This window comes from Metopolophium dirhodum, chromosome 1, assembly GCF_019925205.1.
Source record: "Metopolophium dirhodum isolate CAU chromosome 1, ASM1992520v1, whole genome shotgun sequence".
Classification (NCBI taxonomy): domain Eukaryota; kingdom Metazoa; phylum Arthropoda; class Insecta; order Hemiptera; family Aphididae; genus Metopolophium; species Metopolophium dirhodum.
The window spans coordinates 137,052,013-137,196,191 of NC_083560.1; the positions used below are offsets into that span (position 1 = coordinate 137,052,013).

A 144,179-nucleotide genomic window follows, 5' to 3' on the forward strand; every position below is an offset into this window, starting at 1 on the left:
ATCGGTAAGACGGCGACGACGCCGCGCTTTCCGCTATCGTTTTCTTCGCCGCGGCGCTCTAAAATATTCGAGTACGGCCGCGCGCGACCTATAAACGTAACGGGGAACGCGAATGAGTCGCGAACGGGGAGGGCGGACGCCTCGAAGAGGGCTAAAACTCGAATTCTCGAAAAAAAAAGGCAAAAAACGCGCGCGACGGCGGCGCTCGGTCCGCACGTGATCGCCACCGCGGCGGGCCCGCCGGGAAAAGAGTGCGGCCGCGCGCGGTACGTAAATTTAGCGGGGAACGCGAATAAGGTCCGAGCGGGGCCTCCCGGAGACCCCCGGGGGGGTAAAACTCGAAAACGTGAAGAAATTTTGAAAATCTGGAAAAAAATCGCGAAAAGTGATAAGGCGGAAGTGATAGCGCGGCGACGGCTCCGCCGCCGCGTCCCGACCGTCCCATTGGCGGGTTCTCTGTTTTCCCTCCATTATCCTCTATGCTGGTACGGGAAAACGCCATAGGAGGCGCCACACGGGTCTTCGTTTTATACTATAAGACTAGCTCTCCGAGCGTCGCTGGGGGAGACCCCCAGACCCCCCGTGGTTGGTGAGGAGTGTATAATATGCGACGGTCGGATCACGTCGTCAGGTATGCAATCCGACTGCGTCGGATAGCGGACAGCGTTCTTTACCGTGAAAAAAATTTTTAACCATTTCGGGGGTCCATGAAAATCATATAGTCTCCGTCTTTTTATGGGTGTCTAGCAGGTCAGTCACCTCGAATGACGTTCACTGTAGTAATAAGGGTAGGCATCCGACAATGTGCGACGGCTGGGTTACGTCGTCAGGTATGCAATCCGACTGCGTAGAATCGCGGACAACGTTCATTACTGCCACCGAAAACGGAAAAAAAAATTCAAAACATTTCGGGATTCTATACAAATCATATAGCCATCGTCTTTTTAGGGTGTCTAGCAGGTCAGTCACCTCAGTGGTGCGGGTAGGCAATCCGACTTCGTCGGATAGCAGGCAATATGCGACGGCTGCGTAACTTCGTCAGGTATGTGTCGGATAGCGGACAGCGTTCTTTACTGTGAAAAAAATTTTAAAACATTTCGGGGGTCCATGAAAATCATATAGCCTCCGTCTTTTTATGGGTGTCTAGCAGGTCAAACCTCGAATGACGTTCGCCGTAGTAATAAGGGTAGGCAATCCGACTTCGTCAGATAGCGGACAATGTGCGACGGCTGGGTTACGTCGTCAGGTATGCAATCCGACTGCGTCGAATCGCGGACAGCGTTCATTACTGCCACCGAAAACGGAAAAAAAAATTCAAAACATTTCGGGATTCTATGCAAATCATATAGCCATCGTCTTTTTAAGGTGTCTAGCAGGTCAGTCACCTCAGTGGTGCGGGTAGGCAATCCGACTTCGTCGGATAGCGGACAATGTGCGACGGCTGCGTAACTTCGTCAGGTATGCAATCCGACTGCGTCGAATCGCGGACAACGTTCATTACTGTCACCGAAAATAATTACGTGAAAAAAAATTCAAAACATTTTGGGATTCTATGCAAATCATATAGCCATCGTCTTTTTAGGGTGTCTAGCAGGTCGGTCAACTCAGTGGTCCGAGTAGGCAATCCGACTTCGTCGGATAGCAGACAATATGCGACGGCCGGGTCACGTCGTCAGGTATGCAATCCGACTGTGTCGGATAGCGGACAACGTTCTTTACTGTCGCCGAAAACACAAAATTAAGTAATAAATTCAAAACATTTCGGGCGCATATATTCAAGCCTGTATAAGATAGTAATAGCGACACGACGGCGGAGCTCTCCGCGATGTCAATCGGCCCCCGGGACTCGTCGCGAACGAAGCGCGGCCGCGAGCAGCCTATTCATCTAGGAGGGAACGCGAATAAGGTTTCAACGGAACTGTATGGAGTTCGAAAAGGAGGTAAAACTTGAATTTCGAAAAAAATATTGAAATTTTCGTTAATTACGAATAATATAGGCGGAAGTGATAGCAAAAGTAAATAACGGAAAAAAAAATACGGATTATCACGGCCGCCGCAAAATATCTTCAATCCCGGCTGCCGGCATCGAAACCACGACCCCGGGTCATCCGCACCTACGCCTTACCTACTGAGATGAAAACTGGTGTCGAATCTATGACTCTTAAGCCGTTTCGCCTTCCCGGCGAATTACGAACGTGGTTTCGACGTCCTTCAAAGGGGGCGTAAAGGGGGACGCGATCGCGTCGGGAAGCGGACGACGTGCTCCGCTGTCTTCGGACGTCGAAACGGCGAGATTCGCGAAAAAAATCGAACCTTCTGACGCACGTATTTATGCCTGTATATAGTAATACCCACTCGACGGCGGCGTCCTGCGGCCTGTAAATTTAGCTGGGAACGCGAATATCGCGTCGACGGGGAGGTGAGACGTTTCCAAAACGGTTAAAACTCGACTTTTCGAAAAAATTATCGAAAAACGCGGGCGACGGCGGAACTCCTATCGCACGTCGTCTTGCTCAAAATTTAACGGGGAACGCGAATAAGGTCCGAACGGGGCCGTCCGAGGTGCACGAAGGCGTTAAGGGTCTTCGTCACTAGATTTTTCAAGCGCTAAAATGGTCTTTGAATTTCCAAAAATAAACACGGTTCAATCTATTCGATTTCAATTTTGAAAACTGTTCTGAACTCGTTACCTAGTCTTCTGTGTTTACACCAGATCATTTTTAATAATAAATATTTTTTAATTAAATACAAGCTATTAAGGAACTGATATTTTAAGAATTTAAAACAGCTATAAAAAGCTTAATATTAGATTATTTCAAAATGTATCTGGTGTGAACTTAGATTAAGATCTTGGCTTTAATTTTGTATAGGTATGTTATTTCTCTAAACCTGCCTCGGAAGCCGTAAATATGGAAATACTAGAACATGTTTATTGATATAATGATAGATATAAAATAATTTGTTGCACAACCTGTGCTGCTCAACAATTCCAACGGCGACCAAGATTATTAAATCCCCCACTCCTTATTCCTGGAAATGCGTCGACGGACGCGACTCGCGGCACGAGCGATAACACGACAGCTGCCGCCCGCCCGCCTGGCTATTTTTATCCATTGCTTTTGTATACACAATACAGCCTACTAATTGATTATTATTATGAAAATCATTTCCGTCTTGAGCTTCAAACGTGAACATTGAAATGAATTCGAGTAATTCCAATACGAGAATATGCAAAAAAAAGAGAGGGTTTCCATCAAAAAAGAAGAAATCTAAGATAATAGGTTCACAAAGCTTGTTTAAAAGTCGATGGACAAGGTACATATTTTATTATTATATTTTTTTATGGTGTATAGTAAATGCTAATATAAACAACCAGTGAAAATGTCATGGTCATGTGTTTTAAAGTTACACTAAAAACCAAAATCGGATTTTGTCAAAAACCGATTTTGCGTGAAAAATTCAGTTTTTGTTTAAATTTTTTTTTTTTGTTTTTGTTTAAAATTACGTATTTATTTGACCTCCCCAATGCACCAACTAGATTCACTTTCCCATCGAACAAGATACTGAAGTAGAAAATCGAAGCATTATTTCGACTACTTATCGTGTACACAGACACAAATAAAAAAAAAATAAAACATACATAATTGTTAAAATCAATACATTCATCGCTCCACTCAGAATCTAAAATAGACGTCATATTGAATATTATTATACTATAGGTATAACAAATAATAACCATTTCAAAATTTGGATTTTTTTGCCCTTTTTTTTACACATGAATTATTAACGATTCACTATCAAACGGTTTTATATTTTTGTTATTATTAAAAATAGTAGTTTTATAAATAGGTCTATTTTTTAATTTATTTTTAATTAGTAGTCATATAAAAAGGAAACCTTCGCCAAATGTTTGATTTGGCCTTTTATTTACTCATTATATAGGCTATAGGTTTTTGAAAAAATTTGGTTAAACCTGCTGTATGCAACCGCCAACCCACCCTAATTGAAAAATAAATTACTTGTATCAAAATAAAATATATTACAATTTAAATAAAATGTATCATAGACTTAACCATATTATTATAGTGACTTAATCTATGACCGAAGTCCACTACAACCCTACTATACAGCAGAGCGAGTTCCCGGTTTTTTTTTTAAATTAACTTCTACATTTTTAGTATGGTGTAAATATTACGAACATTTTAATGATTAACAAGATATATAATTAATTGTGGTTTAGTTTTATATATACGTATATACTTTTAATTTATCCAGAGAGCACAGTGATCAAACTTCTTCAAATACACAAATTTCAGTCTCACCTGTACCTGTTGATGTAGTTCCAAATCCTGCTCTAACTGAAAATTGTACACCTGCTATTTCCCAAGCTGCAAAAGTCTCTTTTTCATTATCTCAAGATGATGTTAACCTAGCCCAACCATTAGCTACGTCTATGGAATATGACGTAAATTCTGATGTTGATACGCACAAGCTAGAAACAAGTATTTCACCTATCAAGAATCATGAACACACTATAGTTGGACGACGAATTTTAGATTTAGCTTATATATGTCAACAAATTAAAGAAAAAGATAATCACGACCCATACGGTTGCTCATTTAAGGACATGGTTTGTGTCAATGAAAAAAAAATTGGTTTAAAATCATCTTTTGCATTTAAATGCAATTTTTGTCTGAAAACATATACAATTGACTCGGAAAGTTCAGAAGCGAATATGACGGATATAAATATTGCTGCAGTAGCTGGTATAATGAATGTGGGTGGAGGATTTAGTCAGCTTCAAACTATGACCGCTTCTTTGGAAATACCTCCCTTAAGTCAGTTTGTGTACAATAAGTCACATGATATAGTTTGCAAATCATTTAATGAATGTGCTCTTAAAGAAATGGAGGCAGCTGCAAAAGAAGAAGCTCAACTAGCCGTAAGTGCCGGAGACATAGATACTGACGGAACTCCCCTTATTTCAGTAGTTGCAGATGGATCCTGGTGCAAACGGTCTTACAGGTCAACTTACAATTCATTATCAGGCGCTGTAAGTTGATATTATATTCTTATTTTAATTTAATAAATTTATGATATGCTATACAAAAGTAATATATTTTACTATTTTTAGTATACCTAAGTATATTACAGTAGGTTGAATTAATTTTTGCCAAAAACATTGCATTTGAAAATTGTGTGTAGGTATATACCCATTTTATATATAAAATGTAATAATATAATATGTTTTTAATGTTTCAAATATACCCATAAATAATATTTTTTAGTTACAGCAAAATAAATAAAATCGTTATTCTTCATTTAAATAACTAATTTTGTCGAAATTTGAACTTAAAATATCTATACCTATAAGAACTTGTGTTGATACATTTTTTTAGAGTTTTTGGTTATAATATGAACTACTCATGAGAAACCTTGTAATTTTTCTAGATACTGTTTACAATATTGTACATATTATAATTAAATAATAGATTATATTATGTTCTTATTAAATATTTAAAATTGTTTTTATTTTTGTATATTTAGGCTGCAATAATTGGGTATAGAACGAAAAAAGTTTTATTTTTGGGAGTAAAAAATAAATACTGTTCAATCTGTATTCGTTCTGGTCTTGGTTCAAAAGAAGTTAAAGAACATTGTTGCACTAAAAATTGGTCGGATAAAAATGGATCGTCGGGTATGGAAGCAGCTGTAATAGTTGAAGGTTTTAAACAAAGTGAACCTATGTATGGTATAAGGTATCAAAAATTGATAGCCGATGGAGACTCAAGCGTATACAAAAAAATTTTAGAAGCAAGGCCTTATAAAAATTTAACTGTACAAAAAGTTGAATGCCGTAACCACCTTCTTCGTAATTTTTGTAACAAACTTAGAGATATAACTACGAAAAAACAAGCAGGTCAATTAGCTCATAGAAAATTGTTATCACGTAATATTCTACGAATGCGAAAAGGTATAGTGAAAGCTATTGAATATAGAAAAAAAGAAAATTCAGTTATAGGACTCAGAAATGATATTTTAAATGTTGTCAATCATGTTTTCGGTGATCATAGTAGTTGCTCAAAATATTTTTGTGACATAACCGACGATAATAATTCAAACGATATTAATTACATGGAAAAAATTTTTAGTACAGATAGAGTGTTTATAGATAGCGTAATGCAACCTATTAGGTATCTTGCTAGACATACTTCAAGCTTGATACTGAATGTTGACAGCAATATAGTTGAATCTTTTAATGCCATTATTGCAAAACTTATAGGAGGGAAAAGAGTGAATTTTGCTCTAAAAGGGTCATACGCTGGACGTTGTGCGATTGCTACAGTTACTAAAAATTCTAAAAGACCTTTTTATTCTTTGCACAAGACAATTTTAAAAAATAGTCCCTTTAAAAAATTGCCATCAGTGAAAATGGAAATAACACGACGAGATAATCAATTTCGTCAAAATAATCGCTTGACGAAAAATAAAAGGTTTAAAAAAAAATTATTTGGTGTGAATGACTCAAATGCTTCATATGGAGAAAATTCAATGAAACCAGATATGAATGAAAATGAATATAATATAGAAAAATTGGAAGTCATTGAGTCCATGAAAAAAATTGCTGCACAAAGAGAGGTAATAGAAAGACAAACTGTTAACCAAAGTTCTTGTCAGAATTGGTTGGACATTAGGCGTAAATTACTTACTGCTTCAAACTTTGGAAGCATAATTAACCGTCGTCCAGACACGGGTTGTGAAAATCTAATAAAAAATTTAATTTATACTAGTGATGTTGATACAATAGCAATGGAGTATGGAAGAAATCATGAAAATGAAGCTAAAATTTGTTTAGAAAATTTACTAAGTATAAAAATAAGAGAGTGTGGATTGTTCATTGATGAGTTTAATTATTTCATTGGAGCAACTCCAGATGGATTAATTGATGAAGATGGCTTGGTCGAAATAAAATGTCCTCAATCAGCTGCAGATCTGACTCCCGAAGAAGGAATTGAAAAAAAAAAAATTAGCTGTTGGAAAAAAACTAATAATGGGACCACTTATGAAATTAAAAAAAATCATAAGTGGTATTACCAAGTACAGGGACAGTTAAATGTTTGTCAAAGGGATTATTGTATTCTCGCCGTGTGGACAAAAAAAGGAATGAAGTATGAAATAATTAAAAGGGACATTCATTTTTGGACTACTATCATGTTGCCGAAACTTCAAAATTTTTTTTTCAATTGCTTTTTGCCGGAATTGGTCGACCCGAGGCACTCACGTAGTATGCCAATACGGAATCCAGAGTACATAATTAGAGCACAAGAAGAAAAAAAAAATAAACGTTTAAAGCTTCTTTAATATTTTGTTTTAAGTAATATTGAGTTTTGTTAAAGTATATAGTTTAAGTATATACAAATATTAAGTTTTTTTTTACAATGTACCTTAACATATTATGAAATCGTCTATACGTTAAAATAAAATAAAAATATTATTTATATATTCGTTTATGATTTATTGTCTTACTTATATATACACATATACATTACAAACATAAATTAATATAATTAATGACTAAGGGACATTCGTATTGCCGGTTGTACTAGGTTTCTACTAAATGCTATTCACTGACGACTGACCGTGAGAGGTGGAACATTTAAATTATTATATCCCCAAAATACCTATTGATTTGCAGTGGCGTAGTTACGGGGGGGGTGTAAGGGGTTTCCACCCCCCCTACACCAAAAAAAAAAACAAATCTTTTTTATATTGGTTAGAATTTTAAATAATAGATAGGTAAATAATACTAGTACAAATTAACATGTGTAATATTATTATTACTATATATTATATTAATATAGGTAGTTATAGAAATTATTCGAGTGTTTACACTTCTGAGTTTTATTTTAAGAAAATCAATTATAAAATCGACGAAAACAGCGATAACGACCTCCATAAAAATGATCTAAATATTAAGACTCTTGAAACCTGTATACCTTCTTCATCTTTTACTTCGGTTGATATAAGAATTAATGACATAACATATTTTGTTAACCGTGTATTGTCTCATAGTGAAATTCATACAGTTATAAATAGTATATGGACACCAGATATAACGTTTAATTTTCCTATACATAAAAACTTCGATAAAAATAAAAAAGGGCAAACGAGCAAATTTCAATTCAATTGGTTATTAAGATGGCGATGGTTAGCATACTCAGAAAAAGAAGATGGTGCATTTTGTAGACTTTGTGTTGCTTTTTCAAAATATGAAGGTGGAATAAATGGCCAGAAACTTGGTGCTTTGGTATTAAACAAATTTGATAATTGGAAACACGCTATAGAAACATTTACTAAACATGATAAACTAAATTATCATATTAAAAGTGTAATAGACACCGATAACTTTTTAAAAATGAGAAATAATCCAAGTATATCCATTGAAAATCAATTAGATACAGCCCGTAGTAAACAAGTAAATGAAAACAGAATAAATATTTTACCTATAATTGAAGTTATTATTTTATGTGGTCGTCAAGAGCTTGCAATACGAGGACATAGAGATTTTGGTAAAATCAATGTAGAAACAATGCAAACTACAAATGAAGGAAACTTTAGGGAACTATTGCGGTATAGAGCTCGTGGTGATCTAAAGCTTAAAACATTTCTTGAAGGTCCAGGTGAACGAAATAAATATATTAGTCCTACTAGCCAAAATGCTATTATTGATTGTTGCAACACGGTAATACTTAATAAAATTGTAGCTAAAATAAATAAAGCAAAGTGTTTCACTGTCCTTGCTGACGAAACCGCCGATGTATCTGGTATAGAGCAAGTGTCTTTATGTGCTAAATATGTTGATATAGATGAATTAGTTGTCAGAGAAGATTTTTTGCAATTTGTTCCTACAAACGATTTAACTGGCAAAGGCTTAGCAACTCTTATTATTGAAAATTTAAAGGCGTTCGGGATAGAACTTAAGTATTTACGTGGACAGGGGTACGATGGGGCTGCAGCTATGTCTGGACAATTTAATGGTGTTAGGTCACATATTTCTCAATTGTATCCGATGGCAACTTATGTTCACTGTACAGCACACACCCTTAACTTGGCAGTATCTAAATCTTGTACAATACAACCAATTAGAAACTGCTTGGGTACGATTGGAAAATCACGAGATTTCTTTGTATACCCCAAACGAAAAAATATACTTTCACAAGCAATCGAAGACTTTAATGGAACAATTAATGCAAAAACATTAAAACGCAACTGTGCTACAAGATGGATCGAACGTTTTCATTCAGTTCACGATTTTATCGAACTTTTGGAATGTGTCGTTGATTCCTTAGACACTATTAGTAGTTGGGCCGATGGTGATACCTCAAGTCAAGCAAATAATTTAAAAAATTCAATCTTACAAGGAGAGTTTATCATATCACTTTTGGTTTTATCGAAAATATTTGCAGTTGGATTGCCACTATCTAAACAATTCCAAAGCGTTGCCATTGATTTAAGAGAAGCTATGATATTAGCTAATGCGACACTGTCTGAATTAAAAACAATTCGAAGTAACATTGATGAATATTTTCATGAAATCTATACAAAAGCATCTGTTCTAGCTCAGGAGTTGTGTTTTTCAATATCATTACCTCGAATTGCACGTAAACAAAAAAACAGAGATAACTATTCAGTGAACACGCCTGAAGAATATTTTAAAATAACAATATTCATACCTTATTTAGAATTGTTTATTAACGAAATTGAATCGAGATTTATTGAACATCAGAAAACATTAAAAGGATTTCAAAACTTATTTCCAAAAACGTCAGAAATGACAACACTTGAAAAAGATGAATTTATTAGTTTGATAGATTTTTATAATGATGATTTTGCAGATAACAATAAAGATATTTTGGTATCTGAGTTAAAACTTTGGCGACGTAAAATACTTGCACTAGATAAACAACCTACAAATGCTATGGATGCTTTAGTTATCTGCAATAACATGTATCCAAATATATACAAATTACTACAAATTTTAGCAACACTACCTGTTTCAACAGCTTCATCCGAAAGATCTTTTTCATCATTAAAGAGAATTAAGACGTACCTAAGGAATACAATGTCAGAGGTATTTATAAAATTGTATAATATAATATATAAGAACTAATTAAATAAAAATAATAAATATGAATGATATTTTACATTTTTAGAAAAGATTAAATGGTTTGGCAATGCTCTCCATTCATCGTTCAATATCAGTAGATGCAAAGGAAGTGTTGGACGAATTATCTATTAACAAACGTCAAGTGGATTTTATTTTATGAATTATTATAATAAACTAATATAAAACTATAAAAACTATTTATAATTAATACAAATTTGAAACAAAATAAAAATAACGTACGTAAAAAACTAATAACTTGTAATTTGTATCATAAATATATTTTAAAACCCCCCCCAGAAAAAAATCGTATCTACGCCACTGGATTTGCATAGTAATAATATTGGAATACAAGCGTATATAATAATAGGTCAATAAAAGTATAATAGGTTATGCGTCTGTAAAAATAAAATTACCAAAGCGTATGCGAAGCGTACCGTAAATTATTAAATAAATCGAACGTTGCGTCGCGCTTGAATTGTGTAGTCAATACGAGTAGTATTGAGAGAATGATGCGCCGCTCCCGGAGACGGTTTCAATCACTCGCTCACGCGTCGGTAAGCGACCGAAGTGGGCGTGGTATAAAGCATTGCGTGAGAGGTTTTACGACATCTAGTGAGCGTTGTTACGTTTTAGTTTTACTGTCGAAGACCCTTAAAACACGAATTTTGAAGAAATTTTGAAAAAATTCGTGAAAAGTGATAATAGGCGGAAGCGATGGCGAAAGTTAAATACCGAAAAAAAAAAACGCGAAAAAAAAAATTCCGAATTAACACGGCCGCCGCAAATTATCTTCAATCCCGGCGGCCGGCATCGAAACCACGACCCTGGGTCATCAGCACATACGCCTAAACCTACCTACCTACCTATCGAGTTGAAAACTGAAGTCAAATCTATGACTCTTAAACCGTAATGCGCAAAAAAATATATCCCTCCGACGCATATATTAAAGCCTGTATATAGTAATAACGACTTGACGCCGCTAAATTAATTATTGTTGTTAATCAATTACTTATTTAAAAACAATATTTACTAAACGTATCTATACATAAGCAATATCAAACAGTATAGGCATATCATTATACAATTTAACTACCAGATTTTACTGAAATATATGAAGATCTATTTGTTTATTAATATTGTATTATATGGTATCTGCAGCATTATAATTTTTAATTTCCTCAACCAATCAAGTCACCTAAAAACTGTAATGAATTAAGTGGGTACTATATAGTTATATTGTACTATTGTCTATTCAAGTAAAGAACCATATAATGCAGCCCTTGTTAAATAATATAGGGGGGTCGCTCAATAAATGTGTAGATAATAAAATAGTATTAATTAAATATTAATTATTAAATAGTTTAATGGTATAGTCATATCATAATACAATTTAACTGCCAGAATTTAATTAAATACATAATATGTTATTTTTTGTCTATTAATATACATAATTTGACTCACCTAAAAACTGAAATATTTTATTATATATTTAATATTTAACCACATAATCGTTTGACATGGGCTCAAAACCTATCCATATAGTATAGTCATATCATAATACATTACCTCAACCAATTAACTCACTTGAACTGTAATATATTGAGCACAACATACTATACGTTAGTTATGTTACTATTGTCTATTCAAGTAATTAATTTATTATGTATTAAATAGTTTTTCATATAATATTCATAATTAAACCTACCTATTTAAGTTGTTTCAAATAGTATATAGTCATATAATCATACAATTTAATTTCCAGACCTTAATTAAATACATACATTTTTACTTCCTATGTTTATTTATATTGTATTATTTAAAATCTGTAGCATCGTTAGTATTTTACACCAAATTTGACTCACCTAAAAACTGTAGTACCCACTACATAGTATATTATATTTTTAATATTTAATATTCGAGCCCATGTCAAACGATATGGGAGTGTTGCTTTATAAACGTAGATAATAAAAGCAATAGCTGTGTATATTTGTTTTTTATTAATTTGATTTTATGCTAAAGATTGAACCTATCAAACGATGCTTAATAAATGTAGCTCACAATTTATCAAATAGTTTAATTGATCACTTGCTACTCATAACTAAACCTACCTACATAAGTAATATCGAATAGTATAGCCATATCATTATACAATTTAACTGCCAGAATTTAATTAAATACATGTAGATCTATTAGTTTATAATAATTATTATTGTATTATATAGTATATAATATGCAGCAGCTATGCATCATACATAAAATTTATAATTAGCAAATCATATTACCTCAAAGAATCAACTGCCATAAAAATTTTAATATATTTAGTACTACCTTCATAGTATACATGTAGGTAAATTATATTACTATTGTCTAATTCAAGTATAAAAGAACCGTCCCATATATTCCATAAGTTCTATTTTGTTATTGTATTATTTAGAATCTGTTGCAGTAAATTTATGATTACCAAATTTGACTCACCTAAAAACTGTAATATATTAAGTACCTACTGCATAGTATAGGTATTACATATTTAATATTTAACCACATAATCGAGTCCAATAAATATTGCTCAATAAAGGTAGACAATAAAAGCAATAGCTGTGTATATCAATTTGTTATTTACCTTTAAATTAACTGTTTATTAATTTGATTTTATGCTCTTTACGGGGTAAATAAACTCACTTGAACTGTAATATATTTAGCACAACATAGTATACATGTACATTAGTTATGTTACTATTGTCTATTCGAGTAATTAATTTATTATGTATTAAATAGTTGATTTCATATAATACTCATAATTAAACCTACCTATATAAGTTGTTTCAAATAGTATATAGTCATATAATCATACAATTTAATTTCCAGACTTTAATTAAATACATACATTTTTATTTTCTTTATTAATATTGTATTATTTAAAATCTGTATCATCATTTGTATGCTACAACAAATTTGACTCACCAAAAATCTGTAATGAATGAAGTGGGTACTACATAGTTAACATTTAGTTTAGTTATTATAAGATAATAAAAGCATTAGCTGTGTATATTTGTTATATTTTATTAATTTGATTTTATGCTAATGATTGAACCAATCAAACAATGCTTAATAAATGTAGCTAATTATTTATCAAATAGTCCAATTGATCACTTAATACTCATAACTAAACCTACCTACATAAGTAATATCAAATAGTATAGCCATATCTTTATACAATTTAACTGCCAGAATTTAATTAAATACATTAAGATCTATAAGTCCATAATAATTATTGTATTATATAGTATCTGCAGCAGCTTTGTATCATACATAAAATTTATAATTAGCAAATTATATTACCTCAAACAATCAACTGCCCTAAAAACTGTAATATATTTAGTACTACCTACATATTATACAATGTAGGTAAATTATATTACTATTGTCTAATTCAAGTATAAAAGAACCGTCCCATATATTCCATAAGTTATATTTTGTTATTGTATTAATATTATTTAGAATCTGTTGCAATTCGTTATTATCAATTTGTTATTTACCTTTAAATTAACTGTTTATTAGTTTGATTTTATGCTCTTTACTATGTAGTAGGTACATACTATATTGCAGTTTTTAGGTGAGTCAGAACTGGTAATCATTAATATAATGTTAAATTGTATAATGATATTGCTATACTATTTGATATTACTTATGTAGGTAGGTATTGTGTATTTAATCATGAGCATAAAATCAAATTAATAAATAGATAATCAAAAGGTAAATAATAAATTACAGTTTTTAGGTGAGTCAAATTTGGTAAACAAAAATTTAGTGTGGCATACAAAATATACCTACCCGTAGTATAGTCATATCGACCAATCGATCAATAATAATATATGTATTGTAATACACTCTGCGTTGAAGTATTCGAACGTTTCCGTCACATCCATCGTCGACTCGAGCTAGGATATTATTATATAATTCAACTAACCCAACCACCGTATCGACTCTTAACATTTAGGCGTTTATTTATTAAGTATACATGTACCTACAGTACCTTCTGTGGCTATATCGTGTATCAAATATATATGTATACCGATATGAGTAGCTCACGGCGTCACCGAGACCGAGTAGGCAAAAGTCTGTAAAATATAAAATCGAACGCTTCGACGCATATATATATATATGCCTGTACATAATAATAACGACGCCGTCCGATCTCGCTGTTCGCGAACGAAGTACAGCCGCAGGCGGTCAATACATTTAGCGGAGAACGCGATCAAGTCATCAAGGGGGAGGTCCGACGTCTTCGAAAGGGGTAAAACTCGAATTTTGAAAAAAAAGGTAAAATTTTCGTTCAATACGAATATATAATATGATAAGGCGAAAATGATAGCGAAAGGAAAATGACAAAAAAAAAAATGTGGAAAAAAAAAATTCCGATTTAACACGGCCGCCGCAAATTAAACTCCCGGCGGCCGGCATCGAAACCACGACCCCCGTGTCATCCGCACCGACGCCTTACCTACCTACCTACCTACTGAGTTGATAACTGGCGTCGAATCTATGACTCTTAAGCCGTTTCAACGTCCCGGCGAATTACGAATGCAGTCCCAGCGTCCGCAGAGGGCTTTTGAGCCGGCGATCCCACGGCTTCGGGCAGCGGACGACCGGCTCCGCCACCCTCGGACGTCGAAAACGCGATATTCGCGAAAAAAATATAACCCTCCGACGCATGTATTTATGCCCGAATATAGTAATACCTACTCGACGGCGGCGATATCGGCACTCGACACTCGGCGCCGTACCGCGGCCCCGGGAATCGTACCGGACGAAGTACGGCCGCGTGCAACCTGTAAATTTAGCGGGGAACGCGAATATCGCGTCGACGGGGAGGTGAGACTTTCGAGAGAGCGGTGAGACGCGACTTTAGTCGAAAAAGTCGGAAAAATCGGTAAGACGGCGACGACGCCGCGCTTTCCGCTATCGTTCTCTACGCCGCGGCGCTCGAAAATATTCGAGTACGGCCGCGCGCGACCTATAAACGTAACGGGGAACGCGAATAAGGGGCAAACGGGAAAGGCGGACGCCTCGAAAAGGGCTAAAACTCGAATTCTTGAAAACAAAGGCAAAAAACGCGGGCGACGGCGGCGGACGTAAAGCGCGTCTTCTCGGCCGCGGAGGGCCCGTCGGGAAAAAATCGCGGCCGCGCGCGGTACGTAAATTTAGCGGGGAACGCGAATAAGGTCCGAACGGGGCCGCCCGGTGACCCCCGGGGGGGTAAAACTCGAAAATTTGCAAAAATTTTGAAATAAATCGCGAAAAGTGATAAGAAGGATTGATAACGCAGCGACGGCTCCGCCGCCGCCGGGAGACCCGTTTTCCCCTCCATTATCCTCTAAGAGGGTTCGGAAATTCGCCATAGGCGGCGCCACACGGGTCTTCGTTTTATACTATAAGACTAGCTCTCCGAGCGTCGCTGGGGGAGACCCCCAGACCCCCCGTGGTTGGTGAGGAGTGTTGTCGATGTCGGATGCCGCAGTGGTCTTGTGGTCTGGTCGTCAACCGAAGCCGACGCGGTGTATGAGTGATACAGAGGTCTAGTGATAGGGATCTGTGAAAAAATTAAGTGATAAGGATTTTAGATTTTGATAAGAAAAGTGGATTTATGATAAGGATGGTGGATTAGTGATAAGGATTTTGGATTTCTGATAAGGATTCTGGGTTAATGATAAGAATAGTGGATTGTGAATGGTGGACAATGTGCGACAACTGGGTAACTTCGTCAGGTATGCAATCCGACTGCGTCGAATCGCGGACAGCGTTCATTACTGTCACCGAGAACGGAAAAATTAATTACTTGAAAAAAAATTCAAAACATTTCGGGCTTCTATGCAAATCATATAGCAATCGTCTTTTAAGGGTGTCTAGCAGGTCAGTCACCTCAGTGGTCCGAGTAGGCAATCCGACTTCGTCGGATAGCAGACAATATGCGTCGGCCGGTCGTCAGGTATGCAATCCGACTGCGTCGAATCGCGGACAGCGTTCATTACTGTCGCCGAAAACGCGAAATTAGGTAATAAGTTTCATGAAAAAAATTGTAACATTTCGGGCGTCCATGCAAGTCATATAGCCGTCGTATATTTTTGAGTGTCTAGGTGATCAGTCACCTCAAATGACGTTCACCGTAATAATAAGGGTAGGGTGTCTAGCAGGTCAGTCACCTCAGTGGTGTGGGTAGGCAATCCGACTTCGTCGGATAGCAGACAATATGCGACGGCCGGGTCACGTCGTTAGGTATGCGATCCGACTGCGTCGAATCGCGGACAGCGTCCATTACTGTCGCCGAAAACGCGAAATTAGGTAATAAGTTTCGTGAAAAAAATTCAAAACATTTCGGGCTTCTATGCAAATCATATAGCAATCGTCTTTTAAGGGTGTCTAGCAGGTCAGTCACCTCAGTGGTGTGGGTAGGCAATCCGACTTCGTCAGATTGCAGACAATATGCGTCGGCCGGGTCACGTCATCAGGTATGCAATCCGACTGCGTCGAATAGCGGACAGCGTTCATACCTGTCGCCAAAAATGCAAAATTAAGTAATAAATTACGTGAAAAAAAATTATGCAAAATTCAAAACATTTCGGGCTTCTATGCAAATCATATAGTAACTGTCTTTTAAGGGTGTCTAGCAGGTCAGTCACCTCAGTGGTCCGAGTAGGCAATCGTCGGATAGCGGACAATGTGCGACGGCTGGGTAACTTCGTCAGGTATGCAATCCGACTGCGTCGAATCGCGGACAACGTTCATTACTGTCACCGAAAACGGAAAAATTAATTACGTGAAAAAAATTCAAAACATTTCGGGCTTCTATGGAAATCATATAGCAATCGTCTTTTAAGGGTGTCTAGCAGGTCAGTCACCTCAGTGGTCCGAGTAGGCAATCCGACTTCGTCGGATAGCGGACAATGTGCGACAGCTGGGTAACTTCGTCAGGTATGCAATCCGACTGCGTCGAATCGCGGACAACGTTCATAACTGTCACCGAAAACGGAAAAATTAATTACGTGAAAAAAAATTCAAAACATTTCGGGCTTCTATGCAAATCATATAGCAATCGTCTTTTAAGGGTGTCTAGCAGGTCAGTCACCTCAGTGGTCCGAGTAGGCAATCCGACTTCGTCGGATAGCGGACAATGTGCGACGGCTGGGTAACTTCGTCAAGTATGCAATCCGACTGCGTCGAATCGCGGACAACGTTCATAACTGTTCATAACTCCCCGGGTCATCCGCACCGACGCCTTACCTACCTACCTACCTACAGAGTTGAAAACCGGCGTCGAATCTATGACTCTTAAGCCGTTTCGCCGTCCCGGCGAATCGCGAACGCGGTCCCGGCGTCCGCGGAGGGCTTTTGAGCCGGCGATCTCACCGCATCGGGCAGCGGACGACCGGCTCCGCCACCCTCGGACGTCGAAAACGCGAAAAAATCGGACGCACGTATTTTGCCTGTATATAGTAATACCTACTCGACGGCGGCGATATCGGCACTCCACTCTCGGCGTCGTCCCGGACGAAGTCCGGCCGCCCGCGGCCTAGAAATTCAGCGGGGAACGCGAATATCACGTCGGCGGGGAGGTGAGACTTTCGAGAGAGCGGTGAGACGCGACTTTAGTCGAAAAACTCGGAAAACTCGGTAAGACGGCGACGACGCCGCGCTTTTCGCTATCGTTCTCTACGCCGCGGCGCTCTAAGATATTCAAGTACGGGTGCGCGCGGCCTATAAATGTAACGGGGAACGCGAATAAGTCGCGAACGGGAGGTGAGACGTTTCCAAAACAGTTAAAACTCGACTTTTCGAAAAAATTATCGAAAAACGCAGGCGACGGCGGCACTCCTATCGCACGTCGTCTCGGCCGCGGCGGGACGGGCCGAGACAAAGTACGGCCGCGCGCGGCCTCACAATTTAACGGGGAACGCGAATAAAGTCCGAACAGGGCCGTCCGAGGTGCGCGAAGGCGTTAAAACACTAATTTTGAAGAAATTTTGAAAAAATTCATCAAATGTGATAAGGCGGAAGTGATAGCGAAAGGAAAATAACGAAAAAAAAAAACGTGAAAAAAAAATTCCGGATTAACACGGCCGCCGCAAATATCTCCAATCCCGGCGGCCGGCATCGAAACCACGACCCCCGGATCATCCGCACATACGCCTAAACCTACCTACCTACCTACTGAGTTGAAAACTGGTGTCAAATCCATGACTCTTAAGCCGTTTTCGCCGTCCCGGCGAATCGCGAACGCGGTCCCGGCGTCCGCGGAGGGCTTTTGAGCCGGCGATCCCACCGCATCGGGCAGCGGACGACCGGCTCCGCCACCCTCGGACGTCGAAAACGCGAAAAAATCGGACCCTCCGACGCACGTGTTTATGCCTGTATATAGTAATACCTACTCGACGGCGGCGATATCGGCACTCCACTCTCGGCGTCGTCCCGCGGCCCCCGGGACTCGTCCCGGACGAAGTCCGGCCGCCCGCGGCCTAGAAATTCAGCGGGGAACGCGAATATCACGTCGGCGGGGAGGTGAGACTTTCGAGAGAGCGGTGAGACGCGACTTTAGTCGAAAAAACTCGGAAAACTCGGTAAGACGGCGACGACGCCGCGCTTTTCGCTATCGTTCTCTACGCCGCGGCGCTCTAAGATATTCAAGTACGGCCGCGCGCGGCCTATAAATTTAACGGGGAACGCGAATAAGTCGCGAACGGGAGGTGAGACGTTTCCAAAACAGTTAAAACTCGACTTTTCGAAAAAATTATCGAAAAACGCAGGCGACGGCGGCACTCCTATCGCACGTCGTCTCGGCCGCGGCGGGACGGGCCGAGACAAAGTACGGCCGCGCGCGGCCTCACAATTTAACGGGGAACGCGAATAAAGTCCGAACGGGGCCGTCCGAGGTGCGCGAAGGCGTTAAAACACTAATTTTGAAGAAATTTTGAAAAAATTCATCAAAAGTGATAAGGCGGAAGTGATAGCGAAAGGAAAATAACGAAAAAAAAAAACGTGAAAAAAAAAACGTGAAAAAAAAATTCCGGATTAACACGGCCGTCGCAAATTATCTCCAATCCCGGCGGCCGGCATCGAAACCACGACCCCCGGATCATCCGCACATACGCCTAAACCTACCTACCTACCTACTGAGTTGAAAACTGGTGTCGAATCTATGACTCTTAAGCGGTTTCCCGGCGTTTGCAGAGGGCTTTTGAGCCGGCGATCCCACGGCTTCGGGCAGCGGACGACCGGCTCCGCCACTCCCGGACGTCAAAAACGCGATATTCGTGAAAAAAATCGAACCTTCCGACGCACGTATTTTTTTGTATATAGTAATACCCACTCGACGGCGGCGTTCTCCGCACTCGGCTCTCGGCGTCGTCCCGCGGACCCGGGACTTGTACCGGACGAAGTACGGCCGCGCGCGGCCTATAAATTTAGCGGGGAACGTGAATAAGTCTTCGACGGGGAGGTCCGACGTCTTCAAAAGGGGTGAAACTCGAATTTAAAAAAAAAAAACGTCAAATTTTCGTCAAATCCGTATATCACGATAAGGCGAAAGTGATAGCGAAAGGAAAATGACAAAAAAAAAAACGCAAAAAAAAAAAATTCCAAAATATCACGGCCGCCGCAAATTAACGAAATTCCCGGCGGCCGGCATCGAAACCACGACCCCCGGGTCAACCGCACCGACGCCTTACCTACCTACCTACCTACTGAGTTGAAAACTGGTGTCGAATCTATGACTTTTAAGCGGTTTCGCCGTCCCGGCGAATCGCGAACGCGGTCCCGGCGTCCGCGGAGGGCTTTTGAGCCGGCGATCCCACCGCTTCGGGCGGCGGATGACAGGCTCCGCCACCCCCGGACGTCGAAAACGCGATATTCGCGAAAAAAAATCGGACCCTCCGACGCACGTATTTATGCCTGTATATAGTAATACCTACTCGACGGCGGCGATATCGGCGCTCCGCTCTCGGCGTCGTCCCGCGGCCCCGGGACTCGTCTCGGACGAAGTACGGCCGCGCGCGGCCTATAAATTTAGCTGGGAACGCGAATATCGCGTCGACGGGGAGGTGAGACTTTCGAGAGAGCGGCGAGACGCGACTTTAGTCGAAAAAGTCGGAAAAATCGGTAAGACGGCGACGACGCCGCGCTTTCCGCTATCGTTTTCTGCGCCGCGGCGCTCTAAAATATTCGAGTACGGCCGCGCGCGACCTATAAACGTAACGGGGAACGCGAATAAGGGGCAAACGGGGAGGGCAGACGCCTCGAAGAGGACTAAAACTCGAATTCTCGAAAAAAAAAGGCAAAAAACGCGCGCGTCGGCGGCGCTCGGTCTGCACGTGATCGCCACCGCGGCGGGCCCGCCGGGAAAAGAGTGCGGCCGCGCGCGGTACGTAAATTTAACGGGGAACGCGAATAAGGTCCGAGCGGGGCCTCCCGGAGACCCCCCGGGGGGGTAAAACTCGAAAACGTGAAGAAATTTTGAAAATCTCGAAAAAAATCGCGAAAAGTGATAAGGCGGAAGTGATAGCGCGGCGACGGCTCCGCCGCCGCGTCCCGACCGTCCCATTGGCGGGTTCTCTGTTTTCCCTCCATTATCCTCTATGCTGGTACGGGAAAACGCCATAGGAGGCGCCACACGGGTCTTCGTTTTATACTATAAGACTAGCTCTCCGAGCGTCGATGGGGGAGACCCCCAGACCCCCCGCGGTTGGTGAGGAGTGTTGTCGATGTCGGATGCCGCAGTGGTCTTGTGGTCTGGTCGTCAACCGATGTCGGTTATGAGTGTTATGATAAGAACGGTGGATATTGATAAGAAAAGTGGATAAGTGATAAGGATTTTGGATTGCTGATAAGGATGTTGGATTAATGAAAAGAATGGTGGATTTGTGAGAAGGATAGTGGGTTAGTTAACCGGAGAGCTGTAAGTTTTTTACTGCCTTCAAAAACGCCAAATCAAGTAATAGAATTCAAATATTTCGGATAATCATATAGCCACCTCGATTTATTTGGGGTCTAGCGGGTCAGTCACCTACCTCGACGTTGGACTTATATGTCTCGGCAACAGGTATGCAACGTTCAAAACGTGAAACGTGAAATTGTAAGACATTTCGGGGGTCCATGAAAAATCATATAGCCGCCGTCTTTTTATGGGTGTCTAGCAGGTCAGTCACCTCGAATGACGTTCGCCGTAGTAATAAGGGTAGGCAATCCGACTGCGTTGAATCGCGGACAACGTTCATAACTGTCACCGAAAACGGAAAATTAAGTAATAAAATTCAAAACATTTCGGGCTTCTATGCAAATCATATAGTAAACGTCTTTTTAGGGTGTCTAGCAAGTCAGTCACCTCAGTGGTGCGGGTAGGCAATCCGACTTCGTCGGATAGCGGACAATTTGCGACGGTCGGGTCACGTCGTCAGGTATGCAATCCGACTGCGTCGAATCGCGGACAACGTTAATTACTGTCACCGAAAACAGAAAATTAAGTAATAAAATTCAAAACATTTCGGGCTTCTATGCAAATCATATAGCCACCGTCTTTTAAGGGTGTCTAGGTCAGTCACCTCAGTGGTCCGAGTAGCAGACAATATGCGACGGCCGGGTCACGTCGTCAGGTATGCAATCCGACTGCGTCGGATATCGGACAGCTTTCTTCACTGTGAAAAAAAAAAGTAAAACATTTCGGGCTTTTATGCAAATCATATAGCCACCGTCTTTTTAGGTTGTCTAGCAGGTCAGTCACCTCAGTGGTGCAGGTAGGCAATCCGACTTCGTCGGATAGCGGACAATGTGCGACGGTCGGGTCACGTCGTCAGGTATGCAATCCGACTGCGTCGAATCGCGGACAACGTTAATTACTGTCACCGAAAACGGAAAATTAAGTAATAAAATTCAAAACATTTCGGGCTTCTATGCAAATCATATAGCCACCGTCTTTTAAGGGTGTCTAGGAGGTCAGTCACCTCAGTGGTCCGAGTAGCAGACAATATGCGACGGCCGGGTCACGTCGTCAGGTATGCAATCCGACTGCGTCGGATATCGGACAGCTTTCTTCACTGTGAAAAAAAAAAGTAAAACATTTCGGGCTTTTATGCAAATCATATAGCCACCGTCTTTTTAGGTTGTCTAGCAGGTCAGTCACCTCAGTGGTGCAGGTAGGCAATCCGACTTCGTCGGATAGCGGACAATGTGCAACGGCCGGGTCACGTTGTCAGGTATGCAATCCGACTGCGTCGAATCGCGGACAGCGTTCATTACTGTCACTGAAAACGCAAAATTAAGTAATAATTTACATGAAAAAAATTCAAAATATTTCGGGCGTCCGTGCAAATCATTTAGTCGCCGTATTTTTTTGGGTGTCTAGCAGGTCAGTCACTTCTAATGACGTTCGCCGTAGTAATAAGTAATTGTTGTCGTTATAAGTAATAGTCGGTATTTTGGCGGTATTTTGTCGAAGGCGGGAATTTTTGAAAATCATGTTTGCGTGTGTATCAATCAATGTCGATATAATGTCAATTAATCAATTTGTTACCTGCATGGGTTACCTGCGTTGACAATTAACTGCGCCGACGTCCCACAAACCGTTCTTAAACATCCGACTGCCGTCCGACGGACAACACGTGAGTATATTTTGTATTATTAATTTAATTTTTTTTTTTTAAAACGTTCACCGCAGATCGCAGGTATTTATCAATCAGTATAATGTAACACATGCTTTCCGTCAGAAAATTAAAATATTTAATGTTTAAAATTAGATTTTTTGTAAGCACCTGTCCACGCTTTCCGGCAAAGTTGTTAAATATCTATACTGTGTCTACGTTGCACAGGTCGGGGAGACCAATATAGAAAAAACAAATATATTGCGCTGACATACTGTAAATGTTGCATCTTTTTTCTTTTTAGAATGAATTATATAAAGATCAACTTCAATGCGGCGGTGCAAACACTAAACATGAGCACCGCCACCCCTGCACCGCCGGCCGAGACCGCCGCCGCCGCGCGCCACCCGCCGGCCGAGACCGCCGTCGCCGCACGCCGCCCGCCAGCCGAGACCGCCGTCGCCGCACGCCATCGCCATCAACCGCCGCGAAAGGCACCCCCCAAACGCCGTAAGTACATAGGTGATAGGAAAATTTAAAAGTTTACTATTAATTAACGCCTACATCGTGTTTCAGGATGTTATAGATGCAATAAAATGGGGCACACGGTCCGGCAATGCCTCGGTGAGTGTATATCGCATTTTCATAATAAAATAAAAATTAAATTAATAACGTTTGTTATATTTATAGCCCCACAAACACCTAGGAGAGCACCAGCCACACAACGTGGAGGGTTGAGTTCCGTTAGGGTAAGGCCGCCGAGGAGTCTGAATGCAAGGTCGACACGCACTCAGACTCCCGGTCCCCAACCTATCGGAACATCAACCCCGATGGCATCAACCGTAAGTAATATTTTTAATCCTAATAGTGCTAAATAAATACAAAATTGTAAGATATGAATGCACACATGTGGTATTGGAGAGACCACAGTTAGTTGTGAATTTGAGAATACCTTTTAATGCCATGTTTAATTTGTTTATATAAATTGTAGACGTTGTATGAATCGATGGCTGGTGGCTCGTGTGATTCGGCGTTGCGGCAGCTGGAGGCGTTGATGATTTCAACACCGTAAGTAGTCAATTGGATAATTTTTTTGTAATGCCATTATCCTAACAGTATTTTTTCCTCTAATATTTTTCAGATCTCATGAATAAAAACTTTTTTTTTTCACATGTCTTGTTTTTATTTCTTACCTTAATATAATAATCATGGTTAACACATTAGTTAATAGTAGTAATATTAGAGTATAATAATATGAGTAGCCTATGTGTTAGATGTACAATTTCTAGGGGTCTGATGTGATATGTTTACTTGTGTAATTATGTATTTGAATAGTTTGTGCCATTGGTAGATGTGTATCACAAAAATAGGTAGTGTAATACAAAGAACACCAACCAATACTGATGTGTCATTATAATACGGTGACGATACAAATAAAACTTTAGGCTATTAAATATAAGTCATGATTCGCCTTGCAATATTATTTTTATTCTTACATAGACGTTACAAATTATTTACAAATCACCAGTAATTCTAAGTGATGAGAGGTAAAATAGCTTATAGTGTAATAGGTAGGTAATAATAATAATAAGGTAGCTAGTAAAATATTGATGATACAATTAAAACGTTACCTATCACAGTAAAAATAATACAAACATAACAATACAGTCTACTTGAAACTAACTGATATTTGGACTATTATTTAAAATAATTCATACTGATATAAATCACAAAGTTCTTGACATAGGCGTTTAAATGTATTATATTAAACAAACATTGTAATGACAATTGGTGGTCAAACACCAATAAAATATTGAATATAATTAACTATACATTACAAAGTAAAAACATATGTAAAAAGTTACTTAATATATTAATATAATATGTACAACAAATCAATAACAGATATTTAGATTGTTATTAAAAGTTATTCATACAGACATGAATAGCAAAGTTATAGAGAGCTAAATATAAAGCTAGAGTACTATAATAACAATTAGTGGTTGAATACCAAATTATCTTATATGGTACATTGGTACAAAGTAAAAAACAAATGTAAAAAGTTTCATATTAGCATAGTATAACAAATATAAATACAATCACAGTATAGGATTGTGAATGCAATTTCAACTATAATAATATTATATTAACAGATATTTAGATTAATATAAAAAGTTATTGCAAATTGTGTTTAAAATTTAATATTATATAAGTAAAAGTAAAAATTATATAAGTAAAAGTAAAAACAAATTTAAAAAGTCACTCATACAGACATCAATATCAAATCCATTGTATGATATTAATACTAACAAAACATATAAAAAGGTCAAATAATTTAAACTAACGTTAGAAAGTTACATAATATTATTTAAATGTTTTTTTACATTTCATTACATTGACCATGTATTTTGAAGTAGGTATAAATAAATAATTATTGATATAGCGTAAATTAATTATTGACAAATGTATGTGTGACTGTACAATATTATAAAATCCTAACAAACCGTTTGACATTAGTTACGAATACACCTTTGAGTATTCGCATCCAGAGAGACCACGTGGAGGTTGTCAAACTTTCTCTCCACATCACCTAGACTTGAACATCTGGTGTGACGCTAGACTTGATCATTGAGCGTCACCTAGACTTGATCATCGAGCGTCACCTAGACTTGATAATCTAGCGTCACCTAGACTTGATAATCTAGCATCACTCAGATTTGAACATCGAGCGTCACCTAGACTTGATCATCGAGCGTCACCTAGACTTGATCATTGAGCGTCACCTAGACTTGATCATCGAGCGTCACCTAGACTTGATAATCTAGCGTCACCTAGACTTGATAATCTAGCATCACTCAGATTTGAACATCGAGCGTCACCTAGACTTGATCATCGAGCGTCACCTAGACTTGAACATCGAGTGTCACCTAGACTTTATCATTGAGCGTCACCTAGACTTACACTTACCATTGTCAACACATATTGCATTACAGAACTTCCCTGTACACAATGTTCTTGGTGACGAATCGCCCGCTATCATCGGCGTACATGCCGACTCTCACGGACTGTGCGTTTCTCACCCTCGAAAACGCTACGTACAGTTGCCCGTGCGTGAACACAGGCGACGTCAGTAACAAACCTACACGGTCGAACGTCTGACCCTGCGACTTGTTGATGGTCATGGCGAACGACAATCTCACCGGGAATTGAAGGCGCCGCAGTAAGATGGGCAGGTCGTCCTCACCGCTGGACGTGAGCGGTATCTTGGGCACGACGATGTCGTCGTCCTGTGCTTCACCGCCCAAAATCCTAGCCTTGAAATTGTGACGCCGCAGTTCGGTGACCACCAACCTCGTACCGTTGCACAGTCGTCTCCTCGGATCGAGATTTCTGAGCAACATCACGATGCACCCCACCTTCAACGTCAGCCGGTACGGCGGCAGGCCGTCCGGTTCCAAGCTGTTGAGGAACTCCGTGGGAAAATTGGCCACTTCGTCGGGATCGTCCGCCATCATGGTGTCGACGGCGGTGTAGCTCATCTGAGCACCGTCGACGCGCTCCAGCACGTCCCTGTTGACACCTCTACAGTCTTCGTTGGTGGGACACACAACGATTCTCCGAGCGAATTCGTCGACGTTGGCCAACGACATTTGCTGCGGGTACACGAAATCGATCAAATCATCAACGTCGCATACCATTTGCCGCGGGATTTGCACGGTGTTCGGAACGCCGTCGACCGCGGGCAGTCGGCCGTTGCCGAGCTCAAGCAACCAAGTCGCAAAGTCCGCGTCGTGGTCCGCGCGCATGTTCTGGACCAGATTGAAGCGCTCCATGACGCGCCAAAGACCGTTTTCCTTGATCGACGACATGACGATCTCGGCTCTCGTCCCTCTCCGGACCACGGGCAATATCTGCCTGAAGTCGCCGGCGAACAGCATGGTTTTACCGCCGAACGGTAATTCCGATGCCATGACGTCCCTGAGCAGGCGGTCCACCACCGTCAGTTGCAGTCCCGGCGACATTGGGGCTTCGTCCCAGACGATGAGCGCCGCGTTGCGTATCTTCTGCGCTCGCTCGGACTGCATGGTGACGCTGGACGTCGAGTCTTCGGTCAGCGTGCCGAAAGGCAGTCCGAACGTCGAGTGTACGGTCATGCCGCCGTCCATGAGCGACGCGGCGATACCGGTGAACGCCACGCACAACACCTCCCGCTGCGGAGGTCGGTGCCGAAGCGCCCATATCAGGCATCCGTACAGCGTCGTTTTTCCGGTACCCCCCGGGTCCGTCGACGAAGAAAGTTTTCGCCACCTCGCGTTGGTCGTCGACGGCCGCCATCACGCGGTCGTACACCGTTCGCTGTTCGGCGTTCAAGGCGTCTACTTGTGGGGCCCACCGTGCCGGTTAGTTATATAAGTATACAATTTAATCTATAATTTACAGAGTTGGTATTAGTATATTAGTAGTATATTAGGTGATCAAGGTGATAACAGTGTACACATAAAATATTCAAAATTTAAATTATTATTATTATTATTATTATATTATATTATATTTTAATTTATTTTAATTTAATTTAATTTTAAAATTTGTATCAGGTGGAATACATTATAACTGTATAATATTATTTAAGAATGGCAAAGCTGTAGGAATGTTAATTTATGCCAACGAAAATAACAATCCATAAAAGCGTGTTTCTCATTGCCGAGGTGTTGAAGTTTACAATTTGAGACAGTATATTATGTGATCACGGTTAAACTTAGATCAGGTTATAAACCAAAATTTATATCTATTAGGTATGTTAGTTAATTGGTGTACTTAATGTCATTGATGTTTAGTTCTGTATGCAATGTAATGTGTATAAACAACTTGAATGGAAAAGCATAAAATAACAAATTTAATGTAATAATAATAATACCTAAAGAACACACATTAAATGTTAAGTATATAATATAGCTAGTATACAATAGTAAAAAAACTAAAAGTTATCGGTAAACGATTACAACTACCCTAAAAACCTAAAAAATAGTGAGTAAAATAATTCATACACACTGGACACACTGCTAAAAATGACACATGCATAAAATATTGTTATATGCTAATAATGATAGAATGGTAATAATTTTCAATGCAATACCTATAATAAAAATCTATCAATAATAATGTACACCACCTATAGAACTCTCTGTAGAAGTACATAATATAAGGTACAACCGACATATTAATTAATATATAATATTATAAAAATCTTAAGACACTATTAAATCATTTATTAATTAACTATTTATTTAATTTATGTTTATTATACACAGCTTGAATGAAGACACATGAAAAAAAGGATTAAATGTAATATAAAATTATAAAAATCTTAGACACTATTGATGGGAATTATTAAAAATTAATAAATGATTTATTAGTTAACTATTTATTCAATTGATGTTTATTACTGTATAATAATAATAGTTTATAAATGTAGAAGTTCCGAAAGTTTTGCTCAACTGAATATTCTTATTAAAATGTAGAAATGTTTTCATAAAAAAGTAAAGTTCTTTAATCATTTAAATTTTAGTTTTTAGCCAATGTCAAACCAAAGTAATTTTATTATTTCAAACTAAAACGTGTACATATTTAAAATTAAAAACAAAACAAGAGTAATACAATGGAATAAAAACAAATGTAATTAAGTAACAGAATTTTTAAATTTAAGATTTTTATGTGAATTTTAAAAATTGTCCAATTTAATATTTAAAATTCCTGAACATAAAAAGTAGTAAACACACTAAATAAACATATACAATATACTATTATAATCATTATACCTAAATTTAGAAATATGTAAATTATAAAATTAAGTTAAGACTCACTTGGCAATCTCATCCTGGTCCTGAACTTCCAACGTCACACGGTCGTGTCCCTTGTATATATACTTGTAGATATACATGACACTCTTTATGGACGTACATATCTCGACGTTGATGTGCGCGTCATACTTGGCCAGAAGGTAAGGGTTGTATGGCACTACACACTCGTTACCAACCTCACGACCTCTCACAAGTACCACCCGGCCGTCATCCGGTCGGCGGTACTTTGGATATCCGCCGTCCGCAACGTACACAGTCTCCTCTGCGTACGCTTTCGGGAAATCTTTGGAGCATTTGTTGTCCATCATGCACGGACACTGTGGATTGACTGTTCCACACGGCCCGTGGATCATGTGAGACTTGACGCAGTCGTGTAAGCGCCTGTCGATTGCGGGGTCCGGCAAGAAGGCGCAAACCATGTCGTCCACGTCCTCTGCCGTGCGGAACTTACAGTCCTCTGCCAGGATTATCAGTATATGCGCATGGGGCAGACCACGTTTCTGAAACTCGATAGTGTACACGTAAGCGCCGACATTACCAAACACACGATTCACAGTTATGTCACCTATTAGCTCCTGTAGCTTCCTGTTGAACACTCTGGCCACCAGGTCCGGCCTGTCGCTTGCCGTGCTGTGGGCAGCCAGGTTTTCAGTGATCTCTGGCCACCTGGGATTGCACGTAAACGTTATGAACAGGTCGGGTTTCCCTTTGGTACGCACTATGGTGATGGCGTCTTGATAATTCATCTTGTTGAATCGGTCGCTACCCGTGAACGTCGACGGCAATATGACCCTACGCCCGACCGCCATGGGATCGACGTGGAGCTGTTGGTTCACATGGTCCATGAGCCCTTGATACGCATCAGCGAGGAGATCCCTCTGGTGCAAACGTATGTAGTTCAGATTGTTCGACTCCATTCGAACATACTGGTCGCACACATACATCTGCAACAAGAACCGACCTTGATGTAATAAACTAAACAGTGCATGCCTTTGGTCGTTATTTCCCTGATATCTAACAGCCAAACGGTAGCACGCAAACTCTCTGATACTGTTGTGATTGCGGACATTGTTTCGTCGGTTGCCCGCTTGCAACATCCCGTTATGCCAACCGGCCTCGCCGTACGGGAAAAACAGCGGATACAACATCGGATCCGAGTGACACGACCCTTGTGAAATGTAACGAATGGTATATATTATTTAAAGTGAATTGCTAAATCAACGATTTGTAGTAGCTGGGGGTTAGAGGTTGGAAGTGTGATTGTGTTGTGAGTATAGCAAGTACATAACCGCAAAAGAAAGGTAATGTGTAAAAAAAATATTAACTCTGATCTCTTTGTATTCCAAGGATTTATAGTGTATATTTGTAAGTGATGTCTGTTATGAAGTCCAAACAAATCATGAAATTAAGCACCGAAGTAATGTGACTATATTATGTTTGATAAATTATATAGTACACTACATACAAATCATAACACGACTTATTGTCATACTATGAATATGGTTGTAAAGAATTTAATATTTTTAATTTAACTTTATCTAATATTTTATGTATACATAGGTCCCCTAGATCGAATAGCAATACCTGATCTATTATGATTAAATTATATCCTGAATAGAATTCCTGGCCTGTCTATTTAACATTCTAATCACTGATAAATCTTTGAACGACACTTATTATCGGAGATGCGAACAATAATATAATATAAATATAAATATAGGAGACCGCTGCAGGATTTGTCAAAATATCAGTAAAGCTTATTAAAATAATTTTACCTCAGAATTTAATAGATTCATTCAGAACCTTAATTTAAAAAAGTAAAAATTAAGTAAAATTCTGAAAAAATAATTCTGAAAAAACTGTTTTTGTTGCGTTTTCTATTTATAATTGAACTCAGTTTTCTAAGCACAAACTAATAATATAAAATGATAGTCATAAAACTGACAGTGCATATTATTTGTCAGATAATTAGGTTTAATATTAAGACTGCAATTTGAGATGGAACATCCATATACAACATATTAATATGCGCTTACAAACTATTATTACTTGACACTATATCAATCTATTTTACAATATGGGATAACTATATGGGGTGGTACCTCTGAAAACACACTAAAACCACCAATATAATTTGATATACATAAATAAACGTGAATCTATAAGATACAACCTAAATATCAATTATTCAAAAAACAGTATTGGCCAGATATTTCTAGACTATTTAGGACCAACTTATTTCAATAATCTAGAAATTAATTTTAAGAAGTATCTAATGTTTTTATAACTAATTTGTTATCTCAATTACATAGTTTATAAGTTTCTCATTTTTGTTATAATTGTTATAATTCTATCGAGTCTTTTTATAATTATATATATTAATAATTATCACATGCGAATTATTTATCAATATCAAAAACCTTATTTATGTTAATTACTGTTATTATTAATCTTAATTAATTATTCGCTATTTATCTGTGCACTTTTTCTGTCCATTTGTTAAAAATTGTTATAATGTTTGATTTAAAACTGTTTGAATAAATAAATAAATTGTATATGCTGTGCAATCTCTATAAAGAAATAACTCGATACCTTCAACTTAAAGAAGGTAGCTAAACCAAATTGTTTGTTCAGCATACTTCAGTATTACTGCACAAGTGAACGGGTTAGGTATTAAGGTAATAAGGTCGGTTTTGACCTAACGAATTAGTTATTAAGTAATTATATTTCAAAAGAATGTCCAAAATGTAGTGTATACTTAATGTAAATTTAAAATCGCTGTGTCAGCTTTACTGTACAACAAAAACTATGATTCTATTTGATATAGTGAAGACAGCTGTGTAAATTTAATTAATAAAAAATTATGTTTATAGTAAATAATTATTAACTAACCCGCTGGTATGGTTTGCATCCTGTGTTGCGGGTTGATTGGATTCGTATCGTAGATGACCAGATTAATGTCTCTTGGCGGACGACCCCCTTCGCCTACGAACACGGCCGCAACTTCGTTTGCGGTAGGCAGGTTGTTTCGCCCGTCGTCCCGGGCCGCATCTCGGACAAAATGCATCGTCACTGGCCTAGGTCGCACACCTGCGGGATCGGCGTCGGCTAGGTCTCTTTCTGCCAGCCACACCTCACGCATGTTCCTGGAACAAATATAATAATAATATAATAATTTTAATAATAAGATAAAATATAAAAACGTCCCAGCCCTAAGTTATATTTAATGTTACCTATATCATTCATAAGCACATATAACTCTGTTGGTAGCAGAGTAAAATTATAATAAACACATAAAATACATATAATATTTAATATAATTTAAGTAATAAAGGTAAGAAAATTTTTTGCTTTGTATACTAATTTGAATCAACATTAAGTAATAACTACAGTATGTATATTGGTAGCTGTGAGTGTCTAATATCAACGTAATATCTAGTTTAACAGTTAACATAGTTAGTTTATTGGTTACAGTGTGTAATTTTTTTTGTTTTTTCTGTCTACTTTGAGAAAGGTATCTGTAAAAGAAATTTACTCTAAGGGGCAATTCATATTCCTGATGTTAATAAATACAATAAATTTATATCTTACTTAAAAGCCATTGCGTACGGATTTACGTCTCGCAGAAAACCGTCCAATAGTCCCATCACAACTACGGACAGTTCTCGATGATTTCTCTGCAGAGCCATCCCAACGCGGCGGGCGTTGGCCTCTGCGGACTCGAGAAAATACAACTGACAGTAGTTGGCATCTACTCGGTCAACGGCCACGTCATTATTTATCCTCTGATAAGTTTGGCCTTGGATACACATCGTTCGCGGTCCACGCCCACGCAAACGCCTGTCGTCTGTGCCACAGCTAAACGCAGCGAATGCCAGGGCGTTGTTGTACCGGCGAATGTCGTCTCGGAATCTACGACCATCCTGTGAATCTCCAATCAACAAACTCATTAGTAAAAAAGGGGCGGGCAACAACGCGTGTTGTCCTGCAGCGGTCACTTGACCGTTGTTACAGCAAGTGGAGAAGTGCATATTGGCACCCTGGCCCACAACCTCGCCTTCGAAGTGGCGGGCGTTACACTGTGTGCAGATTCTGTTTAACGCGCCCGCGTTGTGCTGCTCTGGAAGCGGGTGTGTCACGCCTGCCGGCCTGTCAATTATTGGCGCACGCCCTCGGGGTTGTTCACCCTCGGCAAGTGGTCGGAACTGCAATGATAAGTTTTATTTATGGTTTTTTTATAAGTAAGACATATTTACTGACCTCTTCGTCGACGTCTGGCTGCAACTCGTCGAGCATGTCCTCAAACTCCAGTTCCGCTTGCACTTCGTCCATCTGCACTTCTACCACTTCTACCACTTCCACGTCCTCCCATCCGTCCATCTGGACTTCTACCACTTCCACGTCATCCCCTCCGTCCATCTAGACCTCAACAAATGCCATGTCCTCCACCACTTCCATCTGGACCACCTCGTCCTCTACCACTTCCATCTGGACTACCTCGTCCTCCACTTCCTCCACACCTTCCATCAGGACCTCGACAAATTCAATGTCCTCCACCACCTCTACTCCTTCCACATCATCCCCCACATCCACTGGGACGCCAACGACTTCCACATACTCCACACCCTCCACTGGGACGCCGACGACCTCCACGTCCTCTCTTTCTTCCATCTCGACGTCCCCAAGCACCTAAAAGTTAGGTTGAGTTTAGAGTAGGTACAATTGTATTGATAATTCTATATAATTATAATAATAATATTTTTTTTTAAATAGTTACAGAATAATGTTTAGCTGAATGTGTGTTCAATGTGATCAAGTCACACCCATATACAAGCCATGCCTAACCTTAATACAATCTTTTATGATAACATTGCAGTAGGTATATTGAGATAATAAAAGATGCACTGAATTTTGTTACAGTGAAATAAATAAATTTTAACTTTAAATTAAAACTTTGGTTGAATGAAGTTTAAAAAGTGAGCTGTATATTGAACGCCATAACTATATCAAATATTGGCAATAATGTTTGTAGAATGTTTTTGCTGTTGTCAATTTGTACTGGGAGTACAGTGTACCTACACACTTTATTTGAAATAAAATTAGTTATAAAATCATGTGAGAATTATAAACCATCAGCACAGCAAGTAGGCTATTGGATTTGGTTTGCAGTCTAGTAAAGTATCAAACTGTAGCCACTGTGAAATACCTACCACATGGGTGTATATAAATAATAAACACATTTTAATGCACACCTTAGTAAAAGTTGATGTATTAGGTAATATTTAAAACTAAGTGAGATAATTGTAACTCACACTACCTACAATTGTGTATGAGTGGACAATGACTTACATTTTAAAAACGTATTGTACTATTTAACAGTAAGTGTCATATGCAATAAGTGCATTTATATTAAATCACATGATAAGTTGAATATAAGGTTTATGTTACACTAATAGAAGCATACATGATATGATTCAAATTATTTTTTAAAGAGTCTTCAATGTGATAAAATTAAGTACACCTATCAAATAATACACAGGGTGCACAGTGTACATATTTTATTTTAAACAAAGTTAGTCATACAAATAAAGTCAAGAAAGTATTGAAATAATCTTACTGTATAACAGTAAGTGTTAAAGTGAAATTGCATGATAATTTAAGGTTTATGATACACCCATAAAAGTATACATGTTATAGTAAGTCTAAGTCTAAGAGTACCACATGTGAAATGATAAAATACCTATCTAGTACCCAACTTACAAATAAAGGAGAGTAAACCTAGGTCAGTAGTAAGTAGTGAGTGGTGGTAATATTAAGAAGTGTGTGAAGTATGTTGTTTATTGGTTGTGAACACCCAAAATAAAAGTTGAAATACAGTGAGTTAACTGTAACTTACACTACCCATTGTGTATGAGTAGATAATATACAGTTTAACATGACATTTTGATAGAAAAAAGTCCAATTGAACAACATTATATAATATAATTTAACACAGAATGTTAACCAACAACAATAAAAGTACCTATTGTATTTGGTTTGCAGTCTAGTAAAGCATCAAACTGTAGCCACTGTGAAATAATAAACACATGTGATATTTTAATGCACACCGTAGTAAAAGTTGATGAATTAAATAACGTTTGAAACAAAGTGAGATAATTGTAACTCACACTACCTACAATTGTGTATGAGATGGCAGTTTAACGTGACCTTTTACCACACATTAGTAGTAATATTACACTGTAGTGTATAGGGTGTACAGTGTACATATTTTATTTTAATCAAAGTTAAAGAAAGTATTGAAATAATCTTGACATTGCTAACAGATGTGACACATGTTCTTAAATGATAAAATACTTATCCAGTAATGAGTCAAGTAATACTTTGTGTAGTAGTTGTATTAAGAAAATGTAAATTCATGTAAGAAAACGTCAAGCACTCTGTTTAGGTTAAGTCAATATACCCGTAATAATTTTAGTTAATGTATTAAAATAAGCTTTACCCAGTGTTTAATATCCAATTACAATGTTGAACGGCAGTAACGCAATTGAATAACGAAGCATACAAGTAGGTAGTGTTTAAGACACTGTCTGAAAAACACTATATTAAGTCAATCCCATATTGTAAATGATCAAAATGTATATCAATGTGATATTATCATGACCTTTGTTACAGAACCGTAGTACATACCTATTTATTATGTTTAGTAGTATACTTGTATGTTGCTACAAAATAGTTGAATGTCATTGAGTTAAGTTATTAAATCAAGTTTGAAATACACAGTAGGTACCTACATTAAACTTATGGGAGTACACGACAGTAATAGTGACAAAGTGTCGAGGTCCACCATAATAAAATTTATACTCACCAAAGACGGCACTGCTGTGTGCAACAGACGGCGGCGATGTGCATTTCCTACAGGGTAGTCATAACCCGGAATGAAGTGCCTTGAACACACCTTGGAGGTGTGGTTCACAGCAAAACCCTGGGCCACCACAAATGCCACCCACTCAAGACGACGACGCACGTCGGTTGGAAATCTAAAGGTGACATATTATTGATTTTATTACATTGATATTCATTGACGTGTTGTGTGAAATTGTAAATACCCGTGTATTGAAACGCCGTCGATGTCGTCCACGATTCCGCATAGAATGCAGCGTTTGACCATATTGAATGGCCTAAAGACATCACGAACAGGTTATAGTAAATTTATCAGATTTATTTATATAAGTAAAAAGTAAAATATACTAAATAGTAAATAATATGAAAAACTCGTTCAAAAAAAAAAAATCGTTGTAATCGAATATAACGACGGTATCAGTCTGTTATCAGTGTTGATGTATTTTTAGAATTAATAGGTATACACCTTACATTGTAGTGTACGTAAGAGAAAATAGGAAAATGTGAAAAATGACATACCCAGCTCGTCGTAGCACACCTAACTGTTTGCGTAAAAATATGCTAAAGCGACTAAAAACATGTCATGAAAAAAAATAGTCGCCGAAACGGCCAACGGGCTTACGTCGATCAGAGCAACTGATAATTGTCAATACGAATGCGGCTATAAAAAAGTTAAAAAAGTACAATGAAACTGCGGTGTCAAAAACAAAAAAAGCGACGTGGTCAAAATAACGGAAAACCATGTGTGTGTAGGTAGTTAAACGGCACGCGCTACCGCGAATACACGTGTGTGCGGAAAAGGTAATCTGAATATTATGATGCCTATCTTGACTTGTACTCACCGGTATGAAAAGCGCCCAAAACAAAGCACACCAAAACACAGAGAAAAGCTCTAAACAACAAACTCTATCACTTTATAGTTACTTTTCTGTGTTCGTAAATGTGCGTTGCGAGAGCGCCGGTCACGAGATGACGTTGGATGACACGGACGCGCACCGCGTCGCTAAAGTTGTCCCCCGCACACCGCCACACCACCGAGGACGAATGCGTATAATCATAATCTACTGGTCATACTGTAACAACTACGTGGTATTGCAGTGATATATTGCACACCCACACACACACACATACCCACAAACACACAATATACACATACTTATGTATATTATAGTGTGGATATTCACGGACAACATTGTTGAAAGCACATACTGCTCGTAGGTAGCTATTGAATCAACTCGACCAACTATTTCGCTTTAAGCTGTAATATAAAAAATAATTGTATTAATGACTAATGAATAATATATTTTAACCTAAGCAATAAATACCGAAAAATACCTACCTATGTGAATTAATAAATCCACACTTCTAAATATATAATAATATAGTCCATCATTTACCAACTGACTTCCCTGTTAATCGATTTATATATATATATATGTGTATACTATGTCATAATATAACGTAGACAAATATAATATAATAATAATTGTATATAAAGTCAACAGCACATATTATTGTGTAATAGCTTAAAAATACAAACTACCTACAAACTGTATAGGTACATTTATAATATTATCTTGTCGTATTATACATCTGAGTTAATTTTACACGTAAATACACAGGCACACTAATGATTATCAATTATCATTCTTAATTACTATTCCATAATTACAAATTACCTTTCGTTGAGTGTGATAGCGAAAGATAAATTACGAAAAAAAAATTCCAAATAAACACGGCCGCCGCAAATTATCTTCACAATCCCGGCGTCCGGCATCGAAACCACGACCCCCGGGTCATCCGCACCGACGCCTTACCTACCTACCTACCTAATGAGTTGATAACTGGTGTCGAATCTATATGACTCTTAAGCCGTTTCAACGTCCCGGAGGAAGTACGGCCTATAGATTTAGCGGGGAACGCGAATAAGGGGCAAACGGGGAGGGCAGACCCCTCGAAAAGGGCTAAAATTCGAATATTTGAAAAAAAAAGGCAAAAAACGCGCGCAACGGCGGCGGACGTAAAGCTCGTCGTCTCGGCCGCGGAGAGCAAAAAAATACTCAAAATCTGACGGGGAACGCGAATAAGTCATCGACGGGAGGTCCGACGTCTTCGATAGGCGTAAAACTCGATAAGGCGGAAGCGATAGCGAAAGTTAAATACCGAAAAAAAAAAACGCGAAAAAAATTTCCGAATTAACACGGCCGCCGCAAATTATTTTCAATCCCGGCGGCCGGCATCGAAACCACGACCCCCGGGTCATCCGCACCGACGCCTTACCTACCTACCTACCTACTGAGTTGATAACTGGTGTCGAATCTATGACTTTTAAGCCGTTTCAACGTCCCGGCGAATTACGAATGCACTCCCAGCGTCCGCAGATGGCTTTTGAGCCGGCGATCCCACGGCTTCGGGCAGCGGACGACCGGCTCCGCCACCCTCGGACGTCGAAAACGCGATATTCGCGAAAAAAATATAACCCTCCGACGCATGTATTTATGCCTGTATATAGTAATACCTACTCGACGGCGGCGATATCGGCACTCGACTCTCGGCGCCGTCCCGCGGCCCCGGGAATCGTACCGGACGAAGTACGGCCGCGTGCAACCTGTAAATTTAGCGGGGAACGCGAATATCGCGTCGACGGGGAGGTGAGACTTTCGAGAGAGCGGTGAGACGCGACTTTAGTCGAAAAAGTCGGAAAAATCGGTAAGACGGCGACGACGCCGCGCTTTCCGCTATCGTTCTCTACGCCACGGCGCTCGAAAATATTCGAGTACGGCCGCGCGCGACCTATAAACGTAACGGGGAACGCGAATAAGGGGCAAACGGGAAAGGCGGACGCCTCGAAAAGGGCTAAAACTCGAATTCTTGAAAACAAAGGCAAAAAACGCGGGCGACGGCGGCGGACGTAAAGCGCGTCTTCTCGGCCGCGGAGGGCCCGTCGGGAAAAAATCGCGACCGCGCGCGGTACGTAAATTTAGCGGGGAACGCGAATAAGGTCCGAACGGGGCCGCCCGGTGACCCCCGGGGGGGTAAAACTCGAAAATTTGCAAAAATTTTGAAAAAAATCGCAAAAAGTGATAAGAAGGATTGATAACGCAGCGACGGCTCCGCCGCCGCCGGGAGACCCGTTTTCCCTCCATTATCCTCTAAGAGGGTTCGGAAATTCGCCATAGGCGGCGCCACACGGGTCTTCGTTTTATACTATAAGACTAGCTCTCCGAGCGTCGCTGGGGGAGACCCCCAGACCCCCCGTGGTTGGTGAGGAGTGTTGTCGATGTCGGATGCCGCAGTGGTCTTGTGGTCTGGTCGTCAACCGATGTCGGTTATGAGTGTTATGATAAGAACGGTGGATATTGATAAGAAAAGTGGATAAGTGATAAGGATTTTGGATTGCTGATAAGGATGTTGGATTAATGAAAAGAATGGTGGATTTGTGAGAAGGATAGTGGATTAGTTAACCGGAGAGCTGTAAGTTTTTTACTGCCTTCAAAAACGCAAAATCAAGTAATAGAATTCAAATATTTCGGATAATCATATAGCCACCTCGATTTATTTGGGGTTTGGCGGGTCAGTCACCTACCTCGACGTTAGACTTATATGTCTCGGCAACAGGTATGCAACGTTCAAAACGTGAAACGTGAAACGTGAAAAAAATTGTAAGACATTTCGGGGATCCATGAAAATCATATAGCCGCCGTCTTTTTATGGGTGTCTAGCAGGTCAGTCACCTCGAATGACGTTCGCCGTAGTAATAAGGGTAGGCAATCCGACTGCGTTGAATCGCGGACAACGTTCATAACTGTCACCGAAAACGGAAAATTAAGTAATAAAATTCAAAACATTTCGGGCTTCTATGCAAATCATATAGTCGCCGTATTTTTTTGGGTGTCTAGCAGGTCAGTCACTTCTAATGACGTTCGCCGTAGTAATAAGTAATTGTTGTCGTTATAAGTAATAGTCGGTATTTTGTCGAAGGCGGGAATTTTTGAAAATCATGTTTGCGTGTGTATCAATCAATGTCGATATAATGTCAATTAATCAATTTGTTACCTGCATGGGTTACCTGCGTTGACAATTAACTGCGCCGACGTCCCACAAACCGTTCTTAAACATCCGACTGCCGTCCGACGGACAACACGTGAGTATATTTTGTATTATTAATTTAATTTTTTTTTTTAAAACGTTCACCACAGATCGCAGGTATTTATCAATCAGTATAATGTAACACATGCTTTCCGTCAAAAAATTAAAATATTTAATGTTTAAACTTAGATTTTTTGTAAGCACCTGTCCACGCTTTCCGGCAAAGTTGTTAAATATCTATACTGTGTCTACGTTGCACAGGTCGGGGAGACCAATATAGAAAAAACAAATATATTGCGCTGACATACTGTAAATGTTGCATCTTTTTTCTTTTTAGAATGAATTATATAAAGATCAACTTCAATGCGGCGGTGCAAACACTAAACATGAGCACCGCCGCCCCTGCACCGCCGGCCGAGACCGCCGTCGCCGCACGCCATCGCCATCAACCGCCGCGAAAGGCACCCCCCAAACGCCGTAAGTACATAGGTGATAGGAAAATTTAAAAGTTTACTATTAATTAACGCCTACATCGTGTTTCAGGATGTTATAGATGCAATAAAATGGGGCACACGGTCCGGCAATGCCTCGGTGAGTGTATATCGCATTTTCATAATAAAATAAAAATTAAATTAATAACGTTTGTTATATTTATAGCCCCACAAACACCTAGGAGAGCACCAGCCACACAACGTGGAGGGTTGAGTTCCGTTAGGGTAAGGCCGCCGAGGAGTCTGAATGCAAGGTCGACACGCACTCAGACTCCCGGTCCCCAACCTATCGGAACATCAACCCCGATGGCATCAACCGTAAGTAATATTTTTAATCCTAATAGTGCTAAATAAATACAAAATTGTAAGATATGAATGCACACATGTGGTATTGGAGAGACCACAGTTAGTTGTGAATTTGAGAATACCTTTTAATGCCATGTTTAATTTGTTTATATAAATTGTAGACGTTGTATGAATCGATGGCTGGTGGCTCGTGTGATTCGGCGTTGCGGCAGCTGGAGGCGTTGATGATTTCAACACCGTAAGTAGTCAATTGGATCATTTTTTTGTAATGCCATTATCCTAACAATATTTTTTCCTCTAATATTTTTCAGATCTCATGAATAAAAACTTTTTTTTTTCACATGTCTTGTTTTTATTTCTTACCTTAATATAATAATCATGGTTAACACATTAGTTAATAGTAGTAATATTAGAGTATAATAATATGAGTAGCCTATGTGTTAGATGTACAATTTCTAGGGGTCTGATGTGATATGTTTACTTGTGTAATTATGTATTTGAATAGTTTGTGCCATTGGTAGATGTGTATCACAAAAATAGGTAGTGTAATACAAAGAACACCAACCAATACTGATGTGTCATTATAATACGGTGACGATACAAATAAAACTTTAGGCTATTAAATATAAGTCATGATTCGCCTTGCAATATTATTTTTATTCTTACATAGACGTTACAAATTATTTACAAATTACCAGTAATTCTAAGTGATGAGAGGTAAAATAGCTTATAGTGTAATAGGTAGGTAATAATAATAATAAGGTAGCTAGTAAAATATTGATGATACAATTAAAACGTTACCTATCACAGTAAAAATAATACAAACATAACAATACAGTCTACTTGAAACTAACTGATATTTGGACTATTATTTAAAATAATTCATACTGATATAAATCACAAAGTTCTTGACATAGGCGTTTAAATGTATTATAATATACAAACATTGTAATGACAATTGGTGGTCAAACACCAATAAAATATTGAATATAATTAACTATACATTACAAAGTAATGTATATTAACTGTGTAAGAAAACTTTCCAAATGCCTATAATAATATAATAACTAACTGTAACCGTAGAACTTGTATAATACTACTAAATGCCATTGAAGGTGTGTAAAACATCAATACAACAATATAGATAGTATAAGATAAATGTTGTTAAGAGATTTTCAAGAGAAAAAGGTCTACCTAAATAACATCAGTACAATGCTCTAGGTTAAGATATCTGTTGTATTTACAAGTACCAATCATAGAACAAAGAAATCCACAGAAGAATATTTAAGTTGTTTCACACATACTAATAATCTTTCTAACAACAATAACTTTGAAACGTTGTAAAACTGTATTGCACTGTATAAAAGTATAAAAGTATACATGTTGTAGTCCAGATCATTTTTCAAAGAGTTGTACAAAATAATGTGTGTGACTACGCCTAAATCTAAGCTCTGTCCATCCTAACATCAGTACAATGTTGTATTAAGTATTAAAATAAAATACTAATAAAATACTTATCTAGTACACAACTTACAAATGGCCTAGTTCAGTAGTAAGTAGTAGTAGTAGTAGTAGTAGTAGTAGTAGTAGTAGTAGTAGTAGTAGTAGTAATAGTAGAAAAAAAAATGTGTTATTTAATACAGAACTTTAACTTACAACAATAAAAAGAAAACATTTTAATGATTGTGTGTTCAATCTTGTGTTGGTTAGGTATTACTGTAACAACAACAATAACGACTTACATTTAAAAAATGTATTGCACTCTATAACAGTAAGTGTAGGTACTCGTATGCAATAAGAGCATTTATATGAAATCATTATATGATAAGTTGAATGTAAGGTTGAATATAAAATCATATATGTGGTGTTATTTTTTAAAGAGTCTTCAATGTGATAAAATCAAGCACACCTATATTTATCACCACTAAGTATTGATATAACACACATCAGTAGTAAATATGTTACACCGTAGTACAAACAAAGTTAGTTGTATAAATAAAGGAGAGAAAGTATTAAAATAATCTTAACATTGCTAACAGTACGGCAATATGTGAAATTATAAAACACTTATCCAGTACACAGTTCACAAAAAAAGGAGAGGTTAGTTAGGAGTCTCTAGTAATACCTACTTTGTGTAGTAGTAACATTAAGAAAATGTAAATTTATGTGAGAAAACCTTAAGTGTTCTATAGTAAAAGTTGATATATTAGTATAGTTATGAGTTAATCTAGGTAAAATAAGCTTTACCCAGTGTTTGATAAGCAAAGTGTTTGAAATCTGAAACAGCAGTAACACAATTGAATGTCGTTCAAGTTATTCTACAATTTAATCATAATATAATAAGTTGAATGAAAGTTTTATGATAAAATAGACATTTAGTTTTCAAGAATGTTGTACCGAGCCAGTATAGTATGGTAGTATAGTAGAGTACAGAAACAATGATATGCATCTAAGAGCACAGTGAATAATTAAGCATGTAAGGAATTTTAACCGCAGGTTGGGTACTACTCATTGTCATTGGCTTAACTTTAAAAATTACATACTATGGAATAAACGTAAACAAATGAAATGAAATTAGCACTGCAGAAATTGTAAATGTTGTGAAAATTGATCAAACTTGAAATAATGAAGATATGTGATCCAAATGAGTGTAATATCATGAATTTTGTTATAATATGTCATTCACTTGATATTGTGTATTAAACCGTATTTATAAGGTCTAGAAGTATACTTTTGTGAGGTCATATGTATTATGTTACAACAAAAAGCTTGAATGCCATTGAGTTAAGTTATGAAATTAAGTTAGGTTTGAAATACACAGTAGGTACATCAAACTCACGAGAGTATACAACAGTATTAGAAGTCCAGTCAGACGGGCATACAGTCATGGTGTACTGCAATGAAATGATATTTATTGAACACACTCACCAAAGAAGGCACTGCCATGGGCCACAGACGGCGGCGCCGCGCGTTTCCCACAGCGTAGTCGACACCGGGGACGAAATGCCTCGAACACAGCTGAGATGTTTGGTTCACGGGAAAACCATGGTCCACCACAAATGCCACCCACTCAATACGACGATGTACGGCAGTTGGAAATCTAAGAGGCGACACATTATTTATTATAATATATATATCGATATGTATCAACGTGTTGTGTGAAATACCTGTGTACGGAAACGTCATCGATGTTGTCCACAACTCCGCATAAAGCACAGCGTTTGACCATTTTGAATAGCCTAAAAACATCATCACGAACGAACATATTATAATAATAGGAATAATAATAAGTGAAAAGTAAATACTGAATATTATGAAAACCTCGTGGTAAAAAAAAAACGACTGATACAGTTTGTTATCAGCGGTGATGTATGAGTATCGTGTGTTATTTTTAGAATTAATAGGTACACACCGGCTTACATGATGTACATAAAAAATAGAAAAATACGAAAAATTACATATCCAGCTCGCAGTAGCACAATATTATGAATTAACCGTAAAACACGTGTCCGCAATGGCAACGCGCCGAAACGGCCAACGGACTTACACGTCTAATACGTATTCAGCTAATACGAATGCGGTTTAATTAACGTTGTAGGTAATCAAAGTGTACGAAAAAAACTCGAAATGCGCCGTGAGCAGCGGAGAACGATGTCTGTAGGCGGTGAAAATATGTTCGTTGGCGATATGCGCCGCCGCCACGAATACACCTGTAGTTTATCTATCTAAATAGTATAATATAGTAGTAGTAGGTATAAAAGTTTACTCACCGGTTTGTGAAAAGCGCCCAATGCAGAACAACAAAACTCAAAGAAAAGCACTGAATATTAAATAATACAACGTATTAGGCTTTTCGGTGAGATTTGATGTACGTTGCAAGAGCGCCGGTCACGAGATGAGGCAGGTTGACACGGGCGCGTTTCGCGTCGCCAAAGTTGTCCCCCCACGGCTCCACTCCACCCCACGCAAAGCGTATAATGTTGCGTATAATAACGGTCGTACTGTATTATCGCGCGTAGTATTGTGCACTGTATAATATTGATGGTCCACTTTTAATATTTCTCACGCATGCATAAACACTTACACCTATTATTGTATTGTGGGTATGTACGCACACAATAATAATAAGAAAAAACAACCACCTAACCTAACGTACTTATATTTACCTACGTCATTAGTGTACAATTGAACGCAAATTGGTATACCTACACTTGAAGTAATAGTTATTATAATAATTATTATGTGTCAAGACATTCGGTACCGACCCAACGAAAACATCGTGACCGTTATGTTTATATATTTATTATGTAGGTACATGATATAATATTATTAAGTTACCATACGATATACGTGTTTAGTATATTGGTGTCTTTTATAAGATACACGTGTAGGATAATAAGAACCTATACGACCTACATAAACATTAAGCATGATATGTATATCTATATACATATATTTGAAAAATCGCGTGAAAAAAATGCTCTTCGTCGCATATATTCAAGCCTAATTCATTTATTTTCATGCGCTCACCGCGACGTCAATCGGTCAAACGGGGAGTCAGAATTATAAAAGGCGAAAAAAGAGGTCCGTTATTACACGAGCGCCACAAATTAACTTCAATCCCGGCGGCCGGCATCGAAACCACGACACCGGGTCATCCGCACTAACGCCTCACCTACCTACCTACCTACTGAGTTGGAAACTGGTGCCCCGGGACTCGTACAGGAGAAAGTACGGTGGCGCGCGGCCTAGAAATTTAGCGGGGAACACGAATAAGGGGCAAACGGGGAGGGCAGACCCCTCGAAAAGGGCTAAAACTCGAATATTTGAAAAAAAAGGCAAAAAACGCGCGCAACGGCGGCGGACCTAAAGCGCGTCGTCTCGGCCGCGGAGGGCAAAAAAGTACTCAAAATCTGACGGGGAACGCGAATAAGTCATCAACGGGGAGGTCTGACGTCTTCGATAGGCGTAAAACTCGAATTTTGAAAAAAAAACGTAAAATGTTGGTTAAATACGAATATCACGATAAGGCGGAAGCGATGGCGAAAGTTAAATACCGAAAAAAAAAAACGCGAAAAAAAGAATTCCGAATTAACACGGCCGCCGCAAATTATTTTCAATCACGGCGTCCGGCATCGAAACACGACCCCCGGGTCATCCGCACCGACGCCTTACCTGCCTACCTACCTACCGAGTTGAAGACTCGTGTCGAATCTATGACTCTTAAGCCGTTTCGCCGTCCCGGCGAATTACGAACGCGGATTCGACGTCCGCAGAGGGCTATCGAGCCGGCGATCCCGCGGCTTCGGGCAGCGGACGACCGGCTCCGCCACCCTCGGACGTCGAAAACGCGATATTCGCGAAAAATATCGGACCCTCTGACGCACGTATTTATGCCTGTATATAGTAATACCTACTCGACGGCGGCGATATCGGCACTCGACTCTCGGCGCCGTCCCGCGGCCCCGGGAATCGTACCGGTGAAAGTACGGCCGCGCGCGGCCTACAAATTTAGCGGGGAACGCGAATAAGGGGCAAACGGGGAGGGCGGACGCCTTGAAGAGGGCTAAAACTCGAATTCTCGAAAAAAAAGGCAAAAAACGCGCGCGACGGCAGCGGACGTAAAGCGCGTCTTCTCGGCCGCGGAGGGCCCGCCGGGGACCCCCCGGTGTCGGTAATGAGTGTTTTCGATGTCGGAAGCCGCAGTGGTCTTGTGGTCTGGTCGTCAACCGATGTCGGTTATGAGTGTTATGATAAGAACGGTGGATATTGATAAGAAAAGTGGATAAGTGATAAGGATTTTGGATTGCTGATAAGGATGTTGGATAAATGAAAAGAATGATGGATTTGTGAGAAGGATAGTGGATTAGTTAACCGGAGAGCTGTAAGTTTTTTACTGCCTTCAAAAACGCAAAATCAAATAATAGAAATCAAATATTTCGGATAATCATATAGCCACCTCGATTTATTTGGGGTCTAGCGGGTCAGTCACCTACCTCGACGTTGGACTTATATGTCTCGGCAACAGGTATGCAACGTTCAAAACGTGAAAAAAATTGTACAACATTTCGGGGGTCCATGAAAATCATATAGCCGCCGTCTTTTTATGGGTGTCTAGCAGGTCAGTCACCTCGAATGACGTTCGCCGTAGTAATAAGGGTAGGAAATCCGACTGCGTTGAATCACGGACAACGTTCATAACTGTCACCGAAAACGGAAAATTAAGTGATAAAATTCAAAACATTTCGGGCTTCTATGCAAATCATATAGCCACCGTCTTTTTAGGGTGTCTAGCGACCTGCTGAGTCAACTCGGTGGTCCAAGTAGGCAATCTGACTTCGTCGGAAAGCAGATAATATGCGACGGTCGGGTCACGTCGTCAGGTATGCAATCCGACTGCGTCGGATAGCGGACAGCGTTCTTTACCGTGAAAAAATTTTTAAACCATTTCGGGGGTCCATGAAAATCATATAGTCTCAGTCTTTTTATGGGTGTCTAGCAGGTCAGTCACCTCGAATGACGTTCACTGTAGTAATAAGGGTAGGCATCCGACAATGTGCGACGGCTGGGTTACGTCGTCAGGTATGCAATCCGACTGCGTCGCATCGCGGACAACTTTCATTACTGCCACCGAAAACGGAAAAAAAAATTCAAAACATTTCGGGATTCTATGCAAATCATATAGCCATCGTCTTTTTAGGGTGTCTAGCAGGTCAGTCACCTCAGTGGTGCGGGTAGGCAATCCGACTTCGTCGGATAGCAGGCAATATGCGACGGCTGCGTAACTTCGTCAGGTATGTGTCGGATAGCGGACAACGTTCATTACTGTCGCCAAAAACACAAAATTAAGTAATAAATTCAAAATATTTCGGGCGCATATATTCAAGCCTGTATAAGATAGTAATAGCGACACGACGGCGGAGCTCTCCGCGATGTCAATCGGCCCCCGGGACTCGTCGAGAACGAAGCGCGGCCGCGAGCAGCCTATACATCTAGGAGGGAACGCGAATAAGGTTTCAACGGAACTGTATGGAGTTCGAAAAGGAGGTAAAACTTGAATTTCGAAAAAAATATTGAAATTTTCGTTAATTACGAATAATATAGGCGGAAGTGATAGCAAAAGTAAATAACGGAAAAAAAAATACGGATTATCACGGCCGCCGCAAAATATCTTCAATCCCGGCTGCCGGCATCGAAACCACGACCCCGGGTCATCCGCACCTACGCCTTACCTACTGAGATGAAAACTGGTGTCGAATCTATGACTCTTAAGCCGTTTCGCCGTCCCGGCGAATTACGAACGTGGTTTCGATGTCCTTCAAAGGGCGCGTAAAGGGGGACGCGATCGCGTCGGGAAGCGGACGACGTGCTCCGCTGTCTTCGGACGTCGAAACGGCGAGATTCGCGAAAAAAATCGAACCTTCTGACGCACGTATTTATGCCTGTATATAGTAATACCCACTCGACGGCGGCGTCCTGCAGCCTGTAAATTTAGCTGGGAACGCGAATATCGCGTCGACGGGGAGGTGAGACGTTTCCAAAACGGTTAAAACTCGACTTTTCGAAAAAATTATCGAAAAACGCGGGCGACGGCGGAACTCCTATCGCACGTCGTCTTGCTCGAAATTTAACGGGGAACGCGAATAAGGTCCGAACGGGGCCGTCCGAGGTGCACGAAGGCGTTAAACCACGAATTTTAAAGAAATTTTGAAAAAATTCGTCAAAAGTGATAAGGCCGAAGTGATAGCGAAAGGTAAATAACGAAAAAAAAAACGCGAGAAAAAAATTCCGAATTAACACGGCCGCCGCAAATTATCTTCTATCCCGGCGACCGGCATCGAAACCACGACCCCGGGTCATCCGCACATACGCCTAAACCTACCTACCTACCTATCGAGTTGAAAACTGAAGTCAAATCTATGACTCTTAAACCGTAATGCGCAAAAAAATATATCCCTCCGACGCATATATTAAAGCCTGTATATAGTAATAACGACTTGACGCCGCTAAATTAATTATTGTTGTTAATCAATTACTTATTTAAAAACAATATTTACTAAACGTATCTATACATAAGCAATATCAAACAGTATAGGCATATCATTATACAATTTAACTACCAGATTTTACTGAAATATATGAAAATCTATTTGTTTATTAATATTGTATTATATGGTATCTGCAGCATTATAATTTTTAATTTCCTCAACCAATCAAGTCACCTAAAAACTGTAATGAATTAAGTGGGTACTATATAGTTATATTGTACTATTGTCTATTCAAGTAAAGAACCATATAATGCAGCCCTTGTTAAATAATATAGGGGGGTCACTCAATAAATGTGTAGATAATAAAATAGTATTAATTAAATATTAATTATTAAATAGTTTAATGGTATAGTCATATCATAATACAATTTAACTGCCAGAATTTAATTAAATACATGTAGATCTATTAGTTTATAATAATTATTATTGTATTATATAGTATATGCAGCAGCTATGCATCATACATAAAATTTATAATTAGCAAATCATATTACCTCAAAGAATCAACTGCCCTAAAAATTGTAATATATTTAGTACTACCTTCATAGTATACATGTAGTTAAATTATATTACTATTGTCTAATTCAAGTATAAAAGATACCATATATTCCATAAGTTCTATTTTGTTATTGTATTATTTAGAATCTGTTGCAGTAAATTTATGATTACCAAATTTGACTCACCTAAAAACTGTAATATATTAAGTACCTACTGCATAGTATAGGTATTACATATTTAATATTTAACCACATAATCGAGTCCAATAAATATTGCTCAATAAAGGTAGACAATAAAAGCAATAGCTGTGTATATCAATTTGTTATTTACCTTTAAATTAACTGTTTATTAATTTGATTTTATGCTCTTTACGGGGTAAATAAACTCACTTGAACTGTAATATATTTAGCACAACATAGTATACATGTACATTAGTTATGTTACTATTGTCTATTCGAGTAATTAATTTATTATGTATTAAATAGTTGATTTCATATAATACTCATAATTAAACCTACCTATATAAGTTGTTTCAAATAGTATATAGTCATATAATCATACAATTTAATTTCCAGACTTTAATTAAATACATACATTTTTATTTTCTTTATTAATATTGTATTATTTAAAATCTGTATCATCATTTGTATGCTACAACAAATTTGACTCACCAAAAATCTGTAATGAATGAAGTGGGTACTACATAGTTAACATTTAGTTTAGTTATTATAAGATAATAAAAGCATTAGCTGTGTATATTTGTTATATTTTATTAATTTGATATTATGCTAATGATTGAACCAATCAAACAATGCTTAATAAATGTAGCTAAACCTACCTACATAAGTAATATCAAATAGTATAGCCATATCTTTATACAATTTAACTGCCAGAATTTAATTAAATACATTAAGATCTATAAGTTCATAATAATTATTGTATTATATAGTACCTGCAGCAGCTTTGTATCATACATAAAATTTATAATTAGCAAATTATATTACCTCAAACAATCAACTGCCCTAAAAACTGTAATATATTTAGTACTACCTACATATTATACAATGTAGGTAAATTATATTACTATTGTCTAATTCAAGTATAAAAGAACCGTCCCATATATTCCATAAGTTATATTTTGTTATTGTATTAATATTATTTAGAATCTGTTGCAATTCGTTATTATCAATTTGTTATTTACCTTTAAATTAACTGTTTATTAATTTGATTTTATGCTCTATACTATGTAGTAGGTACATACTATATTGCAGTTTTTAGGTGAGTCAGAACTGGTAATCATTAATATAAAGTTAAATTGTATAATGATATGGCTATACTATTTGATATTACTTATGTAGGTAGGTATTGTGTATTTAATCATGAGCATAAAATCAAATTAATAAATAGATAATCAAAAGGTAAATAATAAATTACAGTTTTTAGGTGAGTCAAATTTGGTAAACAAAAATTTAGTGTGGCATACAAAATATACCTACCCGTAGTATAGTCATATCGACCAATCGATCAATAATAATATATGTATTGTAATACACTCTGCGTTGAAGTATTCGAACGTTTCCGTCACATCCATCGTCGACTCGAGCTAGGATATTATTATATAATTCAACTAACCCAACCACCGTATCGACTCTTAACATTTAGGCGTTTATTTATTAAGTATACATGTACCTACAGTACCTTCTGTGGCTATATCGTGTATCAAATAAATATGTATACCGATATGAGTAGCTCACGGCGTCACCGAGACCGAGTAGGCAAAAGTCTGTAAAATATAAAATCGAACGCTTCGACGCATATATATATATATATGCCTGTACATAATAATAACGACGCCGTCCGATCTCGCTGTTCGCGAAAGAAGTACAGCCGCAGGCGGTCAATACATTTAGCGGAGAACGCGATTAAGTCATCAAGGGGGAGGTCCGACGTCTTCGAAAGGTGTAAAACTCGAATTTTGAAAAAAAAGGTAAAATTTTCGTTCAATACGAATATATAATATGATAAGGCGAAAATGATAGCGAAAGGAAAATGACAAAAAAAAAAAATGTGGAAAAAAAAAATTCCGATTTAACACGGCTGCCGCAAATTAACTCCCGGCGGCCGGCATCGAAACCACGACCCCAGGTCTTCCGCGCCGACGCCTTACCTACCTACCTACCTACTGAGTTGATAACTGGGGTCGAATCTATGACTCTTAAGCCGTTTCAACGTCCCGGCGAATTACGAACGCGGTCCCAGCGTCCGCAGAGGGCTTTTGAGCCAGCGATCCCACCGCTTTGGGCAGCGGACGACCGGCTCCGCCACCCTCGGACGTCGAAATCGAACCCTACGACGCACGTATTTATGCCTGTATATAGTATTACCCACTCGACGGCGGCGATATGGGCACTCGGCTCTCGGCGTCGTCCCGCGGCCCCGGGACTCGTCCCGGAGGAAGTACGGCCTATAGATTTAGCGGGGAGCGCGAATAAGGGGCAAACGGGGAGGGCAGACCCCTCGAAAAGGGCTAAAACTCGAATATTTTAAAAAAAAAGGCAAAAAACGCGCGCAACGGTGGCGGCCGTAAAGCGCGTCGTCTCGGCCGCGGAGGGCAAAAGGTACTCAAAATCTGACGGGGAACGCGAATAAGTCATCAACGGGGAGGTCCGACGTCTTCGATAGGCGTAAAACTCGAATTTTGAAAAAAAAAACGTAAAATGTTGGTTAAATACGAATATCACGATAAGGCGGAAGCGATAGCGAAAGTTAAATACCGAAAATTAAAAACGCGAAAAAAAGAATTCCGAATTAACAAGGCCGCCGCAAATTATTTTCAATCCCGGCGGCCGGCATCGAAACCACGACCCCCGTGTCATCCGCACCGACGCCTTACCTACCTACCTACCTACTGAGTTGATTACTGGCGTCGAATCTATGACTCTTAAGCCGTTTCAACGTCACGGCGAATTACGAATGCAGTCCCAGCGTCCGCAGAGGGCTTTTGAGCCGGCGATCCCACGGCTTCGGGCAGCGGACGACCGGCTCCGCCACCCTCGGACGTCGAAAACGCGATATTCGCGAAAAAAGTATAACCCTCCAACGCATGTATTTATGCCTGTATATAGTAATACCTACTCGACGGCGGCGATATCGGCACTCGACTCTCGGCGCCGTACCGCGGCCCCGGGAATCGTACCGGACGAAGTACGGCCGCGTGCAACCTGTAAATTTAGCGGGGAACGCGAATATCGCGTCGACGGGGAGGTGAGACTTTTGAGAGAGCGGTGAGACGTGACTTTAGTCGAAAAAGTCGGAAAAATCGGTAAGACGGCGACGACGCCGCGCTTTCCGCTATCGTTCTCTACGCCGCGGCGCTCTAAAAATTCAAGTACGGCTGCGTGCGACCTATAAATGTAACGGGGAACGCGAATAAGGGGCAAACGGGTAAGGCGGACGCCTCGAAAAGGGCTAAAACTCGAATTCTTGAAAACAAAGGCAAAAAACGCGCGCGACGGCGGCGGACGGTTTGCACGTAATCGCCACCGCGGCGGGCCCACCGGGAAAAAAGTACGGCCGCGCGCGGTACGTAAATTTAGCGGGGAACGCGAATAAGGTCCGAACGGGGCCGCCCGGAGACCCCCGGGGGGGGTAAATACGAAAATTTGCAAAAATTTTCAAAAAAATCGTGAAAAGTGATAAGAAGGAGTGATAACGCATCGACGGCTCCGCCGCCGCCGGGAGACCCGTTTTCCCTCCATTATCCTCTAAGAGGGTTCGGAAATTCGCCACAGGCCGCGCCATCGGGTTTCTGTTTTATACTATAAGACTAGCTCTCCGAGCGTCGCTGGGGGAGACCCCCAGACCCCCCGTGGTTGGTGAGGAGTGTTGTCGATGTCGGATGCCGCAGTGGTCTTGTGGTCTGGTCGTCAACCGAAGCCGACGCGGTGTATGGGTGATACAGAGGTCTAGTGATAGGGATCTGTGAAAAAATTAAGTGATAAGGATTTTAGATTTTGATAAGAAAAGTGGATTTATGATAAGGATGGTGGATTAGTGATAAGGATTTTGGATTTCTGATAAGGATTCTGGGTTAATGATAAGAATAGTGGATTGTGAATGGTGGACAATGTGCGACAACTGGGTAACTTCGTCAGGTATGCAATCCGACTGCGTCGAATCGCGGACAGCGTTCATTACTGTCACCGAGAACGGAAAAATTAATTACTTGAAAAAAAATTCAAAACATTTCGGGCTTCTATGCAAATCATATAGCAATCGTCTTTTAAGGGTGTCTAGCAGGTCAGTCACCTCAGTGGTCCGAGTAGGCAATCCGACTTCGTCGGATAGCAGACAATATGCGTCGGCCGGTCGTCAGGTATGCAATCCGACTGCGTCGAATCGCGGACAGCGTTCATTACTGTCGCCGAAAACGCGAAATTAGGTAATAAGTTTCATGAAAAAAATTGTAACATTTCGGGCGTCCATGCAAGTCATATAGCCGTCGTATATTTTTGAGTGTCTAGGTGGTCAGTCACCTCAAATGACGTTCACCGTAATAATAAGGGTAGGGTGTCTAGCAGGTCAGTCACCTCAGTGGTGTGGGTAGGCAATCCGACTTCGTCGGATAGCAGACAATATGCGACGGCCGGGTCACGTCGTCAGGTATGCAATCCGACTGCGTCGAATCGCGGACAGCGTCCATTACTGTCGCCGAAAACGCGAAATTAGGTAATAAGTTTCGTGAAAAAAATTCAAAACATTTCGGGCTTCTATGCAAATCATATAGCAATCGTCTTTTAAGGGTGTCTAGCAGGTCAGTCACCTCAGTGGTGTGGGTAGGCAATCCGACTTCGTCAGATTGCAGACAATATGCGTCAGCCGGGTCACGTCATCAGGTATGCAATCCGACTGCGTCGAATAGCGGACAGCGTTCATAACTGTCGCCAAAAATGCAAAATTAAGTAATAAATTACGTGAAAAAAAATTATGCAAAATTCAAAACATTTCGGGCTTCTATGCAAATCATATAGCAATCGTCTTTTAAGGGTGTCTAGCAGGTCAGTCACCTCAGTGGTCCGAGTAGGCAATCGTCGGATAGCGGACAATGTGCGACGGCTGGGTAACTTCGTCAGGTATGCAATCCGACTGCGTCGAATCGCGGACAACGTTCATTACTGTCACCGAAAACGGAAAAATTAATTACGTGAAAAAAATTCAAAACATTTCGGGCTTCTATGGAAATCATATAGCAATCGTCTTTTAAGGGTGTCTAGCAGGTCAGTCACCTCAGTGGTCCGAGTAGGCAATCCGACTTCGTCGGATAGCGGACAATGTGCGACGGCTGGGTAACTTCGTCAGGTATGCAATCCGACTGCGTCGAATCGCGGACAACGTTCATAACTGTCACCGAAAACGGAAAAATTAATTACGTGAAAAAAAATTCAAAACATTTCGGGCTTCTATGGAAATCATATAGCAATCGTCTCTTAAGGGTGTCTAGCAGGTCAGTCACCTCGGTGGTCCGAGTAGGCAATCCGACTTCGTCGGATAGCAGACAATGTGCGACGGCTGGGTAACTTCGTCAGGTATGCAATCCGACTGCGTCGAATCGCGGACAACGTTCATAACTGTCACCGAAAACGGAAAAATTAATTACGTGAAAAAAATTCAAAACATTTCGGGCTTCTATGCAAATCATATAGCAATCGTCTTTTAAAGGTGTCTAGCAGGTCAGTCACCTCGGTGGTCCGAGTAGGCAATCCGACTTCGTCGGATAGCGGACAATGTGCGACGGCTGGGTAACTTCGTCAGGTATGCAATCCGACTGCGTCGAATCGCGGACAACGTTCATTACTGTCACCAAAAACGGAAAAATTAATTACGTGAAAAAAAATTCAAAACATTTCGGGCTTCTATGCAAATCATATAGCAATCGTCTTTTAAGGGTGTCTAGCAGGTCAGTCACCTCAGTGGTCCGAGTAGGCAATCCGACTTAGTCGGATAGCGGACAATGTGCGACGGCTGGGTAACTTCGTCAAGTATGCAATCCGACTGCGTCGAATCGCGGACAACGTTCATAACTGTTCATAACTCCCCGGGTCATCCGCACCGACGCCTTACCTACCTACCTACCTACAGAGTTGAAAACCGGCGTCGAATCTATGACTCTTAAGCCGTTTCGCCGTCCCGGCGAATCGCGAACGCGGTCCCGGCGTCCGCGGAGGGCTTTTGAGCCGGCGATCTCACCGCATCGGGCAGCGGACGACCGGCTCCGCCACCCTCGGACGTCGAAAACGCGAAAAAATCGGACCCTCCGACGCACGTATTTATGCCTGTATATAGTAATACCTACTCGACGGCGGCGATATCGGCACTCCACTCTCGGCGTCGTCCCGGACGAAGTCCGGCCGCCCGCGGCCTAGAAATTCAGCGGGGAACGCGAATATCACGTCGGCGGGGAGGTGAGACTTTCGAGAGAGCGGTGAGACGCGACTTTAGTCGAAAAACTCGGAAAACTCGGTAAGACGGCGACGACGCCGCGCTTTTCGCTATCGTTCTCTACGCCGCGGCGCTCTAAGATATTCAAGTACGGCCGCGCGCGGCCTATAAATGTAACGGGGAACGCGAATAAGTCGCGAACGGGAGGTGAGACGTTTCCAAAACAGTTAAAACTCGACTTTTCGAAAAAATTATCGAAAAACGCAGGCGACGGCGGCACTCCTATCGCACGTCGTCTCGGCCGCGGCGGGACGGGCCGAGACAAAGTACGGCCGCGCGCGGCCTCACAATTTAACGGGGAACGCGAATAAAGTCCGAACGGGGCCGTCCGAGGTGCGCGAAGGCGTTAAAACACTAATTTTGAAGAAATTTTGAAAAAATTCATCAAATGTGATAAGGCGGAAGTGATAGCGAAAGGAAAATAACGAAAAAAAAAAAACGTGAAAAAAAAATTCCGGATTAACACGGCCGCCGCAAATTATCTCCAATCCCGGCGGCCGGCATCGAAACCACGACCCCCGGATCATCCGCACATACGCCTAAACCTACCTACCTACCTACTGAGTTGAAAACCGGTGTCGAATCTATGACCCTTAAGCCGTTTCGCCGTCCCGGCGAATCGCGAACGCGGTCCCGGCGTCCGCGGAGGGCTTTTGAGCCGGCGATCCCACCGCATCGGGCAGCGGACGACCGGCTCCGCCACCCTCGGACGTCGAAAACGCGATATTCGCGAAAAAAATATAACCCTCCGACGCATGTATTTATGCCCGTATATAGTAATACCTACTCGACGGCGGCGATATCGGCACTCGACTCTCGGCGCCGTCCCGCGGCCCCGGGAATCGTACCGGACGAAGTACGGCCGCGTGCAACCTGTAAATTTAGCGGGGAACGCGAATATCGCGTCGACGGGGAGGTGAGACTTTCGAGAGAGCGGTGAAACGCGACTTTAGTCGAAAAAGTCGGAAAAATCGGTAAGACGGCGACGACGCCGCGCTTTCCGCTATCGTTCTCTACGCCGCGGCGCTCGAAAATATTCGAGTACGGCCGCGCGCGACCTATAAACGTAACGGGGAACGCGAATAAGGGGCAAACGGGAAAGGCGGACGCCTCGAAAAGGGCTAAAACTCGAATTCTTGAAAACAAAGGCAAAAAACGCGCGCGACGGCGGCGGACGGTTTGCACGTAATCGCCACCGCGGCGGGCCCGCCGGGAAAAAAGTACGGCCGCGCGCGGTATGTAAATTTAGCGGGGAACGCGAATAAGGTCCGAACGGGGCCGCCCGGGAAGTCCCGGGGGGGTAAAACTCGAAAATCTGCAAAAATGTTGAAAAAAATCGCGAAAAGTGATAAGAAGGAGTGATAACGCCGGGAACCCGTTTTCCCACCAAAATTCACTAAGTCAGTTCGGAAATTCGCCACAGGCCGCGCCACACGGGTCTTCGTTTTATACTATAAGACTAGCTCTCCGAGCGTCGCTGGGGGAGACCCCCAGACCCCCCGGTGTCGGTTATGAGTGTTGTCGATGTCGGATGCCGCAGTGGTCTTGTGGTCTGGTCGTCAACCGATGTCGGTTATGAGTGTTATGATAAGAACAGTGATATTGATAAGAAAAGTGGATAAGTGATAAGGATTTTGGATTGCTGATAAGGATGTTGGATTAATGATAAGAATGGTGGATTTGTGAGAAGGATAGTGGATTAGTTAACCGGAGAGCTGTAAGTTTTTTACTGCCTTCAAAAACGCAAAATCAAGTAATAGAATTCAAATATTTCGGATAATCATATAGCCACCTCGATTTATTTGGGGTCTAGCGAGTCAGTCACCTACCTCGACGTTGGACTTATATGTCTCGGCAACAGGTATGCAACGTTCAAAACGTGAAAACGTGAAAAAAATTGTAAAACATTTCGGGGGTCCATGAAAATCATATAGCCTCCGTCTTTTTATGGGTGTCTAGCAGGTCAGTCACCTCGAATGACGTTCACTATAGTTATAAGGGTAGGCATCCGACAATGTGTGACGGCTGGGTTACGTCGTCAGGTATGCAATCCGACTGCGTCGAATCGCGGACAACGTTCATTACTGCCACCGAAAACGGAAAAAAAATTCAAAACATTTCGGGATTCTATGAAAATCATATAGCCATCGTCTTTTTAGGGTGTCTAGCAGGTCAGTCACCTTAGTGGTCCGAGTAGGCAATCCGACTTCGTCGGATAGCAGACAATATGCGACGGCCATGTCACGTCGTCAGGTATGCAATCCGACTGCGTCGAATCGCGGACAGCGTTCATTACTGTCGCCGAAATCACGAAATTAAGTAATAAATTTCGGGAAAAAAAATTCAAAACATTTCGGGCCTCTATGCAAATCATATAGCCAACATCATTTTTTGAGTGTCTAGGTGGTCAGTCACCTCGAATGACGTTCACCGTAATAATAAGGGTAGGGTGTCTAGCGACCTGCTGAGTCAACTCAGTGGTCCGAGTAGGCAATCTGACTTCGTCGGATAGCAGACAATATGCGACGGCCGGGTCACGTCTTCAGGTATGCACTCCGACTGCGTCGGATGGCGGACAGCGTTCTTTACTGTGAAAAAAATTTTAAAACATTTCGGGGGTCCATGAAAATCATATAGCTTACGTTTTTTCAAGGGTGTCTAGCAGGTCAGTCACCTCGAATGACGTTCGCTGTAGTAATAAGGGTAGACTATCCGACAATGTGCGACGACTGGGTTACGTCGTCAGGTATGCAATCCGACTGCGTCGAATCGCGGACAGCGTTCATTACTGTCTCCGAAAACGGAAAATTAAGTAATAATGTACGTGAAAAAAAATTCACAACATTTCGGGCTTCTATGCAAATCATATAGCCACCGTCTTATAAGGGTGTCTAGCAGGTCAGTCACCTCAGTGGTCCGAGTAGGCAATCCTACTTCGTCGGATAGCAGACAATGTGCGACGGCCGGGTCACGTCGTCAGGTATGCAATCCGACTGCGTCGAATCGCGGACAGCGTTCATTACTGTCACCGAAAACACGAAATTAAGTAATAAATTTCGTGAAAAAAAATTCAAAACATTTCGGGCTTCTATGCAAATCATATAGCCAACATCATTTTTTGAGTGTCTAGGTGGTCAGTCACCTCGAATGACGTTTGCCGTAATAATAAGGGTAGGGTGTCTAGCAGGTCAGTCACCTCAGGGGTCCGAGTAGGCAATCTGACTTCGTCGGATAGCAGATAATATGCGACGGTCGGGTCACGTCGTCAGGTATGCAATCCGACTGCGTCGGATAGCGGACAGCGTTCTTTACCGTGAAAAAAATTTTAAACCATTTCGGGGGTCCATGAAAATCATATAGTCTCCGTCTTTTTATGGGTGTCTAGCAGGTCAGTCACCTCGAATGACGTTCGCCGTAGTAATAAGGGTAGGCAATCCGACTTCGTCGGATAGCGGACAATGTGCGACGGCCGGGTCACGTCGTCAGGTATGCAATCCGACTGCGTCGAATCGCGGACAGCGTTCATTACTGTCGCCGAAAACGGAAAAAAAAATTCAAAACATTTCGGGATTCTATGCAAATCATATAGCCATCGTCTTTTTAGGGTGTCCTGCGGCCTGTAAATTTAGCTGGGAACGCGAATATCGCGTCGACGGGGAGGTGAGACGTTTCCAAAACGGTTAAAACTCGACTTTTCGAAAAAATTATCGAAGAACGCGGGCGACGGCGGAACTTCTATCGCACGTCGTCTTGCTCAAAATTTAACGGGGAACGCGAATAAGGTCCGAACGGGGCCATCCGAGGTGCACGAAGGCGTTAAACCACGAATTTTGAAGAAATTTTGAAAAAATTCGTCAAAAGTGATAATAGGCGGAAGTGATAGCGAAAGGTAAATAACGAAAAAAAAAAACGCGAGAAAAAAATTCCGAATTAACACGGCCGCCGCAAATTATCTTCAATCCCGGCGACCGGCATCGAAACCACGACCCCGGGTCATCCGCACATACGCCTAAACCTACCTACCTACCTATCGAGTTGAAAACTGAAGTCAAATCTATGACTCTTAAACCGTAATGCGCAAAAAAATATATCCCTCCGACGCATATATTAAAGCCTGTATATAGTAATAACGACTTGACGCCGCTAAATTAATTATTGTTGTTAATCAATTACTTATTTAAAAACAATATTTACTAAACGTATCTATACATAAGCAATATCAAACAGTATAGGCATATCATTATACAATTTAACTACCAGATTTTACCGAAATATATGAAAATCTATTTGTTTATTAATATTGTATTATATGGTATCTGCAGCATTATAATTTTTAATTTCCTCAACCAATCAAGTCACCTAAAAACTGTAATGAATTAAGTGGGTACTATATAGTTATATTGTACTATTGTCTATTCAAGTAAAGAACCATATAATGCAGCCCTTGTTAAATAATATAGGGGGGTCGCTCAATAAATGTGTAGATAATAAAATAGTATTAATTAAATATTAATTATTAAATAGTTTAATGGTATAGTCATATCATAATACAATTTAACTGCCAGAATTTAATTAAATACATAATATGTTATTTTTTGTCTATTAATATACATAATTTGACTCACCTAAAAACTGAAATATTTTATTATATATTTAATATTTAACCACATAATCGTTTGACATGGGCTCAAAACCTATCCATATAGTATAGTCATATCATAATACATTACCTCAACCAATTAACTCACTTGAACTGTAATATATTGAGCACAACATACTATACGTTAGTTATGTTACTATTGTCTATTCAAGTAATTTATTTATTATGTATTAAATAGTTTTTCATATAATATTCATAATTAAACCTACCTATTTAAGTTGTTTCAAATAGTATATAGTCATATAATCATACAATTTAATTTCCAGACCTTAATTAAATACATACATTTTTACTTCCTATGTTTATTTATATTGTATTATTTAAAATCTGTAGCATCGTTAGTATTTTACACCAAATTTGACTCACCTAAAAACTGTAGTACCCACTACATAGTATATTATATTTTTAATATTTAATATTCGAGCCCATGTCAAACGATATGGGAGTGTTGCTTTATAAACGTAGATAATAAAAGCAATAGCTGTGTATATTTGTTTTTTATTAATTTGATTTTATGCTAAAGATTGAACCTATCAAACGATGCTTAATAAATGTAGCTAACAATTTATCAAATAGTTTAATTGATCACTTGCTACTCATAACTAAACCTACCTACATAAGTAATATCGAATAGTATAGCCATATCATTATACAATTTAACTGCCAGAATTTAATTAAATACATGTAGATCTATTAGTTTATAATAATTATTATTGTATTATATAGTATATAATATGCAGCAGCTATGCATCATGCATAAAATTTATAATTAGCAAATCATATTACCTCAAAGAATCAACTGCCATAAAAATTTTAATATATTTAGTACTACCTTCATAGTATACATGTAGGTAAATTATATTACTATTGTCTAATTCAAGTATAAAAGAACCGTCCCATATATTCCATAAGTTCTATTTTGTTATTGTATTATTTAGAATCTGTTGCAGTAAATTTATGATTACCAAATTTGACTCACCTAAAAACTGTAATATATTAAGTACCTACTGCATAGTATAGGTATTACATATTTAATATTTAACCACATAATCGAGTCCAATAAATATTGCTCAATAAAGGTAGACAATAAAAGCAATAGCTGTGTATATCAATTTGTTATTTACCTTTAAATTAACTGTTTATTAATTTGATTTTATGCTCTTTACGGGGTAAATAAACTCACTTGAACTGTAATATATTTAGCACAACATAGTATACATGTACATTAGTTATGTTACTATTGTCTATTCGAGTAATTAATTTATTATGTATTAAATAGTTGATTTCATATAATACTCATAATTAAACCTACCTATATAAGTTGTTTCAAATAGTATATAGTCATATAATAATACAATTTAATTTCCAGACTTTAATTAAATACATACATTTTTATTGTCTTTATTAATATTGTATTATTTAAAATCTGTATCATCGTTTGTATGCTACAACAAATTTGACTCACCAAAAATCTGTAATGAATGAAGTGGGTACTACACAGTTTACATTTAGTTTAGTTATTATAAGATAATAAAAGCATTAGCTGTGTATATTTGTTATATTTTATTAATTTGATTTTATGCTAATGATTGAACCAATCAAACAATGCTTGATAAATGTAGCTAATTATTTATCAAATAGTCTAATTGATCACTTAATACTCATAACTAAACCTACCTACATAAGTAATATCAAATAGTATAGCCATATCTTTATACAATTTAACTGCCAGAATTTAATTAAATACATTAAGATCTATAAGTTCATAATAATTATTGTATTATATAGTATCTGCAGCAGCTTTGTATCATACATAAAATTTATAATTAGCAAATTATATTACCTCAAACAATCAACTGCCCTAAAAACTGTAATATATTTAGTACTACCTACATATTATACAATGTAGGTAAATTATATTACTATTGTCTAATTCAAGTATAAAAGAACCATCCCATATATTCCATAAGTTATATTTTGTTATTGTATTAATATTATTTAGAATCTGTTGCAATTCGTTATTATCAATTTGTTATTTACCTTTAAATTAACTGTTTATTAATTTGATTTTATGCTCTATACTATGTATAGTAGGTACATACTATATTGCAGTTTTTAGGTGAGTCAGAACTGGTAATCATTAATATAAAGTTAAATTGTATAATGATATGGCTTTACTATTTGATATTACTTATGTAGGTAGGTATTGTGTATTTAATCATGAGCATAAAATCAAATTAATAAATAGATAATCAAAAGGTAAATAATAAATTACAGTTTTTAGGTGAGTCAAATTTGGTAAACAAAAATTTAGTGTGGCATACAAAATATACCTACCCGTAGTATAGTCATATCGACCAATCGATCAATAATAATATATGTATTGTAATACACTCTGCGTTGAAGTATTCGAACGTTTCCGTCACATCCATCGTCGACTCGAGCTAGGATATTATTATATAATTCAACTAACCCAACGACCGTATCGACTCTTAACATTTAGGCGTTTATTTATTAAGTATACATGTACCTACAGTACCTTCTGTGGCTATATCGTGTATCAAATATATATGTATACCGATATGAGTAGGTCACGGCGTCACCGAGACCGAGTAGGCAAAAGTCTGTAAAATATAAAATCGAACGCTTCGACGCATATATATATATATATATATGCCTGTACATAATAATAACGACGCCGTCCGATCTCTATGTTCGCGAAAGAAGTACAGCCGCAGGCGGTCAATACATTTAGCGGAGAACGCGATTAAGTCATCAAGGGGGAGGTCCGACGTCTTCGAAAGGTGTAAAACTCGAATTTTGAAAAAAAAGGTAAAATTTTCGTACAATACGAATATATAATATGATAAGGCGAAAATGATAGCGAAAGGAAAATGACAAAAAAAAAAAATGTGGAAAAAAAAATTCCGATTTAACACGGCCGCCGCAAATTAACTCACGGCGGCCGGCATCGAAACCACGACCCTCGTGTCATCCGCACCGACGCCTTACCTACCTACCTACCTACTGAGTTGATTACTGGCGTCGAATCTATGACTCTTAAGCCGTTTCAACGTCCCGGCGAATTACGAACGCAGTCCCAGCGTCCGCAGAGGGCTTTTGAGCCGGCGATCCCACGGCTTCGGGCAGCGGACGACCGGCTCCGCCACCCTCGGACGTCGAAAACGCGATATTCGCGAAAAAAATATAACCCTCCGACGCATGTATTTATGCCCGTATATAGTAATACCTACTCGACGGTGGCGATATCGGCACTCGACTCTCGGCGCCGTCCCGCGGCCCCGGGAATCGTACCGGACGAAGTACGGCCGCGCGCAACCTGTAAATTTAGCGGGGAACGCGAATATCGCGTCGACGGGGAGGTGAGACTTTCGAGAGAGCGGTGAGACGCGACTTTAGTCGAAAAAGTCGGAAAAATCGGTAAGACGGCGACGACGCCGCGCTTTCCGCTATCGTTCTCTACGCCGCGGCGCTCGAAAATATTCGAGTACGGCCGCGCGCGACCTATAAACGTAACGGGGAACGCGAATAAGGGGCAAACGGGAAAGGCGGACGCCTCGAAAAGGGCTAAAACTCGAATTCTTGAAAACAAAGGCAAAAAACGCGGGCGACGGCGGCGGACGGTTTGCACGTAATCGCCACCGCGGCGGGCATGCCGGGAAAAAAGTACGGCCGCGCGCGGTAAGTAAATTTAGCGGGGAACGCGAATAAGGTCCGAACGGGGCCGCCCGGGAAGTCCCGGGGGGGTAAAACTCGAAAATCTGCAAAAATGTTGAAAAAAATCGCGAAAAGTGATAAGAAGGAGTGATAACGCCGGGAACCCGTTTTCCCACCAAAATTCACTAAGTCAGTTCGGAAATTCGCCACAGGCCGCGCCACACGGGTCTTCGTTTTATACTATAAGACTAGTACATTCGCCGCCATACAATCCAGAGTCTAATGGGTTGGCAGAGCGAGGAGTGCAAACGATAAAAAAATTATTAATAAAGAGTTTGTGTGTAGAGAGAGATGTAAAAAGAATACAATCAAAAATTAATAATATTTTAGTATCATATCGTAACACACCAACAACAAGCACAGGTTGTAGTCCGTCAGATTTAATATATAATTTTAAACCAAAAAATCATTTGTCCATATTAAAACCACCAAATATTGTAGAAAAGAATAAAAATATTAATGTTACTAAGTACGAAATAAATGATAAAGTTCTTGTTCGAAATAATTCAAAAGGGCAGAAATGGTTAACTGGACGTATAATGAAAATGTTGGGAACGTGCAGTTATTTAGTCCGGGTTGGTGATAAAATCAGATTAATGCATGTAAACAAATTGAAAAAGAGTTATTTAAATGATGAGGTACATCCAAGGGAACTTGAATAATAATAAAAAAAAAAAAAAAATATATTGTTTATCTATTTAAATTTTTAAGTTATATTTATTATGTATTGTGTAAAATTGTAAATGTTAAATCATTATTATTATTTTCTAAATTGTATGAATTTTGTATAAGTTAATTTATTGTACTAAAATTATATAGAAGGGAAAGATGTTATGTATGTACATTGTACGGTGTGTCCGATACTCCGATATGTTATCTGTAACGATAAATATATATATATACGACATTATGTGATTATTATGTGTGTCCGCCGTCGTGCGTAATGATAAATAAAGCAGTCGTACTTTGTCAATGCTCGTGTGTGTACCTTCGCCTATCTTATATATAAAATACGTAACATTTGGCGACGAAGATGAAAATTCGGTGAAAATATTATTTAATTTTCTTGTTGTGATTATAATGTCGAATATTTCGCAATACATACCGGGTTCGGAATCATTCAGTAATTATTTAGATCGATTAAACGCGCAGTTGACCGTTTTAAAAGTTAAAGAGGCTGATAAAAAGTCCTATTTAATCGCATACATTGGTTCGGAAGCATATAGTCAATTAAAAGATGCTTGTTTGCCGGAGGAACCACAATTAAAGTCATACGACGAGTTAGTGTCCAAATTGGAAGAAATATATTCACCACGTCGTCTTGTAGTGAGTGAAAGATTTATTTTTAACCAACGTACACAGAACCAGGGTGAGTCAACTCGGGAGTACATAACAGCATTAAAAAAATTATCAAGTTTTTGTGTATTTGGTTCGTTTTTAAACGATGCACTGCGAGATCGGCTTATTGTAGGGATAAGTGATGAATCGTGTCAACGAAAATTACTTGGTATAGAGTCCCTAACGTTTGAAGAAGCATGTAAAATTGCTTTGGATTCGGAGTTGGTTTGTAATCAAACACAACAAATGAACAATAAATCACAAGTAAATTTTATCAATAATGGGAAAAATGTGTCTCGTCAAACACATTCGTCATCGAAGTCGGAACTCAAGTGGAACGGAAATTCTGGTGGAAAACCGTGGTCTGGGAAGTCGTCAAAACCTGGTCAAAAAAATGGTCAGTCAATTCAGCACGGCAGTCAAAGTTCACGAAGTCTTAAGTTTGGTCAATGCTATAGATGTGGAAGGAAGCACGATGTCCGTACGTGTCCAGCCAGAGAGTGGGAATGTTTTTCATGTAAATTAAAAGGTCATACGTCGAAAATGTGTAAGACAAAAATTAAAAATAATTTAGAGTCTATTGATTTAGTAAATAATGTGTCTCAGAATAGTGGGGGAAATCCACTTGTGATTAAAATCAAAGTTAATAATAAGCTTATTCCGTTTGAAGTAGATAGTGGAGCGTCGGTTTCAGTTATGCCGATTAAATATTTTAATATGTATTTTAATAATTCATGTAAATTAGAAAAAAAACATATTCAATTAAGTTCTGTAAATTGTGAACCAGTCAAGGTTTTAGGTCAAACACTTGTAAATGTCGAGATGTCAAATCAAAAAAATATTAAACTATATTTAATTATAACGGAAAACTCTGTAAAAAAAGTTTTAGTAGGTCGATCTTGGTTAGATAAGTTATATTCAAACTGGAGATCGAATATGTGTCTAAATTGTATAAGTAGTAATGTAGATTGCAAAATCGGGAAAAATATTATGAATTCTGTAAATAATAATAATTGCGTTTTAAGTGAAATAGATGTAATTAACAATATTAAACTCAAGTTTCCCGGGGTGGTTAAATTAAATGATAAACCAGCTGATTATATAAAAGACCATGAGGTCAATTTATCTTTAAAAGAAAATAGCGTACCAGTTTTCCATAGAGCATATCAAGTACCATATGCACTAAAGTCTGCTGTAGAAATTGAGTTAAATAGATTAGAAGTTGAAGGAGTTATAAGTAAGGTTTCAATTAGTGACTGGGCATCGCCTATTGTAGTAGTACCAAAAAAAAATAATAAAATTAGAATATGTGTAGATTTAAAAACTACCTTAAATCCAAAATTACAAATTGAACAACACCCAAGAGTCGATGATGTGTTTAATGAGTTATCCGGGGGAAGTGTATTCACTGTTTTGGATTTAGCAGAAGCGTATTTACAATTACAGGTTGCACCTGAAAGTCGTAAGTTTCTTACAATTAATACTCATAAAGGGTTGTACTGTTTTAATCGTTTATGTTATGGGGTAGCGTCAGCGCCAAGTATATTTCAGTCAGTCATGGAAAATATTTTACGAGGTGTTTCTAAAGTACAAGTATATTTAGATGACATAATAATCTGCGGCTCGTCAAGGTCAGAGTGTGAAGAAAATGTTAATGCGGTGTTAGAACGTTTAAATGAGTATAGAGTTAAAGTAAATTTTGAGAAATGTCAGTTTTATTGTTCAAGTGTACAATTTCTAGGTCATAAAATAGATTGTCAAGGCGTACATCCCGATGGAAATAAAATGGATGCGATAAGAAACGCACCGTGCCCTAATGATGTAGTACAATTAAAATCATTTCTCGGTCTCATAAACTATTATCAACGTTTTATTCCAATGTCGTCATCTATATTAGCTCCCTTGTACAATTTAACAAAAAATAAAATACCTTGGAATTGGTCTGACGAATGTCGATCAGCGTTTGAAAATATAAAACAGGTATTAATAAAAAGTCAATTATTAGTCACGTATAATCCAGATTTACCTCTAGTAGTTACGTGTGACAGTTCTAGCTATGGTGTCGGTGCAGTTCTTAGTCATTTGATAGATGGGGAGGAGAAGCCAATTTTATTCGCGTCTAGCACCTTATCAGCGGCAGAAAAAAATTATGCACAAATTGAGCGTGAAGGGTTAGCAATAATCTTCGCAGTAAAAAAATTCCATAAATACTTGTTTGCACGCAAATTTATTTTAGTAACTGATCATTTGCCGTTAAAATCAATTTTTAATCCGTCAAAGAATATACCTGTTGTAGCTTCATCTAGATTACAAAGATGGGCAGTTATATTGTCTAGTTATCAGTACGAGATTCAACATAGGAAGGGGGTAGACATAAGTAACGCAGACGCGTTATCAAGATTACCTCAAAGTAGTAATACTGGGGAAAATGCTTGTTCAATTTTATTATTAGAAAATTTACCTTTAACGTATAAGGAAGTGAGCAAAAAAACGAGTACAGACGAAGTATTAAAAGAAATAAGTCAGTATACGAAAGAAGGTTGGCCGGGGGTAAAGTCGTTAAAATCAGATTGCCAACAATATTATAAAAGACGGGAAGAATTATCGTTAGTAAATGACTGTTTGATATTAGGTAATCGCGTAGTAATTCCAAAGTCATTAAGAGAAGACGTATTAATGTTATTACATAAAAACCATCCGGGTATTGTTCGTTCGAAAATGCTCGCAAGGTCGTATGTATGGTGGCCTAATATCGATATTGATATAGATAAGTTTATTAAGACGTGTACGGAATGCCAATGTAATCAAAACGATAAGAATGTTAGTGAGAAAGTGTATATTCCGTGGGAAAATCCATCAGATTCTTGGAAAAGAATACACATCGATTTTCTAGAAATAAATCAAGTTAAATTATTAATCATTGTTGACAGTTTTAGCAAATGGATTGAGTGTTTTGCAATGGGAAGTACAACGGCTTCAAAAGTAATCGAAGTTTTAGAAAATTGTTTTTGTCGTTTTGGTTCCCCAGAGATAATGGTAACCGATAATGGTCCACCTTTTGGCGCAAATGAATTTAAAGCATATTGTGAGAAAAATTGTATAAAACTAGTACATTCGCCGCCATACAATCCAGAGTCTAATGGGTTGGCAGAGCGAGGAGTGCAAACGATAAAAAAATTATTAATAAAGAGTTTGTGTGTAGAGAGAGATGTAAAAAGAATACAATCAAAAATTAATAATATTTTAGTATCATATCGTAACACACCAACAACAAGCACAGGTTGTAGTCCGTCAGATTTAATATATAATTTTAAACCAAAAAATCATTTGTCCATATTAAAACCACCAAATATTGTAGAAAAGAATAAAAATATTAATGTTACTAAGTACGAAATAAATGATAAAGTTCTTGTTCGAAATAATTCAAAAGGGCAGAAATGGTTAACTGGACGTATAATGAAAATGTTGGGAACGTGCAGTTATTTAGTCCGGGTTGGTGATAAAATCAGATTAATGCATGTAAACAAATTGAAAAAGAGTTATTTAAATGATGAGGTACATCCAAGGGAACTTGAATAATAATAAAAAAAAAAAAAAAAAAAAATATATTGTTTATCTATTTAAATTTTTAAGTTATATTTATTATGTATTGTGTAAAATTGTAAATGTTAAATCATTATTATTATTTTCTAAATTGTATGAATTTTGTATAAGTTAATTTATTGTACTAAAATTATATAGAAGGGAAAGATGTTATGTATGTACATTGTACGGTGTGTCCGATACTCCGATATGTTATCTGTAACGATAAATATATATATATACAACATTATGTGATTATTATGTGTGTCCGCCGTCGTGCGTAATGATAAATAAAGCAGTCGTACTTTGTCAATGCTCGTGTGTGTACCTTCGCCTATCTTATATATAAAATACGTAACACTAAAAACTGTAGTACCCACTACATAGTATATTATATTTTTAATATTTAATATTCGAGCACATGTCAAACGATATGGGAGTGTTGCTTTATAAACGTAGATAATAAAAGCAATAGCTGTGTATATTTGTTTTTTATTAATTTGATTTTATGCTAAAGATTGAACCTATCAAACGATGCTTAATAAATGTAGCTAACAATTTATCAAATAGTTTAATTGATCACTTGCTACTCATAACTAAACCTACCTACATAAGTAATATCGAATAGTATAGCCATATCATTATACAATTTAACTGCCAGAATTTAATTAAATACATGTAGATCTATTAGTTTATAATAATTATTATTGTATTATATAGTATATGCAGCAGCTATGCATCATACATAAAATTTATAATTAGCAAATCATATTACCTCATAGTATCAACTGCCCTAAAAATTGTAATATATTTAGTACTACCTTCATAGTATACATGTAGGTAAATTATATTACTATTGTCTAATTCAAGTATAAAAGAACCGTCCCATATATTCCATAAGTTCTATTTTGTTATTGTATTATTTAGAATCTGTTGCAGTAAATTTATGATTACCAAATTTGACTCACCTAAAAACTGTAATATATTAAGTACCTACTGCATAGTATAGGTATTACATATTTAATATTTAACCACATAATCGAGTCCAATAAATATTGCTCAATAAAGGTAGACAATAAAAGCAATAGCTGTGTATATCAATTTGTTATTTACCTTTAAATTAACTGTTTATTAATTTGATTTTATGCTCTTTACGGGGTAAATAAACTCACTTGAACTGTAATATATTTAGCACAACATAGTATGCATGTACATTAGTTATGTTACTATTGTCTATTCGAGTAATTAATTTATTATGTATTAAATAGTTGATTTCATATAATACTCATAATTAAACCTACCTATATAAGTTGTTTCAAATAGTATATAGTCATATAATCATACAATTTAATTTCCAGACTTAAATTAAATACATACATTTTTATTTTCTTTATTAATATTGTATTATTTAAAATCTGTATCATCATTTGTATGCTACAACAAATTTGACTCACCAAAAATCTGTAATGAATGAAGTGGGTACTACATAGTTAACATTTAGTTTAGTTATTATAAGATAATAAAAGCATTAGCTGTGTATATTTGTTATATTTTATTAATTTGATATTATGCTAATGATTGAACCAATCAAACAATGCTTAATAAATGTAGCTAAACCTACCTACATAAGTAATATCAAATAGTATAGCCATATCTTTATACAATTTAACTGCCAGAATTTAATTAAATACATTAAGATCTATAAGTTCATAATAATTATTGTATTATATAGTATCTGCAGCAGCTTTGTATCATACATAAAATTTATAATTAGCAAATTATATTACCTCAAACAATCAACTGCCCTAAAAACTGTAATATATTTAGTACTACCTACATATTATACAATGTACGTAAATTATATTACTATTGTCTAATTCAAGTATAAAAGAACCGTCCCATATATTCCATAAGTTATATTTTGTTATTGTATTAATATTATTTAGAATCTGTTGCAATTCGTTATTATCAATTTGTTATTTACCTTTAAATTAACTGTTTATTAATTTGATTTTATGCTCTTTACTATGTAGTAGGTACATACTATATTGCAGTTTTTAGGTGAGTCAGAACTGGTAATCATTAATATACAGTTAAATTGTATAATGATATGGCTATACTATTTGATATTACTTATGTAGGTAGGTATTGTGTATTTAATCATGAGCATAAAATCAAATTAATAAATAGATAATCAAAAGGTAAATAATAAATTACAGTTTTTAGGTGAGTCAAATTTGGTAAACAAAAATTTAGTGTGGCATACAAAATATACCTACCCGTAGTATAGTCATATCGACCAATCGATCAATAATAATATATGTATTCGAACGTTTCCGTCACATCCATCGTCGACTCGAGCTAGGATATTATTATATAATTCAACTAACCCAACCACCGTATCAACTCTTAACATTTAGGCGTTTATTTATTAAGTATACATGTACCTACAGTACCTTCTGTGGCTATATCGTGTATCAAATATATATGTATACCGATATGAGTAGCTCACGGCGTCACCGAGACCGAGTAGGCAAAAGTCTGTAAAATATAAAATCGAACGCTTCGACGCATATATATATATATGCCTGTACATAATAATAACGACGCCGTCCGATCTCGCTGTTCGCGAACGAAGTACAGCCACAGGCGGTCAATACATTTAGCGGAGAACGCGATTAAGTCATCAAGGGGGAGGTCCGACGTCTTCGAAAGGGGTAAAACTCGAATTTTGAAAAAAAAGGTAAAATTTTCGTTCAATACGAATATATAATATGATAAGGCGAAAATGATAGCGAAAGGAAAATGACAAAAAAAAAAAATGTGGAAAAAAAAAATTCCGATTTAACACGGCTGCCGCAAATTAACTCCCGGCGGCCGGCATCGAAACCACGACCCCAGGTCTTCCGTACCGACGCCTTACCTACCTACCTACCTACTGAGTTGATAACTGGCGTCGAATCTATGACTCTTAAGCCGTTTCAACGTCCCGGCGAATTACGAACGCGGTCCCAGCGTCCGCAGAGGGCTTTTGAGCCAGCGATCCCACCGCTTTGGGCAGCGGACGACCGGCTCCGCCACCCTCGGACGTCGAAATCGAACCCTCCGACGCACGTATTTATGCCTGTATTTAGTATTACCCACTCGACGGCGGCGATATGGGCACTCGGCTCTCGGCGTCGTCCCGCGGCCCCGGGACTCGTCCCGGAGGAAGTACGGCCTATAGATTTAGCGGGGAACGCGAATAAGGGGCAAACGGGGAGGGCAGACCCCTCGAAAAGGGCTAAAACTCGAATTTTGAAAAAAAAAACGTAAAATGTTGGTTAAATACGAATATCACGATAAGGCGGAAGCGATAGCGAAAGTTAAATACCGAAAATTAAAAACGCGAAAAAAAGAATTCCGAATTAACACGGCCCGCCGCAAATTATTTTCAATCCCGGCGGCCGGCATCGAAACCACGACCCCCGTGTCATCCGCACCGACGCCTTACCTACCTACCTACCTACTGAGTTGATTACTGGCGTCGAATCTATGACTCTTAAGCCGTTTCAACCCCCGTGGTTGGTGAGGAGTGTTGTCGATGTCGGATGCCGCAGTGGTCTTGTGGTCTGGTCGTCAACCGAAGCCGACGCGGTGTATGGGTGATACAGAGGTCTAGTGATAGGGATCTGTGAAAAAATTAAGTGATAAGGATTTTAGATTTTGATAAGAAAAGTGGATTTATGATAAGGATGGTGGATTAGTGATAAGGATTTTGGATTTCTGATAAGGATTCTGGGTTAATGATAAGAATAGTGGATTGTGAATGGTGGACAATGTGCGACAACTGGGTAACTTCGTCAGGTATGCAATCCGACTGCGTCGAATCGCGGACAGCGTTCATTACTGTCGCCGAAAACGCGAAATTAGGTAATAAGTTTCGTGAAAAAAATTGTAAAACATTTCGGGCGTCCATGCAAGTCATATAGCCGTCGTTTATCTTTGAGTGTCTAGGTGGTCAGTCACCTCAAATGACGTTCACCGTAATAATAAGGGTAGGGTGTCTAGCAGGTCAGTCACCTCAGGGGTCCGAGTAGGCAATCCGAATTCGACAGATAGCAGACAATATGCGACGGCCGGGTCACGTCGTCAGGTATGCAATCCGACTGCGTCGAATAGCGGACAGCGTTCATAACTGTCGCCAAAAATGCAAAATTAAGTAATAAATTACGTGAAAAAAAATTATGCAAAATTCAAAACATTTCGGGCTTCTATGCAAATCATATAGCAATCGTCTTTTAAGGGTGTCTAGCAGGTCAGTCACCTCAGTGGTGTGGGTAGGCAATCCGACTTCGTCAGATAGCAGACAATATGCGTCGGCCGGGTCACGTCATCAGGTATGCAATCCGACTGCGTCGAAGAGCGGACAGCGTTCATAACTGTCGCCAAAAATGCAAAATTAAGTAATAAATTACGTGAAAAAAAATTATGCAACGCGGACAACGTTCATAACTGTTCATAACTCCCCGGGTCATCCGCACCGACGCCTTACCTACCTACCTACCTACAGAGTTGAAAACTGGCGTCGAATCTATGACTCTTAAGCCGTTTCGCCGTCCCGGCGAATCGCGAACGCGGTCCCGGCGTCCACGGAGGGCTTTTGAGCCGGCGATCCCACGGCTTCGGGCAGCGGACGACCGGCACCGCCACCCTCGGACGTCGAAAACGCGATATTCGCGAAAAAAATATAACCCTCCGACGCACGTATTTATGCCTGTATATAGTAATACCTACTCGACGGCGGCGATATCGGCACTCGACTCGTCCCGGAGGAAGTACGGCCTATAGATTTAGCGGGGAACGTGAATAAGGGGCAAACGGGGAGGGCAGACCCCTCGAAAAGGGCTAAAACTCGAATATTTTAAAAAAAAGGCAAAAAACGCGCGCGCAACGGTGGCGGACGTAAAGCGCGTCGTCTCGGCCGCGGAGGGCAAAAAGGTACTCAAAATTCGACGGGGAACGACGTCTTCAATAGGCGTAAAACTCGAATTTTGAAAAAAAAAAACGTAAAATGTTGGTTAAATACGAATATCACGATAAGGCGGAAGCGATAGCGAAAGTTAAATACCGAAAAAAAAAAACGCGAAAAAAATTTCCGAATTAACACGGCCGCCGCAAATTATTTTCAATCCCGGCGGCCGGCATCGAAACCACGACCCCCGGGTCATCCGCACCGACGCCTTACCTACCTACCTACCTACTGAGTTGATAACTGGTGTCGAATCTATGACTCTTAAGCCGTTTCAACGTCCCGGCGAATTACGAATGCACTCCCAGCGTCCGCAGATGGCTTTTGAGCCGGCGATCCCACGGCTTCGGGCAGCCGACGACCGGCTCCGCCACCCTCGGACGTCGAAAACGCGATATTCGCGAAAAAAATATAACCCTCCGACGCATGTATTTATGCCCGTATATAGTAATACCTACTCGACGGCGGCGATATCGGCACTCGACTCTCGGCGCCGTCCCGCGGCCCCGGGAATCGTACCGGACGAAGTACGGCCGCGCGCAACCTGTAAATTTAGCGGGGAACGCGAATATCGCGTCGACGGGGAGGTGAGACTTTCGAGAGAGCGGTGAGACGCGACTTTAGTCGAAAAAGTCGGAAAAATCGGTAAGACGGCGACGACGCCGCGCTTTCCGCTATCGTTCTCTACGCCGCGGCGCTCTAAAATATTCGAGTACGGCCGCGCGCGACCTATAAACGTAACGGGGAACGCGAATAAGGGGCAAACGGGAAAGGCGGACGCCTCGAAAAGGGCTAAAACTCGAATTCTTGAAAACAAAGGCAAAAAACGCGCGCGACGGCGGCGGACGGTTTGCACGTAATCGCCACCGCGGCGGGCCCGCCGGGAAAAAAGTACGGCCGCGCGCGGTATGTAAATTTAGCGGGGAACGCGAATAAGGTCCGAACGGGGCCGCCCGGGGACCCCCGGGGGGGTAAAACTCGAAAATCTGCAAAAATTTTGAAAAAAATCGCGAAAAGTGATAAGAAGGAGTGATAACGCAGCGACGGCTCCGCCGCCGCCGGGAGACCCGTTTTCCCTCCATTATCCTCTAAGAGGGTTCGGAAATTCGCCATAGGCGGCGCCACACGGGTCTTCGTTTTATACTATAAGACTAGCTCTCCGAGCGTCGCTGTGGGAGACCCCCAGACCCCCAGGTGTTGGTTATGAGTGTTTTCGATGTCGGAAGCCGCAGTGGTCTTGTGGTCTGGTCGTCAACCGAAGCCGACGCGGTGTACGGGTGATACAGAGGTCTAGTGATAGGGATCTGTGAAAAAATTCAGTGATAAGGATTTTAGATTTTGATAAGAAAAGTGGATTTGTGATAAGGATGATGGATTTTTAATGAAAACTAGTGATGAGGATTTTGGATTTATGATAAGGATGGTGGATTAGTGATAAGGATTTTGGATTACTGGTAAGGATAAGGAGCCACCGTCTTTTTTTGAGTGTCTAGCAGGTCAGTCACCTCGAATGAAGTTCGCCGTAGTAATAAGGGGAGGCTATCCGACTTTGTCGGATAGCGGACAATGTGCGACGGCTGGGTCACGTCGTCAGGTATGCAATCCGACTGCGTCGAATCGCGGACAGCGTTCATTACTGTCACCGAGAACGGAAAAATTAATTACGTGAAAAAAAATTCAAAACATTTCGGGCTTCTATGCAAGTGATATAACCTCCGACTTTTTAGGGTGTCTAGCGACCTGCTGAGTCAACTCAGTGGTCCGAGTAGGCAATCCGACTTCGTCGGATAGCAGACAATATGCGACGGCCGGGTCACGTCGTCAGGTATACAATCCGACTGCGTCAGATAGCGGACAGCGTTCTTTACTGTGAAAAAAATTGTAAAACATTTCGGGCGTCCATGCAAGTCATATAGCCGTCGTATTTTTTTGAGTGTCTAGCAGGTCAGTCACCTCGAATGACGTTCGCCGTAGTAATAAGGGTAGGCTATCCGACAATGTGCGACGCCTGGGTTACGTCGACAGGTATGCAATCCGACTGCGTCGAATCGCGGACAGCGTTCATTACTGTCTCCGAAAACAGAAAATTAAGTAATAATGTACGTGAAAAAAAATTCAAAACATTTCGGGCTTCTATGCAAATCTTATAGTAACCGTCTTTTTAGGGTGTCTAGCAGGTCAGTCACCTCAGTGGTCCGGATAATTATATATATGCAGTATAATGTTATACTATGTATACTATGTATATATGTAAATAAACTTTAGGTATATAATAAGCAAACCCATATAATGTTACAAATTACAATAACCAATACGATCTACAAAAACATTAAACATTTCCATGCGTAATATATATTGGAAATATTATGTGAATTTCCAGCGGCCACGTTAATAATTTCTGTCGTCATAAGCTTAGTAGTAGAGTAGAGCAATATAGAAGCGAAACTCGATCAGCGGATCGGGGTTCTGTTTCCCATACGAACCTCCGAAAAACACGGAAACGTTTCCGCGCACCAACATGATGTTTGATCCAAGGTCTCCCGTATCGTGTAATCGGGGGATACGTAACGCGGGGTCGGCTTGTTAAAAGTCGCGCCTACAACTTACTGTAAGTCATTCGCTGATAGCGAGAGGATCGACGATAAACGGTCGGTGATAAGGCCTACCACTTTGGCGGTATTCTGTCAAAGGCGGGAATGTTTGAAAACCATGTTTGCGTGTGTATTAATGAATTTGAGTGATGATCCTGTGGCATTATTATGACTATATGAAAATTTTTTGCAAAAATGAAAAAAAGAACGATGGTCAAAAGTGTAAGGTGTAATGCTGTGTTCGAAAATATAAAATATCGATATAATATGTCAATTCAATAAATCAGCCGTGCGATATCGTCACCCGCATGGGTTACCTGCCTTGACTCTTGTTATTGTCGCCGCTCTAAGACTGCACCGACGACCCGACGTCCGACTATAACCGTTATTAAACATCCGACAGCCGTGAATAACAGAAAACACGTGAGTATACAATTTAGTATTAATTTAATTTGTTGCTTTTTAAAACGTTGATCGCAGATCGTAGGTATTAATCAATCAATATAATGTAACACATGCTTTCCGTTCAACGAATTTAATATTTTATCATACCATCGACTTAATAATACCGACAGATCACTTATTGTTTGTTTTACTATACACTTTCATTATTGCTTTTTATTTGTCAACTTCAGAATGAGTAACAAAGTCTAAAACATTAACGGCAATTGCCAAGCGTACATCAGGGCCTTGTTTTTTTAACACGTTCAACGCGGATCGTATATAATAATTTATTAATTTAAATAATAAAATAATAATATAAATTTGCGAAGAAAATCGAGCCTTAGTTTTGTCTGCAACACATGCTTTCTGTGAAACTAAATATTTTTTCTATTTTTTGTTTTTGTTTTTAACACGGTCACCGCCGATCGTATTTATCAATTAATTCGAACGCTGGCTTAGTTTTAGTGTGCACCATATTATGCATTTCGTTAGACAAATTGAATATTTTATAATGCCACAAACATAATAATGCAGACCAATCAATTGTTCTTTTCAACTGTCTTATTAAATTTAGAATGAGCGTCTTCAATATAAGCCACAGCTGCACAGTTTATGTGAACCACGGGCAAGACCGCGCTCAGCGTAAGTATAAATTTGTATAAGATCATTGGTTAATATATTATATATTATCTACCCGTTTCAGAATGTTATAACTGTTATGTATATTATGTATATAATTGTAATTTATATTGTAGCCAAGCCCAGAGGTGGCCCGTTGAAAGGGGGCGGTGGTGGTGGTGATGGCGATGGCGGTGGTGGTGGAGGCCGCGACCGAAGTAAGCATACATTTGTATAAGACTATTGGTTAATATATATATATTGTATACAATAATTAGAAACGATTAAAATGATATCTACCCGTAATATACGGGTATTATACACGTCTTGCCCGTGGTTCACATAAACTGTGCAGCTGTGGCTTATATTGAAGACGCTCATTCTAAATTTAATAAGACAGTTGAAAAGAACAATTGATTGGTCTGCATTATTATGTTTGTGGCATTATAAAATATTCAATTTGTCTAACGAAATGCATAATATGGTGCACACTAAAACTAAGCCAGCGTTCGAATTAATTGATAAATACGATCGGCGGTGACCGTGTTAAAAACAAAAACAAAAAATAGAAAAAATATTTAGTTTCACAGAAAGCATGTGTTGCAGACAAAACTAAGGCTCGATTTTCTTCGCAAATTTATATTATTATTTTATTATTTAAATTAATAAATTATTATATACGATCCGCGTTGAACGTGTTAAAAAAACAAGGCCCTGATGTACGCTTGGCAATTGCCGTTAATGTTTTAGACTTTGTTACTCATTCTGAAGTTGACAAATAAAAAGCAATAATGAAAGTGTATAGTAAAACAAACAATAAGTGATCTGTCGGTATTATTAAGTCGATGGTATGATAAAATATTAAATTCGTTGAACGGAAAGCATGTGTTACATTATATTGATTGATTAATACCTACGATCTGCGGTCAACGTTTTAAAAAGCAACAAATTAAATTAATACTAAATTGTATACTCACGTGTTTTCTGTTATTCACGGCTGTCGGATGTTTAATAACGGTTATAGTCGGACGTCGGGTCGTCGGTGCAGTCTTAGAGCGGCGACAATAACAAGAGTCAAGGCAGGTAACCCATGCGGGTGACGATATCGCACGGCTGATTTATTGCATTGACATATTATATCGATATTTTATATTTTCGAACACAGCATTACACCTTACACTTTTGACCATCGTTCTTTTTTTCATTTTTGCAAAAAATTTTCATATAGTCATAATAATGCCACAGGATCATCACTCAAATTCATTAATACACACGCAAACATGGTTTTCAAACATTCCCGCCTTTGACAGAATACCGCCAAAGTGGTAGGCCTTATCACCGACCGTTTATCGTCGATCCTCTCGCTATCAGCGAATGACTTACAGTAAGTTGTAGGCGCGACTTTTAACAAGCCGACCCCGCGTTACGTATCCCCCGATTACACGATACGGGAGACCTTGGATCAAACATCATGTTGGTGCGCGGAAACGTTTCCGTGTTTTTCGGAGGTTCGTATGGGAAACAGAACCCCGATCCGCTGATCGAGTTTCGCTTCTATATTGCTCTACTCTACTACTAAGCTTATGACGACAGAAATTATTAACGTGGCCGCTGGAAATTCACATAATATTTCCAATATATATTACGCATGGAAATGTTTAATGTTTTTGTAGATCGTATTGGTTATTGTAATTTGTAACATTATATTATACGTATATATACATTATATATACAGTGTACCAAGTCACTATATGTACAACTATTGATTGAATGGTACTTAAAAAAGTAAATAATATAATATGTGTTTCCGTCTCATCCGAGAGTTACTTTTCATAGCAATTGATCCAGTGGCAAAATAAATTATATCAATTCACGGTGACCTAGTATGTAGTAGCACACTACATAATATTAAAGTTTTTAGTGAATAAAATAGTATCATCAATGGTGTTTTATTATGTAAAACAAATTATGTAAAAAATAATCAACAGCAATTTGCAGTGTTGTTGCGTGTACAAAATGTTGCATTATACATTATCTTATATAATAAATTATAAATTAAATATTGTTATTAAGATATCCAATTGTGTGTATAGTATCTATGGTTTTTTAAATTGTTATTTTAGTTATATTAGTTAGGTTAGGTTCTACTCATGTACCAAATAGGACAAAACTGTTGTGCTTATTAATTTACTGTATTTTAAAAAAATTGTTATTGAACAAATGGTGTTTAACACAAAACAAATACTCTTTTACTGAGCAAAACAATTAATACAATGTCAATTATATAAATATTGAAATAATTACATTTATATATAGTAAGTAAATAGTAATAAAATCTAATTATATAGAATCTAATAGTAATGAAATCTCAATCATGAGTAAAACAATTAATAAAAATATGTCAATACGTTAATACAATTAAGTAATGTCTCAACCATTAATAATACAATATAAATCAATCAAGTAGTTCAGCGAAATACAGTGTACAAAATATTAAAAATATTGTGAGTACAGTGAAATTGACTGATTAATGTCAATAGCATATATATGATTACATAAAAACAAAGGAGAACCATTAATACAATATAAATTAATACTACTTAAGAAAGAAATACAACAATAAAATGGTGTAATAAATATTGGGAACATAGTGAAATTAACTTATTAATGTTATTTATACATCATATAATATAGGTACATTAGAATCTTAATGTGTGAAATAAAATACAACATTTAAATTAAATTGTCTGTACTATCTGTACTATATCATACTATTCAATAGGATGTGGTACAATACAAAATATAATACAGACATTACATACATTGTTTGACATTAGTTACGAATTCACATTATAGTGAATTCGCATCCAGAGAGAACCACGAGGAGGTTGTCAAACTTTCTCTCCGTTTAGCCCGAAGGCAAGGTCCACGAAGTACCTCCACACAGACCACGTAGAACAGCGGTGTAACGTATTATGTTTGAAAAATATGTCACACATGTTAGGTTTAAAGTCACCTAGACTATCATCATCATCTTTGAACATCGGGCGCATGTAGAACACAGACCACGTAGAACAGCGGTGTAACGTATTATGTTTGAAAAATATGTCACACATGTTAGGTTTAAAGTCACCTAGACTATCATCATCATCATTGACCATCGGGCGCATGTAGAACACATACCACGTAGAACAGCGGTGTAACGTATTATGTTTGAAAAATATGTTACACGTGTTAGGTTTAAAGTCACCTAGACTATCAGCAGGCGTCACCTAATTATAATATACTTACCATTGTCACCACTCGTTGCATTACAGAACTTCCCTGTACACTATGTTCTTGGTGACGAATCGGCCGCTGTCATCGGCGTACATGCCGACTCTCACGGACTGTGCGTTTCTCACCCTCGAAAACGCTACGTACAGTTGCCCGTGCGTGAACACAGGCGACGTCAGTAACAAACCTACACGGTCGAACGTCTGACCCTGCGACTTGTTGATGGTCATGGCGAACGACAATCTCACCGGGAATTGAAGGCGCCGCAGTAAGATGGGCAGGTCGTCCTCACCGCTGGACGTGAGCGGTATCTTGGGCACGACGATGTCGTCGTCCTGTGCTTCACCGCCCAAAATCCTAGCCTTGAAATTGTGACGCCGCAGTTCGGTGACCACCAACCTCGTACCGTTGCACAGTCGTCTCCTCGGATCGAGATTTCTGAGCAACATCACGATGCACCCCACCTTCAACGTCAGCCGGTACGGCGGCAGGCCGTCCGGTTCCAAGCTGTTGAGGAACTCCGTGGGAAAATTGGCCACTTCGTCGGGATCGTCCGCCATCATGGTGTCGACGGCGGTGTAGCTCATCTGAGCACCGTCGACGCGCTCCAGCACGTCCCTGTTGACACCTCTACAGTCTTCGTTGGTGGGACACACAACGATTCTCCGAGCGAATTCGTCGACGTTGGCCAACGACATTTGCTGCGGGTACACGAAATCGATCAAATCATCAACGTCGCATACCATTTGCCGCGGGATTTGCACGGTGTTCGGAACGCCGTCGACCGCGGGCAGTCGGCCGTTGCCGAGCTCAAGCAACCAAGTCGCAAAGTCCGCGTCGTGGTCCGCGCGCATGTTCTGGACCAGATTGAAGCGCTCCATGACGCGCCAAAGACCGTTTTCCTTGATCGACGACATGACGATCTCGGCTCTCGTCCCTCTCCGGACCACGGGCAATATCTGCCTGAAGTCGCCGGCGAACAGCATGGTTTTACCGCCGAACGGTAATTCCGATGCCATGACGTCCCTGAGCAGGCGGTCCACCACCGTCAGTTGCAGTCCCGGCGACATTGGGGCTTCGTCCCAGACGATGAGCGCCGCGTTGCGTATCTTCTGCGCTCGCTCGGACTGCATGGTGACGCTGGACGTCGAGTCTTCGGTCACCGTGCCGAAAGGCAGTCCGAACGTCGAGTGTACGGTCATGCCGCCGTCCATGAGCGACGCGGCGATACCGGTGAACGCCACGCACAACACCTCCCGCTGCGGAGGTCGGTGCCGAAGCGCCCATATCAGGCATCCGTATAGCGTCGTTTTTCCGGTACCCCCCGGGTCCGTCGACGAAGAAAGTTTTCGCCACCTCGCGTTGGTCGTCGACGGCCGCCATCACGCGGTCGTACACCGTTCGCTGTTCGGCGTTCAAGGCGTCTACTTGTGGGGCCCACCGTGCCGGTTAGTTATATAAGTATACAATTTAATCTATAATTTACAGAGTTGGTATTAGTATATTAGTAGTATATTAGGTGATCAAGGTGATAACAGTGTACACATAAAATATTCAAAATTTAAATTATTATTATTATTATTATTATATTATATTATATTTTAATTTATTTTAATTTAATTTAATTTTAAAATTTGTATCAGGTGGAATACATTATAACTGTATAATATTATTTAAGAATGGCAAAGCTGTAGGAATGTTAATTTATGCCAACGAAAATAACAATCCATAAAAGCGTGTTTCACATTGCCGAGGTGTTGAAGTTTACAATTTGAGACAGTATATTATGTGATCACGGTTAAACTTAGATCAGGTTATAAACCAAAATTTATATCTATTAGGTATGTTAGTTAATTGGTGTACTTAATGTCATTGATGTTTAGTTCTGTATGCAATGTAATGTGTATAAACAACTTGAATGGAAAAGCATAAAATAACAAATTTAATGTAATAATAATAATACCTAAAGAACACACATTAAATAATATAGCTAGTATACAATAGTAAAAAAAACTAAAAGTTATCGGTAAACGATTACAACTACCCTAAAAACCTAAAAAATAGTGAGTAAAATAATTCATACACACTGGACACACTGCTAAAAATGACACATGCATAAAATATTGTTATATGCTAATAATGATAGAATGGTAATAATTTTCAATGCAATACCTATAATAAAAATCTATCAATAATAATGTACACCACCTATAGAACTCTCTGTAGAAGTACATAATATAAGGTACAACCGACATATTAATTAATATATAATATTATAAAAATCTTAAGACACTATTAAATCATTTATTAATTAACTATTTATTTAATTTATGTTTATTATACACAGCTTGAATGAAGACACATGAAAAAAAGGATTAAATGTAATATAAAATTATAAAAATCTTAGACACTATTGATGGGAATTATTAAAAATTAATAAATGATTTATTAGTTAACTATTTATTCAATTGATGTTTATTACTGTATAATAATAATAGTTTATAAATGTAGAAGTTCCTAAAGTTTTGCTCAACTGAATATTCTTATTAAAATGTAGAAATGTTTTCATAAAAAAATAAAGTTCTTTAATCATTTAAATTTTAGTTTTTAGCCAATGTCAAACCAAAGTAATTTTATTATTTCAAACTAAAACGTGTACATATTTAAAATTAAAAACAAAACAAGAGTAATACAATGGAATAAAAACAAATGTAATTAAGTAACAGAATTTTTAAATTTAAGATTTTTATGTGAATTTTAAAAATTGTCCAATTTAATATTTAAAATTCCTGAACATAAAAAGTAGTAAACACACTAAATAAACATATACAATATACTATTATAATCATTATACCTAAATTTAGAAATATGTAAATTATAAAATTAAGTTAAGACTCACTTGGCAATCTCATCCTGGTCCTGAACTTCCAACGTCACACGGTCGTGTCCCTTGTATATATACTTGTAGATATACATGACACTCTTTATGGACGTGCATATCTCGACGTTGATGTGCGCGTCATACTTGGCCAGAAGGTAAGGATTGTATGGCACTACACACTCGTTACCAACCTCACGACCTCTCACAAGTACCACCCGGCCGTCATCCGGTCGGCGGTACTTTGGATATCCGCCGTCCGCAACGTACACAGTCTCCTCTGCGTACGCTTTCGGGAAATCTTTGGAGCATTTGTTGTCCACCATGCACGGACACTGTGGATTGACTGTTCCACACGGCCCGTGGATCATGTGAGACTTGACGCAGTCGTGTAAGCGCCTGTCGATTGCGGGGTCCGGCAAGAAGGCGCAAACCACGTCGTCCACGTCCTCGGCCGTGCGGAACTTACAGTCCTCTGCCAGGATTATCAGTATATGCGCATGGGGCAGACCACGTTTCTGAAACTCGATAGTGTACACGTAAGCGCCGACATTACCAAACACACGATTCACAGTTATGTCACCTATTAGCTCCTGTAGCTTCCTGTTGAAAACTCTGGCCACCAGGTCCGGCCTGTCGCTTGCCGTGCTGTGGGCAGCCAGGTTTTCAGTGATCTCTGGCCAGCTGGGATTGCACGTAAACGTTATGAACAGGTCGGGTTTCCCTTTGGTACGCACTATGGTGATGGCGTCTTGATAATTCATCTTGTTGAATCGGTCGCTACCCGTGAACGTCGACGGCCATACGACCCTACGCCCGACCGCCATGGGATCGACGTGGAGCTGTTGGTTCACATGGTCCATGAGCCCTTGATACGCTTCGGCGAGGAGATCCCTCTGGTGCAAACGTTTCCATTCGAACATACTGGTCGCACACATACATCTGCAACAAGAACCGACCTTGATGTAATAAACTAAACAGTTCATGCCTTTGGTCGTTATTTCCCTGATATCTAATAGCCAAACGGTAGGACGCAAACTCTCTGATACTGTTGCGATTGCGGACATTGTTTCGTCGGTTGCCAGCTTGCAACATCCCGTTATGCCAACCGGCCTCGCCGTACGGGAAAAACAGCGGATACAACATCGGATCTGAGTGACACGACCCTTGTGAAATGTAACGAATGGTATATATTATTTAAAGCGAATTGCTAAATCAACGATTTGTAGTAGCTGGGGTTAGAGGATGGAGTTGTGATTGTGTTGTGAGTATATAACCGCAAAAGAAAGGTTATTAAAATATTAACTCTGATCTCTTTGTATTCCAAGGATTTATAGTGTATATTTGTAAGTGATGTCTGTTATGAAGTCCAAACAAATCATGAAATTAAGCACCGAAGTAATGTGACTATATTATGTTTGATTATTGATAAATTATATAGTACACTACATACAAATCATAACACGACTTATTGTCATACTATCACTACAAGATGAACATAATTTATAATGAATATGGTTGTAAAGAATTTAATATTTTTAATTTAACTTTATCTAATATTTTATGTATACATAGGTCCCCTAGCTCGAATAGCAATACCTGATCTATTATGATTAAATTATATCCTGAATAGAATTCCTGGCCTGTCTATTTAACATTCTGATCACTGATAAATCTTTGAACGACACTTATTATCGGAGATGCGAACAATAATATAATTATCCTTCATAGTCTTTCAAAAAAATAGGAGACCGCTGCAGGATTTGTCAAAATATCAGTAAAGCTTATTAAAATAATTTTACCTCAGAATTTAATAGATTCATTCAGAAACTTAATTTAAAAAAGTAAAAATTAAGTAAAATGTACTATTAATTCTGAAAAAACTGTTTTTGTTGCGTTTTCTATTTATAATTGAACTCAGTTTTCTAAGCACAAACTAATAATATAAAATGATAGTCATAAAACTGACAGTGCATATTATTTTAAAGTTAAGAGATAAAAGTCAGATAATTAGGTTTAATAGTATTAATAATATCTAACTGCAAATTGAGATGGAACATCCATATACAACATATTAATATGCGCTTACAAACTATTATTACTTGACACTATATCAATCTATTTTACAATATGGGATAACTATATGGGGTGGTACCTCTGAAAACACACTACAACCACCAATATAATTTGATATACATAAATAAACGTGAATCTATAAGATACAACCTAAATATCAATTATTCAAAAAACAGTATTGACTATTTAGGACCAACTTATTTCAATAATCTAGAAATTAATTTTAAGAAGTATCTAATGTTTTTATAACTAATTTGTTATCTCAATTACATAGTTTATAAGTTTCTCATTTTTGTTATAATTGTTATAATTCTATCGAGTCTTCACATGCGAATTATTTATCAATATCAAAAACCTTATTTATGTTAATTACTGTTATTATTAATCTTAATTAGTTATTCGCTATTTATCTGTGCACTTTTTCTGTCCATTTGTTAAAAATTGTTATAATGTTTGATTTAAAACTGTTTGAATAAATAAATAAATTGTATATGCTGTGCAATCTCTATAAGGAAATAACTCGATACCTTCAACTTAAAGAAGGTAGCTAAACCTAACCTAACCTGCACAAGTGAACGGGTGATAACTACACTATTTGCATTGTCACAACTCATTTTTAACTAATCACTAACTTACAATTAACTTACTCGCTCATGCCACACTTACTTTATACTACATACTTACCATAGACACTACATTTTACATAATGTATAACTTATTTCAATTGCGTTACTGCTGTCTCTGATTAGATATTGGTTTTTTTCTATTTCATTTATAATACCTATGCTTACAGCTAATAATGTCTATACATTATTTTTATTTTTTATTTTTTGTGCATTATGTGCGTACACTACTCCTATGTACAAAACTCAACTTCTACTTGAATATTTCTCATTTCATTTCAATTGAACACAAACACACGTGCCTAGAGTTAGAGTTAATGAATTCTACGGATTACTTTTGTTTGTGTTTCTTATGTACTTAAATACACTTCAACTCAATGTATTTAAACATAACACTTTGTATTCTACATTGTAATACATTTTGCATTATGCTACTCTTTTTCATTTTTTTACACCACCACATCACTCTTTGTTGACATTATGTGTGAGCATCAATTAAATAGGACTCTGTTGTTGACACTTCTGAGAACATCAACAATACACCAATATATGCGCTATAAGCATGTACCTACACAAGGATTAATCAATTTCAATTTTGTAAAATAAATCATAAAACCGTGTTACTTTGTTACAGAACAATGCGAGAAGTGTGGGCTGCAGAAAACGTTCCCGGCAGAGATCCTGAGTTGCTTCCAAGGAGAGTGAGAATGCATTTTGTCGCCGACGGAAATGTGGACAGGAGACGATACAACCCACCGCCTGAAACGGTTAACGAAGTCGCAGTAGTGTTTGTCGGTGATGACGGTCAACCGCCAACAAACGTCGATCTGGTCATTTACGACCGGAATCCGATTGACCCACAACATCGTCGGCTACAGACCATACCAGCCGGCTCTTCAAACGCGGATCCAATGCTGTATCCCCTACTCTTTCCACGAGGAGAGCTCGGTTGGCATCAACGCTTGCTACAAGAGGGCCCTCGCCGTACCCCTGTTCGCAATCGGAACAGTATCAGGGAGTATACTTGCTATCGTCTTGCTATTCGTTACAATGGCAACAACGACACAATCAACGACAGGGGCGCACCCAGAATTTTTTTTTGGGGGGGGCTGAATTCAAATAATTTTAATATTAATAGGTAGTATTTATTTTGAAATATGTACAGAAATCTTGTTTACAATATTTTACTAACTAATTTTGTTTTTTTGTTCCGGTTTTAAGTCGTGCCGTAGCGGTGATGTTATACCTGTAAAACATGAATATTATTTATTAAATTATGAATAATATAGTGATTATTTTTTATAAATCTAACCTTTTAAATTATAAATTTGAGACGCCTGGTTTTTTTTTTTCCCAATACTGAGAGTACTTCTGAAGTTTGAACGTCGATTTCTCTTTGAATATGAAGCATAGCTAATCCGTTCAGTCGATTCTGACTCATTGTATTTCTCAAGTATGTTTTTATTCTTCTCAAAGTGGAAAATGATCTTTCTGTTGTACTAGTCGAGACAGGCAATGTTGAGAATATTTTTAAAAGTATAAATATAGTTTCAAATAGAGTATCATTACACAAATTTAATGCATCGATTGCATTATGTGGTAATGAATGATTTGGGCATTGGAATTTTTGATACCATAAATCAAATTCGGCTACTGCAGCGTTAACACCATTTTCTGGTATATCATTTTTATAAAATTCTAAAAGTTTTAAATACTGTGATTTTTCTGTTTGATTAGGGGAATTTCCAGTTGGTAAAAGACACTTAAAACTTTTAATAATACATTTATGCTTTAAAAATCGGTCGGATATATTGTTTATAAAAGAATCTAGCCATGGAATAAAAATGGCACGTCTATAATATTCTTCTTCATTTTCAGCTGGTACATTGCATCGTTTGGTTTGATTTTTTGTTAATCTGGGCATAGTAATTGTTAGTTCTAAAGCATTAGCAATTTCATTTGCTTCGTCAAAAATAATTTTAAATTCATTTTCAACATTAGTTCGTATCTCGCGAAGAACGAATACTACACCGTCTACGTTATTCAAAGCCTCTGAAATATCTAAATCACTCGTTTGAAGAATTTTACTGATTGGTAAAGTATAACTTAAGAGTTTCTCTGCACACAATAGTGAAATAATAAAACTTGATTGTCGAATCCCACTTAACAGTAAGAACGCATTAGACGATGAGTCTTTACAACTCCATGACTGTATTTCTTCTAAAGCTGCAACTACAGGCAACAACATTTGTTTCATTATAATAACCGAATCATGACGTTCAACCCATCTGGTGGGACAAAGTTGCTTTAATTTCGTTTTATTTGAATTATGAGTTGATGTTTCGATATTATTTTGAAGGACATTTTGCCGTTTCGGGGTATTAAAAAATGTATATATTTTTTGGAGAATGCCAAAAGCATTTCTAATTGGAACTACTTCAGCCGCATTTGATAAAGCTAAGTTTAAACTATGCGAAACGCAATGTACGTATATTGCAGTTGGGTATATATTTGAAATAAACGCCTGCACGCCTTTAAATTGGCCGCTCATAGAAGAAGCACCATCATAGCCTTGTCCACGTAAAAAGTTTAAATCAATCCCAACATTGTTTAATGTTTCTAAAAGAACATCTGCCAAGTTTTGACCTGTTGTAGATTGAACAGGAACAAATTTCAAAAATTGTTCAACAATTTTGTACTCATTATTGCTCATTAATTCAACAAATCGCACACATAAAGAAAATTGTTCTACGGTTGATACGTCTGTAGTTTCATCAGCCAAGACAGAAAAAAATTTAGCTTTATTAATTTTAGTAACTAATTTTTGAATAATTATTTCATCACACGCCTCAATAATTTGATTTTGTATATTCCAACTTATATAAGTAGCATTTTTACCACATGTTTCAAAATGCTTTCTTAAATTTTCATCACCTGATTCTATTCTAGCCCTTAATATAGCACGAAAATTCCCCTCATTTTTAATGGGTTCTATTTTTGTATCAAAAACTCCATAATCTCCATGCGATCTTAAAGACAAATTTTGACGCCCACATAAAATTACTGTTTTTATAATTGGTTTAAGTTTCTCCGAATTCTCTAAGGCTTGTTTTTGTGAATCTTTATCAATTTGTTTATTGATTGGTAACAATTTTCCACCCATAATATCAATAAAAGTATCATATTTTAAAGTAGCATCTTTATGATAATTTAAAAGTAAATGTTTTTCAAACCGTTCTAAAGCATTCTTCCAATTATTGTACCCTGTTTTAACTAATTGATTAAGCGCTTGCGAAGAACAGTGACCAGCATTTGAAGGGGCAAATAAAACACACGTCTTACAATAGACACTATTTTCAAAATCCGAATACGCCAACCATTTATATTTTATTAACCAAAATCGATTAAATTTTCTATTTTGAGAACCTATTTGTTGAGTTTTAAAAGTATAACTATTCTCCGGAACCCACATATTTTTAATAACATCAATTTTTTCGTGATCACTCATTTTTTTGTTTACATATAAAGATATATCATATTTTGGTCCTATGTTATTACCGTCATTTAGTTGAACATTACATTCATTCGATGTAGCTGTAGCATCATTATTTATTGCCGATGAATTGTCTATAGCAACTGATTGTTTTTGGACTTCTGCAGGTGTGGTGTGTGACCCGACTTTAAAATAATTTAAAAATTAATAAAAACCATAAACCAACGATGTCGACTTGAACAGTTGTACGACAGTCGACAATACTAGTTGATCTACTAAATAAGTAATAAAATGAAAGTGGAATTTGTTAACGCAAAAATACCTGCGGTTTGCGATAAACTAAATTGTATCGATAAAAATGTATAATCTAGACGTTTCCGGTATCCTACACAGTACACAGTTTCAACTAACGACGTCGCGACGATAATAATAGACAACAGAGGTCTCTCCCGGGGCCCAGAATGACAGGTATAAATATAATATGATATTATGTTATACCTAATATTTCAATTTCGATAGTTGATAATTTTTTTTTTGTAATAATTTAAAGTAAAATGTCAATTGTCAATAAACCTAATAAAATTATCAAAATGTTGGGGCTAGCCATTTGGGGGGGGGGGGGGGCTAAAGCCCGTTAGCCACCCCCTTGGGTGCGTCCTTGATCAACGATACTATGAGTTTATTACATAATGGTCGATTTATGTTGCAACAGTTTGTGGGTGATCATTACGTTCGAATGGATAGTGAATTCAACAAAAACTTGAGTTTTCAAGCACCTCATAATATTCTAGAAGTGTTAGGTGTTTCAGTTAAGAGGATACCCGCATATATTGTCTCCGTCTTACACACGTATGACAGTTAATTTTCGTTCACCAGTATCGATAGTGTGCTGTTAGTTTTACAGTAAATTGACTTATCATTGAACTAAATAACAAGAAGATTATCTATGTTCTCTCGATCGACTTTTTACGATATTTTAATTTTTAAGCTAATTATGACTATGTCAAATATAAGACAATGATGCAGATAATTTTCTTACCACCTAGCAGTTGTATAATAGCCTATAGGTCAATTCACTCGAACATCACAACAAACAGCACATTATTTAATCTGGTAAAATAAAAATATCTACGTCGAAAGTGTTTGAATATACATCACATTTCATCCGCGTAAGTCAAACATAAAATAATGAAAAAATATAATTGTAAAAGCGTTACGGTCCCGGTTATCGAATATTGGTAGTGGGCTAACGAACACCATTTTTTACCTACACGAATTAGTCATGTGCCAAAAACAAAATTAGAACACATGGCCTACACTACCTTTTCAGAATATTATAGGTATATAGTTATTTCAACAAACACTTGAGTTTTAAAGCACATAATATTATACAGACGTTCTACGTGGTCCAGTTAAGAGGATACCTGCATAATATTATGTTGTCTCCATAGGCGTGCGCAGGAATTTTTCACAGGGTGTGCAGAATTATTTTAGTAGGGGTTACTTGACCTACTACAAATCAGTAAGATAAATATTGTGTCTATATTATAATAATTAGTTTATAATAAATTTTAATTTTAAAATAAAATAACTATTAGTCTACATAGGTATTACATATTATTATTTATTACATATAAAACTAAATGTACTTAATATACAATAGTCAATAGCATTTACATTTATAATGGTAATCTTCTTTGGATTGGTGTCAGTGTTTTAAACTCATCAATAATTTCCTCCATATCTAAAGAGTTTACAATTTCTTGTTCAATAAAAATTGTTAGTAAGGCATCTAACCTTTGTTGAGCCATTGTACTGCGTAATTTATTTTTAACTATTGCCATTTTTGAAAAAGCTCTTTCACAAGAGCAACTAGTGACTGGTATGGTAGTAAATTCTTGTAAAACTTTATATATATTTTCAAAAGTTCTCATTCGGTCTGTTCCATCCTTAGTTATCCAACTCAACCACTGAGTTATTGTGCTATTATTGCTTCCTCTTGGTATGTCATCTATTTGTGTAAACAGTCTGACTTCAGAATCGAGTTGATCAAAAGATAAACTAAATGTATCAGAAATAGTTTGAATATGTTCCTTTTCTATTTCTAGTTTTAATAAGTTACCAACACTATCAATTAAATTTAATGTATCTTGACTGAAACGAACTTTGATGCCATTTAACATTTTATCAATAACACTGTTGTATACAGTTATCTTCATTTCGTCTTTTGTATTTTCAAAAAAATGCTGCGAATGATGTTCAGAATCTACTTTAGTTGATACTTTACGCCTTTTTACTTCAGGTATGGATACATCAATTTTAGTACAAGCCATTTTAGTTTCATCAAAAATTGTATTAAATGTGTTGTCTGATCTCATCGTTTGAAGAGAGTTTTGCAAGGCAGTGATTAGTGTAACTGCTGTATGTAAATCCAAGTTAGGTGATTGTAATGTGGCACTAACTTTGTTTACTAAATTTAGAATAGGGCTTAACATATACATAGCAAAAATAAATTTAAAAGTTTTCAAAGAATAAATGAGACCTTTTGTTTTGGCTCTTACATCTGGAAGATTTGTTGAGTCTGATATTTCCTCCAAAGCTTTTAATATTGCTTCATAATTATGTTTAATTGCCTCAATTGCTTCAGAACGGCATGCCCACCTTGTAGTTGACAGTGTCTTCAATGTTTTTAACTTTATATTCATTGAAGTTGAAATTTTCTCTAATTTAGCATGACGTACACAACTACCTTCAATTAAATTATAAACTAATTGAATGGTACCAAAAAAATCAAATGTCACACGATTTTCTTTTCCAATGGAATCTACTAACACAAGGTTTAAGCAATGCCCATAACAATGAACATAGAAACGTTTTGAATTCATCTCTTGGACGCCTGCTGCATGACCAGACATTGTAGAAGCACTGTCGAAGCAAACCGATAACACATTATGCCATTCAATACCTATATTGTTCAATACATCACATAATTCCGAAAAAATAGTCTGAGCATCTCCATGTAATAATCTTCTTAAACAAAAAAATCTTTCAACTGGTCTTTTTTTCTCTGATGAATAATATCGGATAGGTAACAAAAGACATTTGCTCATTGTGACCAACATCACTAGTTTCGTACGCGATGATTGAAACTTTTTTTCCACAAAGTTCAGTAGAAATTTTCCTATGGATAATATTACAAATTGATAAAATTAGGTCATTTTGGATATGGTTACTCGTATATAACGCATTCCGAGGCCCATTATCTAAATGATCTCTTAATACTGGATCATATTTTTTAAGCAAATTGACTAATTCTAAAAACAGCCCTTGGTGTAATTCTGAACTTTTTTCAATATGTCCACGAAATGGACGGCCACCTAATCCTAAGCATAAAGTAACATCAATAAGACGATACATTATTTGTCTGTTATGCAATTTTTGTTTCTCTTTTTGAGCAAGCTGAATTTCATTACTTTTGTCTATCAGAACATCTATTGATTTACAGTTTAAAAAATAACTCATTGAAGTAGTACTGTTTATATGGGACATGGAAAGCTGATGTGTTCTAAACTTATTAGTTCCTAAACGCCAATTATTAAAACCCAAATGTGAGAAGGTCTTATCTAATTGTCCATTATTTTTTCCATTAGAGTGTAAAAAAACTCTACAGCTGAAACAATAAGCACGATCTAGTTTAACACTGTATTCCAGCCAGCTGAAACTCTTAAACCATTCTTTATGAAATTGCCTTTGAATGTTTGACATTTTGGTTCTTGGATAGTTTTCAAGAATTGGTTGATAAGGACCTCTTTTTATACGATCAGATAATTCAATATTATTAGAAGGCGTGTGCACGCCTATGGTTGTCTCCGTCTTACACACGTGCGGCATAGTTAATTTTCGTTTGCCAGTTTCAATAGTGTGCTATTAGTTTTACAGTGAACTGAACTATTATTAATTAAACTTTGCTAAGAAAATATCTGTGTCCTCTCGATAGACTTTTTACGACATTTTAATTTTTAAACGAAGTATGTGTATGTAAAATATAAAATAATTTTATAAAATATTTATAAAAACCAATGTTAACAGCGCACTATTTAATCTGGTTAACTGAAAATCACTACGAAATACAATTTACATTCATTCAAATGCACACGTGCTGATAGTCATACATTCCGGTAGGTATCATAAACAATTAAACGATATTGTACGTAGGGGTGTTTAAATATTGTTCGAGATTGAATTCAATATATATATTATATAAGTATTAAAAAGTGTTTGAGCAATGAGCATAAAACCTTTTACTAAGGCAAGTTAAACATAACATGAAAAAAAAAAGGGACACAAGGCCAGTCTAAGAAGGTATAATAAGCAATTAAATACGTTTACTTACTTGGTCAGCGTCCAAATGTTAAATGAAATATGTCCGGCGTTCGTCACCGATCATACAGCCTGTCCGCAAAAAAACGGATTTTCCATCACTCCACTAAATTAGGTACGATGCCGGTCGTATCGACAATTACGCGATAACGTAAAAGCTTCGTATGAGAGAGATCGATAGTGAACACAGGTAGATAGACAGAGACCGTCACGATAAACGCGCCTTTGATATCAACATTATGGCAACTACATACCGTTCAACCGAATTATACGTTTTACGCAGACATAATTTTTCCCTTCACATATTATATGAACAATATCATACCTATAAATACACGACTCGACACACTAATTTTTTAACGTATACGCAAGGTATGACCGCGTACGATCCATATATTTGTTGATGATGGCTGTAACATTTAAACTATTACTGTGACATTTAAACTAAAGTACCTATCTGCAATACATACCTGATATACCGTTGAATATTGTACGCGATCGACGTACTCGGGGTGCCTACCTTGGTGACTTCGATGAACGTATATCGAATATCACATGAGGCATCTACTTGCTAGACACTCCAACACGGTTTTAAACTTTATATTGTTCCACAAACGAAAAGTCACCGGACATGCGACGGGTAACAGCACTGACACCGAAAGTTAAAAAATTTAAACATTCCCGCCAAACCACCAAGCGCTATCATGGCCATAACACAAATCGTTATCACCAACTCGACAACTTCATTATCATTCTACTACGACCACAGTTGTAGAATAACGATGAAGTCGGATTGTTCATCATTCATAAAGGTAGACGGTAGTCGAGTTTCACTTATAGCCGCTTAATGTCTGTAATACCTGCCCACCTGATTTTCTGTAGCACACATAGGTGGCCAACTTGAAAGGTAATCGATTTTCACTTCAGAGTTCATGTGATTGACTTGCTAGACACTCTAACATGGTTTTCAAATTTATATTTCTTCACACATACAAAAAAGCACCGGACATACGCTGGGGAATCGTATCATTGCACTGCCGATTCCCATGGGAGATTTCTAGACGCTAAAATTCGACTTTTAAACTTTCCCGCCTTTGAAACAAGACCGCTAAAGAGCCAAGTCTTATCACAAATTCTTATCACCAAATCACCTCCGACTACCAACATCACCTTCATTATAAGTGCGACTTTCATAATTCGACTGCGTCTCCAAAATCGGTACCCACTCTCAGCGAATCCAACGGGCCCCGAGTTTCACTTAGAGCTAGTAATAAATAAATTGTTAAAAAAAACTTACAATTTGTCGGTGCACAGCTGGCCAGCTGCTACCTTTGCCTGTATAATAGTTTTATAATAGATACACAACAATAATAATATAAATTCACTGGCTATTCAAGCCAGACAATAATTTAAATAGCAATAACTAAGTACAGTTATAATATGATAATTCAAAATATGATTTAAATTACGATCGCACTCGTGACAATGTTATAATATAATACTGTTTGAAATAACCCGACGATTAGCGTTGCGGTATATGTCAACAAAATAATAAAATATGCAAACGGCTATTAGAGCCGATGCTAACAATATAATATTTGTGGCGATTCGCGCCTCTATGCACAATGAATTATTACAATAATAATAAAAGACACTGACGGCGATTCGCGCCTACAAAGAGTATAATAATATTGTTGGCTATTCGAGCCAAAAATGAATCTAATAAAATGCCGGCGATGTGTGCCCACGTACAATTGAATCGCTAACTGCAGAAACGGGACAAGTCCATTTTTTTCAATTTTGATTTTATTATCATTTTTCGTTAAGCACGCGTAAATACATCGTTTACTGTAGAAAGGAGTCAAATCCGACCATCCAAACGCATCACGTATTTCATTTCTGCGTTGATGTATATATCGACGTCGGTTGGAACGTAACAGCAGTATTAAATAATAAAAGCCGATCGTTATATCAGACTGATAGATTTTTTTTTCTAATTATGAAAACGTAAATATACCGAAAATTCTTCTCCGAATGTAAAAAATAAACGTGCACGAATGAACGCAACAACATGTATGTCACGGTGTATGTTCCGATATATTTAGCGATAATGCTACAAATTTTGTAGGGGTTAACAATAGATTACAGGATCTAAAAAAAATATTTCATTCTGAGGAACATTTAACCAAAATGTACGATGCGCTATCAACTGAGAGTATAAGGTGGCATTTCATAACCCCTCGATCCCCACATTTTGGTGGGTTGTGGGAAGCTTCCATTAAATCTGTTAAAAACCATTTATACCGAGTTTTAGGTACGGCTAATCTACCTTATGACGAATTGAACACTATCTTAATTAGAATAGAGGCCGTCCTTAATTCTAGACCCTTAATTAGTCGATGATGCTTGTAAAGAGGCATCATGCAATAAGAATACAAATGTTCATAATATTCATGACACTCTATCATATTTAAGACAACCTTCACAAGATCAACAACCACTATCTAATTTTCAACCAAGAGAACTATATTATAAGCAGCCACCACAGCTATTTTCACATCTTGAACGACCACCTTCAGCTTATGACAAAGAACCACCAACCCAACAACAAAGATCTACACACCATAAACATGAAATCGACCCAATGACTCAATATCAACCACCAGCAATGCATGCCCCAATTTGGACTCCTTTATAATGTAACTTATACATTTATGATTTATGTTTAATATATAAACTTGTTAAAATAAAATAAATTAAAAGGTGTTTAATAAATGTTAATTGTATAAATAAAGTACCTATACAACTTTGATAAAACATTATTGTTTTATGTTATCTTACAATAATTTGTTTAGAAATGTATTGTAGAAAGAAGACAATAACCGAGGGGTATATAACTGACAGAAGTTTTGTACCTACACCAGATTACTGATTTCAATGATTAAACCTATGATTACCCATGATTTACTACAAAGATTACATATGATTACCTATGATTGCCCATGATTACCCATGATTACCATCACTTTGTACACTGATTGAATCCCGGAAAAAAAGTCCGGGGGAAAAAGTACACGGAAAAAAAGTCCGATTTAATTTTTTTCGGAAAAAAAGTCCGACAAGAAAATTATTATACGGAAAAAAAGTCTGGTTTGATTTATTGTTTCATAAAAAATATTTAAACTTATTTAATTAATTCAAAATTAATAATATATATGATTGGTATGATCTAATATAATTTTAAACTATAAAGAATTAAAATTTCACGTCGTTATACAATCTACAGAAATAGAAGGTATTAAGGTAAGGTAGATAGAAAAAATATACTAGAATATGTGATAGAAAAATCGTGTGCATTAAAAGGCAATAAAGATAGCACAATTAATCTGTATTATAAGATAAAATATGAATGGAAGTTAATTTCTAAAATGCGTGAAGAGTTAGGAGTAGATAGAGCTAAAATAGCGTTACAAGAATTAGGTGAAGGGATTCCAACACCAAAAAAACGTACCGGTGAAAGTTTAAAAAACTTATGTTCTAGAGTGGCCATTGACGAAATATCGGTGGAAGAATTTTTAATTAATATTGGCCATTGCTTTCGAAAACGAAATAAATATTAGTTTTAAATTAAATTTATATTATATATTATACATTTAGTAATTTCATTTTTTATTAAATTAAACAGGACTTTTTTTCCGTATAATAATTTTCTTGTCGGACTTTTTTTCTGTGTACTTTTTTTCTGTGTACTTTTTTTCTGTGTACTTTTTTTCCCCGGACTTTTTTCCCGGCTCCCACACTGATTACCCCCAAGGTGTTTACCCCTCGACAATAACTAATAAGACACTACATATAATTATAAAAATACTTTTTTAGAGAAAAAAGTTGTAGGCACTATTTAGTAAGTAATAAACAGATGTGATTGCAGGTACTATTTAAACTTATATAAGGATAGGTATCATGAGAGAAAACATTTTCTGATTTTGCTCAGAAATTACCCCCTTTGCAACCCTTTCAAGTTAAAATGCAACAAGATGACACATTTTGAAACATTAATATTTTTATTCAAATAGTTGAACAATAAAACTATTAAATACTTACCTCAATGTAATCAATAACCGTTCTTCCACAGTAATGGCTTTTCTGAAGTGAGTATCTTTTTTATGTAACATAAGGCCGCACTAACTCTGATAAGATTTCAAATGATTTCTGTGTCATTCTATAAAAAGTTTGAAATTTTTCAGGATATAGAGAAAGCTCTTTTGCGACAGAAAAAGTTCCTAGAGTGTCTGCGTTTTCTTTAGGTATGGATGCACCCAATACTTGCGTTTACATTTTTGACTATCATTATTATTGTTGTTGTTGTTTAATAACAACAACACCAATAAGTCTTCGTCAGTACTTGACATTGGATATTTTAATATTTTAAATATTTACAATTTTAATAGTATTGAAATAAAATAAAATATATAAAACAAATAAAAAAATGTTTAATCAAAAACACTAATCACTAGGTATTAATCACTGTTATCAAAATAGAAAAAATAGTTAAAAATAAAAATAAAACAGATCGCGCCTCCGCCGCACTGCATTGGTGTGCTTTGGCACGCTTTTGCGGTGCGGACGCAGTGTTTTTTGCGCGCTACTGCCGCCGCCCGCACTGCAACCGCACTGCTTTGGTGTGCGCTCTCCCTGAGACTCAACTTCCGCTTACAAAATGTACCCTAATTATCGTGAACCCAATTTACCTCGCCCCTTTATTTCATCCCACAATTACATCTACATTTGTTATCATTATGTAATCGTTTTCTTTATAAACAGTGGTAACTTGCGATTTGCATTATATTGTATTCGTTTCCAGGGACTTAATTATACGCTCTGCTGCCTTCGCTCTCAGTCCCTCAATATTTTCCGGATTATCAGTCACGTCATACTCTAAAATTATTCGTACTTTGACATTGGTTTCACCTGCTTGGCTTACACCAAATAATAACACACTAGGGTTAGAAAAGTACGATCGTCAAAACCCGCAACCATATAAAAATAAATTCTACAATTATTTTCGTAACTTTGTGTTACATAGGTTGAACATAAAATAAAGTAACAAGATGCAATGACGAGAATGTCATTAATCCCTCAATTTAAAATGCAAATTGCACTGCGATTCCTTGCAACAGGAGACTTTTATAAATCGTTGCAATATTTATTTAGAGTTTCCAAATCAGCAATCAGTGAAGTTCTACTTATGTGTTTGATTCAATTTATCAAGGATTACAAGAATATATTCAAGTAATTTGTATTTCCAGTCTTTGGTTTACTTGTCTTGGTAAAGATATATATAATTTATATAAAATACTTTGTTAAAAATATAATTAGAAAAAGGTATCATTGGTACAGCTTTTAAATATAACCAACAAACAAACATTTCAATTTAACAAAGTGTAACTTAGGTAAATCATTATTAATAAAAACAAAGCTTTTTAAAAATAATTTTACGGTATGTAAATTTAGGAACTCCAGTTATTATAAAATAACGTTCATATTGAGGCATAATCCTCTTATGTTAGTTTCTATTAAGGGTGTCGGTGCCGGTCATTTATTAAGGAGTAAAATGTAGGAAATTCAATTCACATGTTGTATTGGTTTCGCGCGGAACGTACATGTGTGTGAGTATGTAAATCGATATAAGTGTAAGTGAGCTATAATTACACGCGCAGATAATTGATATTCATTTAATCACATTTTGTAACAGTGAAAAATTTTTTTGAAAAGCATTTCTATAAAAGCATGGATCTAAAATTTTGAAAAAAAAATATCTTGAAAAAAGAAAATACATTTTGATAACAATAATGACTGTTTTATGTTAATTTATTAATCCTGTATATATATATTATTTTTTTTCAAAACAATGTAGTTTTTTGATTAATAACATACAAATTAATAAAATTTCGTCACATAAATAATTATTAAATCTTGTTTTTTTTTGATACATGTCGAAAATAATGCAACCCGGTTGAAATTTTGTTATTTCTATCAAAAGTCCAAAATAAGACAATCCTACTTAAAATAAATAAATATACATCTTTTTTCTTAAATACTTACTTAAAATAAAATGTAAATTTATAACTTTCGGTGTATGTCATTAAATAAGTTCAGACAAAAATAAGTGATTTTTTATTTTTCTATTTTAACTGTGTAATTTTACCATAGAATATAATATGATATTGATTTAGTGACAAGCCGGTACACTCCAAAATATACATGTATGTATTGTTTGGAAATACATAATATGTTAATTGCCAAGCATTAAATTGTATTAAAACCAAAGATTGTTTACTTAGTTACTAGGTTATACAAAAATAATTATACATTTTAAATTGAAAAATTAATTTCTGGTTTTACTTTTAAATATATTATATTTGAAATTTATTAATACGATATTACTAATCACTCTACTATATGTAAGTATTATACAACAATTTTAACTATTCTAAATATTTTATAATTAATTTGTGGATTTTAGTAGAATGTATTTAATATAATATACCTGCTTTAGCCTGTTGAATAATGGATCATTCAAATCATAATGATACAAACTGCAATACAAATAATGTACGTAATAACGTGGATAATTTTACACTGAAAACTTGTTTAAGACTAACAGAAGGACGTAAAGGTATGTTGGAGAGGAATGTTTCCAAACATAACCGACTAAAAGCTGAGATGAAAGATATGCATATAGAATTGGAAGATCTCCAGCAAACGACAGTTGACACAATACAATGTTATGATCAGTCATATAATAATGTCAATCGAGACTTAGAAGCGAAATCATTGAAGTATAATGAAATATTGAATACAATAGATGAATTAGAACGAACTAACCAAGAATTACAGTGCAGTATACGATCTAACACGGATAAAGAAATACAGATAATTGAAAAAATCAAGAAATTGGAATGTTTCTGTGCAGAAACATTAGAAGACAATAATAAACATCAACATATAATTCATAACGAAAAGGTAATATGCACAATATATTTAAACAACATTATTAAAACATAATATTGCGTTTTTGCAACTCCCGTCAATTTTAGCTGAAAAGACCTAAAGTATTGACAAAATTAAAATAAGTAAACGTTTTCCGATTTTGATTCTAAAAAAAAAATTTAACTCACCAGAAAATACTCCATAAATTCTACGAAGCACTTTGTAAAAACTAAATTTTATATTATTGTGAACTGTAATTGAAAACTTGAAAATATCAACTTTTTCGAATCATAATTAAAATTAAAATTAATATTAAAAACGGAAATGGTTTCGTACGATCTACAGACATTTTTCTGCTGAATTAAAATATTTTTTCAGAATCAAAATCAAACAACATTAACTAATTTTTATTATGTCAAAACAAATGTATGTTTTTGTAAAATCGTGTAGTGAAATTGATATGGTTATCGAGTTATTGACATGTGCATGCGCGTACGAGAGAGGATACCCGCATTTAATTTCACTCACACTAATAATCATTTACAACTAAAGCATAGATCCCGGTCGGCTATGACAAAAATAGATATTGCCTAAATGTTGCCCCTTAAATAATGACCGTAGCGCGGCCCCTTAAGCATATTATAGCATAGGTATTGTACAATATCCCTATGAAGAATATGTAAAACACCGTTACCACCTGTGATTTAACTTTTAATTTTAAATACAAAATCCTAAATTCTTTTTAAGTTACATCAAATATACTATTTGTATTACATAATCAAGAATCTAGATTTCAGATTTTAACGTACCTATATGTTCATTATTGCACACATCATAATTATATTTAAAATTTAAAAATAAAACACTTATGTACTAAATGTGGTTTAAGACTCGTCAACTATAAGATGTTCATAGAGTCAATATAATTTAAATTTGTTTTCACGATATTGACAGATAAAATAGGTACCTACTATAAAATCCATAGTTCTATAGTAAAGTAAATTATAGTAACTCATTAGGGAATATAAAAATCAATATTTTTTTTAAACCGGGGGTGTAATAAAATAAACAGCAACAAACCAGTTACGCAACCTTTGTTCTTAAATTAACATATTATCCAAAGCGTGAAATAAAAACTACAATGTGGTTTCTGAAACTTAGGAAACTGCAAAGTGTTTGAAACGGCAACTATGTGACTTGGAGGACATGATAGTTTGTAAGACAGCGGAAGCAAACAAGTTGCGTTGCGTCTTGACCGACAAAGAGACGGCGTTGTGTTTTGAGAACAAAAAGCTAATGGAGACGCAGCAGCAGAATTGTACCAGCAATCGAATCGTCAAGGCACTGACGGCTGAGTGTCAGGACAGGGAAGTGGAACTGGTGGCGTTGAGAAAAGCGGCCCCGGAGCGACTGGCCCGGGCAGAAAAGTGCTCGGATGTTGTTTGCCAGGATCTGACCACCGTGAGTGCTAAAGCGGCCAATTGGAAGAACAAAGTCGAACAATCTATAAAGATGCTCGATGAACAGAAAGTGTCCAGTGAAACAGAAATGTGTTGTGCACGGTCCGTTCTAGGAGAAACCATTAGAAATCGTGACCAATTGATTGAGCAGCAGTGTAACACATCAAGCCAACTCGAAGAAACAATAGCCAACAACCGTCGGTTGGTGGCAGATGTTAAAACTGTGGTCGACCGGAAAGCTGGACTAGTGACCGAAATTGAACGGCTAGAACAGAAACTTGGCTGTGACCGACTCGCGCTGGTGATACAGCGGACAAAGTGCGATGCCGATGCCGTTTTGCACGAGGACGATATGACAGTTAAGTGGCACACACTCGCTTCAATCGAGAATGAGGTGGTGGCACTGAGGCAGGCATGCCAGGATCGTGATTCAGCGATCAGTGATGTCAAGCGAAAACTCGATACCAATTGTTCGATCGGGTGATAGTTAGTTTAGGTACACGATTTGAATGACCCACAGTTAAGCAAAAATCATGTCAGAAAGTCATCCACCACCCAAAAACAGTTATTTATCAAGGTAACCTAATGTCCCCAGGAGCTAGTTCAGACAGCCAGATTTTCACTACACAGTTCCTCTCTGATGGTATTATAGACGTAGGTGGCACAATTTTATTAATAAAATAAAACAAATTTAAAATAATTGTTTTTACATTTAACTAATTACCTTAAATATATTTTTACCTCTATAATATATATATATAGAAAAGGACTAGCTGTCCACCCGGCGTTGCTGTCGTGTTGCGTTGCCAGGCAAACATTTGTTTTTCTTTTAAAAGTGTATATGCAATATTTATCGCATATTCGGTGATTTATTGTATGTATAAGTGTAAAATTAAAAACCGGGTCTGGCAAGACAGCAAGTTATCTAAAATGAAAATCGATTTACGTGCAAGTTAATCATTTAAGTAGTCAATTCATGGACAATATGCAAGCAGTATATCAGGTAGGGAATTCAGTTCCGGTGAATATTACGACGATGAGTTACAGTAAGTGAAACCTATGTAGGAAATATATGTCAACTGTAAAATCTTTATACATTACCCAATCAGTTATCACCTATATAGTTAACTACTCTTATTCGAATGTCTCGATAATTGTATATCGTGTCAAATTAAGCATATGACACAGAATGAAATAAGCAATTTCTAAGCTCAACTAGAGCATTAGAAAAACCATAATTCCAAATTTCAAGTTCATACTTCTGATTCTTGTGGCACCAACTGACTAGTAAAAAGATATGAAATTCCACAGTTTTAAAGTGGGTCTATATGAAACCTATAAGCTGGCAAAAATAAACATATTTCTAGTAGTCCAATTTTAATTTTGAATATTGATTTGAATTCGTTAGCCTCATTTCTATGATATGTAGGAAAAACTTTTCATTATGTTTGTCTTGTTAGCACTTTAAAAAATAAGTTAATTTTGAGAAATGTAGTAAAGTCATTTGAAACTGTACTAGGTATGTAATCTATCCAAAATATCCAAAATATGTTTCCTATAAATCATAAAAAAGAGGCTGACGAGCTCACATTATTTTTCAAAATTGAAATTGGATTACTAGACGTATGTTTATTTTTCGCCAGCTTATTAGCATTATTCATGGTCGCGTGTGCACAACAATATTTTTAGATAGTGTTAACGTTGCCTTGTGTTTGCGTGTACGTGTGCTAGGACATAGTCGTCCGGGCGGTAAGAAATCTATTGTTATCTAGTTTGAATTTCTTTGAAAGTCTATTTTTATATTTTACATATTAAATTTAGTCATATAATTGATTATAAATACTAGTATAATCAATGGAACTAGTAAGTTGTTACCATTAGTTTGTATTTAGTGACGTTTAATTACGATACTACGTTTGTGTTTATTTTATGGAATTGAAAATAATACCTTGTAATGTGATAAAACTAATAATATAACCAGATTTTGGCGGTTTTTTTACTGCATAGGCATTTATTACGGTTTACAATTTTTAGTTTAATAATGGTGTTTACTTATTTTTAATTTTTTTTTTTATCCTACATACAAATTTTCTACCAGAAGGAGTGCTTTGATTTCAACATATTGAATCTTTTTTTTTTTTTTTTATTGATACGGCTTCAACATTAAAGTCATTAGCCGGGGACAGAAACATGTTTACAAGTTATTTACAATTATCTTAATATTTTAATAAAGGAAATACAGTATAGTACAAGCATGTGGTGATAATGGTATAGGTAACAATAATATATAACTATTTAGATTCTATTAAATAGATTGGTTATTTTAAGGAATGTTATTAAATAGTTAAAATTGTCTATACTTAAAATATCTCTTAATGTTAGGTGAGGAAAAATTTTTCTTTGTTCTGTTAAATAAGGGCATTCAAGGAGTAGGTGTGCTGTGGAAATCGGGGCGTTGTTGCAGAACTCGCAGTTTGGTCTCGGCTCTCTTCTCATTAAGTGGACGTGTGTGATGTTTGTGTGTCCAATTTTCCTCCGTGTCCATATCACTTGTTGTCTTCTCGTACTTGAGGGAGGATTCGGGTAAGGTGACAGAAAAGGTTTTATCTGGTATAGTTTGTTGTTAAGTTCCTGGTCCCAGAGTCGTTGGTGAATCTTTTTGCTATTTTTTAAGGCGTATCGGGCAGTGTCCTGATAAGTCGAAAGGTCTATTTTGGGGATATTGATGTTGGTCGAGGCTTCTTTAACTGCTACATCAGCTTTTTCATTTCCTGGTATGTTTTTGTGGGCAGGAATCCACATGAAGGTTACCGAACGGGGGGCAAGGGAAAAGGCTCTTTCTTGTATGTTTTTTATTATTTCATTTGATGTCCCTTGGTTTTGTATAGCTAGGATAGAACTAAGGGAATCGCTGGCTATTAAGAAGGACTTTGTATTTTTCCAATTTTGCTCAGTTAGTTCTATGGCTTTCAGGATCGCTAGTGCCTCGATGGTGAAAATAGAATTAATCTCCAGTGAAGAGAATGAATCTTATGTACTTTAGAGAGGTCATTTTTTAATTTTCTCAATAGTTATTTAATGCCACAAGAATAACCACAAAAAATTACAAAAAATCGCTAAAAATTGGATTTTAATTTCTAACGCTTTGCTTATCACCAGTGTTGGGCAAATTGTAATCTGATTAATGATTAATGATTATAATTAAATTGTATAATCGTTAATTGCTATAAAGATTAATGTAATCGTTAATCACAATTAAAAATAATTTCAAATGATTAAAATAATAATTTAATCATAGTACTGATTACGATTACAAAATGTTTTAATTTGTAATCATGATTAATCTTTATTATTTTTTCTATAATTATTGTATTTTATGTCTAGTTTAAAAATAAAAATAAATTTTACAATAATACATTTGACACATGATAACAAAATTAACGATGTAATAAAAAAAACTACGCATTTTAGAAACAAAATATTTTTTGATGACAAAATTATTGTAAATGTAATGATTAATATGATGATAATAACAATACACAATATATACAATATATACATTTAATTTATTTAGGTATACTAATATTAGTATATATTATTTAGTAACAATAATTGTAATAATTCAATGATGTTAATAAAAAATAATGATAATATATTATGTTAATATAATATTCATAGTAATTTAGAATTTGAAACATTTTTATAATATATTTGCCTTTAACACAACACGTTTTTCAAATAAATGATCCGATAGTTTATGGTTTTTTGGTTGATTCGTCATTGTAGCAAATTAAAAGAGCCTTTCTACCGGAGCTGATGACGGAAGCGTAGTATTATAACGAATAAATACTTGTTTGATGGTTGGATATTTGTTAAGATTCTGAAGGTCATTTTCTTCATCAGCGAAGTAATGAAGACTTCTAATTCTGATGTTGGTATACCGGTTAAATTCAAAGAAGAAGATCCAAAGTCAAAGAAGTCGTCAGTTGTTTGATTTTCATGTGATTTTTCTGATTCTAATGGTGTATTTTTTTCAACAAGTATTTCATTGGCTGTTTTTTTTAAAATTTGTATAAGCTTGTCATGAAATTCCGTTTTAACGCATGTCAACCAACGTTTTTTAAAACGCGGATAAGACAATGCTGCTATAGCAGTATTCAGAGATTCGGGAGAAGTAAAATCTAAATAATTTCCAAATCTTTTTTCAATACTTTCTAACAATGCATTGATTATAGGTTTACAGTATATCCAAGTATTGTGGTCAGGGTTTGCTAATATTTTGATTTTTCTTCTCAACGCTAATAGGCATGGTAGTACTATAATACCATAATATGTATTTACCTCGCCTTGCATTATATCTAAATCTTCCGAAATTGGAGCCGTACACTTTAAATGTTCTTCAATGGAATTAAAGTCTTGTTCCCGTAAACCATTTTTGTTATTTATTTCTAGAGTTCTGTTTAAATTAAAAAAATATTATTTTTAATGCTTAATATTTGTTGAAGTGAGTCGTATAAACTATTCCATCACGTTTCTCCGGGTATACTTAGTGTATGTCCTAATATATTTTGAATTACTTCAGCCGATTTTGGCCGCCCGGATATTTCCAAAGAATATTACATTTTTTAATTACTTGGTCGTGTATTAAAGACAATTCAACAGAGCCTTTTATTACTTTATTTATGTCTGTAGTGGCACATAAATTAAGCGTATGAGCAAAACATCTAAAATGTACAGGCAATATATTTTCAATTTCTATCGTATAACCTACGACATTTTCGAATATATCATTTTCGTTTGATTTTAAATCTGACTGTGAGTTATCGTCATCGACCAAATTTACGTCTTCTACTATATCGATGTTTTATAGCTTAATTCCAAAAATTTTGAACGCTTTAACGAAATTGCTGCCATTATCAGTAATCGTTGCACATAATTTTAGTAGGAATCAGATTAAATTCAGAATTTATCTCATTAAATAAATCTGAAATTTTGTCATAAGTATGACTACCTTTAAAACGACGGCATGCTAAAGCCTTTGATATTCTGTTTAAGTTATTTATTGAAATCCAATGACACGTTACCCCGAGAAAACTTTTTTTTTCCCAGACCAAATATCTACTGTAGTGCAAACAAATTGTACATCTTTTAATTCTTCTTTTATTTCAATTTTATTTTTTTCATAAAAATATCAATTTTTCGACAAAAAGATCGACGGCTTAAAACACGAAGTCCACAATTAGATATGTTTAAGGCATCAAACATTTAAAAAAAATATGGGTCTTCAACACATCTTAAAGGAATCATTGAATGTTAAAAAAATTTATCACTTCAGTTTCGAATTTTTCTTGGGTTATTTTAGTTTTCAATTGTTTAACAACCGTTTTAATTTTTTTATTCGGTGTTTCAGTCGATTTTAAATAATTTTTATATTCTTCAACAGCATCCGGGCCATGTTGCCGTTTTAAATGCGTGACAAAATTAGAAGTTGAATTTCCATAACCTTTTAATTCTACAATTTTTGGCTCACATTTTACACATTGTACAACTGTTTTATTTTGTTAAGAACATGATTTATCATTTAAAAATTTAAAAAATGTACCATCAATTGATCGTGGAGGTGTAGGAGTAGGTAGAGTTGTTAGAGATGACGATGTACTGGAGCTTTATGATACAAAATATCCTTCACCGTCACTCAATATATTTTAATGTAGTTAAATACAAATACAGAGAATACAGTTTAATATATTACACGAGATCAATATAAAAAAAATAACGGATTACCCAATTAATGGACTATATCAGTGGTTCCCAAACTTTTTTCGCTCACGGCGCCCTTTTTGAACTAAACTTTTTTCAAGGCGCCCTTCCCAAGACATAGCATGACTAATCATAAAAAATGAATAAAAAACAAATAAAAATCAGACAATTTTTTAATTATAATACAAGAATATTTATTTAATTTTAGTTATATACTTTATACACATTTTAATTATTTTTGAAGATTTACATTTACATTTATATTTAGAGGTCGAAATAGATAGGTATAAAATTAATGTGATGGATGTGATTGCATATCACTGCACATTTTTTCAAATCTTGGAATTAAACAAGACACAGCTACTCTCATTTCTTTTTCAACATTGATTTTGGTTCAATACTTGCTTTTTATTACAGCAACCGCCGAAAACCCAGCTTCACACAAATATTATGATGTCGAAAACGGAATTAAAATACGTTGAGCCTTATCACTTAAAAGAGGATATTCATCTTTTATAGAAATCCAAAATTTGGTTAAATCCATACTGCTAAATTTAGTCTTCAAACTATTGTCGCAAGACAACTCGATAAGACTCTCTTCTTCGGTAGAAGTAAACTCAGATGGAGTAGTGGAGTTGAATGGATCTTGAATCCAAGAAAATTTATCTATATTTTCATTTTGAAAGTATTTTTCAAACCAAATGACGAGTTGTGATAGGTGATCTACAAAAATAGACTTCATATCTTGAGTGATTTCAACTCCGTTAGAGGTCAACAACTGCTGCAAAGTTAAAAAAGGTGGATAAGTGGATGTCGCTCTGCTGTACAGTAGGTTACAAGTGGGTCACTGTAATGGATGGTGTTAAATTTGAATTCAATATCATTGTATAAGAATAACGATTCTGAGCGGAGACGGTATGTCAGTCTAGGTTTAAGACATATTATATACTTATCTATGGTATTAAAAAAATAATTGACCTACAATAGGTACCCAAAATAAATTCCAAATTAATCACATCACATTAATTAGGTACTTACAACGCATTATACATCAACAACAAACCGTGATACTATCATAGATTGTCGTAGACGATAAACCACAATGTCGATAAAATCAAATTTATTAATTAATATGATGGTAATTAATAGTGATAACTTATAATATTTGATAGTATATTAATATAATACACTATCAGTACTTGTGGGCGAGTTAAACGTCCGGACGTATTACCATAGAACGTATTACATATTTTTATATCAACTATAATATTATGTAAGTATTATAATATTATATCTGTGGTTATGACTTGTGAATATTCGTCTCGTTATGATGTTTAATTTTACGTGTCACATACTCTCATGCTAATTTTATTAGTACAAAAAAATATTTACCTGTAAATTTACCTAGCTTACAGTTACATCTATAGATTTATTCATGATTATATTTTTATTTAATTTGCCTTATTATGTGTTGTGTTGCTTGTTTGTATGTAAATGTGTAATGACATAGGTACACATAATGTACATGACAAATCAAATCCTGGATTATTTTTCAATACTTTCACTTAACAATAAACATGTGTAAACATTTGTAGGTAAGTTTTAGGAGTATTATAACTCTTGTTTCTTATTTAAGATTATTGATATATTAAATTATTTTATATTTATGTTATTTATTTAGATACAGTAAATGGCAACATTATGTCATTGATATGCAAGTATAACAAATAATTTGTCCTGAATTATTTCTGCTGATGTTATACTCTGTGGATTTTAGTCCAAATTTTAACCTCTCAAATTGGTTTTGCTTAACTGTGGAGCTATTTCAAATAAATTTGACCGGATTAGAATTAATAGTAATCAAACAATGAACTACTAACAATTTACTGATTTTAATAATTATAATATTTATTACATTTCATACAATTAACAGTGGATTGATACATCAGTTTAATTAAAAGTACAGTACCTAAATACAGAATCTTGTGAGTGTTTTGTATCACAAAATACACCAAGTAATGAAGACTTTTTCAAAGATTTAGAATTATAAAACATTAACAATATGAATAAATAAACATTTTGTACTGTTAAACCATATAAAGGCCATCAAAAGATTCAAATGCTTACAAACTACTAATTGTTTAAATATTTTAAATATCTGTAAAAAAAAAAAACATAAATTTAATTTGTTAAAAAATTATAAGCACAACAACAGTAGTTTTTTGATAGTATTTAATAGTTTTATGTGTGTATATAAAATGTATTATTTAGTTTTTTTAGTATCTTTAAGATGTATCATGATATGTATAATGTTTACAGAGTATTATGATTTATGAATAAATAGATTTAAATTTAATATATTTATTAGTTGTATACTAATTGGAAATGCATTAAGATAAATTGCCAACACTGTATTATCAAAATTCAAAGTGTTAGAAAATTATTTATTGTATTTGAATATTATAACATATAATGTTACACATTTGGTAATGCAACACATTGTATTAAAATATTTAAATCATTGGTATAATATTATGAAAGATTGACAAAAAATAAATACAAATGGGATCAATGGTTAATTTTTAATAATAAATACTTTTGCAGGAATAATAATAAAATCTGGATTGCTACTTATTTATTAAAAAAAAATGAAAACAATTATTATAAGGAAAGCACCCTCACACTTTTATCCAGGCTTGAGACTGGCAACTCATACATAATAATAATATTATGTAGGTAATTAGTTGGCGGTTTACACGTTCCTTTTTAAAAGTTAATCCAGACAGTTAATTATTTTATGTAATTTATGTACATATTATTTTTGGTTGGTGTACCTATAGTTTTTGTACATTGTTCTTACTTTAAAAATATTGTTATATTTTTTGTAGAATGATAACATATACATCTTTGCTGTTATTCGGCCACCTTTTTTCAGCAATTGTTGTGTCATTGGCGGAAACCCAATTAGAATGTGCTTGTTTCAGATATGCTATATAATGGCCAGAGCTCGTGTTTTGTCCAATATGTAATATGGCGGCTTGAGGTTTGTAACGCGCTCCAGCAATTTCTAAAGTACTGGACGGTACACCGCTAAGTTTTAAATTGGTTATCTTGTTGGAAACAAATTGTTCGTTAATGAAGGTTGTAGTAAATAATTTTAATTGAATTATTATATATTCATGGGCTAATATTATCTGATGTTTACTTTCACAACCTCCAATGTTATTACAATTATTGCATCTGTAGTCTGATATCCTAGACCATACATTTTGATCATTTGACAATAATGTTTGCAGAGTTTGTGATCTGTCTTGTGGAATATCCAAAAGTAGGATCAAACTGGTCGTCGGTGCATCACTGGTTGTTGTATGACTGCACAAATTGCAACGACTACTATACAATTCTTGAAATCCAAATAATGAATCAAATGTATGTCTGTTACGGTTCATAAGTGCTTCTAAAAATTGTACACAATCTTGTTGTTCTTGCCGAGTATAAAATATTGTCCCGTTGTCCAAATATTCTCTGATTGTTCGAGTACTAGATGAGATACTGTTGTTACTATAATCGTCCAGGCATTGTTGAAGTGTTGGTCCAAGTTCATTATTGCGAATTTGGTTTGCAAGTGATTCACAATGAAAAAGTACCTGTTTGACAGAATTAGCATAACACGAGACATTGTCAATATTTGTAAAGCCACAAATACCACTCGATATTATGCCTACTGGATTTTCGATCTTTGGTATTATTTTTTGAACTTTCGATGTGGTTATATTATCACTTGATTCTAATAATATATTTGAGGTTTTGTTACAATTTTCTAGAACCATAATGGTACAACTATCGACATGAATGAATTCAATATCATCAAAGTTAACATTATTGAAGACCTCAGTTGGTTTAGTTTTAGTTTCGACTACCTTGACAGTGCCACTATCAACTTCTAAGAATTCAATATCACCCAAGTTATTATTATTCCTGACCTTAGTTGATTTTACCAGAATATCTCTATTAGTTATGCTGACGTTTGGTTTGATCGAATTGTTTTCAACAACTTTTACAATTTGATCATCAGCTTTCACATCATTTTTTTCAATTTCATTGCAAGTTTCTTTGTCCATAAGGAGAATAGGCCTGTGATCACTTATGAGAGACTCGTACACCAAAGCTGCAATTTCGAAATTTGATATTACATTGTCTATGCTTGTTCCGTAATCTGTAGTAATATCATCCACTAATATTTTGTAATTGACCTTACCTTAGTAGAAAATATCATCAGATTGTGGATCCATTTCTTCTCTTACTGCTATTGGTTTCAACATTCGAGTTCTTTTATCCGGATGGCTAGTGTTTATAAATATATATCCAGTTGACGTATTGCTTTGCTTCATACCTAAGCAAGTGTACACTGCTTCCTGTGCAGAAATTTCCTGACTCCCCGAAAATGTGGAAGCTATCCTTTTCAGTTGTTCTTTGACAGATATATCAGTGGAAGTTTTGAGATTCTCGACAATGTCCCTCATTAGCTTTGATATTCCACGTTGGCTTTTTCCAATATACTCGATTACATATCTGACACAAGAGTAAACATCCAATATAAACTGTATGTCCATGTTAGATTGCCACAGCGGAAATAATTCCTCATTGAATCCAGAAATCATTCTTTGTTTTATGGTGCGTTTTAGAAAAACTGTCGGCCGTTTGATAACAGTTCGAATAATGGATTTATATTCATTAACATCTGCTATTGATAATTTTTGTAAAATATCTTCTAATGACAGATCTGAAGATGTGTCACAGTCCTTGAAGTCCCTGAGATATTGCAGAAGTTTATCATATTGTTGTATACAAATTTGTCTTGTGATTGCATTACTGTTGTCAGCTGTTAGCGGAGTCAATATGCAGGTTTCATTCATCGGTGGATAGGGTATGTTGAAGCGACACTTTTTCATTTGTTTATCTTTGTCAGTCCTGTAACAAGTGTGTGTATGTTTATGAGTATTTTTATGTAAATACTCATGGGCAGGACTGCTATTGTCTACCATACACTTGATGTATTTGTTAATTAGTGTTACACAGGCACCAAAAGTTTCCGGTTTGGCTGGATCGAAAACAGGTGCATTTTCTAACCACAATAACATATGTACATGTGGACTTCCTCTATGTTGGTATTCAACCCGGTAAAAGAAATGCTTTACACTATGTTCTTTGAAAATTACATGTTTTGATTTAATCAATTTGAACAGTGCTCTAAACCTGTGGTCAAAATATGTAGCACAAACAACAGGATCTTGTCGAATTAAATCTGATTTTTGAGCATAAGTCAGTTCAATATCGTCAGATAATATTTTGGAGTAACGTAGCTTGTATAGAATCTTCAATAAATCCATCCAAGTTGATTCACTAGGGCTAAATGTTAGGAATAATGTCGGTTGCCCTTCTTGACGCACCATAGCAAAAACGTTTTTCCTCATTGCAGCTAGATATGATGGTGAATTTTGTACGTTGTGTAGCATTCGGTATCCTTGATCGTTATCTATCATTTTATTTAAGACTTCTGGATTTGCTACGTCATTAACAGTTGTGTTTCCTTTTTTGTTTTTCCGTAAAACAATTTGCACATTACTAGCGATTAATTTTTGAACTAATACTTTGCATTTAAAAAATAAGTTAGAAGAGTCTGATGCAAATCTTCGATCTACGTTCAGCAGTTCAGATCGTACTACTTTTGAATAATTCTTTAGAGGCGATTTATTAGTGCGTGGATGTCCTCCAAACAAATCAGGAAACGATTTTTCTTCCGCATGATCATCAATGAGAATAGACAACGGTTTCATGCCTTCACCTGGAGCAAAAGAGACAAAATCACAGTTCTCAATCATCGTATCCATTGTTCCCGGATTGATTGGTTCGATATTTGTATCTTCATCATCAGTTCCTTCGCTTTCGAGATCCGAACCATTATCCATACTCTTAGTGGTTTCTGTGACATGAGTCAACCAATCTCTGTCTATTTCGGCATCTTTATACAGTGGTTTTTTAATCAAATCTTGCAATGCTGCTACTACTAACGACGGTCTAACATTTTGATAAAGATAATGTTGTTTAAAACATGATTTTCTTTTCAATTTAACTTTCATCATTTTAACTGCTGCTAAATTTTCGGCACGTCTGGGCAAAATAGATGTAGTCTTAGTGAGATCTATTGGAACATTGATAACGTTGCCTTTGATTTTTAGCTGTCCATCACTGCGGAGACATTTGAATATTTTCATAAACGGTAATCTAAGTGAAACCATTTGCTTTTCAATTTGATTTAGTTGAGTAACTGAAGGTGGAATACTGTTCAACTCAAAACCATTTCCTATGTACAATGGAGGAATTTTTGATTTCTTCATATGCGGATGACAACTTGTGCATACCTGTACACTACTCTTGACATCACTTGGAATTGACATCCCTAATCGCCTGAGGAGATCGGAGTTGCACTTATTGACACTGGACGGGAAACGTAATCGATGGCACGAGTAACATTTTTCTGATAAACCTTGTGACCTTTTCAAAATATATTCAGAAATTAAAACATCTTCCCTCTGCCTGGTTTCATTTAATTTCTGCCGTTCTCTTCTTTTATATGATATAGAATTTGGTGTTTTTCTTTTACTAGATATATTTTGCCGAAGACTACTGTCAGACGGTATTCTTCTCTTCTTCATGTTTTGAGCATTCTTTATTTGATAAGTGTTTTTAAAAACTGAATTTTCCAGTCGTTTTGATCTGTTTATTTCACTGGCAATCTGGTTTTTAACTTTATTCACCGGATCTTGCAGTCGTATGTCCATGTTTTTACGACTGGTGATCTGGTTTTTAAGTTTATTCACCGGATCTTGCAATCGTTGGTCCATATTTTTCCGACAAGTGATCTGATGTTTTTTTCTATTCACCGGATCTTGCAATCGTTTCAACATGGTTTGACGACTGGTAATCTGGTTTTTAAGTTTATTCACCGGATCTAGTAGTCGTTTTTTTGTACATTTCAAATTAAGAATTTTTCTTTGATTTGTAATATCTTGTGAAGCAAGATATAACCGTTTTCTTAATTTATCATTTTCAAGTTCTTGTACACGAAAACTTTCATTGTCACGGGACCGTGTCTTGGCTTCTTTGTTTTTTAATGCACGTTTTGATAGGCGTCCCATTTTGGAAAAAAAATTACAATACAATAGGAAAAAAAAAACAATAACTTCTTCTACTACTTCTACTACTTCTATAAATTAATGCAACCTTCTGTAATCTTCTGTCAACCTAAAAAAACAAACAAATATAGTTTAATATTTTGGAACAATAATAATAACAATAATATTACCTTAATTAAATACAACAAAACCACAACTGGCTGCCACTGAATGACTAGAATTCTAAAAAAAATTTTAACACTATGAAAAAATAATTAAATGTAAATAACAGCTGGGTAGGATAATAGTTATGTCATTGTGACCAAGGCCAGACTAGATATTTATTTTATTTTATTGTTGAAATAATACATGATACCATAGACAAAACTAAAGATTTTATTGACCTGACTGGCTTCATATATAGTTTTACCTATGCTCCTTGATTTTAATAAATATTTTCCACAAAAACGGTACACAGTATAACAGAAAACATATGCGTATACAATGTTACAGCAACAACTAACAATTTGCTAGCCTAAGTTTATTGCACTATACATTTTTAAAATTATACATAAATAATTATTATACATGTATTTAATTTGAATAAAGAAATACTATATAGATAACTAATATGTTATGGAAACAAAAAAATTAGTTGCTATTGTTTAATTTTGTTTCAAGATGATTATCATATTATATTGTAACTTATTGATAAATTAAAAAAAGTAGAAAGAAACCAATGACCAATAGTAACCTATAACTTTCTAAAAGTTTTTTTAGCAAAGCTGGACAAGTTATTCATTTTTTTCAACTAGTTAAAGTTATGTTACGTTGATACAAAAACTAACTAAGTTAGAATATAAATTAGTTTTTGAAATTTGCAAATTTCTAACTTAGCTTGGTAAAAATAGTAACTTTAGTTAGAATAGAAGTTAGTGTTTTTTAACTTTTGTAATTTTTTTTTATATAGTTAAAATACACATTTGAAAACCGTTTGTTCAAAATATATTATGTAAATATTACAGAAAGGAATTACTCGATGCAAGGCCGTAAATGAAAAAAAAATATGGGGTGGGGGTACAACATTTTTTTAAAATAGATACTATATAGACACATCAATTGTACGTTCAAAATATAAAAACTCTTGTTCTACTTTTAAAAATAATGGGGTAGGGGCAGACCCCCTCCCACCGCTACTGCCTTGGCTTGATGTCTCAGTACCTAACTTAAATTATTGAAATATTGTTTACAATAGAAGAATTTTATTGAACAACTTCTAATTTGATAAAATGTTTCAACTTTTAAGTAGGTAGGTAATAAGTAATAACTAATAACCCCTATTTCTTGGAAACGAATTGGAATATCAGTTATATGAACATAATACTATATATAAAAAAAACATTAATATAGTTAAAACAAATTGTGAAAAGTCTTTTGGACTAGGAAGTTCTATGAATATAGCAGTTGACTAATTGAGATGTCATTGTGTCAATATCTTAATAAAAATATTTGTAACCTTAAAAAAGCATTATTTAAATTAATATAATATTTAGAGATGTTACGAAATGTTCGATAATTGAACCAGAGAAATAAAAATAAAAGTCAGTTCTATAAGGTTTCTATTAGGTATCACTAATCTAAAATCTTCAGTCAATAATTCTGTGGTATGGTGGCTAAATGATAAATAAATATTAAATATTAAATAATATCCAATTTTACTATTTTAATGTTTGGTTCAAGTTCGATAAAATATTTGAAAAGTTTAGTTCGGGTTCGGTTCGACCTTAAATATTATGGTTCGTAACATCTCTAATAATATACTATACTTACTCTGTCCCACAAGAGATCAACCTAACCTAACCTCTTGGTTAGCCTAACCGACCAAAACTAGTTCCCCACACGACACCCTGTCATAGGGGAACCAGTTTCGACAGCAGGGTAATGTAGAGGAATGGGCAGAACCGGTATGTTCTCTCGTGAGGCAGAGTATATTAGAGTAAACCAACTTTTAAGAATTAATAGAAATTTATAAAATTTAAATTCGATCTTGTGTATCAATATTTCTTTTTTTTTTTATTATTCTACATTAGTCTCAATTTAACTTAATATACATGTTTCCTCTTAATAGTAATATATAATATACAAGTAATATTTAAAGGAGGTAAGCAAACACATGTTAAAAAAAAAAAACTAACTAAATGAAATCAGTGTTTTTGTTTTGTTTTCTAATAAAATAAAGTAGTCATTAGAACACAGAATTATTAACAGAATAAGAAATATACTAATAGTATGATATAAATAATTGATAAAAATTAATATAACATAAAAATGTCTTTATCATAAAATTTTAGTTAATATGATTAGCAGTTTCATGTTTTAAGGAACATTTAGATTTTTGGAATGAAAAAAAAAACTAAAAAAAAAACTAGTTACTTATTTTTTTTAACAAGTTGGATTATATTATTTTACACATTCAACTCAACTAGTTAAGTCACAAAGTTATTATGAATTAAAATTAACTAGTTGAGTTAAAAAAGTTACTTAAAAAGTAACGTTCTAACTAGTTTTTGTATAGCTTTGGATTTTAGAAAAGTGTTTCTCAACCTATTTGTCACAATGTTCATAAACTAATAAAGAAACTTCTAGATTGTATTAAAAAAATAAATAAATAAATATATGACAAATAAATTTAACTTTAAATTGATAAAAAATGTTGTTCTATTTTATTGGATATATCTATGTATAATAATAATGTAAATTATGAAGTATAACTAGAATTGTAGGACATAGATCTTACAATGGATATAATTAAATTTTTAGTACCTAACACAGTAACACATGTAGGTATTATTTTATTATGATTATAGAAAATGTTATTATCATATTATTATATCAATTTTATCATATTTGTATATTATTTTGTGTGTAGAGTTATACCTAAATATTTTAATTTAAAAATTCAATTTATATTTAACAGAATTAGTTTTAAGGATTAGAATTAGATCTAATTAGAACTAATTTAAGAATTAGTATTCATTATTCAGTACCTATTGTATTATATTAAAATAAAATGATAAAATTGTTTATCATAAAAATATTTAATAATAAAACTATATTATAATGGTTTACTTGATTTGTTTTTATAGTGAGGGGCAGTGCCGCAACAACCACAGGGGTTGCCTGGGCAATGCTCCTGTAGAGGGCCGCTAATCATTGGCTCAAGGGGCCCTGCATCTATTTTAAATTTTTAAATAATTGCATTGAATCTAATGTTTAAATCAAATAAAAATATTTATTTTCATAATTTGTTATGCTATCTAATTTGTTGTCGAAGAACGGGGCTTGCATATCCATAATAATATCCATATTTATCTATAAATGGTCATTAATATCTTAGTGCTACTGCTCATTAAGTCATATGAATAAAAAAAAATAAAAAAAAAAATGGTCACTAATCACTGTGTGATTTTTAGGCTTTTTGAAAAAAAATCACTATCATTATTCATTTTTGTATAGGTAACCTATAAAAAAATATTATATACATAGGCATTAGACCTCAGGGCCCCAAGAATCCTAATTGCGGCACTGTTGGGAAGGGGGGGGGGGAATCATTATTTTTGACTCACCATAACAAAAAGGTTGGGGAACACTGATTTACTAGTATACAAAATTAATATAGTTATTTAAACAAAATTTAATTTGAAATATAACTTAATTTTTATCATACAATTTAAAAGCAATGGTTGTATACTTATATGCAATAACTTTTATTGAAAAATGCGGTGTGGCTGTTTGGTAATATTGTATTCCGGGGATTTTTTTCACAAGGATTTTTATACTGAATTTCGATTTTTTTTAGCCTAAAAGATACCATCAAATTCCCCATTTATGGTTGTCGAAGTGGGAAATCGATTAAAACAATTTGTATTCATAAAATTGTTCATATATAATTTTGTTTCAAATACTATTGCAATTGTACTCTCAATTCTCAACAAATAATTTCCAAACATTGTTTTTGGGAACAATCAAATTGTCGATTAAAAATTAAACCTTTTTCACGGCAATATTTTATGAAACGAGTTTATAATTAATTATGAAATTTTAAAACAACTTACATTAAAAATAAAACATTCAAAGCATTTTCAATATAATCTAGGTAATATATTTAATTATTCTACACTAGAGATAAAAATGCTGGATACTAAATTAATTAAATTTAACATAAATAAGTTAGAACTCGTCAGAACGATGTTTCGTATATATGTATACATTATGAAAGGTATAGAAATACCTATAGAAATTGTGGGTAACAAACGAAAATGAAATATGAGGTTGGTTAGTATAATGAAGCGAATGTCTGCAGAGAACTATAATATTGTATTGTATATTTGTATATACAAAACCCAGTATTTTGTCATCTTGTACTATTGCACGTTTCGGCAATTACTTATGATAAGAATTACAAATAAGAAAAACCAAATGCCAAAAGAGTACCTATTTATTTAATACACAGTAAACATAATATAAGACTTGACATGCCGAACATGACAATGATTGTACATAAACACCCACCTAAACAAATATCAGCTATACCTGTATTATGTTATATTATAATTAAAAGTCAATACTAAATAATATACCTATAACAAACTACGTACCTAATACCCATAATAGTCTATAGATAAATATAAGCCAACAGGTAATATTATGTGGGCATGCGGTACGCGAAGGTAATAATATTACATTAACAAACGTACATTACATTATAATATATTACGATAATATTCTAAATCTGAATCTAGGAGAAAAAATCCCCGGAATAAAAACCCCGGATAAAAAATACCCAAAGCTATACCCTATACCTAACCGTACTGTTGGGTACAGCTGTTAAAAATAATAATTAATAATAATAAAAATATATAGGTACAATTTGAATGATAATTATTATTATATTACTAAAATATTGATAAATAGGTACATATTATATTATAATATGATATTGTTGTATAAAATATAAATATTTATTTATTTATAAACGGATAGGTATACCAAACCCTTTGGTAATAAAAATTAAAGTACAGTAAGTTGAATCTCAATTTGACAAATATTATACTGAAATTAAATAATATTATATTATAAATGAGTTATTATTTTAAAAATAAATTGTATTCCTGTTTATGAATCCTAACATATCTTAAATGATTTTTTAACTAAAGTATTAATAATATGTAATATACAACAATTATCAATTTTATAATTAAACGTAATAACTAATAACATTATCTAGACGAAAAAAAGTAATAACACCGCAATTATTTATGTTTAGTGTGGGAGGTAATTTCGACGACTATATAAGTAACAAATTTGTTTAGATTTTACTGTAAAATCAATGTATCATTTAATAGTCAATCATATTAATACTTATTTATTGTAATATAATTTTGATGTCTAATCGGAACTGTAGGTAGGTACTACTGGTAACTACTCGTATATGAAATCAAGCTATTCATCAAAATGTGTGCATTTCATGAGGTAGAAACGGTAAATAATATACTGGGTGTCCACAAAAATGATTACACAGTAGTATAATATACAAATATTTTTCATTTTAATATAAAAAAAAAATACTTATAAAAAAAACAAAACTTTTAGGATCAGAAGATCACGTTAATTTAAAATTAGAGTGAATCAAACCCCACCCCAAATCGCAAATTTCCTTTATATAAACTGTTAAATATATAGTAGCATCTAAGCCTCTAGGTGCTATATAGATCACTTCTACCCACCCCAAAAATTATTTCTATATAATATACCACTGGAGTGAATTGACTTCTTATAAAATTTAAAGTTAAGATTATTATCTAGGCAATATCATAGGCAATTATGCAATTATATTACACAATTTGTATCCATATTTTTTGATTTGAAACTAATCGCTAATTTTGGCAATGGTTTGTTCGTATACATCGGATAAATAGTTTTCCCTTAATGTTGACTCGTTCGGAATAGTCCGGAAAAACAAACGAACCATAGTAAAACATATGGGTACAGATAGAAAAAAAATGACAATACTTGCAAATAAATAAATTTTAAAAAGATCTATATGCAATGAAAAATTGTATAACACAGAAATATACAGAACCTACAGATAAATAAAAGACAAGATATGCAAAATAAAACTTTGTAGGTATTCCAGATCTATAATGACTATATAATTCAAACTTGTAGCTTATCTAGCTAATTTTTAAACTATTAAAAAACATTCAAATGCATGTAAATTCCCGGCCCTAGTTATCTTAAATTAAAAAATTTTCGGACGGGTTTATTTTTTTCCAAAAATGAGATACCGTTTTTCTCCACTGTTCATGTTAAACCACAAAAAAGGTTGGATACCATTTTCCTCTAAATAATTTGAGGACCAAAAATCATGTCCATTTGCCTTTAAATATAAAAATATTTAGCAGACACCGACGATATTGTTTTGCGTACCGTACTATAAATTGAGAGTAACAGTCGATGACATCTAACTTTAATTAAGCCTATTTAAGATACGTAAATATTTTATTTTATTTATTATAATTATGAATAATTAAAAGGTAGTTTTTTTTTGTTAGGTATATAATAACATAATTTTTTTTTTTTATATTCTTAATTTCTTAATGGTTGAAAATTGTCAAGATTTTTTATTTTTATTATGTTTTGGGAAAATGGCGAAAGACAAATCATCGACTGTTGTAAACTAGAGAGAGGCGCTGGTGGGCATTAAATTATTTAATTTGTATTTAAAGTTTATAATTATTTTATATTGCCTATGATAAAATTAATATGCTAAATAGTAAATAATAAATATCATATATACATTTACAGTATACCTAACTATGCACTGAACAACCTATAATATACAGACAGTGAATTGCGGAATAAAAATCCCAGAATAACATCTGCAGACAACAATATTTCTCACAATCACGTGAAATTGATAGATAAAATATTGTCAAACTATTATTATTGGAAACGTAATATTTTATTTCGGGCATTTTACAGAATTATAGATACATAATACCTATAAAACAAAATATTATTGTTAATTTTTGAAAATTATAATATAAATATAAAAGTAAGTAAAAATAGTTAAATATTGTATTCAATAGGTATATATTTTAAACTTTGATCATAGATTAATTTGATTTTTGTGTAATATCATCACAAGCGTTAAATACCTAGATACTATAAAGGTTATAAATTTAAGCTATTACTTACCAGGGACTTAGAGACACGTTGAATTTGTTGTATACAAATTAAGTTTAACACACTAGGAACACGATGTTTTTGATAACCGATAGGCGATAGGTATACAAAAAATGGATATCAACCTTTCACGTCGGCAGCTAGACACAATGTCATCCTAAATTGAAAAAAAAAATATGAACTTCACGAGTTAGTGCAGATAACTAATCTATAGATAGGCAGGTATATAAAATAACACAGTATTTTGATATTTCATATTATTTCGTCGCGAGTGTCGGCAATAACTCGAGAGAAAGATTGCAATTCCAAAAGTCCAAACAAGTTATTAATCAAGTCTATATGTCTAAGATTTAGACACACGTCAGACACAATAGAATAAAACTGCTAATATTTTATGTCGTGTGAAGATAATACATAATGACAATGTCTAAGTAAGAAAAAAAAATAATAAGGGTACTTGCGATATAGATTATAGATTATAAATTTTAGCACACACTAACGTGCAGTCATTTTTCGTTGATTTTATATTCTAACTTCGACCCAGAAGGTTTCGTATTCTAAGGTTTATATTCTAACTTCGACCCAGAAGGTACGAAACTATCAAAGTAAGTAAAATATTCACATATTTTTATTTCAATATAATATATAATTTTTAAATGTTAAGTGGATCCGTATACATATTAACACACATATATTAATTAATACAATTAGAACTTCTTTTAACTCATATATTTTACGATTTTTGCTAAACTTGTTTTTGGTGCTTTATAATGTAATAAAAATAAAAATAATCATAAATTATTGTTCAAAAAAATATTCAAAGGATGTCCGCAACATTAACAATTATTCAATATTATTTAAAATATATAATATTACTAGCTGATCCCATGCACTTTGTTGCCCGTTAAATGTATCAACTATACGACTCAAACTTTGTTCAATTCGTTATTTAATAATCGGTGTAGGTATGGTGTTCAACATTTATCTTAACTTTTCCGTTGCCCGGAATAAAAATTCTGATTCGCAGCAGTACATTATCAGGTAGGCAATCTACCTGCGGTAGATCGCGGACCCCGTGCTGTTTGTACGTAAGTGTATGATTTAACCCTAAATTATCAAATATATACCAAATTTGTCGATTTTACTTAATTCCACCTACGGTGGATTAATATAATCAAAATCCTATTCTAACCTAACCGTACTAAAATCCGATGAATAAAAAAAAAACAAATTTAACCCTTTATAAATTAACCTATCTTCTTCCCAGAGGTCTAATCGACCCACATACATTATTTTATATATATATATATATCTAACTATATAAATACACAGAATATAACTATACAGACTTAACTCTGGAACTACTTATCAGATCTTCTTGTATATATTATATATAATATGTATATTGACAAAAGATCAATACAAATCAACAAACATGCTCTATTAACTTTATTAATAGAAACCAATATAATATAAGGAAAATAATGAAATACTCTTTCGTTAAAAAAAAAATCAAGAATATCTGATAAGTAGTTCCAGAGTTTAGTCTGTACAGAGATTTTCATTTCACATTTTTAATATTTAAAAAGTAAAGCAAATATTTTATTTTTTTTTTTATTCTAATAGCTTAAAAACCCATGGCAACTATTTATAAACAAAAATTTCCATCTGAAATCTCAAAATTCCCGTTTTAGCACCTCCCGGGGTTGATTCTCTCCCTTTTAAAACTAGCATATCTTTTAAGTTTGGCCAAATTACACACATTGTAAAAATTTCATCAAGATCGGTCCAGTAGTTTCGGAGTTTATTCCGGACAAAGACGTGACACGGGATTTTTATATATAAGATATACCTACACGCAAAATCAGTTTTTTTTTATGTTTTTAGTAATCACGAACTACAATAAATATAGAGAATAATATTTTTGAGGTTATGACACATCGATTAGTCTAAATACTACAAATTATATATTGTATTAAATAATACAATTTCAATATTTTAGATTCTGAGCGAAGCGATGAATGTATTGATTCTACAATGATGTGTGTTTTTTTTTTTTATTTTTTTATTTTTTTTTTATTTTTTTTTTTATTTTTGTGTCTGTCATCACCTTTTAGGACAGTAAAAGTGCTTGGATTTTCTTCAATAGTAACTTTTCTGATAGGAAAGTGAATCTAGTTGGTACTTTGGGGGATCAAAAGTAAAAATTTCCCAGTAGTTTTCACAAGCGACGTGAAAAACAAAAGAAAAATTAAGGAAAAACGGGAATTTTTACGCAAAATCTGTTTTCGAGAAAATCGATTTTGGTTTTTGGTGTAACTCTAAAACAAATGACCGTAGGGACATGAAATTTTGACTGAATGTTTATATTAGCATTTTCTATGCACCATAAAATTTACAAAATATTTTGACTCTTTTTGAGCTGTTTACGGCCATTGTCAGTTTTCAATTTTTTTAAGTTTTTTTTTCTATAAATATCAATAAAATTTTATCTGTTGAGTAAAAAAGCTTGAAAATTTAATAGAAGGCTCCCAGGTTATTGTTTCAAAGGCAGATGAAAAAAATTAAAAATCCTTAGTCACAGTTTTTAATTATAAGCATTTAAAGTTCAAATTTTGACAAAATACGGAAAAATCACGAAAAATAGCAAATTATTTTGATGAGAATTCATAAAAAATTTTCTTTTTAAATCTAAGATTTGAAAATGTAATATAAGATTACTCATAAGTTTGTCTACCTTTATCAAAAAAAAAATGTCTAGAAGAAACTTAAATTAAATTTTTATGAGCGTCTGAAATTTATATTTTTACAACATTTGATATTTACTCGATTTCTCATGTAACAATTTTCTTATTTTATTGTAATTAAAAAACGAATGACTGTAGATACTTGAAAATTTCACTGAATGTTATATTAGCATTTTCTATACACCATAAAATGTTGAAAATATTTTGACTCTTTTTGAGCTGTTTACGGACATTGTCAGTTTTTAATTTTTTTAGTTTTTTTTCTATAAATATCAATAAATTTTTATTTGTTGGGTAAAAAAGCGTGAAAATTTAATATAATGCTCCTGATATATCGTTCTAATAGCAGTTGAAAAATATTAAAAATATATAGGCACAATTTTTTTTTATAAGCATTTAAAGTTCAAATTTTGACAACATTTATCAAATTTATAATTTATTAATTATTTTGGAGTTAAAAATTTATAAATTTTTAACTTTTATGGCTAAGGATTGAAAATTTAAAACAAGGCTCCACGTAAATAGGTTATATATAAATTACTTTATTCACAATAATATCATCAAATATACTTGGTAATACCATAGGCTGACTGACCGTTTTCGCTCAGAATCGTTTTTCTTATACAATGATATTATATCATTGAATTCAAATTTAACACCATCCATTACAGTGACCCACTTGTAACCTACCGTACAGCAGAGTGACATCCACTTATCCACCTTTTTTTAGTGTTGAAAGTAAAATTTTAAATTTTTTTGTCATAATCGCGAACATTTTCAAATTATTTTGTAGTTAGAAATTCATAAAAATTGCTGTGATTTATTACATTACATCCATTAATTATATTCTATACAGATGTCTACGATAATTAACAATTATTATTATGGCAAGGATGCCATTCCACCACCTCCAGTGGGCCAAGCACCACCTCCAGTGGCCCAACCACCTCCAGTGGCCCAACCACCACAACAAGTGGCCCAAAGCTCAACCCGCTACATTAAACCTAGTATGCATAAATAGTATTTTATGTTATAAATGAGATTATTGATTTCAAATACCTAAATGATTTAAATATTTTTTTTAGAATGCAAAATATGTAGCAAAAAACATTTTGGGCGTTGCACAACAAGTTAGTACAATTAACAAAATATTTTTTTTTTTTTTATGCAATTTTTATTGAATTCAAAGAATAATACAAATTTTGTTCTGTGGTATTATAGGATGTCAAATATGTGATAAAATCCATGGTGGTAAATGCAGGTACAGCCCTCCAATACCACAAAAAGTAACTATTGAATTGTAAATTATAGTGTACATAATAATACTATAAATTATATGGTCTTGATTAATTACTGCCGTTACTATTTAAAATTAATACATAATATAACGTACTCAACTTCATCCATGATTTCAAAAAATTAAAGAAATTACATGATTAGCTAGTTTAAATATGCTAGTTCATTGTTACAAATATATTAACCAAGCCAAATCCTAGAGAGTACTCTAAAACCTAACCTAACATTATTTATGTATGGTTCTTATTTAATATTATAAGCAGGTATTAAGTATAAAAACTTTTAAATTTTAGAAAATTGTCAAATCCCGTAGGATGGGAGATCTGCGGGAAAAAATAAAAACGATAAGAGAGGAAGTAAGTTTTTAGTATTTCAATATATCTATATGTGTTATTTAAATAACAATTGCATATTTATAACAACAAAAAAAGTAGTATTGCAATGTATAGTACTATTCATGATACATACATGTTATTTCTATAGCATAAATAATTAAAACTTTTATATTTTAGAAACTAGTAAAATCCCGTAAGGGAGATCTGCGGGAAAAATTAAATGAAAAAGCAGAGGAAGTAAGTTTTTAGTATTTCAATTCATGATACATAGTACATGGTAATGTTATTTCTATAGTATAAGTAATTTAGTAATTAAAACTTTTACATTTTAGAAACAGATTAAAGCCCTAAGAAAATTACCAGAAAAATCACCAGAAAAATCACCAGAAAAAACAGAGGAAGTAAGTTTTTAGTACTTCAATATTTTGTCTATATGTATTATTTAAATAGCAATTTCACACACCTAGGGTAAAATAAAAAGTTGGATGCAACAAGTTCTGATATTACTTGGCCCCTCCTTAATGTTAAATTACCATTATTTTAGGCATACCAATTTTGAAATTAATTTATGTGGTCACTTTTCACAAATAAAATAAACATGGTAATAATAATAATGTTTTTAATTTTAACAGGTGAAAGTAGAACCAAGTTAATGTTGACACTTGTAATCAATTTTAATAAACTATTTTTATTGGGAAAGAAATCCATGATTATTAATATAACTATTTGTTTGATGTGTGTTAACACTAGAATTCTATCATCATCATATTAACTAATTAAATACAATTTATTAGGCCTCTATCATAAATAATCTACCTATACATACAAAACTACTAAATACCTATGCATATATTTATTATTTAATATAACTATAAAATTAATAATATTAAATTATGTTATAGGAAAGAACACAACAGATGGAAGTAGTGGACGTAGATATTCTTCCTATGAGAGTAGGTAATTTAATAGTATTTTAAAAAATAAAAAAAATTAAAAACCTACTACAATAATTAGAGTTATTCATTTCAGTTTTAATATCCTACAAATTATTTATTTCAGATACTTCATTATGCAAAAAAAGTAACATGGTACTCGATTATCATAGATGTTTTTATATTGATAATTTGTGATTCTATGGTGATCAAATTAGGTTAGTAAGAAAAAAAAACCCGAAGTTCTTACCTATTATACGTAGCTGATCTTGTGGTACATAGACTTGTTCTTTTTACAGTTACATTGAAATATCTAAGACACAGCAGATTCCCAAACAACATATGTTTGCATTTTAAATTCACAGGTATTCAAATTTGTTTTGTTCGACGACACGACTACGACCTAAATGTAATTCTTCTTAATCAGAAGTTTCCAATAAACAAAAAAAATAAAAATAAATAAATATAATATTATGTATTACACATTACATACCTTTGAGAAACGTGAACAACCTCAATTCAATGCTGTTTTTAATGATAGAATGTCGTTGATAAATTAAACAAATCGCTTGGTTATTAGAGCAAACCATATTAATAAAATAAAATTTAAAACCTGCCACGACGTTAAATTATTGGTTAAAAACGAATCATGCAAAAAATGAGAAAAACTAGGTACCTATAATAGACTATAGGTAATAATAACTATAAAATAAATAATAGCAAACTATACAGTGTTGTAAAACGTTTACGTAACGCGGGTAAACTAACGTATAAAACTCGTTTCCATGTTTTTCGAAGGGTCGTACAAAAGAGTATAACTTCAGATCACAGGTAAACCAGAACCACGGTCCCAAGGAAGTTCGTGACCAGTACCCACTACCCAATCAGCAGCAATGCTTATCAAGTGTCTGTTTTGTTCTGTGATTATTATAGATAATAAATATATCTATCTTTATTATCTATGGTGATTATACGTCCTATTGGTATTACCGATTGAAATTGGTAAGATGTAATGGGGACGCTGTGTATCATTTAAATGTTATTTTACATGTTACATATCACGATTAAAGATATAATGGTTACCCGACGGGCTATGTCACAAGCGATATCACATTACCTATGATACAATAATGGTCACTGTATAACCACACAACAATAACCACTCTTCTCATTTTTTGGAAAGAGCTTAACACTCGACGATAGAAAGTGATAACACATATTCTAGGGTGATATTATCATTAAGCTGTAAATACTAGATTGTATGGATAGGATATTATATTTTAATTTTTTGATTTTTCAGTTTCTTATATCCCCGAGTAATATTTTTAAATTACTACAAAATCGTTAATATTGATTTTAATATGTAATTTCGTCCAAATTTGAATTTAAAATGTCTGTAAAAAAAAACTGTGTTAATGTATGTTTTAGATTTTTTGGTTACAGTATGAACTATTTATGAGAATCTTTGTTTTAAATTTTCAATCCTTAGTTATAAAAACTGATCATTTTATAATTTTTTAATTACAGTGATTGACAATTTTCGAAATTTTGATACATTTTGTCGAAATTCGAACTTCAAATGCTTATAAAAAAATTGTGTGCCTATGAATTTTTAATATTTTACAATTGCTATTGTAACAATACATCAGGAGCCTTGCATTAAATTTTCACGAATTTTTACCCAACAAATAACATTTTATTTATATTTATAGAAAAAAAAACTAAAAAAATTGAAAACTGACAATGTCCGTAAACAGCTCAAAAAGAGTCAAAATATTTTCAACATTTTATGGTGTATAGAAAATGCTAATATAAACATTCAGTGAAATTTTCAAGTATCTACAGTCATTCGTTTTTTAATTACAATAAAATAAGAAAATTGTTACATGAGAAATCGAGTAAATATCAAATGTTGTAAAAATATAAATTTCAGACGCTCATAAAAATTTAATTTAAGTTTCTTCTAGACATTTTTTTTTTTGATAAAGGTAGACAAACTTATGAGTAATCTTATATTAAATTTTCAAATCTTAGATTTAAAAAGAAAAATTTTTATGAATTCTCAACTCAAAATAATTTGCTAATTTTCGTGATTTTTCCGTATTTTGTCAAAATTTGAACTTTAAATGCTTATAATTAAAAACTGTGACTAAGGATTTTTAATTTTTTTCATCTGCCTTTGAAACAATAACCTAGGAGCCTTCTATTAAATTTTCAAGCTTTTTTACTCAACAGATAAAATTTTATTGATATTTATAGAAAAAAAAACTAAAAAAATTGAAAACTGACAATGGCCGTAAATAGCTCAAAAAGAGTCAAAATATTTTCAAAATTTTATGGTGTATAGAAAATGCTAATATAAACATTCAGTCAAAATGTCATGTCCCTACGGTCATTTGTTTTAGAGTTACACCAAAAACCAAAATCGATTTTCTCGAAAACAGATTTTGCGTAAAAATTCCCGTTTTTCCTTAATTTTTCTTCTGTTTTTCACGTCGCTTGTGAAAACTGCTGGGAAATTTTTACTTTTGACCCCCCAAAGTACCAACTAGATTCACTTTCCTATCAGAAAAGTTACTATTGAAGAAAATTCAAGTACTTTTACTGTCCTAAAAGGTGATGACAGACACAAAAATAAAAAAAAAAATAAAAAAAAAATAAAAAAATAAAAAAAAAAACACACATCATTGTAGAATCAATACATTCATCGCTTCGCTCAGAATCTAAAAGAATCCTTACTCGTGCCCTCATTCATTTTTCTTCTCCATAATTTGAGTTTTTTAATAAAAGCTGAAATTTTTTCCATTGACTTCAAAAGGTGCATATTTTTTCCTTGCAAAGAGGTATTCAGTGAATTCAGTTTATCAAAAATGTCACACAAATATGCCAATTTTATTAAAAATTCTTTATTGGAAAATTCACTGGCATATTTATGTCCTTCTTCTTTAATAAATACATAAATTTCCTCTCGTAGTTCAAACGTACGTAATATAATTACTGATTACTTTAAAAAATGATTAAACGATTAATAACTAATGTAATTTAATAAATTAATCGTAATCGATTACGTAATTTCATCGTAAATTAATCGATTAAGCCCAACACTGCTTATCACCATAGAAACGAATAAAATTAGAAACAATGATTTTTTTGTTGTAATTTATAATATTAATTTAACTTACATGCTATAATAAAATATAATAACAATCGTAATTAAACAGAATCGTTTTTCGTATACAATGATATGATATCATTGAATTCAAATTTAATACAATCCATTATACAGTGGCCCGCTTGTAACCTACTGTACAGCAGAGCGACATCCACTTACCTGCTTTTTTTTATAATAATAGGAATACGCCGTACAAAATAGGTGTTATCATAAATTTGCCACCCTAGGCAGCTGCCTTCGATGCCCAACGGGAAATCCACCTCCGAATATAATATATCATATTATATTTTACATTACGTAAAGGTACCTAATATTGTGTATTATTCATTGATTTTTGCAATAGATTTTGGATCATTCTAATACTTCAAAGTAAAATAATGATGAAAACAATGATTGGTCTGATAGCAGATAATTTTTAATTGCTCTATTATAATTATTAATTTTTAATTTTCTATTATTATTTAGATTTGAACGATTCAAACATGACACATAATATGTACCTAATATATAAATAACTAGCTGTCTCGCCAAAGATTTGTATTTTTAATAAATATATTTGTACAAAATGTATAAACCATATTTCTTCGAATTGCAACCATTTAGATTGACAAAGAAATTTACTTTTTCGTTTGCTAAAAAAAATTATGTGTGAGCTACCCTTTACGTATGTATATACCATTCCTGGCCCACTTCAATTTTATCAGTAAAACATCACAATGAAAACAACGTGCAAATAGATCAGTAAATTTAATTTATCAGAAAAAGTTCACAGACAACCACCTTTTCTTAATGAACACAAATAGATCACAAAATTAACTAACTAATAAAACATCACTAAAAGACCAAAAAGGAAACAATGAGCAAAATATCTCAAAATAAATTTAACATAATTAATCATAAATAGATCACAAATCAAAAATATCATTATAATATCAGAAGTTAAATAGGTAACTAATAAAACATTAGTAAAAGACCACAAGAAAACAATGTGCAAAAAGATCAGAAAATTGAAATGCAATATTCCCCAAGATCGAATTGCAAAATGTTTTAAAAATTCTTTGAAATTTATAAATCATTATCAATTGTTTAATAGAATTGTTCTATTAAAAAAAATCCATGCAAATATTAATATATTTTCAATCTAATTTATTTTGATTTTTAATTAATGTATTGAGATTTTTTAAAAATTATTTATATCTATATTTATTTTATAATATCTCCAAGCTAATGTGTCAATTCCATTTTTCAAAATAAATCTTTTATCATATACGCACTTAATGCTTTTTTATTTGTTTCTACAGTAATATCATATTTCTTAGGTTTAAATAAATGTTGACTAACATAGTTTGGTTTTTAGTTAATAAATAGTTTTCAAAATCATTAAAACATAGTATATTTACCGCAACATTTTTTTCAACACCTTCAGCTTTTTTAATTTCTTTTTCTTTTTCAGTGTCTAAGATTTGATGTGAATAACATTTAGATCTTAATCCTATAAATTATATCATTATTTTTCCGTTCAAATCATCTTTAATATTGCCTAAAACTTTTTTGTTAACTAATGGTAAACCATAAATATTATCTTTTGGATAATCTGAAGAGTTAAAATGATAATACATAATTTTCATATCTTGATAAAAATCATTAGTTTTTATTTCTATTATTAGTGAATCTGTTTCAGTATACAATAATCTAACTCTATTCCCACATTTTTTCTTTATCGTATTATAATAAAAATCATATATTAACATTTTAGATAAATCTAAAACACACATTCCTATTGGAAAAATACAAACCACCTGCCGAACCTATTCCTCCATCACAAAGTCGAGCTTGCGTTTTGTGTGGTAAAAGAAAAAACAACAGAACGTCGACAACCTGCTGCCAATGTGGTAATCACGTTTGTAAAAATCATTCAACCAAAACTGTTCGATGTAACTCGTGTGTGCAACCCGAAAGTGACGACCAAGAATATTTTGAGGACGTATAACTAATTTTTTTTTCTCATTCGTATTTTTTCGTAACAAAAATTTCTCATTTTATTTGTTCACAAGAAAGTGATATTTAAAAAATTTAGTTATAGTTTAAAGTCTATTTCTCAAAAACACTTATTTTGTAATTCTGTTTTGTATCTACTTATGTTATATGAAAGTCTAATAAGATTGTTATTGTATCATTTGTTTATTTATGTTAGTATAATAATTTGCCAATGTATTATAAAGTTTTAGTAAGTTATCGTTTAATTAACTCAAAAATGTATAAAAAGGATGTTTATATAATTTATTGTGTTAAAAGAGGACGTCATAGAAAATAAAAGACTGGTTTCAACTTTATTTGTTCATAAATATATGTTTTTTTTAGTATAAATGTTCATATTATTTTGATATTCTTTGCTTATTACTTATTAGTCAATAGTTATGTTTCTTCAACATTATTTTCACAACATTCAATTATTTTTTTATTCCAAATTAACGTACGGATTAATATTGTCTATTGAAAAAACTATAAGATTCATATAAACAATAAACATGAATTCAAATGCGGCTCTAAATTATGCGGTGTTAATACCGTCGCGCGCCCGCGTGTGTAACTGCAAAATGCGCGCCCGCTCGAAGGTTAAAACTAAAGTCTATGGTATATTTTTGACTTTTTTTTGTTAACATTTTTAATTTGTTTCATTTTTGATTTTTTATTATTATTTGTAGTACAACTGCAATAGCATAAAATAAAGATAATGAGATACAGTAGAACTTCGATTAACCGTCACTGTCGGGACCGGGGCTATGACGGTTAATCGAATAGACGGCTAACGGAAATTTTGCAAAAAAAACGTGTAAATACATATACATATTTATCATATTTTACGTGTGTACTTTAAAAAAAAAAAAAAAAAATACTTACATTGTAACAAATTATAAACATACATACCACACATATTATAAAAAAAAATCTGTCATTTTAGTTTGGTTTTTTGATTCTCTAGCTTTTTTAGCAGCAATATTACGTATTTGACGTAGAAGTAAGACTTGCGTAGCATTTGATTCTTCTTGTACTTCAAACCAATCAATACACTTTGATAACATCGCTTCTGCTTCTGAATGGCTAGTTAGTGGTTTTAAGTCAACATCTGAATCTTCGACATCCTCATCAATTTCTTCTTCTTCAACGGCAGTAACATTCAAAATAATTTGTTCATCATTCAAAATTTCAAATCCTCCATCCTGCTTATCATTTTCTAACCAATCTGTTACTTCTGACGTTGATAATATTTCACTGTGCAGTCCATTATTACAAAGTTGTACAATTTCTTCAACACTAACAGGCTCAGTTTCTTCAGATTCGCACGGTATTATTTCAGGCCATAGTTTGTTCCACCCATTCTTCAAGTTTGAAACACTCAAATCAGCCCATGCACTGGCAACATTGAATATAGCATCCTTTATTGTATATTTTTTCCAAAATTCTTTAATACCTATAGCCTCGTCTGATGACAGCAAACTTTCGATAAAATATTTTCTGTACCGACGCTTCATATTCTCAATTATGCCCTGGTCCATAGGTTGGATAAGAGGGGTTGTATTTGCTGGGAGAAAAAGACATGTTATATTGCCATCATCACTTTTCAGTTCTCCAGAGGGATGTGTTGGAGCATTATCCATAAGCAGCGGTGCTTTATGTGGCAACTGTTTTTCAGCGAGATGAACTTTTACTTGTGGTACAAACACTTTATGAAACCAATCAAAAAATATTGTTTGATCCATCCAAGCACTTTTTTGTGCATAATAGTTCACAGGCAGTGCATTCATATTTATATTTTTAAATGCACGTGGTTTTTTGGATTTTCCAATCACCAGCAAAGGTAGCCTATGATTGCCGGTTGCATTTGCACAAACCATTGTAGTGATCCTTATCTATATCCTATATTTTTTGGAATTTAAAACCCTGAGCTGTTTTTTCCGAAAATGATGTCAGTGTTTTTTGTGGTAAGGCTTTCCAATTGAGTCCAGTTTCATCACAATTATAAACTTGTTCTCTAACGAGTTTAAGATCACATTGTATTTTCAATTTAAATTGTTCCTTGAATTCAGCAATGACTGCACTATTCGCACTAAGTTTCTCTCCACTTATGTCTAGTTGATGAATTCCGTGACGAAATTTAAACTTATCAAGCCATCCCGTGCTTGCTTTGAAGTTTGGGTCGCCATCTAGTTTTTTATTCATTCCACCTGCCTTGGTCGTAATAATAGGACCAGAAAGTGGAATTCCTTGACTTCGGGCTTGAATCAATACAACCATCACAACTACCAGGTGCAGATACAGGTATATATTTGTTTATATATTATTGTAAATACAGGTATGTAATATGCATCCAGCAACCATGCTATTAGCAGGACTGCTGCCTGCCACTGTATATTCTCTTAAATTAAAAATCTAATATTCTTATACATAAATAAATGTAATATATAATTTATATTTAAAGTATTTCAATTTAAATAATCTGGAAGGTTTTTAAGATTAATTGGTCATCACATTATTTTTAAATTTGAAACAGCAAATTTCAGCCTTTTAAAAAAAGTATATGTGTTAATAATTAGTTATGATAAGGTATTAAGGTATAAAAAATTTAAAAACTAAAATAAACCACCCATAGGTTTTAATTATACTTAGGTACCTACTAATTGAATACAATGATAAAACGATGTTGATTCTCAACCATAATTAATTTTAACACATATTTTTCTAGAATGTGCTTCATCTTCTGGATGTAGTGACATGCATGAGGACAATCCAGCATCAGACATTAAAAGAGCTTATGAAAAAGCATTACAAAATAAAGGACCATTTCAACCAAAGGATATTAAGTTTGAAGTGAACAAAAACCAATAATTTCTTATCGCTTGGTATGATTTATATCCATGGTTAGAGTACAGTCCTACTACCCAGGCAGCTTACTGTTATTCATGTATAGCATTTCCTAGTCTAACTAACAAAGCGTGTAGGGGTCAGCATACTGAACCAGCTTTTGTTAATGTTGGCTTTAAAAACTGGCCTAAAGCCATAGGAAATGTCAATGAAAACATATGACTCATTGCAAGACTTACGTTCAGATGAAAGTTTCGATAAGTGTTGGGAATCGTCACAAGATTTGGTGAAAAATAATGGATTTGTACCACCAAAACTTCCTCGAAATAGAAAGGTTTCCAATAAAAAACTTGGAGGTGGTCATGTTTTTCCAGAGTTTCATGATGAAAAGTCCTATTATCGGATTTCCATTTATTTTCCAGTTTTGGACAATGTCATGAAAGAAATCAAAGATAGATTTAATGAAAATGATCTATCTATTTTAAACTCACTGATGGAAATACTGACTAATGAAAACCATAGTCAATCTTCAATTCAAGAAGTGTGCAAATTCTATGGACCAAATGAAGATGACTTAACTGCTGAATTACAAATATTTAACAAAATGTTTAAAAGCTGTGGAAAAGTAAACAACATTGAAAATAGAAATTTATATTTGAAAAACAAAGATATTCAAAATGGTTTTCCAACTATAGTTGAATTATTCAAAATGTATTTTAACCATCCCCACTAGCAGTGTAAAATGTGAAAGATCATTTTCTTCATCAAAAAAACTTAAAAACTATTTAAGAACTACCATCGGTCAGGAACGTCTTTCGAACATGGGTATATTATACATTGAAAGAGAAAGAAAAGTAAATAATGAAAAAATAATCAATCTCTTCAATAAAAACAAAAACGGAAAAATTGATTTGCAATAGATAATAATAATGATTTTTGTATTGTATTGTAATGTAATGTAGTATTTTCAATCTAGTCACTGAAAATGAAATGTGCTATTATTAATAAAAAAACTTTAATAAATTTAAATATAAGGTAAAAAGGAACATTTTAATTTTGGTTCTAAAATCTAATATTTTATAAGGATGGGTGCAGGGCATAGGCGCGCATAGTGTTTTAGATTTTGAGGGCTTGTCAGAAAACAAATTTTTGTCAAAATTAAATTAATTGTTCTTCATCAATTGCCAATCATCATAAACTGTTGTAATTAAAAGGTATGGAAAAAATGTCAGAATAATGATTTGGGGGGGTAGCCCCCTAACCCCCTATTTGTACTTATGGGAGAAGGTGAAGCATATAAAAGTGTTCGCTACCCCAAACATTCTCTGCTAGTTACGCCACTGTAGGCAGCGCCACGCGGGTCTCTGTTTTATATAGGTGGAGGATGTATAAATAATATACATAGGCATTTTAAATTTTCTACATTTGTTGGATTCAGAGCTTTGTATTTCCAATAGTATTCTTTTTTTAACATAAATATGTTTAATTCCTACTAGGTTGGTATATCGTATATAAACAATTAGTTGCTAGTTGTTACTTACTTATTAATACACATTTATAGTTCGTAAAGACGTGGAAATATACTTACATAGGTATGATATAATACAAACCACAAAACGGTCATACTAATCTCTAACCAATTTTGAGTATTTTTTTTTGTCCACAATCATTGCTTTTATGATAGTGAGATTAGCCCCGCCAACTAGTCCGATCCACACCAAACCAGTGTCAATATTTTGCAAACTAATTTAAAAAAATTGCAAATTGGTTTTTAGAATTTGAAAATCAAAATCGTAATTTTTGTGAAATTTCCAATAAATTTTGTCAGCCCTTCTCATCCGACTTTAACCAATCCATGTCAAAGTATCGCCAATATTAAGCGAAAAAATCACTATATTTAAATTTCTATACATAATTTAAAATATTTTATTTTAACAGTTCAACAGAAACATGATTTCAAAATACTTTAAATACATTATAATATATAGGTACTTGACACTTCCACCAACACCATGGCAAAAATTACCCTATATTCGTATTCTATTTGAGATTTGTATCATTATTCACAATGTGATCTCAGAACTTCGGTACGATCGTTTCACTGCAGGACTATACTACAAATATCATGCTATTCTTACGTAATATAAAATATCTATATCTGAAAGTAATATCATAAGTAATATTAATATATTATACAAAATTACAATAGCACACACAATTGTTTTACTACGCAGTGGCCTAAAATGTATGTATTTTGCTGCGGCGCACAAAATTATGTTTTTTTAGCGTTCCCAACTGCCTTTAAATAAATAAAATTATACAGTTTAAAAATGAATAGAATAACCTAGGAATGCAAATATCCAATATATTTTATATAATATTATATTTATTGATATAATTTTTTTTGGATTCTGAGCAGAGCGATGAATGCATTGGATTTACAATGATATGTGTTTTAGATTCTGAGTGAAACGATGAATGTATTGATTTTACAATGATGTGTGTTTTTTTTTTTATTTTTTTTTTTTTGTGTCTGTGTACACGATAAGTAGTCGAAATAATGCTTCGATTTTCGACTTCAGTATCTTGTTCGATGGGAAAGTGAATATCGTTGGTGCATTGGGGAGGTCAAAATTTTAATTTCCCAGTAGTTTTCAAAAGCGATGTGAAAAACAAAAGAAAAATTAAGGAAAAACGGGAATTTTTACGCAAAATCGATTTTTAACAAAATCGATTTTGGTTATTAGTGTAACTCTAAAACAAATGACCGTAGATGCATGAAATTTTCACTGGTTGTTTATATTTGCATTTTCTATACACCATAAAATTTACAAAATATTTTGACTCTTTTTGAGCTGTTTACGGCCATTGTCAGTTTTCAATTTTCTTAGTTTTTTTTTCTATAAATATCAATAAAATTTTATCTGTTGAGTAAAAATGCTTGAAAATTTAATAGAAGGCTCCTAGGTTATTGTTTCAAAGGCAGATGAAAAAAATTAAAAATCCTTAGTCACAGTTTATATTTATAAGCATTTAAAGTTCAAATTTTGACAAAATACGGAAAAATCACGAAAAATAGCAAATTATTTTGATGAGAATTCATAAAAATTTTTCTTTTCAAATCTAAGATTTGAAAATGTAATATAAGATTACTCATAAGTTTGTCTACCTTTATCAAAAAAAAAATGTCTAGAAGAAACTTAAATTAAATTTTTATGAGCGTCTGAAATTTATATTTTTACAACATTTGATATTTACTCGATTTCTCATGTAACAATTTTCTTATTTTATTGTAATTAAAAAACGAATGACTGTAGATACTTGAAAATTTCACTGAATGTTTATATTAGCATTTTCTATACACCATAAAATGTTGAAAATATTTTGACACTTTTTGAGCTGTTTACGGACATTGTCAGTTTTCAATTTTTTTAGTTTTTTTTCTATAAATATCAATAAATTTTTATTTGTTGGGTAAAAAAGCGTGAAAATTTAATATAAGGCTCCTGATATATCGTTCTAATAGCAGTTGAAAAATATTAAAAATACATAGGCACAATTTTTTTTTATAAGCATTTAAAGTTCAAATTTTGACAACATTTATCAAATTTATAATTTATTAATTATTTTGTAGTTAAAAATTTATAAATGTTTAACTTTTATGGCTAAGGATTGAAAATTTAAAACAAGGCTCCACGTAAATAGGTTATATTTAAATTACTTTATTCACAATAATATCATCAAATATACTTGGTAAAATCATAGGCTGACTGACCGTTTTCGCTCAGAATCGTTTTTCTTATACAATGATATTATATCATTGAATTCAAATTTAACACCATCCATTACAGCGACCCACTTGTAACCTACCGTACAGCAGAGCAACATCCACTTATCCACCTTTTTTTTATTTTTATTTTATTTTTGTGTCTGTACACGATAAGTAATCGAAATAATAATTCGATTTTCCACGTCAGTATCTTGTTGAATGGGAAAGTGAATATTGTTGGTGCAATCAACATTTTGATTTGCATTAAACTTTTTACGGACATTTTCAGTTTCAATTTTTTTTAATTTTTATTTCTACGAATGACAATAAAATGTTATTTGTTTGGTAAAAAATCTTGAATATGTAATACAAGGCTCCTAATACATTGTTACAATTATATTTAAAAAAAATTAAAAATCAAGTCACAATTTTTTTTATAAGCATTTGAAGTTCAAATATTGATAAAATACGTAAAACGTATATTGACGAAAATGTGCAAATTGTTATGAGCTAGAAATTCATAAAAATTTTTCTTTTTAAATCTAAAATTTTAAATATAATACAAGACTCCTCATAATGTTTACAAGAAAGTCAAATTAAATTTTTATGAGCGTTTGAAGTTCAAGTTGTTACAACATTGGATATTCATTCGATTTTTCATGTAGCGATTTTCTTAATTTGATGTAATTAAAAAAACGAATAATAGTAGAAAATTGAGATTTATATCATATGATTATTTTATCAATTCCTATACTTGATAAAATTTTCAAAATATTTTGAATTGTTTTGAGCTGTTTACGGACAATTTCAAATTTCAATTTTTTTAGTGTTTTTCAATAAATATAAATACTATATTAATAGTATATAAATAAATAATATTTTATTTGTTGGGCCAAAATGCATCTAAATGTAATACAAGGCTCCTAATATATTTCTATAATGACAGTTGAAAAATACTAAAATTACAATAGCATAATTTTTTTAGTAAGTATTTCTATTTTTTGACAATATTTTTCAAATTGAAAATTGAAAAATGATTTTGTAGTGAAAAATTTATAAAATGTTTAACTTTAAAAGAAAATAATTATTGGAAATATAAATTAAGGTTCTACATAAGTAGGTTATTCTGTAACCAACAAATATAAAAAATATAAAAACACAATTTTATATACCTTTTATGTTCAAATATGAACAAAACTACATATTAAGTATAATAACAATTTTAGTTAGGTACCAATATTTTTTGTTATTTAAAAAATATTATTCGTAGGTACTTGACATTTCTCGTATATATTATTAATAAGGCCCAGATTGAAATCCACTTAAAACCATACAAATATGCTCTAAAAAATAGTCAAAAATGCCCTCAAAAAATGACATTAAAAATGCCATATATATTTTTTTATACAAATTGTAATTTGTAAATGAGATATAATTATTATTTATTAATTTATTATTTTATTAAAATTTGAAATATTGACTGCTATGATGCTGCTATGATGTAACACGAACTGACTGATTATTTGTTATTTGAACGAATATGGCTGACGCTCCACAGTAATCATAATAAATTAAGATAAAATAAAAACTGAATCGAAAAAAAAACTGACAATGTGTATGGAAAAGCTCGATAAACCTTCTTAAATATCAATAAAATAATTTATCTTTAGATAATATTTTGAATACGCTAAATTTCATATCTATATTGGACAAATATGCAATATGCAACAAAATGACCCAATAATGTTTAAAATGCTCCAAAAATAAAAAAACGTCAAAGAATGCAAAAAAATGCAAAATTAAATTTGTAGCATTCAAACCTTAGTTACATGAAACGAATTATGTACTTAGAAAGCATTGTGTTTGATCCACCAAAAACATATGCACTTTGCATTGAAATCCGGGCACTAATTTATTATTATATACAAATATAGAAATATGATAATATGCAAATAATATTAATTCAACTTGTCAGCTACTGTATTATTAATAACAATATACATATTATAAACAGGTCTGTTACATTAGCACCACCATATTAAAAATTACAAAAAATATAGTATACCAACGATTGTTATTCCATTTGTACACATTTGTAATCGTAATATAAATATTTGTAATAAAAATCAAATTTAAATAAAAAATCTTATATGAATAAAAAGAGTCCAGCTGAAGACAAGAATCTATATTAAATACAATCTGTAAAAAATTAAAAATGAATAAAAAAAATTAAATAGTCTAAAAAAAAAAACCCTAGTTGATTAAAAATCATCTAATTTGAATAAAAATTCTGATTTATTTATATTCAAAATAATTTATTTTATAAAATACAGGTAGGTGAAACTAATTTATAATATTGATTAATAAATATAATAAAATAAAATAGAATTTATTTGACTTTATGTTTGTTTAATAATATTCATTTTTTTCACGGCATATGCAAACATTAGGTATATTTTTTGAATACATTTTTTGGCACTTGGGGAGGTGTACAAATGGAATAACAATCGTTGGTACTATTTTGGAGTCCAAAAGTCGACAGTACAAAAAGTGGGGTGCTGGTGTAACGTTACATTAGCACCACCGCGGAAATTTGGTTTTTTGGGGCATTTGGGGAGGTGTTCAAATGTTTATATTAGGATGACAAATATATACAAATAGAACAACAATTGTTGGTATATTTTTTTTTTGGAATTTTTAATATGTTGATGCTAATGTAACGGACATTCAAATATCCTAGGCAAACAAACCGTCTCCGTTCAGAATCGCTGTTCGTATATAATTATATCAATAATTTAAAATGTAATAACATCTATTACAGTGGCCCGCTTTATTTTTTTAATTCCAACAAAATAATATTGTTATAAAAGTAGTTAAAAAATAAAATAATATTGCACAATGTTTATTATAAGCATTTAAAGTTCAAATTTTGAACAATTTATTAAAATCTCGAAAAGTTGCAAATTGTTTTGTAGCTTTTAAATTATTTAAACTAAGGATTGAAAATGTAAATCAATATTCATCGTAAGTTGTGCATAAAATACCGAAAATTCTAAAAAAATATCTAATTGTAAAAAAAATACTTACAATAATATTTTAAAATATACTTGGTAATATTTATAGGCTGCCAGAGTCTTCGCTCAGAATAGTTTTTCGTATACAACGATTTTATAAATATTTTAAAACATTTTAGCATATTATATATAAATTGAAATAAAGTTGACAACTGAATAAGTACTGCTGTACAGTAATTGTCAAGTATGGCATTGTAATGGATGTGTTATATTTGAAATAAATGATGAATCATTGCATACGGAAATTGATTCTGAGTGAAACACAATTAACGATAAATTAAAGAATGAATTCTCACAAATCGTGGGTTTATTCATAAAAACGGAAAACGTACCCGGAGACGGTGACTGTGGGGACTATAGAAGAAAATGTAGATCATTACTTACACGAATGTTTCGATCGCTTAAAATTATCCCAACAAAACCCTATAGAGAAAAATAAAACCGACAATAATTTTAAAACAGACAAATCCACAATATGATACTGTCAAGACTGCAAATATTTGTCCACGTCCAAGGACATACTAGACAACCACGATGACAAAGAACAGTATTGGAGCGAGGGGGGAAACGTTATGTTTTGTGAAATATGCGGAAATTACATAAGGGAATATCGGAACCGGCCTATAAAAGAAGACGAGAAAGCCATAGAAACCAAAAACCAGCTAATTCAACACAAAAATGAAATCAAAATCAACAATAAAAATTTAAGCGTAGATTCAGATACGGAACGAAAACAAAGAGTGCTCACCATAAAAATAAAACTAGACGGCGACGAACAAAATGCAATAATTATAGACACAGGCTCAAAATATCATGTACAGATTATTCCCTAACAAAAAATAAACCAATCATTAAACCCAAAGAACAAATAACTATAACAGGCGCTGGCAACAACGAACTGATACATATAGGAACAACAGAATTAATAATTACAATCAACACACGCCAATATCAAATCAAAGTATACGTCGTTGAAGGACTAAATTGTAAATTACTATTAGGAAACGATTTTAATATTAGATACAACCTAATAGTCGATTTTAAAAATAAAAACATACAAATCGATAATAATTCTATAAAAATAGACGAAATATGGTACGAACATAATGTAAATCACAACTTAAACATTTATACAACTGAAAGCATCACAAGTGCAACCAACATTAATAAA

The 144,179-nt window shown here is 35.0% G+C and overlaps 12 protein-coding genes and 2 pseudogenes across 12 annotated transcripts; 5 read left to right on the forward strand and 9 right to left on the reverse strand.

Moving 5' to 3' along the window:
• The first annotated feature begins 4,050 nt into the window (after positions 1-4,050).
• LOC132937319 (uncharacterized) lies at positions 4,051-7,668 on the forward strand. The gene is made up of 2 exons (XM_061004144.1): positions 4,051-5,053; positions 5,548-7,668. Exons 1-2 carry the CDS (start codon positions 4,454-4,456, stop codon positions 7,360-7,362), a joined length of 2,415 nt encoding a protein of 804 aa, XP_060860127.1. The 5' UTR covers positions 4,051-4,453; the 3' UTR covers positions 7,363-7,668.
• Positions 7,669-8,416: 748 nt separating this feature from the next.
• LOC132932610 (52 kDa repressor of the inhibitor of the protein kinase-like) lies at positions 8,417-10,328 on the forward strand. The gene is made up of 2 exons (XM_060998987.1): positions 8,417-10,132; positions 10,215-10,328. Exons 1-2 carry the CDS (start codon positions 8,417-8,419, stop codon positions 10,326-10,328), a joined length of 1,830 nt encoding a protein of 609 aa, XP_060854970.1.
• Positions 10,329-25,778: 15,450 nt separating this feature from the next.
• LOC132932611 (ATP-dependent DNA helicase PIF1-like) lies at positions 25,779-26,813 on the reverse strand. The gene has a single exon (XM_060998989.1). It carries the CDS (start codon positions 26,811-26,813, stop codon positions 25,779-25,781), a length of 1,035 nt encoding a protein of 344 aa, XP_060854972.1.
• A 1,835-nt stretch (positions 26,814-28,648) lies between these two features.
• On the reverse strand, positions 28,649-29,002 carry LOC132934629 (uncharacterized). Its single transcript, XM_061000957.1, has one exon. The coding sequence runs from the start codon at positions 29,000-29,002 to the stop codon at positions 28,649-28,651; it is 354 nt and encodes a 117-aa protein (XP_060856940.1).
• Positions 29,003-31,536: 2,534 nt separating this feature from the next.
• Positions 31,537-33,320, reverse strand: LOC132932612 (uncharacterized; annotated as a pseudogene).
• A 2,613-nt stretch (positions 33,321-35,933) lies between these two features.
• LOC132933994 (uncharacterized) lies at positions 35,934-40,483 on the forward strand (annotated as a pseudogene).
• Positions 40,484-64,957: 24,474 nt separating this feature from the next.
• LOC132932613 (uncharacterized protein K02A2.6-like) lies at positions 64,958-68,794 on the forward strand. The gene is made up of 2 exons (XM_060998990.1): positions 64,958-65,898; positions 66,241-68,794. Exons 1-2 carry the CDS (start codon positions 64,958-64,960, stop codon positions 68,792-68,794), a joined length of 3,495 nt encoding a protein of 1,164 aa, XP_060854973.1.
• Positions 68,795-80,772: 11,978 nt separating this feature from the next.
• Positions 80,773-81,807, reverse strand: LOC132932614 (ATP-dependent DNA helicase PIF1-like). Its single transcript, XM_060998991.1, has one exon. The coding sequence runs from the start codon at positions 81,805-81,807 to the stop codon at positions 80,773-80,775; it is 1,035 nt and encodes a 344-aa protein (XP_060854974.1).
• Positions 81,808-83,632: 1,825 nt separating this feature from the next.
• Positions 83,633-83,986, reverse strand: LOC132934635 (uncharacterized). The gene has a single exon (XM_061000963.1). The coding sequence runs from the start codon at positions 83,984-83,986 to the stop codon at positions 83,633-83,635; it is 354 nt and encodes a 117-aa protein (XP_060856946.1).
• Positions 83,987-87,145: 3,159 nt separating this feature from the next.
• On the reverse strand, positions 87,146-89,477 carry LOC132932615 (52 kDa repressor of the inhibitor of the protein kinase-like). The gene is made up of 2 exons (XM_060998992.1): positions 87,675-89,477; positions 87,146-87,304 (listed from the first exon to the last, which is right to left on the reverse strand). Exons 1-2 carry the CDS (start codon positions 89,475-89,477, stop codon positions 87,146-87,148), a joined length of 1,962 nt encoding a protein of 653 aa, XP_060854975.1.
• A 2,009-nt stretch (positions 89,478-91,486) lies between these two features.
• Positions 91,487-93,698, reverse strand: LOC132932616 (zinc finger MYM-type protein 1-like). Its single transcript, XM_060998993.1, has 3 exons — positions 93,041-93,698; positions 92,611-92,988; positions 91,487-92,556 (listed from the first exon to the last, which is right to left on the reverse strand). Exons 1-3 carry the CDS (start codon positions 93,696-93,698, stop codon positions 91,487-91,489), a joined length of 2,106 nt encoding a protein of 701 aa, XP_060854976.1.
• Positions 93,699-100,754: 7,056 nt separating this feature from the next.
• On the forward strand, positions 100,755-103,121 carry LOC132934459 (uncharacterized). Its single transcript, XM_061000761.1, has 2 exons — positions 100,755-101,210; positions 102,339-103,121. The coding sequence occupies exons 1-2, from the start codon at positions 100,755-100,757 to the stop codon at positions 103,119-103,121; spliced, it is 1,239 nt and encodes a 412-aa protein (XP_060856744.1).
• Positions 103,122-134,238: 31,117 nt separating this feature from the next.
• Positions 134,239-135,198, reverse strand: LOC132932617 (jerky protein homolog-like). Its single transcript, XM_060998994.1, has one exon. It carries the CDS (start codon positions 135,196-135,198, stop codon positions 134,239-134,241), a length of 960 nt encoding a protein of 319 aa, XP_060854977.1.
• A 22-nt stretch (positions 135,199-135,220) lies between these two features.
• On the reverse strand, positions 135,221-135,598 carry LOC132932619 (jerky protein homolog-like). The gene has a single exon (XM_060998995.1). The coding sequence runs from the start codon at positions 135,596-135,598 to the stop codon at positions 135,221-135,223; it is 378 nt and encodes a 125-aa protein (XP_060854978.1).
• Positions 135,599-144,179: the final 8,581 nt, after the last annotated feature.

Coding starts and splice junctions, on each gene's coding strand:
- LOC132937319 (XM_061004144.1), top strand. CDS start 4,454: ATGGAATATGACGTAAATTCTGATGTTGATACGCACAAGCTAGAAACA. Junction 5,054..5,547: donor ACAATTCATTATCAGGCGCT/GTAAGTTGATAT, acceptor TTGTATATTTAG/GCTGCAATAATTGGGTATAG.
- LOC132932610 (XM_060998987.1), top strand. CDS start 8,417: ATGAGAAATAATCCAAGTATATCCATTGAAAATCAATTAGATACAGCC. Junction 10,133..10,214: donor TAAGGAATACAATGTCAGAG/GTATTTATAAAA, acceptor TTACATTTTTAG/AAAAGATTAAATGGTTTGGC.
- LOC132932611 (XM_060998989.1), bottom strand. CDS start 26,813: ATGTCGCCGGGACTGCAACTGACGGTGGTGGACCGCCTGCTCAGGGAC.
- LOC132934629 (XM_061000957.1), bottom strand. CDS start 29,002: ATGATCCACGGGCCGTGTGGAACAGTCAATCCACAGTGTCCGTGCATG.
- LOC132932613 (XM_060998990.1), top strand. CDS start 64,958: ATGTCGAATATTTCGCAATACATACCGGGTTCGGAATCATTCAGTAAT. Junction 65,899..66,240: donor TTTGAAGTAGATAGTGGAGC/GTCGGTTTCAGT, acceptor TTGCGTTTTAAG/TGAAATAGATGTAATTAACA.
- LOC132932614 (XM_060998991.1), bottom strand. CDS start 81,807: ATGTCGCCGGGACTGCAACTGACGGTGGTGGACCGCCTGCTCAGGGAC.
- LOC132934635 (XM_061000963.1), bottom strand. CDS start 83,986: ATGATCCACGGGCCGTGTGGAACAGTCAATCCACAGTGTCCGTGCATG.
- LOC132932615 (XM_060998992.1), bottom strand. CDS start 89,477: ATGGGTGGAAAATTGTTACCAATCAATAAACAAATTGATAAAGATTCA. Junction 87,305..87,674: donor AAACTTCAGAAGTACTCTCA/GTATTGGGAAAA, acceptor GATTGCGAACAG/GGGTACGGCGAGGGCCCTCT.
- LOC132932616 (XM_060998993.1), bottom strand. CDS start 93,698: ATGCCGCACGTGTGTAAGACGGAGACAACCATAGGCGTGCACACGCCT. Junction 92,989..93,040: donor TCGGAATGCGTTATATACGA/GTAACCATATCC, acceptor TATTATCCATAG/GAAAATTTCTACTGAACTTT. Junction 92,557..92,610: donor TTCCATTGGAAAAGAAAATC/GTGTGACATTTG, acceptor ATTTAATTGAAG/GTAGTTGTGTACGTCATGCT.
- LOC132934459 (XM_061000761.1), top strand. CDS start 100,755: ATGGATCATTCAAATCATAATGATACAAACTGCAATACAAATAATGTA. Junction 101,211..102,338: donor ATATAATTCATAACGAAAAG/GTAATATGCACA, acceptor TCTGAAACTTAG/GAAACTGCAAAGTGTTTGAA.
- LOC132932617 (XM_060998994.1), bottom strand. CDS start 135,198: ATGGTTTGTGCAAATGCAACCGGCAATCATAGGCTACCTTTGCTGGTG.
- LOC132932619 (XM_060998995.1), bottom strand. CDS start 135,598: ATGGTTGTATTGATTCAAGCCCGAAGTCAAGGAATTCCACTTTCTGGT.